Raw genomic sequence first — 141049 nt, forward strand, 5'->3', positions numbered from 1 at the left:
TGATTAATGGTTTATCTGATTTAAAATGACACTTTTGTATATCTTTTTAGTATATTCTATATTACTGGAAACCATATGTTAAGCTGTTGACTGATTATTATTAATACTATAAACTGGTAGAAGATATTAAGCCCAAAGTGTAAAGATCTGGATATTAGGGGCTGAGGAATGCGGGATTTTTTTTTTTTTGTAGATATGCTTCTACTTTCACAGGCACGAGGCTCCCCAACTATAAATCAAGTGGCACGTTAGAGACCCTGCGCCGCCCACACACTCATATCTGTACCTGCAGAGTTCAGCGACAGTAAATTGGGAGAATTGTCACAGGGCCAGTGCCACTAGTCGTAAATTGGGAGAATCGTCGTTGTATTAGGAAAACACCTGTTATCTGAAACCCCAGGAAAAGGGACCAATAATGTTGGGGTGCATGATGTGTCTGCGACCAACTGTACTGTACCAATAGCAAAAATGACACAAATAATAGGAAGAAAAAACAGTATATAAGAGACTGTCCAGAGAGAAACGGCAGTCTGCTCTTGGGAGCACGCTCACTTGTTGGATACTCTGTCCAATAAACCTTCAGACTCTGATTTCCAGTGCGTCTGTTTTGGACTTGATTTATTTGTCACTTGTTGGGACTTCTCTCCTGCTCTCCCCTGGATCTCTCTAGCCTCATATTTGACTTGTCTTCACTTCGAAACTTGGAATTATTTCACTAAACAAGGGAACTTACAAAATTCTAAACATCAAGATGATTCATGGGTTATTAAGCAACAGCAGTTCTGGGAGGCCAGGAGGAAGTGCAAGGCATCACAGTGGAGAAACACAGTCCCGTCATTCAAGAAGTGAGCCTGTGGGTCTCCATGGCTACCTGTGGATCTCCATGGCTACCTGTGGGTCTCCATGGCTACTTGTAGGTCTCCATGGCTACCTGGCTCTCCTGCAGCTTGGCCTCCAGGTCTCCCAGGTCCATGTGTCTATAGCGGAACCTTCGGGCCCGACACAGACGGATCCCATCTATGATGGAGGCGTGGTTCAGCTCGTCAGACACAACCGCATCGTCCGGGCCCAGCAGAACCTGCCGTCAGAGAGAGGAGGGTGAGACAGGACATGGTGAGACAGGCCATGGTGAGACAGGCGAGACAGTTGAAAGTGAGACTCCAGTGTTCAGTGGAGGTCCAATGTATCATTAATAAAATAAGATGTCTATGGAGCCTGTGTGTTGGGGGTGGAGCCAGGAGTGGCGAGGAGCAGTGTAGGAATCGAGGGTTGTGTCTCAGTGCTGTTCATATAAGACACGTTATAGTGCTGTACATATACACATTTTTGTTTGATTACCAAGATTTGAACACAAATGCAGTTGCAAGCTTAGCCATCACCACCTTACCTCTGTCTAATTAAAAACAGAACACAAACAAGGACGTTGATGGCTAACAAACTCAAAAGTCCCCTAACCCAGGGGGTTCCTCACCTCAAACAGGCCGGCGTTGGCGTCAAAGCAGCTGGCATACAGGATGCAGTCCTCCCTCTCGTGGAACTGGGCCAGTTTCCTCTCCAGGTCCTTATGGAGGTCCTGAGGACACACAGGGTTAACCCTAACCCCTGACCCCAGCACCTGAACACAGGGTTAACCCTAACCCCTGACCCCAGCACCTGAACACAGGGTTAACCCTAACCCCTGACCCCAGCACCTGAACACAGGGTTAACCCTAACCCCTGACCCCAGCATCTGAACACAGGGTTAACCCTGACCCCAGTACCTGAACACAGGGTTAACCCTGACCCCAGTACCTGAACACAGGGTTAATCCTGACCCCAGTACCTGAACAGACAGGGTTAATCCTAACCCCTGACCCCAGCACCTGAACACAGGGATAACCCTGACCCCAGTACCTGAACACAGGGTTAACCCTGACCCCAGTACCTAACGCCTGACCCTACCTGTGTTCCACAGATGAAGCGTACGGAGCTCAGCCCTGCCCCGTGCGTTTGCAGCGCTGTGATCCCAGCCTGCACCACCTCTGGGTGGCTGGACAGACCCAGGTAGTTATTAGCACAGAAGTTCAATATGTCTGCCAGGGGAGGGAGGGAGAGAGAGGGTGAGGAAGAGAGAGGGTGAGGAAGAGAGAGGGTGAGGAAGAGAGAGGGCGAGGAAGAGAGAGAAGGGGGAATGGGAAAGAGTTAAGAAAAAGATATACAAAGAGAGAGAGAGATAACTCTTACTGTAACTGTTAGCTGCTCCTGGCATTCTCTAATCCCTGCTCTCCTCTCTGTCCCCCCCCCACACATTCCCTGTGGTGTGGGGGGTTTGAGCTGTCAGGACCTGCTTGGTCGTCGGTCTGCCTACGCTGAACCAGGTCGTCACCCGGAATCTATAAAGCCGAACAATGGATTTTGGTGTTTCAAAACCCATTGACACTGTATGACTATGTTTAGCTTGTGTTCTGCTCCTCTCTCTTACCAACCGTCTCTGGAGGAGGGGATCCCTCTCTGAATTGCTCCTCCCAAGGTTTTTTCTCCCGGTGGGAGTTTTTCTGGGAGTTTTTCCTTGTCTTCCTTGAGGGTTTAGGTTGGTTGAGGGGCAGTTCTATGGGCACATGTGAAGCCCTCTGTGACATGCTTGCGTGTAAAAAGGGCTATACAAATAAATTTGATTTGATTTGAGAGATGCATGGGTGCTTATTTTATGATTGATATTGACTGAGTTCTCTGATGTGTTACGTTACATGTGTTGTAACGTGTTGTCCCTTCACTGTGGACTGCTTTGTCAAAATTGTTTGACCTGAACATTCATGCCAATAGGGCATAATGAATTGAACTGAAGTGAATTAAGATATACAAGAGAAAACAAGCTTTTCCAAAAGGACTTTGAACCTACAGCCTCCTGATCTGCAGTGTTACGGCTGTCTGCAGTTCCTGTGTGTCTGTTTTAGGTGCAGAACAACAGGCAAGGGAGGAGCACACCTTTTTGGGCCTCTAACCCTTTAACAGCTGGGCCTCTAACCCTTTAACAGCTGGGCCTCTAACCCTTTATCAGCTGGGCCTCTAACCCTTTATCAGCTGGGCCTCTAACCCTTTAACAGCTGGGCCTCTAACCCTTTAACAGCTGGGCCTCTAACCCTTTAACAGCTGGGCCTCTAACCCTTTAACAGCTGGGCCTCTAACCCTTTAACAGCTGGGCCTCTAACCCTTTATGAGCTGGGCCTCTCCATGAATGGTGGCTCTCTGTGTGAGCTCTGAGCAGGGAGTTGCATTGAGGGGGGGGGGTATTGTAATAGAAAATTACTATTCTTTAGGATGTCTATAATATTCTTTGGCCAGGAACAATTATTACTGAAGTTTTAACTTCTGTGAAACTAGCATAACCTTTAGGCCTAAGACAGTATTGCTTAAGTTTTAAGCTATATTTTTTATATTGAGCATCTGTATTAAGTTCTGAAACCTAAACCAGGCTGTTCAGCCTGAACACTGAACAGCCTGAACGCTGAACAGCCTGAACACTGAACAGCCTGAGCACTGAACAGCCTGAACACTGAACAGCCTGAACACTGAACAGCCTGAGCACTGAACAGCCTGAGCACTGAACAGCCTGAACACTGAACAGCCTGAGTACTGAACAGCCTGAGTACTGAACAGCCTGAGCACTGAACAGCCTGAACAGCCTGAGCACTGAACAGCCTGAACAGCCTGAACAGCCTGAGCACTGAACAGCCTGAACACTGAACAGCCTGAACAGCCTGAGCACTGAACAGCCTGAACAGCCTGAACAGCCTGAACACTGAACAGCCTGAACACTGAACAGCCTGAACAGCCTGAGCACTGAACAGCCTGAGCACTGAACAGCCTGAACAGCCTGAGCACTGAACAGCCTGAACACTGAACAGCCTGAGCACTGAACAGCCTGAGCACTGAACAGCCTGAGTACTGAACAGCCTGAGCACTGAACAGCTTGAGCACTGAACAGCCTGAACACTGAACAGCCTGAACAGCCTGAGCACTGAACAGCCTGAGTACTGAACAGCCTGAACAGCCTGAGCACTGAACAGCCTGAGCACTGAACAGCCTGAACAGCCTGAGCACTGAACAGCCTGAACAGCCTGAGCACTGAACAGCCTGAGCACTGAACAGCCTGAACACTGAAAAGCCTGAGTACTGAACAGCCTGAACAGCCTGAGCACTGAACAGCCTGAACACTGAACAGCCTGAACAGCCTGAGCACTGAACAGCCTGAACAGCCTGAGTACTGAACAGCCTGAACAGCCTGAGCACTGAACAGCCTGAGCACTGAACAGCCTGAACAGCCTGAGCACTGAACAGCCTGAACAGCCTGAGCACTGAACAGCCTGAGCACTTAACAGCCTGAGCACTGAACAGCCTGAACAGCCTGAGCACTGAACAGCCTGAGCACTGAACAGGGCACAATGAAGGAATTGATCCCAGGACCTTCTACTGTGAGGCAACAGTGCAAGGCAGTGCGTCATAGTGCCACCAAGTTGGAGGTTGAGGGACTGCAGAATATCTCCTAACATGCTGCTAATCTTGCATTTATAAACAAGACAGACAGTCTGTAAACACACGAACACACAGCTGACTAACGGACACAGGTAAACTTGACACGTCCTCGGTAGCACGCAGGACTGACCTATGGCGTTAATGTCAACACTAGCTCTCCCAATCCCAGCGTCACTTCAAAACAATTAACGAACAGAAACAAAACGGTTCAGACTCGATCAACCCTGCCAGTCACCACAGACGGATCCGTATAGTTTACAACAGCTGTTAACAAGTTAGCTTTTGTTTGCACTCGTGTGTGGGCTACAAGTTATCAAACATTCTAGGCAGACCGTAGAAGAAGAGTTTTGAGGGACAGACATTAAACTCGGAATGAAGAATTTAGGTCAGTTAGCAAATAGAGGCGAGTAGCTGGCTGATGTGCACCGGTACTCACCGCCAGAACTTCCGTCCACGCTGATATGCGATCCCTGCTTCGAGGTTATGATTCTCTCCCCTTTCCACGTTCCACCTGATCTGATCGTTTCAAGTTCGTTCTCCAGCACCGACCTGGCAGCGGCAATGGCGGCATAGCGCCGGCTCGTGGAGGACACAGTGGCTTGCACAACGCACTGGATCGGGGTGCGAAGACCGCGGACGACCCACCGTAGAGACATGGCAGAAGAACTGTCAAATTCGCTAGTACCAGACGCAGAGTTAACGCGTGGCTAAACGTAATACACGTCACGTCGAAGGATATAGGTGCGTTCGACTTCATGCAGCGCCGGCGTCGCCTGCAGCCCGGTTGACTTAAAGCAGCCAATGGCATTCTCAGCTTCAAGGCAGCCGACTGCAGCCGGCTGTCGGCGCGGCTGGTGCTGCATCAAGTCGAACGCACCTTATGTAACCCATGAGGCGTGCCGCGGAGAGCCAATCAAAAGACGGGGGTGTGGCAGCGCTCCGTGGCGTCCAATCACATCTCGAATTGTGCACTTACTTGCAGCACTCGGGTTACAAATGTACCTTCCGCTTGAAATTGTTTGGTTGCTTTCCAGTTTATTTAATTATGGCTCAGTTCCCAGACATTAATAAAGCCTAGTCCTAAACTAGAACTTTATGATTTTTCCCCCCCAATAAATCACTGTTAACATAAGGAAATTTAAATCATATGAATAATATACATTTAACTTATTACAATGTAGGCTGTGTTACAGAAGTAATTTTGGTGTCCCCCTCAGGAATTGCTCTTGAGAAGATGTCAATTGTCCCCTCCAAAATTGATAAAAGATTTTCGCCACTACTTCTCTCTCTCTAACCCTAAAGCGAAATGTATACTCCTCTGTTTTCAAGGAGACGGACACAAGGAACCATGGGCGTAGGTTTAGGGGGGGACGATAGGTACTAGTCCCCACCAATATTTTAAGATGACAAAATTGTGCTGCAATTTGGATCGATTCCGAAAAAAATATTTTGGACAATATATGTGCAAAACTCATTCGTATTATTGTTTGTCGGCCAGAAAAGTGAAAAATAAATTTCCAAGTTAACCAATGCGCCCTCTAGCCTGTGAGACAAGAGGATGTCATTTAATTGGCTGAAGTGGCAGAGTCAGAAACACTTCGTGAATCTTGACTTGCAGAGAGAGCTGTCAGTAGTCTGACACTGTAAACTACAAAATACACCAGGAAATAATAAAGCCTCATATTTCGTTTGATCTCAGCATTCATATTTTTGACCCTTTTGTGGTTTGTAGATAGGAAAATGTCACCCAAAAAGAAGAGATGTCGCCGAAAAAGAAGAGATGTATCAAAAGTTTTTTCACCACACAGAGAGTATAGGTTAGCTATCAAGAAGGTTGTTGTTAGTTAGCTAGTGGGAACACTACCCACACAGTGCAAACCTGCTAGCCTTACATCGCCACCCATTCTACAATGGATTTTTTTTGAAAGTTGTTAGTGTAGTGGAGCATGTAACTTTTGCTTGAATAAAATCTATCCCTAGCGTCTGCAATCTTTCGACCAGTGTGTTAGCAGCAGCTGGTCTTGTTGAAGCCAGAAGGATAAAGCTAATCTACCCACATAATGGGACCGTGCTAGTTTAGCCTAGTACCAGCAGGCTAGCAACTTAAAAGTGATATTAACTGGTAATAAGAAGGCCTATTTGATCCCTTGGATAGTAATATGCCTATCCCTGTAATCTCGACCAATGTCAGCAGTCAACTAAGCATGGTTAGCGCCTGTATTAAATTGATGAATTACTGTGCAGGAAAAACAGCACTCTGAAGATACAGATGTAGAGCAGGTTGGTGATGAATCAGCATCAGGGGTTCAGGTGAGAAGTTGAATTGTCCATTTTGGTAAAGATTGCATTAAATTGCAGTTTTTTAAAGGATGTTTAGATTTTATTTTTTTATTGGGGTAGGCAGTGCCTACCAAAGCTGAGACCAAACCCACGCTCTTGCAGGGAACGCCCTCTCCGATGTGGAACGCCCTCTCCGATGTGGAACGCCCTCTCCGATGTGGAACGCCCTCTCCGATGTGGAACGCCCTCTCCGATGTGGAACGCCCTCTCCGATCTGGAACGCCCTCTCCGATGTGGAACGCCATCAAGCCAGGAGGTGCAGGACGAGCTCTCCGAACCCCTCGGAGAGCTCGTCGTGCACCTCCTGATTTTCCTGATTACCATCCGCATTTTACAGATACCCCTTGGCTGTGATTGGTCCGCTAACGACATCATTTCCGAACGACATCAATTCCGGAATTTCACATCTCCGGACTTCACATTTCCTGTTTCATTCACAATATTATATTCGCCATCGTTCACTGTGTGAGGAAAAGGCGGGAGGGGGTAAATAAACAATCGACGACTTCCACACACAAAGACGTCATGGGGCAGGGTTCTCTAAGGTTCAAAAAATGTTGCTCCACCTACTGTTCTGGCGATGAATTGTTTTCAGCACCCACAGCCTTCGGAGTACTATCAATTTGAAAGAGTAAATCGAATCTGTCAGAATCCGTTTGTCTGTCTGTCTGTATCGGAGTAGTATAAATTTCTTATTTCTCTCTATACAACTCTCCAACTCTCTCTCTCCACTCTCTCTACCTCCTCTCCCTCTCTCTCTCCTCTTACCTCCTCCCCCTCTCTCTCGACTTACCTCCTCTCCCCCTCTCTCCCCCTCTCTCCACTTACCTCCTCTCCCTCTCTCTCCATACACCTCCTCTCTCCCTCTCTCTCTCCACTTACCTCCTCTCCCTCTCCATACACCTCCTCTCCCCCTCTCTCTCCATACACCTCCTCTCACCCTCTACTTTCTTTTCTTCCTCCTCCTCTCCTGTCGTTCCTCCTCTCTCCTCCCTTCCCCCCAGAAAAATCACAACAGGTTAACAGGTATGTGACATTAGCCGGTTTAATGATAGTAATTCATTAGGACACTGTGTAACATGTTAACTTCAAAACCCTTACAGACAGCATGTTCTCCTAGTTGTGTTTTGGCATTATCAACCACCACTGTGATAGTGTCACATGACAAGCATCACATGACTCATCATCCATTCCTTGACTTCACAGCATCTCAAGTGTAACAAAACCATCCACTTCCTCAAGTACTTCACAGGTTAACCCACACCATGTTAACATTTAACATATTCAGTAGTAAGGATTAAAATACATATAAATGTGCAAATATCAGCATACACACACGCACACACATACAGAAACAGTCTTTCATCAACAGAAAGCTTAGAATACAAACTGTACATGCATCTCTTCCAGCTCAGCTGAACTTTTGGTCCAACATAACTGAGCATTTCTATAAGAACAGACATAGTAACACCTCACCCACCTGAGGCAGGCAGGCATCTGTCACAACACACCTGTCATTGGCTGGCTGCGTGTGTCAATTATCCAGCCAGCCAGTCAGGTCCCTGGCCCTCCCACCAGGGAGAAACCCATTGGTCAAGAGACAGGAAGTGGTGTGGCCTATGGCTGTGATTGTTTGGTGTTAGAGGAAGTCTTCAGGGATGGGAGCCTCTCTGCAGCTTGTGCCCTCTCTGCCAGGAATCTGTCAAACTCTGAGCAGGGAAGGAGAGAGTAGGAGAGGGAAGGAGGGGGTAGGAGGGAGGGAAGGAAGGAGGGAGGAGAGGGTAGGAGAGGGAAGGAAGGAGGGTAGGAGAGGTTAGGAGAGGGAAGGAGGGGGTAGGAGGGAGGAGAGGGAAGGAGGGGGCAGGAGGGAGGGAAGGAAGGAGAGAGGAGAGGGTAGAAGAGGGAAGGAGGGGGTAGGAGGGAGGAGAGGGTAGGAGAGGGAAGGAGAGGGAAGGAGGGGGTAGGAGGGAGGGAAGGAGAGGGATAGAGGGCAACGGAGAAAGACCATGCGAGAGGGAGGTGGAGGGGAGAGAAAGGGACAGTCATAGAAGTCAAGTGAGAGAGAGATAAAGAGGGAGAGTCATGGTTTTTCTATGTGAGGCCGTCTAGGGGGAAACTCCTGAAAAACTTGCTCATACACATGCACTCCTCAGCTGCGCTACCCCATGAAACACTCATACACATGCCCTCCTCAGCTGTGCTACCCCATGAAACAATCATACACATGCACTCCTCAGCTGTGCTACCCCATGAAACACTCATACACATGCACTCCTCAGCTGCGCTACCCCATGAAACACTCATACACATGCACTCCTCAGCTGCGCTACCCCATGAAACACTCATACACATGCACTCATCACCTGTGCTACCCCATGAAACACTCATACATGGTTAAGCACTGTAGGGAGTTTTTGTCTCGTTCCAGTGATTGGCACACCTGAGTGATGGCGTCGGATATTTTTTGTCATTTAGCACACGCCAGATGCGTTATATGCGTTAGCATGTTAGCTATATTTCCACTCACATACCCCACAACTGTGCTTGCTGCCACTACTCGGTTATAGAAACTCCCTTTGCTTAACCCACTTACAACAGTTCAGGGACGAAAGTTTGATATCAACTTTGGTATGGACATCAATAGTTAATGCCAGCACGCACATTTATTTAGCATTCATTTGAGCGCAAATACAGTTTTTTGAGCTTCATGTAATATTGTTTTTGTCAAAATAAGATGATCAGTAGGCCTATTATTTAAAAACGTTCTTTAGTTTTCCCCAGTAAAAAGGGTCTAACAACGCCTCTGGCTATCTCTGACTAACGGTGGCGCCAATCAGAGCTTCAGAGCTAAAACAACAGATTAGGTGTCCCTAAAGAACACGAGTATCTAACAGTAGTTCCGCATTACATTAATTAATTTGCACGCAAGTTTTATTTACTTTTATACCGTGTATTCTCCGTGTAATTTCATGCACCGAACCGTGACGCCCGTACCGTTTGGGTTCAATACGAATACATGTACCGTTCCTCTCTGTCTCTCTGTCTCTCTGTCTCTCTGTCTCTCTGTCTCTCTGTCTCTCTGTCTCTCTGTCTCTCTGTCTCTCTGTCTCTGTCTCTCTCATGATATCAGTACAACAGTGCTAAAGAACAGCTGAGGAGTGCATGAGTATGAGCAAGTTTCACCCTAGATGGCCTCATATTTCTTTCATATACAGAACTCACCCTCGCTGGTCACTCCCTCCTCTGAAAGGTCCTCTTCCTAGAACACACACACACAACAGGAGCACCACACACACACATATTATTGGCAGTGATAGGCTCATTAAGTTTGAGTGTTTGTCTGGTGTGTGTGTGTCCGGTCTATGTGTGTGTCCAGTATATGTGTGTCTGGTGTGTGTATGTGTGCCTACCTCATCCACGTCCAGCCACTTCTCAATGTCGTCCATTACTGAAGTCTGACTGACAAGGATCTGTGGGGGGTGAAGGGAGAGAGAGAGGCGGGGAGGGATGGGGGGAGGGAGAAGGGAGGGGGGTAGAAAAAGGGGCGAAGATAGTAGGGGGAGAGAGAGAAGGGAGAGGGGGGGAGAAGGGAGAGAGAAGGGAGGGAGGGAGGGGGGGAGGGACGTGGTAATGAATTAGCAGTAGAACGTCTCTATAGATTAGTAGTTACTTAGACTCAGATTAAGACTAGTTTTAGATTGAGCAATGTCAAATCTAAACGCAGGCACCAAAACCTAGACACATTAGTGACACACACCAGACACGCACCAGACACGCACCAGACACAAACCAGACACAAACCAGACACATACATACACCAGACACAGACACACACCAGACACATACATACACCAGACACACACCAGACACACACATACACCAGACACACACCAGACACGCACCAGACACAAACCAGACACAAACCAGACACATACATACACCAGACACACGCACACACACTAGACACACACACACACACCAGACACACACCAGACACACACCAGACACACACACACACCAGACACACACCAGACACACACCAGACACACACAATCTAGACACACACACACACCAGACACACACCAGACACACACCAGACACACACACACACCAGACACACACACACACACACCAGACACACACACACACACCAGACACACACACACACCAGACACACACCAGACACACACCAGACACACACACACACCAGACACACACCAGACACACGCACACACACCAGACATACACCAGACATACACCAGACACACACCAGACACACACACCAGACACACACACACACCAGACACACACCAGACACACACCAGACACACACACACACCAGACACACACACACACCAGACACACACACACACACACACCAGACACACACACACACACACCGGACACACACCAGACACACACCAGACACACACGGCAGGGTACTGGCCTGTTCTGGTTTGCAGGTGTTGTGATCCAGATCTGCAGCTCCTGCTTTTAGCCCACTGCGATAGACGAAAACAAGGTTACCTTGAGATGGTTACTTAGAGACAGCACACAACATGCTTAGGGGGGAGACATTGACTCACTTGTGTGCGTGTGTATATGTATGTGTGTGTGTATGAGGGTGCGTGTGTATATGTATGTGTGTGTGTATGAGGGTGTGTGTGCGTGTGTATATGTATGTGTGTGTATGAGGTTGTGTGTGCGTGTGTATATGTATGTGTGTGTGTGTATGAGGGTGTGTGTGCGTGTGTATATGTATGTGTGTGTGTATGAGGGTGTGTGTGCGTGTGTGTGTGTGTATGTGTGTGTGTATGAGGGTGTGTGTGCGTGTGTATATGTATGTGTGTGTGTATGAGGGTGTGTGTGCGTGTGTATATGTATGTGTGTGTGTATGAGGGTGTGTGTGCGTGTGTGTGTGTACCTCTGAGTGGGGGAGGGGCTCCTCTTCTGTAGAAGTGAGTCATCAGCTTGTGTTGCTGTGGGGAAAACAGACTCCATGTTATCATTAACATTCTTTATCACCTAGCATCCCAAACCTACAACTGTCTGACTGTTGAGGGTGTCTGTTTGGCAGATAGACAGACACAGACAGGCAGACAGGCAGACAGGTACACAGGCAGACAGACAGGCAGACAGACAGACAGGAAGACCGGCTGGTAGACAGGCAGGCTGGTAGACAGGCAGGCTGATAGACAGGCAGGCTGGTAGACAGGCAGGCTGGTAGACAGGCAGGCTGGTAGACAGGCAGGCTGGCAGGAAGGCAGGCACGCAGGCAGAGACAGACAGACAGGCAGGCTGACAGGCAGGATGATAGACAGGCAGGCAGGCAGGCAGGCTGGTAGGCAGGAAGGCACTCACTAAGTCTTGTCATCTGACTGGATACACTGTCAACAGTGTATTGGTTAAGATGGCTGTAGGTGGGAGAAGCAGCACACTCTGATTGGTTGAAGGGCTTGACATCAGATTGGAGGTCAATGAGGTTGACGTAGGTGGGGCTCTGATAGACAGAAAGAGACTTCTTTAGGTGGGGCTCTGATAGACAGAAAGAGACTTCATATAGGTGGGGCTCTGATAGACAGAAAGAGACTTCATATAGGTGGGGCTCTGATAGACAGAAAGAGACTTCATATAGGTGGGGCTCTGATAGACAGAAAGAGACTTCTTTAGGTGGGGCTCTGATAGACAGAAAGACACTTCATGTTTGTGACACAGACTCACACTCACACACCTCTCACCTGCTGTGTTGTATTCTGACTGTATTGCTGCTCAAACCTGGTGAAATAAGAACCAGCAGGGTTAGCACTGAGTCAGGGGTGAGAGGTCATGGGTCAGGGATGAGAGGTCATGGGTGAGAAAAGTACCTGTGGTAGCGTGTGAAGGTGGTGTTGATGTCGTCATTGGCAACCAGCAGCTCCTTTATCAGATGCTCCTCGCTGAGACTGGGGACAAGTTCCACAATCCGATCCTGCACGTCCTTACACACCCCGTACAGCTGCTGTTAGAGAGATAGAGAGTCCTTACACACTCAAACAGCTGCTGTTAGAGAGAGTCCTTACACACTCATACAGCTGCTGTTAGGGAGAGAGTCCTTACACACCCCGTACAGCTGCTGTTAGAGAGAGAGTCCTTACACACTCATACAGCTGCTGTTAGAGAGAGAGTCCTTACACACTCATACAGCTGCTGTTAGAGAGAGTCCTTGCACACCCCGTACAGCTGCTGTTAGAGAGATAGAGTCCTTACACACTCATACAGCTGCTGTTAGAGAGAGAGTCCTTACACACCCCGGACAGCTGCTGTTAGAGAGAGAGTCCTTACACACTCATACAGCTGCTGTTAGAGAGTCCTTACACACCCCGTACAGCTGCTGTTAGAGAGAGAGAGTCCTTACACACCCCATACAGCTGCTGTTAGAGAGAGAGTCCTTACACACCCCGTACAGCTGCTGTTAGAGAGAGAGAGTCCATACACACTCATACAGCTGCTGTTAGAGAGAGTCCTTACACACCCTGTACAGCTGCTGTTAGAGAGAGAGAGTCCTTACACACTCATACAGCTGCTGTTAGAGAGAGAGGAGGAGGAGGAGGAAGGAGAGGGAGAGAAAGAGGAGAGGAGAGAGAGAAGGAGAGAGAGGAAGGGAGGAGGAGGGAGAAGAGAGGAGAGAGAGAGAGAGAGGAGAGAGATGAGGAGGGAGGAAGGGAGGAGAAGGAGGTAGGAGAGAGAGGAGAGAGGAGAGATAGGGAGGGAGAGAGAGAGGAGAAGAAGGAAAGGAGGAGAAGTTGGAAGAGAAGGAGGATAGAGAGGAGAGGAGGACGAGAGAAAGAGGGAGAAGAGAACAGGAGAACAGTGAGACATATGGTCCCACTCAGCACCCTCCCAGTCCCACCTGCAGAAGCTCTGAGTCCTTGTGATTGGCTGACCCCGGTTCCAGATGACTCAGTATGTCTGACATCATTGCCAGGTTGCCCCGGACAACCACCAGGTCCGCCCTCAGCTTCCTCACCTGGAGGAGGAAAAAACAGCAACATCTTGTCTGATGTAACATGCTGGGGAGAGTAGAGGGTTAGGGTGGATGAGAAGATGGAGGTTGCAGGATGGTGTGTGTGGAGGTAGGAGAAGGTGGAGGTGAGGATGGTGTGTGTGGAGGTGAGGATGGTGTGTGTGGAGGTAGGAGAAGGTGAGGATGGTGTGTGGAGGTAGGAGAAGGTGGAGGTGAGGATGGTGTGTTGAGGTAGGAGAAGGTGGAGGTGAGGATGGTGTGTTGAGGTAGGAGAAGGTGGAGGTGAGGATGGTGTGTGAGAGGTGAGGATGGTGTGTGTGGAGGTGAGGGTGGATATGTGATGAGGTTGGAGGTGAGAGTGGAGATGGAGGTGAGTGAAGGTGGAGGTGAGGTGTTTGTGGTGTGTGTGGGGTATGTGTGTGAGGTGTGTGTTTGAGGTGTATGAGGTATGTGTGAGGTACGTGTGTGTTTGTCACCTGGTAGGGGCTTAAGGAAACTGGTCCATCCGGGTTGGGCTGGTGTGCGGGGCACAGTGGGGAGGGAGGGGGAGGCTTGGGGGAGGGGGGAGCAGCAGAGGCAGATACACTCTGTAGGATGGGGGTGGTGGGGAAGGGGTGAGGATGGGGGTGGTGGGGAAGAGGTGAGGATGGGGGTGGTGGGGAAGGGGTGAGGATGGGGGTGGTGGGGAAGGGGTGAGGATGGGGGTGGTGGGGAAGGGGTGAGGATGGGGGTGGTGGGGAAGGGGTGAGGATGGGGGAGGGACAGAATGAGGGACAGGAAACATGCAGTTAGACAAGGCCACAGCTGGACTGGAAGAGTTAGTGAAGAACAGTTAAAGGAAGATTATTAAACCTGGTTGTAGGTGAGAGGATGGGGGAGAGTCCTACCCTGTCAGGGGGGAGAGTCCTACCCTGTCAGGGGGGAGAGTCCTACCCTGTCAGGTGAGAGGATGGGGGAGAGTCCTACCCTGTCAGGGGGAAGAGTCCTACCCTGTCAGGGGGGAGGATGGGGGAGAGTCCTACCCTGTCAGGGGGGAGGATGGGGGAGTCCTACCCTGTCAGGGGGGAGGATGGGGGAGAGTCCTACCCTGTCAGGGGGGAGGATGGGAGAGTCCTACCCTGTCAGGGGGGAGGATGGGGGAGTCCTACCCTGTCAGGGGGGAGGATGGGGGAGAGTCCTACCCTGTCAGGGGGGAGGATGGGAGAGTCCTACCCTGTCAGGGGGGAGGATGGGGGAGTATCCATGCAGCTCTGTCATGGGGAACTCCAGGCCCCGCCTCCTCAGGTCCTCGTAGACAGAGACCACGCCCGTCAGAGCCGGGGAGCTGCGGAACGCATCCGCCCACGCCTGGAACACAGGGTGCAGGTGTACAGGTGTGAGTGTGCAGGTGTACAGGTGTGAGTGTGCAGGTGTACAGGTGTGAGTGTGCAGGTGTGAGCGTGCAGGTGTGAGTGTGCAGGTCTGAGTGTGCAGGTCGAGTGTGCAGGTGTGAGTGTGTGTGAGTGTACCTGGATGATGCTCAGGACTCTGTCCTGCAGCACCTGGGGGGGGTTGTTCTTGGGCAGGATGCAGCGGACCAGAACCCCCTCTACAAACTCCCTGTTGGACACCAGTACATGCAGCTTGGGGCCACAGTTCTTCACACACGCCTCCAGAACCTGTCCCGGGGGGAGGGGAGAGGGAGGGGGGGAGAGGAAGGAGGGGGGAGAGGGAGGAGAGGAGGGGGGTGGGGAGGAGGGGGAGAGGGGAGGGGAGTGAGAGGAGGGGGGAGGGGAGCAAGGGAGGGGGTGGGGGGGACAGGGAGGAGTTAGGTTGGGAGTGGGAGGAGGGGGGAGGGAGGTGGGGAGTGGGAGGAGGGGAGTGGGAGGAGGGGGGAGGGAGGAGGGGAGGGGGGGAGTGGGAGGAGGGGGGAGGGAGGTTTTTTCTTTTTTGCGTGTTTAGCCATTTTACCATATTTCTTCGAATAAACGCTGCAGCGTTTATTAAATAACGTTCATTTTTGGTGCAGCGTTTATTCAAGGGCGGCGTTTAATCGAAGAAATACGGTAATTCAGACAAATAAATGAACCCCAGATTTATAGCTCATCTGCATATTCATTTATGGGAGGAGGCAAGGCGGGGTCAGTGGCTCGTTCACGTGCGGTCAATCTCACGTTGATTGTGATTTATAAAGGAAAAGTGCGCAGGACCTGGCGTACAACCAGTTTTATACATGTGAATATTTCTGTGCGTAGGTACTTTTCGTGTTTTGGCCGTACGCTATCTTCTGGTATGAAAGCTGTGCAATCCTTTGTACATGAGGCCCCAGATTACTAGTGATGACAAGAGGGAGGAGAGGAGAGAGGGAGAAGAGAGGGAGGAGAGGAGAGAGGGAGGAGAAGAGAGAAGGAGAGGAGAGGGAGGAGAGAGGGAGAAGAGGAGAGAGGGAGGAGAAGAGAGAAGGAGAGGAGAGGGAGGAGAGAGGGAGAAGAGGAGAGAGGGAGGAGAAGAGAGAAGGAGAGGAGAGGGAGGAGAGGAGAGAGGGAGAAGAGAGGGAGAAGAGGAGAGAGGGAGGAGAAGAGAGAAGGAGAGGAGAGGGAGGAGAGGAGAGAGGGAGAAGAGAGGGAGAAGAGGAGAGAGGGAGGAGAGGAGAGAGGGAGAAGAGAGGGAGGAGAGGAGAGAGGGAGAAGAGAGGGAGAAGAGGAGAGAGGGAGGAGAAGAGAGGGAGAAGAGGAGAGAGGGAGAAGAGAGGGAGAAGAGGAGAGAGGGAGGAGAAGAGAGAAGGAGAGGAGAGGGAGGAGAGGAGAGAGGGAGAAGAGAGGGAGAAGAGGAGAGAGGGAGGAGAAGAGAGAAGGAGAGGAGAGGGAGGAGAGGAGAGAGGGAGAAGAGGAGAGAGGGAGGAGAGGAGAGAGGGAGAAGAGAGGGAGGAGAGGAGAGAGGGAGAAGAGAGGGAGAAGAGGAGAGAGGGAGGAGAAGAGAGGGAGAAGAGGAGAGAGGGAGAAGAGAGGGAGAAGAGGAGAGAGGGAGGAGAAGAGAGAAGGAGAGGAGAGGGAGGAGAGGAGAGAGGGAGAAGAGAGGGAGAAGAGGAGAGAGGGAGGAGAGGAGAGAGGGAGAAGAGAGGGAGGAGAGGAGAGAGGGAGAAGAGAGGGAGAAGGAGAGGAGAGGGAGGAGAGAGGGAGAAGAGGAGAGAGGGAGGAGAAGAGAGAAGGAGAGGAGAGGGAGGAGAGAGGGAGAAGAGAGGGAGGAGAGAGGGAGGAGAAGAGAGGGAGAAGAGGAGAGAGGGAGAAGAGAGGGAGAAGAGGAGAGAGGGAGAAGAGAGGGAGAAGAGGAGAGAGGGAGGAGAAGAGAGAAGGAGAGGAGAGGGAGGAGAGAGGGAGAAAAAGAGAGGACAGAGGGAGGAGAAGAGAGAAGGAGAGGAGAGAGGGAGGAGAGAGGGAGGAAAAGAGAGGACAGTGGGAGGAGAAGAGAGAGGGAGGAAAGGAAAGGAGAGGAAGGAGAAGAGCTCACGGTCAGGGTCAGCATGACCTCTCTGAAGTTCTTGTTTCCCACAATCCTCTTCTTCAGGGCTCTGACAGCATCTTTAGGTCTGAAACAGCAACACCAGCATCACGTCACCATGGCAACAGCATCCCGTCCCCTAACCTGTCCCCTTGCTTCCTGTCCGCTAGTTTCCAGTCCCCTAGCTTCCTGTCCCCTAGTTTCCTGTCCCCCAGCTTCCTGTCCCCCAGCTTCTTGTCCCCTAGTTTCCTGTTTCCTAGCCAGATACTCACCCGTCCTCAGTTTCGTTGATGATGTCACAGATCTCCATGTTGAGGGCCCAGTCCTCTGACTGCAGGCTGGGGCAGGTTGCACGCTCTGGGAACACACACACACCCACACACACATGTACACGTTTACACACACACACACACACACACACACAGACAATGATGACTTGTAATTCTAAGTTACTAAGTAAACTAGACAATTAACATGTCTAATAGGGAGTCGGCTGAGCGGTTAGGGAATCGGGCTATTATTTAGAAGGTTGCCGGTTTGATTCCTTGCTGCGCAAAATGACGTTTTCCTTGGGCGAGGCACTACTTGCCTCGAAAGAATGTCGCTGTACTTACTGTAAGTAAATGGTAAATGGACTGCATTTATATAGCGCTTTTCTACCTTATCGGCACTCAAAAGCGCTTTACAATATTTGCCTCTCATTCACCCATTCATACTCACACTCACACATACCAACGGCAGCAAGCTGCCATGCAAGGCTTCGCTCTGCCCATCGGGAGCAACTTGAGGTTCAGAGTCTTTTTGTCTATTTGATTTTAAGTTTTAAGGTTTGCATTGGGTTTAGGTTTCCTGAACATTTTTTACGAATGTTGATTAGCCTACACTAGCTGTGTACGTTAATGTTGGAACTTCGACTCCAATAACAGACAAACTGAGACAGTCAGAAGGTTTGTACTCAGACTGTGCAGCTAATTTAATGCTCAACACTTGAACGGGGCCTTATTACTTAAAAGAGGAATTATTTAGGCTATCTCAGTTACACTATCAGGGCTTGGAAATACTGTGCCTTGCTAAAGTAGGCAAATGGCTTATAGAACATAACATTTCATAATAATTTCAGTTAATCAAACAGCTGCAAGACCCTGTGAAATGTTATAGGCTAGCTAGCTCTAGCAAAATAAGCTAGCATCGCTAACAACATTACTGATTCAACTTTGGTAGTGTAACCGAGCTCTTTGTAAGTTCGGTTTAGATCTAATTGTACATGATCCTGTGGACAAAAAGACACTGACGCTGTCTCTTTTCATAACTTGTATTTTACCACTGCTCTTCTTGACATCGCTATTCTAACAGCCCTCACTGATTTCACAAATGCGTTCAACATCAAGCCTACGGAAACTCCCGAGGGACAAAGGGTGTCCGTTGTCACATAGAAAGGTCTGCTACTGTAGGCTATCCTCAGGATTTGCAAGTTAGCTAAACTTATACTAGCCTATATCTTAAATAATTTTGTAGACATAACAATGGATTCTGCCACTAAATGAGTGACTTGGCTTTATTTTTGGACATACTATCCACAACCAGGGCTGGACTGGGACAATAAATCGGCCCTGGCATTTTTGGCCCAGGCGGTCCACAGATTTAATTTGGTCTTGTTTAGGCCAATTCCACAACTTTTCTTTGCTATTAGTTAACATAATATATATGAACGTAAATATTATACTGGAAATGTGTAATGTGGTTGGGCACCAAGTTATTTATATTTTTCAAGTCCATTTCTGCTTGATTTCTGCTACCCGTCAAGTCAAATTGCAATGTTTCTTGGGGTTTGTAAATTCACTTTGTTTTGTAAATAAACTAGTATGTACTGTGTTATTTCTAACACAGAAATGCTATTATATGTCCCTGGTGCTTGAGCTTTTTTTCCCAAAAATATTTTGTATGTTCCAGCACTTATAGACCCAGATTATACTGTATATATTAATTAAAACAGTGACCCAAGACTCTGGACTATGGACCCCCTGAAGTAGCCTTGGCCTAGCCTGGCTGCCAGCCCAACTTCTCCCCGCCCAAAAAAAATCTGGTCGGGAAGTTGGGTCTGGAGGGTCTCGTATTGGGGACCAACTACAGAAAACCAGAATCTGGGCGAACCAATGAAATTGCCAGGGTGGGCTTTATACGATGATGGACAGATGATCAACAGTAACGTAATCAACAAAGTCACGAAAGAGCGCTTGGGTTGAATTTGTTTTCAACAAACAACATAGTACGTTGCTCTGATTGGTTGTAGGTCTATCCAATTGAGCAAAGAGGAATTGTTTTAAGAGTTCGGTTGAAACACGCCCCGTAGTCACAGCCCAACGGAGAGTTTTCAGACTCATATTCTGACTAGAATTATGAGTATGACAACGTCAGGCTAGCCTTGGCCACCCCTTGGCCACCCCATGTATAAAACTCTAGTTCCGCCACTAGTGATGTGTCGTTCGTGAACGATTCGTTCATTTTGAACGAATCCTTATAAGGACTCGGGAGTAACGAGTCCTCTCAACGAGTGATTCGTTCATTTCCCGACTCGGTCTTTCTACGAGTCTTTGGATCATTTTTCACGTGACCTGCATAGGCTCTGTAGCTAGAGGAAACGAACGATTCGTTCCTTTCCCGACTCGGTCTTTCTACGAGTCTTTGGATCATTTTTCACGTGACCTGTACAGGCTGTAGCAAGAGGAAACGAACGATTTGTTCCTTTCCCGACTCGGTCTTTCTACGAGTCTTTGGATCATTTTTCACGTGACCTGCATAGGCTCTGTAGCTAGAGGAAACGAATGATTAGTTCCTTCCCCGACTCGGTCTTTCTACGAGTCTTTGGATCCTTTTTTCATGTGACCCGCATTGTATTTTTTAGTAGAGGAAACAGTTTCCTTATTCCCTTTCGCGTGGCCGCTGTTTTAGTAAGACGTGAATGAATGATATTCGCTCAAGTCATCATACTGACTGGTTTTGTTATTTTCACTTTACATTTACACTTACAGTTTAGTGCAGTGTAATTGTTTGACGTGATAATTAAATGCTAGTGTGATAATACATGACCAAATCATACAAACTCATGATACATTATTTTAATGCAGGAATTTATTTTGAAATAGTATTTGCTGGTGCACATGTCATGCACTAACCTACAGTGGACGTATAGGGGCTATACGTCCTTTGCAGTGGACGTATAGCCCCCAACCCCCCCCCCCCCCCCCACCCCCCCCCCCCCCCCCCCCCCCCCCTGAAATGAACAAATGACTCGAAAAAAGATTCGTTCATTTTACTGAACGAGATTCAAAGAACCGAATCAGTAAAAAGAACCGAACTTCCCATCACTATCCGCCACTGCTAGGAGCAATGCGAGTCACTGTTCTGCGCAAGACCGGACGAGCCGGAACTGGAAAGATGACAAGGTGGCGCGGTCCGTTTCGCGCTCTCGCTTGCATCGCTGCACAACTGAGCACTTCTCTAAGAAATGAATGAGGACACCATCTTTAAAGAGCAGACTCGCTGTGCCTACTGTATAAGTCTATGGGAGAAACAGGCCGGCTTTTCTCCCCTATAAACGTCGTCTGTGGCATAGCAACGCCACACCAATTGTCCAATCACCTTGCGGATCAGCCCGCCTACGTGTCCCCATTGTGCAGTGCAAGTGTCAATCCAGGAATAATCTGTCAATTCTAATCAACTAAAAGAGTTTTAACTTTCACATAGACGCCTGGTAACAAGAAAACTATGTTAATCTCATTCTAACCCTATTTACCTCGAACAAGCGTTTATTGTTTGTCGACAACACATTTGCTTGCAATGTAAATACAAAATTAGACAACTTCACTTGTTCCTTACAATAGTACGATGCACTTCATCGTTTCGCTAAGGCTAATCCTTCTTTCTCTACCTACCTATTCGCTGTCCCACTGCCGTAGAAAACGGATTCCCAATTAAAAAATCCATTTTCGTATTGTCCTCTGTTCCCTGGTTCCGCGTACCAGCCGTCCCACTCCGCTCCAACAAAACCGGGAGGAGCGTTTCTTAAAGCAATGAGGTAGGGGCACCAGTTGAATTAGGTGACGTAATCCATTAAAGGGCAAGGCTACTGGAGCGCGTTACTTCATCTGACCTTGTTTCAAACTGGCAAAGTAGTTTGTGATATTTTGAACATGTACCTTTAGAGTCTAAAGGTAGGCCTATATGTCGTTCAAAATGGACATGTTCTAAATAGACCAATAAGGAAAACCTATGAATCTATTGAAATTAAACCCGTCAGAGTTTAGACCAAACATAGACATATTAAGCTCTGAAAGGTCTTTTGATGATAAGTGCGTTTGGGTGTTTGCCGCTTCGGTGCGCTGTTAAATAAAGTTTAAAAAAAAGACATCAACAAACAACAACCCATTGCACCAGACGCGTTATTTCTACAGTAGCCTATTTCGGTCTGTATCGCCTAACCACATCCAGGGGCGGTTTTAGGCACGAAGTTAGAAGCGTCATTTTCGAGAGGGGCGGCTTTTTCCGCAATTTGTGTGTTTGGCGTCCTTTACTGGCCAAAACCAGTACTGGTAGGGGGCGGCACAAGATTTCTTCGTTCCGGGGGGACGAAGAAATCTCAACTACCAGACACGCTCAACTAAAAATAACACACAGTGTAACAGTAACATCTATATTACATAACATTTTTGCAACAGTATCACCAGCAGTAGCACTATACAGCACAATAACACTATATCAATAGCACCACGCAGTAAAATAGCAATTGGAGCAACATTGTAGAATAGGCTATACAATATTGTATAAATAGAGATGGGTATCGAGAACCGGTTCTGTAAGGACCCAGTTCCAAATTTCTCAAAACCCGAATATCAATAAGGTCCAAGCTTATCGATACCGCTAACAAGACTAAGTAATATAATGTAACATTGACTTATGTCTCGAGAAATAAGTAATGTTATTTAAATCAAATCACTGGTGCACAAACATACCCAACAGTGGACCAGTGAGGCTATGGAGGATCTGCGGGCGTGCTTGGACTGCACTGACTGGGATATGTTCACGACTGCTACCAATAGTCTGGATGAACTCACAGAGGCATCATACATCAGCTTCTGTGAGGAGGACTGTTGTATTCCAACACACACCAGGGTGAACTTCAACAACAACAAGCCCTGGTTAGGTTTAGGTTGGTTGAGGGGGAGTTCCTGGTTCCTGGGGCTCCTGGTTTCTAGGCCCCTGGTTTCTAGGCTCCTGGTTTCAAGGCCCCTGGTTTCTAGGCTCCTGGTTTCAAGGCCCCTGGTTTCTAGGCTCCTTGTTTTTCATGCTGACCTGCTCCAGAAAAGGACCAAATAACCATGAACACAGACACATTTCTCCACACTCCAACAGATTTTAAATAACACAACAGATACAAAACAATCACAAAAGTACCCCCCTGTCCAATTTGTACAGACACATCCCTGGGACAGCCAGACAGGATTGGACTACAGACAGTTCAGTGTTGGACTACAACTCCCAGCCTCAGATAAAGTGTTGAACTGTTGGTCATAAACAAATACAGCACTGCTCAGACAGCTGCCCGGTTCACCATCCCTGGTCCTTGCCTTCACCACACACACACGCTCACACACGCTCACACACGCTCACACATGCTCACACACGCTCACACACACGCACACACACACGCATATACACTCACACGCACACACATGGTATTTTTTCCATCCATATGGCTGAGAGGAACAGATTAAGTAGAAAGTGACTGACCCATAATAACACCTGACAACAAATGAGAACAAATGTACTCTCTGCTGGTCTCTCTGCTGGTCTCGATTTAGTCCACTGGTCACTCTGCTGGTTTCTACAGAGCCGTCCTCCTGGTCCTGTCATTGTTGCTTCTGTCGTCCTCAATGGCTTTCTCCAGCCAATCATGTTCCAGCTCCGACTCTGATTCGCTGAGCTCGCTGTCGCCGGCTGCCAGGAGGCGGGAGTAGTTGATCCTGCGCTGACTGGGGGCTTTCCAGAGAAGAGGCAGACAGACGCAGGACACCGCCAGCATCAGCCCCGCCCCCCTGAACATCCAGGCAACGCCCACCCTTTGGACGGCCACACCCCCAGCCAGACTGCCAAGCCCGGCACCCAAGTCCAGCGCCAGGACCTCGTACAGCCTCCTCACTACCCGCTCTTCCCTAGGCGATGCCACGCCACCCACCTGCACCCCCACCGTCCACCAGATGGCGCCAGAGCTGATGCAGCAGAGCGTCTGGGCAGGCAGGGCGGCCCAGGGGCTCCACAGCAGGCTGAAGCAGAGGGCCTGCAGGGCCGAGCAGCCAAGCCCCAGCCCTAGCAGCAGGCCCGGGCTGAGCCTGCGAGCCAGGCCAGGCCCCAGCAGGGGGTAGGCAGCCCTGGAGAGCAGGCCCAGGCCCAGGGCCAGGCCCATCTGCAGCTCCGAGCCTCCCTGGTCCTCTATGGCCCACAGCAGGAAGTCGTCCATGGTGGCCTGGGCTGCGCCCACCAGCAGCATAATGGCTGCCAAAAGCAGGGCATGGCTGTTGGCCCACACCATCCGCAGGGGCTTGAGGGCGGAGCATATGAAATCACACTTCCTCCTGTGGCGCTGGAGGGGCAGGAGGGCCACCAGGGGGAGGGCCAGGGCCGTCAGCACCGTGTAGGAGTAGAAATGCAACGCGCCCCTGGGGCTGTGAGGGGTCAAGGGGAGGCAACCTAGCTGACTCACCAGGAGCCCGACGCTGGTCGCCCCACACGCCCCTCCCAGCAGCCCCCACACACCACTGTCGCCGTAGCGATCGGAGGCGTCAACAGAGTCAAGGTACTCGTGCAGGCCGTCGTCCAGCATCCACTCCAGAGGGGCGGAGCATGCCTCCCACAGGGAGAGCGCCATGAGGAGCAGGAAGAACAGCTGGTGCTGCGCGTCCATTGATTTCAGGCCGCCCAGGAAGTCAAAACGAGTGCCATCTATCTCTCTCTGAGGCTGCTTCTCCCCTGGCCCCTTCAGGCCTCTCCCTGCCCTCCTGTGGGTGGGGGTAGGGTGGTGGTGGACAGGCCTTCTGGTATCTGCTGCCACACTCAGGTTGCTGCTGGACCCCTTAGACCTGAGGCTGGGAAGCTGGGGCTGGGAGGGTGGAGGCCGGGGCTGGGAGGGTGGAGGCTGGGGCTGGGAGGGTGGAGGCCGGGGCTGGGAGGGTGGAGGCTGGGGCTGGGAGGGTGGAGGATGGGGCTGGGAAAGGTGAGGCTGGGGTTGGGAGGGTGGAGGCTGGGGCTGGGAGGGTGGAGGCTGGGGCTGGGAGGGTGGAGGCTGGGGCTGGGAAAGGTGAGGCTGGGGCTGGGAGGGTGGAGGCTGGGGCTGGGAAAGGTGAGGCTGGGGCTGGGAAAGGTGAGGCTGGGGCAGAGGGACTGTAACATTCCCAATCAGAACAGATTCTGTGTGATTGAGTGTCTTTTTAAATAAAGTTGAATTTACATTCAATGGCATTTGGGAGCCAGTGGTGGGTGCCACTCCTCTCCCTGAGTCCCACAAGTCTTCTCCCGGATGCCCACTGGGGAGGATGGGGAGAGAGAAGGACAGGTTGCACTGACTGCCCAGCGTCTCTGGGACGGTGGAGGGTAGGAGGACGATGATAAGGGCAGCGCCCGCAGCTCCCAGAAGGGAACCTGCTCCCAGCAGCCTCCTGTTGCCCCAGGCCCCAGCCAGCACACAGCCCAGCGGACGCCCCATCAGGGACACCAAGTGACGCGTCGCTGCACAGATGCCCGCCATGGCGGGGGAGAGGCCGAGGTGGCGAAGGTAGAGGGTGAGGAAGGGGAGGGCACAGGCACGGGCGCAGGCGAATAGGAAGTGGAAGGTGGAGGCGAGGGTGATGGTTGCCCTCACGTTGACCTGCTGGTTTCTCCTCATGATGGCGGTGGGTCTGGGGATTGCATTACAATAGGTTTTGTTTTTCATTGCATTTGATTCATTTAGCAAACTTGATTCGAAAGTGGGATACAAATAGTACATGTACAAAGCACTGCAGAAAATCAAGGATACAAAATGCATAGCTCTAAGAGCATTTTGGTGGTCAGAGTCAAGGAACTGTCTGTATTTACCACTCATGGTGCAAAGTTACCACATCAGTAGCAGAACTGCTGGACAGCCCTCTCTAACACAGGAGAGACCAGTGCTGCTGGACAGCCCTCTCTAACACAGGAGAGACCAGTGCTGCTGGACAGCCCTCTCTAACACAGGAGAGACCAGTGCTGCTGACAGCCCTCCCTAACACAGGAGAGACCAGTACCTGTGTCCAGTGACAAACACAAGCCACAACCAAAATGTCCAAAACTTTTACAATCAAGTGTATTCAAAATATAAATATGAATGGTACGTATGTTAATATGAATGATATGTTACAAAAAATAACATTAGATAGGCAGCTGACACAAACAACCCAGTCTGACCCATTTGAACTGTTCCTTTACGCTTTACACACAAGTGCAACTTGGCACCACATGATATAGGGAACACTGCTGCACCGTATTTTGGTGACCTGACTCACACCCTAACCTGACAAACCCTAACCTGACACAAACCCTAACATTAACCTGACTCAAGGAACGGTTGGAACTGACTAAGATATGGATGGAATGATTAAGTGTGAGTGTTTCCTTGTGTGTTTGGTCTTTCTGGAACTGAGTGCTTGGAGAGTAAAACATCAAATTATTATCAGAACTACGTACCTCTGATCCTGATTATCTGATGTAGAATAGCCTACTTTCCATATGCTTTTAAGCAAAGCGCCTGCTAAATCTGGAGCGAAAATCTCATATTTACTTTGGGGGAGACAATTATATTACATTTTCTGAAGAGCAATTTTTGTATTTTCTACGGTCTACTCAGCGCTTGACATAAACACGTCGAGCCCTGGTTGTAATGTATATTGGGGTGATAAATCATATTTTGCCTAGAGTCCCCCGGAATTTCCGCCAATGTGCTAAATGAATTATATTTCAATGTTATTGGTACGTAGCCTAAAGGACACATAGGCAAAGTAGATGTGGCATGTAAACAAGGAAGTATATATTTCAGCTGAACTGGAAGACATTATTCAAAATGCTATATTTTTTTGAAACCTTGGCTGAAACGTATCTCCCTTAAGCAGGGCCGTAACTACCATTGAGGACACCGAGGTCGTGTCCTCGGTATTTTTTTTCGTATTTCTGTTTTTTTTTTTGCTTAAATCGTGGTATATAAACTCAAAATAAAGTACACGTGAAACTGACTGCAGGACGATGATCTTGGTCTCCCACAAACCGTAACGTGATTTTATACTTGAAGAGCCGAGTAGCTCAAGAGTTTGGACATATGTGCTGCGCGTCATCAACAAAACGTACTGTCGTTATGGTAATCACCAAACACAAGTCGGACGCTGATGTTTCCGCCATAGACATACCGCTACTGTTAGTGAATAGCCTATGTTAGTTACAGTCACTGGAAGAGGAGCGCAGCAAACTAAACATGTAGGTTAAGAGAAGTTTAAGTGGCAGATGACTGTGAGAAGAAAGATTCATTTTCATGTGGAAATATTGTATTGCAGCAGCGTACTACTCAGATAAGGAAACATCAAATCAAAGTTTGGTTAACTCCGTCAGTACTGTACTGTACCGGTTGTCAATCAATTTCCACCGGTTGAATCAACATTCATTTTGCGATTGATATGATATGTCATTGATGTGATTGATTGAAAATGAAATTCAGTGGCAATTGGGAAATATCAAACTGACTCGCTATCGCTCGGTCGATACGTTCCAGCCTCAGTTTGATATTTCCCGGCATGACCGAACGGTCGAGGTTAGTAAGTAGTTTATTATATGGCAATTTTAGATTCTTTTCATTTTGTAAACGAAAATAAATGGTACCTTTAGGCTAATTGTAGCTAGCTCTTAAGTCTTCTCACGGTGTGTTTCATGTGTTGCCAAGCAACTCATTACTTTTGATAGAAAGCGGACAACATGGTTCTGCTAAAATGGCTTTAATTTCATCACAAAATAACGACACAAGTGATTCAAAGAGTCTGGTCTTCATCCTCACTTTCGATGACAAAGCTTTTCAGCATCATCTGGATAGTAAAACTCAGCAGCTGACTCGTCGATATCGCTCATTTTGAAGCTGACGTCAGAGGGCAATACGGATCCGTATTGACCGGCGAGGAGGGCAACACGCTGGGGTGACTACCCGTTATCCAATCAAAACGCTCGTACCGTCGTTGCCATATAATAATAATTTAAAAAAAATTGTGGTAACTTGCCCTTACTTCATGAGTCCCATAAAGGTCCTTCAAAAAGCCTCAGAATGCCCCATGTTTACCTCAAACTTTCAAAAGCTCCACACCGCCCCATATTCAAATGTCATAATGATGATGTTTTTGCTCCTTAATACTCAATAAGAGAAAATGGCCATATTTAAATAATGTAATTTAAAAAAAATCCGGGGGAGCATGCCCCCGAACCCGCCTAGAAGTTCTGACTCATGACCTCAGTATTTTTTGGGGCCTGCGTACGGCCCTGCCCTTAAGCGTGAAAAGGCGTATGCGACAGATATAAAATAGGCTACTGAGTAAACTCGCCTGCATTAAAAACTTGCGCTGAGAACTTATCTGCTTATGGCAACTCCAGAACTCACGTTCACGCGAGGTGTAAAAACAGACGCACCTGTATCAGCGCGGCATAGAATAGCCTAATTGCTTCCTCATAAAACAAGGGAATCACTCTTTAGGCAACTTCAGGATACAAATTTATGGATTCCCTCTACTTGTCTTCCTCTTATTATACTGCTGTCATTATCGTCCGAAACCACTCCTTGGATTAGAATACGTGTAGGTGATTAAGTTCCGTGTCTGGTTCTATACCAGATCCCCCGCCCTTCGCTCCTCGGCTTAAAGTAAGGCAACGGCCCTGGTGGATATTGGTGGTATCGCATTTACGATTAGGTACCCAACTCGTCCGGTCGATTTTATTGTATTAAAGGGTTGATTGACTGGGTTTTGGGGGTATTTCACACTGTTCCTTAAGGTCTCTGAATGGTATTTAACATTGGTTGGGCTGAAAATGGCCCGGGTGCTGTTCTATGCCCCCTGACACATCCAGTGAAATGTTCCCGGGAGAAAACGCTAAGTTTTCTCTTTTTATAGTATGCTCATTAATATATAGATGAGCTGCGGACTGATTGGTGGTTTACAACAAGTGAAGCTGCGGAGCAAAGACGCAACACGGCCACAGCACTCACTGAAACAAGGAAGGTTGAGACTTAAAATAAAAACGTACAAATAAATCTATTGTGTCTACACAACACTGTTTTCAACAGATTGACTAGATATAATTTGAAATTATTACGTTATTTGTTTCCACTTCTGTTCGTTTGTTCGAAATACAAATGTAACTTCATGAGTTTCATCAGAAGAGCTGGATTTAAAGACATGTGTGCATACGCAGTAATTAGCTTCTTTCAGCTAATAATTAGCAGTGTCACTTGGCGAGGGCCCCCTTTCTCGTCAAGTGACGCAAGATCGGCGGCGTTTGAGGGGCCGCTAATCATTTAAATATATTAGTAAATCATAGTAAATGGATATTTATTAAGTTTACTTCTTGCAGTACTAACATGAATTTAAGATGCACTTGAAAGTATTCCAAACTACTTTGAGGTACTTTAGGAAGTATACTTCATGAACTGAAAGTGCACTACACAGGTTACTTTAGAGTATTCCAAGGTATACTTTGAAGTACTTTAGGAAGTATACTTCATGAACTAAAAGTGCACTACACAGGCTACTTTACAGTATTCAAAAGTAAACCTCAAAATACACTATAAGTGTACTTTAAAGTGTACTAAATGACCTAAAAAGTGGGACAATTCAGTTTACTTAGTACAAAACTACTATATAAATAAGTACACTGCTAGTAAGCTTTAAGTACCATTATAATAGTATGCTTTTTATACTTAAGTATACTTACAAATTAAACTTTTTCGTAAGGGTAGGCTAAATCATCACACATTCTACTTATGCTCTTGCGTTAGCAAGCTAAACTAGTTTACATGCCTACAGTAGGTGTTTTCGCTATCTAGCTGTTCTTGCATTCCTTGCAAATCAGCGTTAATAAAAAGCTAGAGTCTAACTAACATTGACTAGAAGGGCATGGCTGATGTTTGTCTATACCGTAGCATAGAAGATCCCTGTGCAGTTCGACCCAGGGGCGAATCTAGGTTCCCCCTTTTGGGGGGGCTAAGCCCCTAGATAAAACCTATTATTTTTCCTGTGACCCAGCAAAACCAGGGGGGTCTGGGGGCATGTTCCCCCAGAAGAAATGTTTGAAAATATCCTTTTAAATAGTGTACTCTATTGGGTTTTAAGAAGAAAAATTAAAACATTTAGATTTAAATATGAAAGAAAAAATATATATAAAAAGAAAATATATATATTCTTTTTTGTATAATTTTGTAAAATGAAACGTTAGGGGTAATGCTCCAGCCCCCCCAAAATAGGGCTAGACAAGCCCATGGTTCGACCATCGACACATTTGCGCAAACCATTTCACCAAGGACAGGTTTTTGAAAACCTGGTACAATGTAAAGTAGGATTTGCTATGAAGCTGTTGCTGAAAAGAGGTGCGTTCCGACCTTATGTTCATCACAACCGCAAGCTGTAATATGAGTTTGTCAGCAACAGTTATTAGCAATGCTATTAGCAATGTATAGCACCTGCCTTTCTCCAGTTCTTTAAAATAGATAGCCAGATGTGTGTTAGCAATAGGCTAAACTGCTATTTGTTTTCTGGCTATTTTTTGTAAACTTCCCTTTTAATGCCGACTACAGCTAGTCTAGTTAGAGTTATTTGCTAAGTAAGGTATGTTGATGTGTTTAGAAACGTATTTAGCATTCTACCTATGCTAGATACAGGAGACGTTAGCATTACTAATAGGCTAACTGTTAGGGACAAAATCATACTTACAGCTTGCGTTTGTGATGAGCATACGAGTGGATCAGCACCTCTTTTCAGCAACAGCGGCTTAGCAAATCCATCTTTAGGTTTTCATTCAAAATTGTCTTTAGTGAAATGGTTCAAGCAAATGAGTAAATGAGTGTCAAACTTCGCAGGGATCTTCTCATAGAAAAACATCAGCCATGCCCGTCGAGTGTCTGGTTTCTTGGGAATGTATTTTTTTCTATTCTCGAACCTGGCTCTACTACTAGCTTTTTGATAGAAAAATTGAGCCAATGCAAAATGGGTAAACAAGCACCCATTTATTTGCCTAAGTCAATAAAAGTTGCCTGGAACCAGGGGCGCCGTATTGGGGGGAAAGGTTGGGACAATTCCAAGGGCCCTTGACTGACAGTCAGAATTTCTTTTTCCATGGGGCCCCAAATTCCTGGCGGCGCCCCTGCCTGGAACTGTACTCGCAGGTACGAACAGGGCACGAGCACAAAAGGGAACATTAGCCAATCGCCGATTTACCTGGGCTGAATGAGCACAAGGAAAAAGGGCTTGATAATCTACAGTTGCCTGCCCTGCTGTAGCCAGTTTTACAAATGGTTGCACACATACATGACGGTTGTATATATAGTTTATTTCCGTTATTTTAAAGCAGATTTAACAATTTTGTCATGGCATGACAAACGTGATTATAGCCTATATAATTGGTGATATCGTGGCATGTTAAGGCATCATTATAGATTGTTGACATGTTCTTCTGGAGCAAACACAAAGATGAATAAATCATGTCTGATAACCACAATATTGTTATGGTTATGCAATGTTATGTCAGTTAACACCACAATGATGGCATTAACAATAACAGTGAGCTAGTAGTTGTAAAGCAACACTCATCATCATCATCATAATAGTAACATATATGTAGGCCTATTTAACTTGGCTTGCTTTGCCGGGCTAGAACAACGACGGAGCCAGATATTCAAGTTTACAGTTTCTTTAATCCGACATAAGAGCTTCATACTAAAAACACAAAGCAAAAAGAACAACGTATATGTTGTAAGTCTGAATCGTATGTGGAACGTATGTTCCATCTAGAATAGGCCTATATTTCTAAAAACCAAGTGAAAGGAATACTGTACAGTAGGCCTACTAATAGCATTGATTTTCGTAAAGTTCACATGATGTAGCTTCTTCTTGCACTCACTACACCTCTCCTGCAGGGGGCAGTGTAGGTCCTGCTCCGCTATGAGCCTCCTCTGGTAAAGAGCACCTGTTCCAGGGGCAGAGCGTGACAGCAACACTGTTACATGTTGTAGCATGTCATAACATCTTGACAACATGTAATAACAGCTTTATAACATGTATATAACACATTTGCGACACATAATAACAGCTTTATAACATGCAATGGTGTGGAAAAGGGTAGGGGTTCTCCAATAACATATAATAACAGATCAGCATGTACTAGTTTGTGATGCCGTGGTGTGGCAGGCAGGGGACGCAGCAGGGGTACTGAGCTCTGTGCGGATGCTCCTCAGGTGATGCAGAGCCACAGAGCTGCACGGCTCAGGGGAAAGAGGAGTTGGAGGGGAGGTGTAAGAGGAGGAAGATGAGAAGGAGGAGGAAGAGGAGGTACAGGATTTTGATTCAGGAGTGATCACAGACTGCTGACAGACCAGAGAATCAGCAGAGGTTAATGTAATGGAACCCAATAATGCAAGCTGCATGTCACAGCAAGCTAAACCTAACCTAACCCTATAAGGCAAGCTGCATGTCACAACTCTCTAACCTAACCCTAACCTAACCCAATAATTCAGGGGTGTTAAATTCATTTTCACCAAGGGCCACATCAGCATTATGGTTGCCCTCAAAGGGCCAGTTGTAACAATGTTTACAATGTAAAAACATTGTTTTTAGCTGTAGCTTTTGTGAACATTTTCTGCTGCGATTGCAGGCCGCCTTTTAATTCTTGGATAATCTGCTAGATATTCCAGGAGACTTTGGATGTCTGAAGATATATAAAATGATCTTATGGGCCGGATATGGCCCTTGAGTTTGACACGTATGCAATAATGCGTGTTTATAAATAAAATATTTAATAAAAATAGTTAATAAAACTTATTTTTTCAAGTTACAGTTTTTCTCAATTGCTAAAACAGATTTTTTGAATGTGCCAAACTGTAAACACACATCTTCATACTTACACTGTTATGGCCAAACCTTTAACTTTTGTCCCACAATTAAATATTGTAGTCAAAACCATAATATCAGTCGTAGAAACCAAACTTTGCATTCAAAATACACATAAAGTCCTAACATACAATGAACCTTCTGAATACCCTTCACACACTGCTGGGAGGAGTTGAAAACACGATTATAAAAATGTTTTCATGAACCCATAACTATAATATGTCCCTGAATTTTACATATGTTCCACCTCATGAGTTTGACATGATATAAATCACAAATACTGTGATTGTCCTTCTTACAGGATGTTTATTTTCTATTTGCATTATACATTTTGCATTTTGAGCTCTTCTTACTGTAGTGGTCGCAGTATAAATGGAAGTACTGTTAGTCAATGTGAAAGAAGTTTTGGGCCTATATGTACAATGAATGTGTTTCAGGAAGAAGCTTGATACAATGTATGTTAATTCAACTCCATTTGGTAGAGATGCCACCTGTAGTTTTATAAACACCTAACTAGGAGACATGAAGTCTGGGTGACCTGATAGGGTTCTTGTCACCTGGGGGGAAGAGACAGTTTGGTCTGAAGAAAATGTGGATTCAACTGTATTGTTCTAAGGATTTAACCAATGACAGAAGAGAATTGGTATAGCTTCAGGTCTGTAGGATGGACCAATGACTTTTGAGAACTGTTGTATCTATAAAATGGTCTGTTGAAGAATGTTCTGGGGGGTTCAGGGCCATCAGCTGAGTAGTGCTGGTGGGCTGGATTCTCCCGGTTCCATTCTAGAATGCTAGATGGAGCTGTATGGAATTGTCTTTGTGTTATTGTCTTATGTTTGTGTGCTGATGATGTTATGTTGGTAACGTTATTATGCTTAAACCCACGTCAAATAAACATTAACTCTATACTTCACCCAACTTCAGCTTGAACAATTGATTGTCTGCAAAAACTACCACGACATCAACCACAAAAATTCAGAAAGCAAGGAAATAAACACAGCATTTTCACCTAGGTAACAGGGCTTGAGTACGCTACAGTACTGTTCACTCTGGGTCAGCATCCTGTCTCTGACCAGGGTCAGGCCCAAGATTTACCTCAACATCACAGGCAATGTTTTCTCAAGCCAAACAGCAGGGAAAATGCCCTTGAATGCCTGAGCCATCCCTGACAAGACTCCAGAGTAATGTCCCCACAAGCTTCGTCCATGGCTTGGAGAAGGTTGTAATGTTATGTCATGTGTTTCACAGATCTCATTTGAGATTGTTGTTCTTCTTACTCTTCCTCTCCCTTGTCCACTTCCTCTCATTCTGACAATTCGGCCTCTTCCTTTTATATTTGCATCCATGATTTCAAAGTACAGATGAGCTCACCTTTTTTATCATTCCAAACCCCTTATTGCTTGTTGAGTACTTTTGCTTGCTAGTGCTTACACATGGATAATTGGGTGTTAAGGGTGTTTAAATTGTGCTGGTTTGAGTTTACTTATCAAACAGCAGTGTTTTCTAAATGACATAATGGTGACAATTGTGTCTTAAAGTGAGAGGTGTGTTTAGACTTTTGCAAAGAAGTGTGAATGAACCTGACTCGAGTAATTGTCAAAATGGGTAAATTGTTTTTAAAGACTGGGGTACATCGTCTTTCTGCTGGGAATTGGCAAAAAAAAATTGTGAGGATGGCTTACACATGCCATTTCTGTGTGTTAGCAATCGAGAAAAACTGTAATACGACTTGTCTTTATTTTTTATTTTTTTAGGCTATTAGACTTTGTTGTTTACTTGATCTTTTGTGATTGTCATAATCAATACTGTTAACCATTTTACATTACTGTAAAAACTCTTACATTACTGTAAACACTCTTATATTACATTTTTTTATTCAGAAGACACTTTCGTCCAAAGAGACAAACAAATAGCACGTGTAGAAAGTAGGCCCTACAAATCAAATCAAGGATCAGAAGTGTATAGCTCTAAAAATGTTTCTGTAGTCTTCATCCAGTCCTCAAACGTGAGACATTGTCCACATGTTTAAACACCGGGCTCTAATGTGTTGAAACACAATGCTCTGTCTCCTTCTAAATTCTGATGTGTATACGCAGCCGCAGACGAGACTCTTGACAGAAATACACTCGCCAGGCTGTAAGGGAGAGTGTCTCTGAGGACGCAACCACGCGATGGCGCTCCGGCATCATTTACGCACGATTTTCTGAAGCTAGGACTCTCTTGAGCTTTTCTCCGTGGCGGGAGCCCAGACGGTGGCGGGCGACCAGAAGTGATGTTCTGCAGTGATGGCGATGCGCAAAGTTGATTCCTGTAGTGGCGAGAACGTGCACTAAGGCGATGGCTACTGGTTCCTACGAGAACTGAAGGCCACTGATAGTCTCCTCTGTTCCGTCTGTTGGTTTGTAAACAGTCAGGTGACCTCAACAGTCAGGTGACCTGAGTAAATTGTGCTAGCAGCTTCTTGGGTCGGAACGGAATAAATGTGTATCATGAATGAGATGCCCTTTCTTGCTGTATCCCACAAACTAAGACCTTCACGGTTATCGAGCAGAACTATTCCAGAACACGGCTAAACACTAAGTCTACCAGTACACATGCAGACCCTAACCTGTTACACAGTTATTACACCTGTTTCAGCACTGTAGACATGTTGGTCAAATGCAGGCTACTACATCATCGCTAAACACCTTGTTGTGCATTGGTTGAGTTTCAGGGTTCTGGTAACCTTCTAATGAGGAAACAAAAGATGCGTAATTGTTCACGATTAGAGCTCTGGCAAAGGGTGTAGCATTTCCAGAAATTTGGACCATTACATTTGTTTTGCTTAACTACCTACTTCTAGCTAATCAAAAGAGATCCCTCACTAAGCAACTGCATCAAGACACCTGCGAACAGCTTTCTCATGCGACAATAAGAGGAATATCCCAACGCATCTAAATTAGTTTACCTCGCGAATCTAAAGAATCACTCAGGTGTGTGTCATCAAATTATTCTAACATAATAAGGGATGGCTTTCGCTCTCTCTTGCTATTGCCAAGGTAACATTTGAGCTACTTGTTACCTGGTTAAGCTGCTTGGAAGCGAACCCAAACAGGAAAACACGCTTTAGAAACACGATTTAGAAATAAAAATACATCTCCGAAATTATGTTGATTGGAAGCTTGCCGATAGAGGTCGCTCTACCTATCCACTCAAGGGTCTCAAGGCGTCTCCATAGCAGCCCGCCACCTCGAGCGCCCCCGGATAACTGGCTCGCTCTTGTCTGTCAAAGCAGAGCGCGCGGCAGACGGGGAACTGGACAGAGAGGTGTGGCGGAGAGGAAAACAGAGTGAAGGAGTTGATAGAGAGGACGATCCTCTGAGGACCTTTTCACAACCTGTTTGTATTGAACTTCAGCTCAAACATCAGAGATTAACGGAAGTGTCTCGTGCGTAAAGACAGTAGTCGACTGGGGATTCGAGTTTAGCATCCAGGACAAGTCTACAGGCTCGGCTTTTGGAGTTGTCTTTTTTCATCACATAATATAAAAACAGGTTGATCCATTATTATACACGGCTGCGCTTCTGCATGTGTTTACAGATTCTCACGTGCGTGGTTGATTAACCTAAGGCCTATGTTTTCTTTTTTTAGTTTGTTAATTTAAGGGATTATTTTTGTTCTAGCCTACTTTAGGTGTGAATTCCATGCGTAAAACTGTGTATTTCCTTCTAGTGTAGCCTATTTTATTCAGTGGAGACTATTTCAGGATTTTATATTAAAGCGTGTTGAAATTGTTCAACCTTGTTAACGTTTTCTTTCTTCTCATCTCCACAACTCAGTGCAGTGGACACCGAGAATCCCGGGTTACCATGACGCGGAACCTAGAGGTGTGGGTCACCACGGTGGCCGCGTGCCTACTAGCTGAGGGAGTGCTCGCGGGGTATGGCATGAGCATGTTCGCTGCACAATCCTCCCTTCCAGACCCCTGCTACGACGAGAATGGAAACCCCCGGAGATGCATCCCGGATTTTGTTAACTCTGCTTTCGGTAAGGACGTGCGCGTCTCCAGCACCTGTGGAACCCCTGCCACCCGGTACTGCGTCGTGAGCGAGATGGGAGAAGAGAGAACAAGGGACTGTCACACGTGCGACAGTGAGGATCCCAAAAAGACTCACCCACCGGCGTATTTAACGGATCTTAACAACCCACACAATCTGACCTGTTGGCAATCTGAGAACTATGTACAATACCCGCTGAACGTCACGCTTGCACTGTCTCTCGGGAAGAAGTTTGAGGTGACCTACGTCAGTCTGCAGTTCTGCTCCCCGCGCCCGGAGTCCATAGCCATCTTCAAATCCATGGACTACGGCAAGTCATGGGTTCCGTTCCAGTTCTACTCCACCCAGTGTAAGAAGATGTACGGCCGCCAGAACAAGGCAGCCATCACCAAGGTGAATGAGCAGGAGGCTATTTGCACAGACTCACACACGGACATGCACCCTCTCACCGGCGGCCTCATCGCGTTCAGCACCCTGGACGGAAGGCCATCCGCGCACGACTTTGATAACTCCCCGGTGCTGCAAGACTGGGTCACGGCCACCGACATCAAGGTGATGTTCAGCCGGTTGCATACTTTCGGAGACGAGAATGAGGACGACTCAGAGCTGGCGCGCGATTCCTACTTCTACGCGGTGTCTGACCTGCAGGTTGGCGGACGGTGCAAATGTAACGGGCACGCCTCGAAGTGCGTGAAAGACCGGGATGGAAACTTGGTGTGTGAGTGCAAGCACAACACCGCGGGACCGGAGTGCGACAGGTGCAAGCCGTTCCATTACGACCGGCCGTGGCAGCGCGCGACGGCCAGAGAAGCCAACGAATGTGTTGGTAAGTCAACGGTGCTGTGTTTTTTCTGATTGAAATTATCGTGTAGATATATAGATTTTTGTTGTTGTTGCGTATTACATAATAGAAAACGTATCTGTTATTATTGCAACGTATTACTTTCATTAACACTGAGCCCTTTAGGCCAAAGTTAAATCCAAATTCAATGAATGCAGTCTGCCGTTTCGCTGAAATCTCTCTCTCAATATTTCGTTTGAATTATTTATAAATAACTAAATATTAGGTATAAATTATGTTTTATGGAATTAATGTCTTAGTCTTAGCAATTACGCTACCTAAAATAAAATGTTTTAAAGTATTTTGTTAGGTAAACTTTTCCTGGGTTGTTATGTGTATATTAGGCCCATGTTGCCAAATTATATCAAATATAAAACCAAAAATGACAGAGAAAATTATATTGCGATTATAATCATCTTATTTTAACTGAGACTTCATGACAAACAGGCCGGTTGTTATAGGCCCTATGACACAGCTCCAACCCAAAACGAGACAAAGAAATGCTACAGAATCAGATGTAAAAGGTAGAATGTTCGTTCCTAAATCTTTCATGAAACAGCGAGACACAGAAAAAGAAACTAAATAGACGGAAATTGTAGTTATTATTTTTTGTTCTCTAATCGAACCCTTGTGTGAACTGTAGATACTCAGTCAGACATACTCGGTCGTCAGACTAAACAAAAACACAAAACGGTACCATATTGTTCCTTTTTAATTACCTTTACTAAAAGTTGTTTTCAATTGAACCTGTTTTCAATTTAATCTGAAGACAGGCGTGACGTGAAATCACCTGACTGGCGCCTGGCAAAGTCAATGTTGTCACAAATCTTGAGTACATTTCTCTTGACTCTACTGTATAACTGTATCTGTATGTAGCCTGTGCTATGTTCGACTGCTAAATAGTTTTGTCTGCAAGTTTTAAAACATCGTTTTTCATGTCTGGATTCATAATGAGCTCCGATGTTGACCATTCGCGATCAGAAAGTGAACCTCTGGAGGAAGGAATTGAATCTGCTTTCTCTAAACACGCACGCACATGTAGCTACTCGTATCTCGTATCTGATTGGACGGTAGATGACGGCGTTCTTATTGATTATCTTTGTCACGCAGAGAATAAGCTACTCCTCCACGCGCTGTCGGAGCGAGTTCAACTGAAACTGGAGCGAAAGGTTTCCTTTCTGTGGGGGTTAGGGTTAGGGCCTATGGTGCTGCCACTCAGCAGACGCGTGTATGTCTGTGTGTGTCAAGGTGTGTTTGATATTGTGTGTCTGTGTGTATGTGTCTGTGTGCCTGTGTGTGTCTATGTGTGAATGAGTGTCAGGGTGTGTGTATGTGCGTGTGTGTGCCTGTTTGTCTATGTGTGTGTGTGTATGTATGTGTGCTATCAACAGCAACAAACCACCCTAGAAACTGGGCTGGGTGGGGAGGGGTGGTAGGGGGGAGCAGGGTGGGAGAAGAGGCAGGGGGAGGAGGGAGAAGGAGAGGAGTGGTAGGAGAGGTGGGGTACGAGAGGAGGGAGGAGGAGAGGAGGGGTAGGAGAGGAGGGAGGAAGGGGAACGGAGGAGAAGGCAAGGCCCCTGACAGCACCATGGTATATTCAACCAAACAGAACGAGTGAACAAGCTGTTTCCTTCCTCCTCCTTCTCCTCACTCGCTCCCCCTCAGCTCACACAGAACAAAAGCTTGTCACTCGTGGCGTCCATCATGCCGTCAGTGGGGGTCGGGGGGGGGGGTCCTGGGGGGTGGAGGGGGGCTCCTGGGGGGGGGGGGCGGCACACAGAACAGAATGAGGAAAGGAGAGAAAAGAGAGAGAAAGATAGAGAGGGAAAGCAAAAGAGAGAGAGGGGAGTGAAAGACAGAGATAAAGGGAGAGACAGAGAGGGGGAAGAAAGGGGAGGGATGGAAGAAGAGAGAGAGTGGGGAAAGGGAAGAAAGAGAGGGAAGGAGAGAAGGAGGACAGGAGGCAGGGAAAGAGAGGTAGGGTAATGGACGGGAGGGGGTAGGGGAGAGGAGGGAGGGGGCTCAGTGTCGTGGCAGCAGGGCCATTGTGCCTTTGCTGCTAATGATCGTTCTGTTTGACATTCCTCACAGCCTCTCAATTCAACACTTTAGAAACAGGAGAGAGAGGAGAAGCAGAGGAGAGATGAGAGAGTGGGAGGGAGAGAGAGTGGGGGGGAGAAAGGGAGAGAGAGTGGGAGGGAGAGAGAGAGAGTGGGGGGAGAGAGAGTGGGGGGGGGAGAGAGTTGGAGGGAGAGAGAGTGGGAGGGAGAGAGTGGGGGGGAGAGAGAGTGGGAGGGAGAGAGAGAGAGAGTGGGGGGAGAGAGAATGGGATGGAGAGAGAGGGAGAGAGAGTGGGGGCGAGAGAGAGAGTGGGAGAGAGAGCGATTGGGGAGGAGAGAGTGTGGGGGAGAGAGAGGGAGAGAAAAAGAAAAATAGAGGGGGCATGGAAGAAGAAAGAGACAGAAATGGTTCAATTCATTAGGAAACTTGCCTAACTGTTTTATTTTGGCAGCAAAGTATGCAGCAAACCTGCTGTGACATTAGGACAACCAGTGTAACCAGGAATGTATTACGCATAAAGCATAACAAAAGTTTTTCTTTTGTTCACGGGATTGACCTTTAGTAGGTGTGTGCACAGGATTGCATCTGTGCATCTTTACATGCATGTGTGTGTGTCTGATCAGTCATTGGCTGGGATGTGTCCATGTGTGCATCCCTTGGTGTGAAAGTGGGCTGGGATGTGTCCATATGTGCATCCCTTGGTGTGAAAGTGGGCTGGGATGTGTCTCCATGTGTGCATCCCTTGGTGTGAAAGTGGGCTGGGATGTGTCTCTATGTGTGCATCCCTTGGTGTGAAAGTGGGCTGGGATGTGTCCATGTGTGCATCCCTTGGTGTGAAAGTGGGCTGGGATGTGTCCATATGTGCATCCCCTGGTCCATGCTGCTGGGAGGGGCCTGGTCCATGCTGCTGGGAGGGGCTTCTGAGACGCGTCCGTCTCCCAGACAATCAGGCGGTTTATGAGGCGTCATTTCCAGCAGGGCTGCTCTCTGATTGGCTGTTTTATTTATCTCAGACCGAGATCACAGGGCTTAGGGCCACGCCCACTATGACATAATCACTGCCACAGTGTGAGAGGAAGCCCACCTAGTAAATACGCATGCGCACACACACAGGTACACACACACAGGTACACACACGCATGGGCACACACACAGGTACACACACACTCACCTCGAGTAGTGTGTAATGTAAGCATTTTAGACAAAGTGAGTTTTGGTCAGTTACTCCAGGGATGTGTGTTGACATAGAGCATGATGTTAGCATGTTGGTGTACAGCATGATGTTAGCATGTTGGGGTGTTGACATAGAGCATGATGTTAGCATGTTGGTGTATAGCATGATGTTAGCATGTTAGTGTAGAGCATGATGTTAGCATGTTGGTGTAAAGCATGGGCAGACACACATTCCTATCATTCCAATGTACAAACACACGCTATGTTGGTTTTGGTTTTATGTCAGACTCACTGTAGTGTGTGTGTGTATGTTTGTGTTTCTGTTGGGTGTGTATGTATGTGTCTGAGGTGTGTGTGAGAGTGTTTATGTCGAGGGAGTGTGTGTGTCTGGGGTAGTTTGTGTGTGTCTGGGGTGTGTTTGCGTCTGCATGTGTGTGTGTGATTGTTGGTATGTGAGTGTGTGTAGTTGTCTGTTTGTGAATGTGTGTGTGTGTCTGCATGTATGTCATTGTGTGTGAGAAAGATAGTGTGGGGGTGTGCTAAACCCAGAGACAGGTGTGGGGTGGCTGGTGGTTCCAGGGCCCCCCCTAGAGAGGTGTGGGGTGGCTGGTGGTTCCAGGGCCCCCTAGACAGGTGTGGGGTGGCTGGTGGTTCCAGGGCCCCCCCTAGAGAGGTGTGGGGTGGATGGTGGTTCCAGGGCCCCCTAGACAGGTGTGGGGTGGCTGGTGGTTCCAGGGCCCCCTAGAGAGGTGTGGGGTGGCTGGTGGTTCCAGGGCCCCCTAGAGAGGTGTGGGGTGGCTGGTGGTTCCAGGGCCCCCCCTAGAGAGGTGTGGGGTGGCTGGTGGTTCCAGGGCCCCCTAGACAGGTGTGGGGTGGCTGGTGGTTCCAGGGCCCCCTAGAGAGGTGTGGGGTGGCTGGTGGTTCCAGGGCCCCCTAGAGAGGTGTGGGGTGGCTGGTGGTTCCAGGGCCCCCTAGAGAGGTGTGGGGTGGCTGGTGGTTCCGGGGCCCCCTAGAGAGGTGTGGGGTGGCTGGTGGTTCCGGGGCCCCCTAGAGAGGTGTGGGGTGGCTGGTGGCTCCGGGGCCCCCTAGAGAGGTGTGGGGTGGCTGGTGGCTCCGGGGCCCCCTAGAGAGGTGTGGGGTGGCTGGTGGTTCCAGGGCCCCCCCTAGAGAGGTGTGGGGTGGCTGGTGGTTCCAGGGCCCCCTAGACAGGTGTGGGGTGGCTGGTGGTTCCAGGGCCCCCTAGAGAGGTGTGGGGTGGCTGGTGGTTCCAGGGCCCCCTAGAGAGGTGTGGGGTGGCTGGTGGTTCCAGGGCCCCCTAGAGAGACGAGGAGATAACCAGAACCCTTCCATCTCTCAGATCTCTCTGCTCCACCGGGGGCTTGGGTTTAGAGCACATGTGTCAAACTCGCAGGAGCTTAAATGGTGTAGGCCTATCGAAATAAGTCTAAGCTGCTTTACAGCATGCATTGACCATAAACAACATCTCTCACAATGCATTTTGATTACGACAAAGTGCCGACATCCCGCCTCTAGACAGCAGTGTATATATACAGGGTTAGGGTTAGACAGCAGTGTATATATACAGGGTTAGGGTTAGACAGCAGTGTATATATACAGGGTTAGGGTTAGACAGCAGTGTATATATACAGGGTTAGGGTTAGACAGCAGTGTATATATACAGGGTTAGGGTTAGGGTTAGACAGCAGTGTATATATACAGGGTTAGGGTTAGGGTTAGACAGCAGTGTATATATACAGGGTTAGGGTTAGACAGCAGTGTATATACAGGGTTAGGGTTAGGGTTAGACAGCAGTGTATATATACAGGGTTAGGGTTAGGGTTAGACAGCAGTGTATATATACAGGGTTAGGGTTAGACAGCAGTGTATATATACAGGGTTAGGGTTAGACAGCAGTGTATATATACAGGGTTAGGGTTAGACAGCAGTGTATATACACAGGGTTAGGGTTAGGGTTAGGGTTAGACAGCAGTGTGTATACACAGGGTTAGGGTTAGACAGCAGTGTATATACACAGGGTTAGGGTTAGACAGCAGTGTATATATACAGGGTTAGGGTTAGACAGCAGTGTATATACAGGGTTAAGGTTAGGGTTAGACAGCAGTGTATATATACAGGGTTAGGGTTAGGGTTAGACAGCAGTGTATATTTACAGGGTTAGGGTTAGGGTTAGACAGCAGTGTATATACAGGGTTAGGGTTAGGGTTAGACAGCAGTGTATATATACAGGGTTAGGGTTAGGGTTAGACAGCAGTGTATATACAGGGTTAGGGTTAGGGTTAGACAGCAGTGTATATATACAGGGTTAGGGTTAGGGTTAGACAGCAGTGTATATATACAGGGTTAGGGTTAGGGTTAGACAGCAGTGTATATATACAGGGTTAGGGTTAGACAGCAGTGTATATACAGGGTTAGGGTTAGGGTTAGACAGCAGTGTATATATACAGGGTTAGGGTTAGGGTTAGACAGCAGTGTATATATACAGGGTTAGGGTTAGGGTTAGACAGCAGTGTATATATACAGGGTTAGGGTTAGGGTTAGACAGCAGTGTATATACACAGGGTTAGGGTTAGGGTTAGACAGCAGTGTATATATACAGGGTTAGGGTTAGACAGCAGTGTATATATACAGGGTTAGGGTTAGGGTTAGACAGCAGTGTATATACACAGGGTTAGGGTTAGGGTTAGACAGCAGTGTATATACACAGGGTTAGGGTTAGGGTTAGACAGCAGTGTATATATACAGGGTTAGGGTTAGACAGCAGTGTATATATACAGGGTTAGGGTTAGGGTTAGACAGCAGTGTATATATACAGGGTTAGGGTTAGGGTTAGACAGCAGTGTATATATACAGGGTTAGGGTTAGGGTTAGACAGCAGTGTATATATACAGGGTTAGGGTTAGACAGCAGTGTATATACAGGGTTAGGGTTAGACAGCAGTGTATATATACAGGGTTAGGGTTAGGGTTAGACAGCAGTGTATATATACAGGGTTAGGGTTAGGGTTAGACAGCAGTGTATATATACAGGGTTAGGGTTAGGGTTAGGGTTAGACAGCAGTGTATATACACAGGGTTAGGGTTAGACAGCAGTGTATATATACAGGGTTAGGGTTAGACAGCAGTGTATATATACAGGGTTAGGGTTAGACAGCAGTGTATATATACAGGGTTAGGGTTAGGGTTAGACAGCAGTGTATATACACAGGGTTAGGGTTAGGGTTAGACAGCAGTGTATATATACAGGGTTAGGGTTAGGGTTAGACAGCAGTGTATATATACAGGGTTAGGGTTAGGGTTAGACAGCAGTGTATATATACAGGGTTAGGGTTAGGGTTAGACAGCAGTGTATATACAGGGTATACAGGGTTAGGGTTAGGGTTAGACAGCAGTGTATATACACAGGGTTAGGGTTAGGGTTAGACAGCAGTGTATATACACAGGGTTAGGGTTAGACAGCAGTGTATATACACATCAGTGTTAGGGTTAGGGTTAGACAGCAGTGTATATACACATCAGTGTTAGGGTTAGGGTTAGACAGCAGTGTATATACACATCAGTGTTAGGGTTAGGGTTAGTAAGCAGTGTATACACATCAGTGTTTAACGCAAAGTTCCAAGTTTAACTGTGGGTGAAGGTGAGCATGGTTTGAATGACAGCACAATTTGGAGTCAGAAATGATAAAGACATCACCATCACTAGGCAAGGTTTTACCAATTGGAAAACTGCAATGTTTATTTTGCTGTGCACACTCGCATTAACTGTGGAAGTCCCGATCTAGCATCACATCAGACACAGAATACTTCCTAGGTTTGGGCAAATCCACGAATGTTTACAACTAAGGGTGCTCCGATCGATCGGTCGCCGATCATTATCGGCCGATTATCATTTTAAATACTCAGATCGGTAGTCACTTTAAAGGCCGATCAAAATGCACTTTATTGCACATGGTTCTTTATCTCCTACTTAGAGACAAAAATGTGAAACAATATTTTGACTATGGCGTTTTATGTTACAGATTTGATAGTCTAAAGATAAAATGTGCAAAGACTATGTTTATTCTGCTTTTGTAATTTATTGTTCGGCAGGAAGTCACATTTGTTTATTTATAAGTGATTATCAATAACCCAGCATAGGCTGCTATGGTTTATGGTGCGTCTCTAAAAAGCATTGGAAAAGTGGAGCATGTTAAACATGTTTCCTGCCACTAAATACACAGTTGTTGTTTATTCATAATATTTTATAATATATTATTTTTTATACTTAATATACATTGTTGTTAAGAATAGTGAAAGAGATAAAGATGCTGCTTCCAGCGATCGGTAATTGGTGTTCGGACCCAAACATCCTGATCGGAGCATCCCTATTTACAACGTCTGGCTCCGCACCTGATTAACACTCGGATCGATAAGCAGTCTCAAAAATGGTATCAATATAAAAAATTATACGATCCCTTTCCGTAATCATGATACTGTTACGGGGTGGTGGTGGTGGACCCAAGTGCACAACACAGACATGCAAAAACAGAGGGATGGTCCAGAGGGGTTTAATGTTGGGGTAAGTGCAGACAGGACTGATAGTGATGAAAAACAGACAGGACGGCAGGGTAGGCTGTACGGGGTCTGGCTGGGAGGCAAGGTTGGTGATCCTGGAGGCACAGGCAAAAAGTTAGTTCAGGAATAACACAACAAATTGTCTTAACAGGAACCGGGAGCATACTACCGAGGGTAGACAAAACTATTATCCGGCGATGAATGATGTGAAAACCAGGGTTGATAAACTGCAGGGCTGATGAGTTGATGGGAGACAGGTGTGAAGACTGAGTGGGTAATTGGGACTGGAGACCATGGCCACACCCACAACCCGCCACTAGGGGGCAGAGGGCATGACAGATACCCCCCAGAAATGTTCACTGCACCCCCAGTCAAAGCAGGCTGCATCTGGCCCTGGATGGAAGGGACTTTCAAGAAAGATGGGAAAGTAAATACATGTTTGTGCTTCAAGGAGAAAAAACGGTATGTATTTTGTGTTATGAGGCGATGTCAGTCGTTAAAGCGTACAATCTCCGTCGGCCTTTTGACACCAAACACATAGATAAATATAACAAATTTAGCCTCCAAGAAAAACAGCAGATCCAAGAGGTTTGATGTTCAGGAGAGCTGGTGTGGTGTTCAGGAGAGCTGGTGTGGTGTTCAGGACAGCTGGTGTGGTGTTCAGGACAGCTGGTGTGGTGTTCAGGACAGCTGGTGTGGTGTTCAGGAGAGCTGGTGTGGTGTTCAGGAGAGCTGGTGTGGTGTTCAGGAGAGCTGGTGTGGTGTTCAGGGCATCAGCAAGTCTAACCTGAAGTCTCCTCTGAGCTGGAGTAGGTAGATGTAGGAGACACCAAGAATTAAAAGGCGGACTGCAATTGCAGCGGAATATGTCCATAAAAGCTACAGATAAAAACATTGTAAACATTGTTACATCGTAGTTACAACTGGCCCTTTGAGAGCAACCATAATGCTGATGTGGCCCTCGGTGAAAATGAGTTTAACACCCCTGGTTTAGATATTAGACAATCTGACCTCTCCTCCTCTCTGTGTGTGTGTGTGTGTGTAAGTAAGTGTGTGTGCGTATTCTTGAGGTGCGTGGGAACGGAAGTTTCTACTGTGACATTACAAGAGGTCAAAGTTCAACTGCATCAGAAGGTGCAGGAGGGGAGGGCAGGAGAGGAGGGAGGGAAGATGGAAGTTGTGGGTGTAGCTCAGTGAGAGGGCATTGGATCACAGATCAACAGATCGCAGGTTGAAATGACCCTGGATAAAACAGTCTGCTAAATGAACACATCATTATTATATAGGAGGGAGGGAGTGGTTTGAGATGACAGACATGAACCTCACCTTCCCCCTTCGTCCTCCACCCGTCTCCCTCCCCCTTTCCCTTCCTAATCTTGTCCCCTCCTCCCCTAACCCTAACCTTAAACCTCTCGCCCCTCTCTCCCCCCAGCCTGCCACTGTAACCTCCATGCCCGCCGATGTCGGTTCAACATGGAGCTGTTTAAACTGTCCGGACGGCGCAGTGGAGGGGTGTGTCTAAACTGTCGTCACAACACGGCTGGGCGCCACTGCCACTACTGCAGGGAAGGGTTCTACAGAGACCTGACCAAGGCTATCTCCCACAGGAGGGCCTGCAAAGGTACACACACACACTGCGAGCATACGTTTGAGCACACACTCTTGGTCCTGGTCATGGTCCTCGTTATGGTGCTAGTTCTGGTTTTGACCAGATCGATTGTGACTGTTTTCCCCCAGCATGTGACTGCCACCCGGTGGGGGCTGCAGGGAAGACGTGTAACCAGACGACCGGCCAGTGTCCCTGCAAGGACGGGGTGACGGGCATCACCTGCAACCGCTGTGCTAAAGGCTACCAGCAGAGCCGCTCCCCTATCGCCCCCTGCATCAGTAGGTACCTCCCCCTCCTCCTCCTCTCCTATCGCCCCCTGCATCAGTAGGTACCTCCCCCTCCTCCCCCTCCTCTCCTATCGCCCCCTGCATCTGTAGGTACCTCCCCCTCCTCCCCTATCGCCCCCTGCATCAGTAGGTACCTCCCCCTCCTCCCCTATCGCCCCCTGCATCAGTAGGTACCTCCCCCTCCTCCCCATCCTCTCCTATCGCCCCCTGCATCTGTAGGTACCTCCCCCTCCTCCACCTCCTCCCCTATCGCCCCCTGCATCAGTAGGTACCTCCCCCTCCTCCCCTATCGCCCCCTGCATCAGTAGGTACCTCCCCCTCCTCCACCTCCTCCCCTATCGCCCCCTGCATCAGTAGGTACCTCCCCCTCCTCCCCTAACCCCCTGCATCAGTAGGTACCTCCCCCTCCTCCCCTATCGCCCCCTGCATCAGTAGGTACCTCCCCCTCCTCCCCTATCGCCCCCTGCATCAGTAGGTACCTCCCCCTCCTCCCCTATCGCCCCCTGCATCAGTAGGTACCTCCCCCTCCTCCCCTATCGCCCCCTGTATCAGTAGGTACCTCCACCTCCCCCTCCTCCCCTAACCCCCTGTATCAGTAGGTACCTCCCCCTCCTCCCCTAACCCCCTGTATCAGTAGGTACCTCCCCCTCCTCTCCTATCGCCCCCTGTATCAGTAGGTACCTCCCCCTCCTCTCCTATCGCCCCCTGTATCAGTAGGTACCTCCCCCTCCTCTCCTATCGCCCCCTGTATCAGTAGGTACCTCCCCCTCCTCTCCTATCGCCCCCTGTATCAGTAGGTACCTCCCCCTCCTCCCCTAACCCCCTGTATCAGTAGGTACCTCCCCCTCCTCCCCTAACCCCCTGTATCAGTAGGTACCTCCCCCTCCTCCCCTAACCCCCTGTATCAGTAGGTACCTCCCCCTCCTCCCCTAACCCCCTGTATCAGTAGGTACCTCCCCCTCCTCCCCTATCGCCCCCTGCATCAGTAGGTACCTCCCCCTCCTCCCCTGTATCAGTAGGTACCTCCCCCTCCTCCCCTATCGCCCCCTGTATCAGTAGGTACCTTCCCCTCCTCCACCTCCTCCCCTATCGCCCCCTGCATCAGTAGGTACCTCCCCCTCCTCCCCTAACCCCCTGCATCAGTAGGTACCTCCCCCTCCTCCCCTATCGCCCCCTGCATCAGTAGGTACCTCCCCCTCCTCCCCTATCGCCCCCTGCATCAGTAGGTACCTCCCCCTCCTCCCCTATCGCCCCCTGCATCAGTAGGTACCTCCCCCTCCTCCCCTATCGCCCCCTGCATCAGTAGGTACCTCCCCCTCCTCCCCTATCGCCCCCTGCATCAGTAGGTACCTCCCCCTCCTCCCCTATCGCCCCCTGCATCAGTAGGTACCTTCCCCTCCTCCCCTATCGCCCCCTGCATCAGTAGGTACCTCCCCCTCCTCCACCTCCTCCCCTATCACCCCCTGCATCAATAGGTACCTCCCCCTCCTCCCCTAACGCCCCCTGCATCAGTAGGTACCTCCCCCTCCTCCCCTATCGCCCCCTGCATCAGTAGGTACCTCCCCCTCCTCCCCTATCGCCCCCTGCATCAGTAGGTACCTCCCCCTCCTCCCCTATCGCCCCCTGCATCAGTAGGTACCTCCCCCTCCTCCCCTATCGCCCCCTGCATCAGTAGGTACCTCCACCTCCTCCCCTATCGCCCCCTGTATCAGTAGGTACCTCCCCCTCCTCTCCTATCGCCCCCTGTATCAGTAGGTACCTCCCCCTCCTCCCCTAACCCCCTGTATCAGTAGGTACCTCCCCCTCCTCTCCTATCGCCCCCTGTATCAGTAGGTACCTCCCCCTCCTCTCCTATCGCCCCCTGTATCAGTAGGTACCTCCCCCTCCTCTCCTATCGCCCCCTGTATCAGTAGGTACCTCCCCCTCCTCCCCTAACCCCCTGCATCAGTAGGTACCTCCCCCTCCTCCCCTATCGCCCCCTGTATCAGTAGGTACCTCCACCTCCCCCTCCTCCCCTAACCCCCTGCATCAGTAGGTACCTCCCCCTCCTCCCCTATCGCCCCCTGCATCAGTAGGTACCTCCCCCTCCTCTCCTATCGCCCCCTGCATCAGTAGGTACCTCCCCCTCCTCCCCTATCGCCCCCTGCATCAGTAGGTACCTCCCCCTCCTCCCCTATCGCCCCCTGCATCAGTAGGTACCTCCCCCTCCTCCCCTATCGCCCCCTGCATCAGTAGGTACCTCCCTAACCCCCTGCATCAGTAGGTACCTCCACCTCCTCTCCTATCGCCCCCTGCATCAGTAGGTACTTCCCCCTCCTCCCCTATCGCCCCCTGCATCAGTAGGTACCTCCCCCTCCTCCCCTATCGCCCCCTGCATCAGTAGGTACCTCCCCCTCCTCCACCTCCTCCCCTATCGCCCCCTGCATCAGTAGGTACCTCCCCCTCCTCCCCTAACCCCCTGCATCAGTAGGTACCTCCCCCTCCTCCCCTATCGCCCCCTGCATCAGTAGGTACCTCCCCCTCCTCTCCTATCGCCCCCTGTATCAGTAGGTACCTCCCCCTCCTCTCCTATCGCCCCCTGTATCAGTAGGTACCTCCCCCTCCTCCCCTAACCCCCTGCATCAGTAGGTACCTCCCCCTCCTCCCCTATCGCCCCCTGTATTCGTAGGTACCTCCACCTCCCCCTCCTCCCCTAACCCCCTGTATCAGTAGGTACCTCCCCCTCCTCCCCTAACCCCCTGTATCAGTAGGTACCTCCCCCTCCTCCCCTATCGCCCCCTGTATCAGTAGGTACCTCCCCCTCCTCTCCTATCGCTCCCTGTATCAGTAGGTACCTCCCCCTCCTCCCCTAACCCCCTGCAACAGTAGGTACCTCCCCCTCCTCCCCTATCGCCCCCTGTATCAGTAGGTACCTCCACCTCCCCCTCCTCCCCTAACCCCCTGTATCAGTAGGTACCTCCCCCTCCTCCCCTAACCCCCTGTATCAGTAGGTACCTCCCCCTCCTCTCCTATCGCCCCCTGTATCAGTAGGTACCTCCCCCTCCTCTCCTTTCGCCCCCTGTATCAGTAGGTACCTCCCCCTCCTCTCCTATCGCCCCCTGTATCAGTAGGTACCTCCCCCTCCTCCCCTAACCCCCTGTATCAGTAGGTACCTCCCCCTCCTCCCCTAACCCCCTGTATCAGTAGGTACCTCCCCCTCCTCCCCTAACCCCCTGTATCAGTAGGTACCTCCCCCTCCTCTCCTATCGCCCCCTGTATCAGTAGGTACCTCCCCCTCGCCTAACCCTAACCCTGCATCAGTAGGTACCTCCCCCTCCTCCCCTATCGCCCCCTGTATCAGTAGGTACCTCCACCTCCCCCTCCTCCCCTAACCCCCTGTACCAGTAGGTACCTCCCCCTCCTCCCCTAACCCCCTGTATCAGTAGGTACCTCCCCCTTCTCTCCTATCGCCCCCTGTATCAGTAGGTACCTCCCCCTCCTCTCCTATCGCCCCCTGTATCAGTAGGTACCTCCCCCTCCTCCCCTAACCCCCTGTATCAGTAGGTACCTCCCCCTCCTCCCCTAACCCCCTGTATAAGTAGGTACCTCCCCCTCCTCTCCTATCGCCCCCTGTATCAGTAGGTACCTCCCCCTCGCCTAACCCTAACCCTGCATCAGTAGGTACCTCCCCCTCCTCCCCTATCGCCCCCTGTATCAGTAGGTACCTCCCCCTCCTCCCCTAACCCCCTGTATCAGTAGGTACCTCCCCCTCCTCTCCTATCGCCCCCTGTATCAGTAGGTACCTCCCCCTCCTCTCCTATCGCCCCCTGTATCAGTAGGTACCTCCCCCTCCTCTCCTATCGCCCCCTGTATCAGTAGGTACCTCCCCCTCCTCCCCTAACCCCCTGCATCAGTAGGTACCTCCCCCTCCTCCCCTATCGCCCCCTGTATCAGTAGGTACCTCCACCTCCCCCTCCTCCCCTAACCCCCTGTATCAGTAGGTACCTCCCCCTCCTCCCCTAACCCCCTGTATCAGTAGGTACCTCCCCCTCCTCTCCTATCGCCCCCTGTATCAGTAGGTACCTCCCCCTCCTCTCCTATCGCCCCCTGTATCAGTAGGTACCTCCCCCTCCTCTCCTATCGCCCCCTGTATCAGTAGGTACCTCCCCCTCCTCTCCTATCGCCCCCTGTATCAGTAGGTACCTCCCCCTCCTCCCCTAACCCCCTGTATCAGTAGGTACCTCCCCCTCCTCCCCTAACCCCCTGTATCAGTAGGTACCTCCCCCTCCTCCCCTAACCCCCTGTATAAGTAGGTACCTCCCCCTCCTCTCCTATCGCCCCCTGTATCAGTAGGTACCTCCCCCTCGCCTAACCCTAACCCTGCATCAGTAGGTACCTCCCCCTCCTCCCCTATCGCCCCCTGTATCAGTAGGTACCTCCACCTCCCCCTCCTCCCCTAACCCCCTGTATCAGTAGGTACCTCCCCCTCCTCCCCTAACCCCCTGTATCAGTAGGTACCTCCCCCTCCTCTCCTATCGCCCCCTGTATCAGTAGGTACCTCCCCCTCCTCTCCTATCGCCCCCTGTATCAGTAGGTACCTCCCCCTCCTCTCCTATCGCCCCCTGTATCAGTAGGTACCTCCCCCTCCTCCCCTAACCCCCTGTATCAGTAGGTACCTCCCCCTCCTCCCCTAACCCCCTGTATCAGTAGGTACCTCCCCCTCCTCCCCTAACCCCCTGTATCAGTAGGTACCTCCCCCTCCTCCCCTAACCCCCTGTATCAGTAGGTACCTCCCCCTCCTCCCCTATCGCCCCCTGCATCAGTAGGTACCTCCCCCTCCTCCCCTAACCCCCTGTATCAGTAGGTACCTCCCCCTCCTCCCCTACCGCCCCCTGTATCAGTAGGTACCTCCCCCTCCTCCCCTAACCCCCTGTATCAGTAGGTACCTCCCCCTCCTCCCCTATCGCCCCCTGTATCAGTAGGTACCTCCCCCTCCTCTCCTATCGCCCCCTGCATCAGTAGGTACCTCCCCCTCCTCCCCTATCGCCCCCTGCATCAGTAGGTACCTCCCCCTCCTCCCCTATCGCCCCCTGTATCAGTAGGTACCTCCCCCTCCTCCCCTAACCCCCTGCATCAGTAGGTACCTCCCCCTCCTCTCCTATCGCCCCCTGCATCAGTAGGTACCTCCCCCTCCTCCCCTATCGCCCCCTGCATCAGTAGGTACCTCCACCTCCTCTCCTATCGCCCCCTGCATCAGTAGGTACCTCCCCCTCCTCCCCTATCGCCCCCTGCATCAGTAGGTACCTCCCCCTCCTCCCCTATCGCCCCCTGCATCAGTAGGTACCTCCCCCTCCTCTCCTATCGCCCCCTGCATCAGTAGGTACCTCCCCCTCCTCTCCTATCGCCCCCTGCATCAGTAGGTACCTCCCCCTCCTCCCCTATCGCCCCCTGCATCAGTAGGTACCTCCCCCTCCTCCCCTATCGCCCCCTGCATCAGTAGGTACCTCCCCCTCCTCCCCTATCGCCCCCTGCATCAGTAGGTACCTCCCCCTCCTCTCCTATCGCCCCCTGCATCAGTAGGTACCTCCCCCTCCTCCCCTATCGCCCCCTGCATCAGTAGGTACCTCCCCCTCCTCCCCTATCGCCCCCTGCATCAGTAGGTACCTCCCCCTCCTCTCCTATCGCCCCCTGCATCAGTAGGTACCTCCCCCTCCTCCCCTATCGCCCCCTGCATCAGTAGGTACCTCCCCCTCCTCCCCTAACCCCCTGCATCAGTAGGTACCTCCCCCTCCTCCCCTATCGCCCCCTGTATCAGTAGGTACCTCCCCCTCCTCTCCTATCGCCCCCTGCATCAGTAGGTACCTCCCCCTCCTCCCCTATCGCCCCCTGCATCAGTAAGTACCTCCCCCTCCTCCCCTATCGCCCCCTGCATCAGTAGGTACCTCCCCCTCCTCCCCTATCGCCCCCTGTATCAGTAGGTACCTCCCCCTCCTCCCCTATCGCCCCCTGTATCAGTAGGTACCTCCCCCTCCTCCCCTATCGCCCCCTGCATCAGTAGGTACCTCCCCCTCCTCCCCTATCGCCCCCTGCATCAGTAGGTACCTCCCCCTCCTCTCCTATCGCCCCCTGCATCAGTAGGTACCTCCCCCTCCTCCCCTATCGCCCCCTGCATCAGTAGGTACCTCCCCCTCCTCTCCTATCGCCCCCTGCATCAGTAGGTACCTCCCCCTCCTCCCCTATCGCCCCCTGTATCAGTAGGTACCTCCCCCGCCTCCCCTATCGCCCCCTGTATCAGTAGGTACCTCCCCCTCCTCCCCTATCGCCCCCTGCATCAGTAGGTACCTCCCCCTCCTCCCCTATCGCCCCCTGCATCAGTAGGTACCTCCCCCTCCTCTCCTATCGCCCCCTGCATCAGTAGGTACCTCCCCCTCCTCCCCTATCGCCCCCTGTATCAGTAGGTACCTCCCCCTCCTCCCCTATCGCCCCCTGTATCAGTAGGTACCTCCCCCTCCTCCCCTATCGCCCCCTGTATCAGTAGGTACCTCCCCCTCCTCCCCTATCGCCCCCTGTATCAGTAGGTACCTCCCCCTCCTCCCCTATCGCCCCCTGTATCAGTAGGTACCTCCCCCTCCTCCCCTTTCGCCCCCTGCATCAGTAGGTACCTCCCCCTCCTCCCCTATCGCCCCCTGCATCAGTAGGTACCTCCCCCTCCTCCTCCTCCTCTCCTATCTCACTATCTCCCCTAACCCTAACCCTAACCCTGCACATCACCCCCTGTATCAGTAGGTACCTACCCTAACCCTAACCCTGTATCAGTAGGTACCTCCCCTAACCCTAACCCTAACCCTAACCCCCTGTATCAGTAGGTACCTACCCTAACCCTAACCCCCTGTATCAGTAGGTACCTACCCTAACCCTAATCCTAACCCTAACCCCCTGTATCAGTAGGTACCTACCCTAACCCTAACCCTAACCCTCAGTAGTATAACCCTAACCCTAACCCTCAGTAGTATAACCCTAACCCTAACCCTAACCCTAACCCTGTAAATCCCCGATGTACAGCGCTGAACTACCTCAGCATGTAACATGTCTGATAAAGGCTTGTTTGAAGACTGAGGTCTGGAAACCATAGCAACAAGTCTGGCTTGCAGCTATTAAGATGAAACAGACCTGGGAACATTTACATTTGAAATGTTATCATCCATTAACACAATAGAAAAGGCAAAGGGCAAGAGAAGACCATCTCAATATCTTGATATTAAATCTGATTTAGCCCAACCCTGACATAAACACTCTTTCTCTATCTCTCTCCCTTCAAATCAAATCCAATTTAATTTGTATAGCCCTTTATACTAACAATGTCACACAGGGCTTCAACTATGCCCATAGAACTGCACCTAAACCAACCCTAACCTAACCCAAACCTAACCCAACCCTAACCCTAAACCAACCCTAAACCTAACCCTCAAGGAAGACAAGGAAGCCTCCACTTCTGCAGAGACGGTGGTGACACAGAGAGGTGCAGACCAGAGGCTGCACACAGTCATGTATCAAGAGGAGAGATCAAACTAAACATTGGCAAATAGACGAACCACAGATGTACAGTACCAGTCAAAAGTTTGGACACATTTTCCCATTCTGGTACTGTATGTCCCCCTCTCTCCTGATAGTGTGTATGTGTCTGTATCTACTGATGAAGCAGGTTGATGGGGGGGATCAGGGTGTCTTGGAGGGGCGTGTGGAGTGAGGAGGGGCATGTGGACTGTGGAGGGGTCCACACTGTGGAGGGGCGTGTGGAGTGAGGAGGGGCGTGTGGAGTGAGGAGGGGTCCACACTGTGGAGGGGCGTGTGGAGTGAGGAGGGACGTGTGGAGTGAGGAGGGGCGTGTGGACTGAGGAGGGGCGTGTGGAGTGAGGAGGGGTCCACACTGTGGAGGGGCGTGTGGAGTGAGGAGGGACGTGTGGAGTGAGGAGGGGCGTGTGGACTGAGGAGGGGCGTGTGGAGTGAGGAGGGGTCCACACTGTGGAGGGGCGTGTGGAGTTAGGAGGGACGTGTGGAGTGAGGAGGGGTCCACACTGTGGAGGGGCGTGTGGAGTGAGGAGGGACGTGTGGAGTGAGGAGGGGCGTGTGGACTGAGGAGGGGCGTGTGGAGTGAGGAGGGGTCCACACTGTGGAGGGGCGTGTGGAGTGAGGAGGGACGTGTGGAGTGAGGAGGGGCGTGTGGACTGAGGAGGGGCGTGTGGAGTGAGGAGGGGTCCACACTGTGGAGGGGCGTGTGGAGTGAGGAGGGGTCCACACTGTGGAGGGGCGTGTGGAGTGAGGAGGGACGTGTGGAGTGAGGAGGGGCGTGTGGACTGAGGAGGGGCGTGTGGAGTGAGGAGGGGTCCACACTGTGGAGGGGCGTGTGGAGTGAGGAGGGGTCCACACTGTGGAGGGGCGTGTGGAGTGAGGAGGGACGTGTGGAGTGAGGAGGGGCGTGTGGACTGAGGAGGGGCGTGTGGAGTGAGGAGGGGTCCACACTGTGGAGGGGCGTGTGGAGTGAGGAGGGACGTGTGGAGTGAGGAGGGGCGTGTGGACTGAGGAGGGGCGTGTGGAGTGAGGAGGGGTCCACACTGTGGAGGGGCGTGTGGAGTGAGGAGGGACGTGTGGAGTGAGGAGGGGCGTGTGGACTGAGGAGGGGTCCACACTGTGGAGGGGCGTGTGGAGTGAGGAGGGACGTGTGGAGTGAGGAGGGGCGTGTGGAGTGAGGAGGGGCGTGTGGACTGAGGAGGGGTCCACACTGTGGAGGGGCGTGTGGAGTGAGGAGGGGTCCACACTGTGGAGGGGCGTGTGGACTGAGGAGGGGCGTGTGGAGTGAGGGGTCCACACTGTGGAGGGGCGTGTGGAGTGAGGAGGGACGTGTGGAGTGAGGAGGGGCGTGTGGACTGAGGAGGGGCGTGTGGAGTGAGGAGGGGTCCACACTGTGGAGGGGCGTGTGGAGTGAGGAGGGACGTGTGGAGTGAGGAGGGGCGTGTGGACTGAGGAGGGGCGTGTGGAGTGAGGAGGGGTCCACACTGTGGAGGGGCGTGTGGAGTGAGGAGGGACGTGTGGAGTGAGGAGGGGCGTGTGGACTGAGGAGGGGTCCACACTGTGGAGGGGCGTGTGGAGTGAGGAGGGGCGTGTGGACTGAGGAGGGGCGTGTGGACTGAGGAGGGGCGTGTGGACTGAGGAGGGGTGTGTGGACTGAGGAGGGGCGTGTGGACTGAGGAGGGGTGTGTGGACTGAGGAGGGGCGTGTGGACTGAGGAGGGGCGTGTGGACTGAGGAGGGGTGTGTGGACTGAGGAGGGGTGTGTGGAGTGAAGTGTGGAGTTTGTGTGGGGTTGGGTCGTGTTTTTACAACACAAAAACATTTTAGAAGTGAGTGTCTCAGGAAAGACGCACTTGTTCCGGGAGTACAACGGTACTTAGGAATGGTTTGCTGAACCCAATGCTAGTTTCCTCAAGGATCACAATGACTCTTGTTTAGAGACTTGTTGCTCTTTTTTGGTTAGTGGTAACTGATTTAAACTGTTATATTCGCTGCGAAATATTCTATTTTAGTTGATCTTATTTTTATTTTTACTCTTGCTTGCTTTTTCTACAGGTACACTTGCACTTAGAGATTCATGTTGTTTAATTGTAACTTGCTTAACTACATGCTCTTTTGGTTCTTCCCCTTGGCAGTTATTTTTTGGTTGTTCACAATGTGTGCTTCTTGTTTTGGCTACCCACAAAGCTTTAGGGCTATCTTGTGGTTATTATCAGTGACCTATGCACTTTGTAAAGCTCTCTCTTGGAAGTCGCTTTGGATAAAAGCGTCTGCTAAATGAATACATGTAAAGAGTATCAAAAGTCAAAAGTCTCTCTCCCTGTCTCTCTCCCCCTCTCCCCCTGTCTTTCCCTTCCTCTCTACCTCTCTCCCTCCCCCCTCTCCCCCCCCTCCCATCTGTCTCCCCCAGAGATCCCAGTGGTGTCTCCTACATCTACCTACTCCAGCTCAGAGGAGACTTCAGGTTAGACTGATGCCCTGAACCCCACACCAGCTCTCCTGAACACCACACCAGCTCTCCTGAACACCACACCAGCTCTCCTGAACACCACACCAGCTCTCCTGAACACCACACCAGCTGTCCTGAACACCACACCAGCTCTCCTGAACACCACACCAGCTCTCCTGAACACCACACCAGCTGTCCTGAACACCACACCAGCTCTCTAGGAGCAAAGTCTTCACCTCTCCTATCTTTCTCACCTCTCTCTCTCCCTCCCTCCCTCTCTCTCTCTCTCTCTCTCTCTCTCTCTCTCCTCTCTCTCTCTCTCTCTCTCTCTCTCTCTCTCTCTCTCTCTCTCTCTCTCTCTCTCTCTCTCTCTCTCTCTCTCTCTCTCTCCAGTCCTCACCCTCATCCCTCCCACCCCAACCATCCTTTTTGGGTGGGAGTGGGGCGTTTTCTCTTACTCTGCTGTTACTAGGGCAACCTCATTCATGGGGAGCATAAAGGCAGATAAAGGGGGAAACTGCAGCGGGGTGGGGGGGGTGGAGACTGGAGGGGGGACTGTATGTGTGAGTTTTAACCTCTCCTGTTTGCCTCTCCTCCTCTCTCATTTCCTCTCATCTCTTCATATCTCCTCTCCTCCCATATCCTCCTCTTCTCCTCAGATTGTGAGTCTCATTGCAAGGCATCCAAGAGCAAACTGAAGATCAACATGAAGAAGTATTGCAAGAAAGATTATGGTGAGTAATGGTATGGTGGGGTTAGTGTGAGAGGAAAGGATAGTAGAGGGGATGAGATGAGGAGCGGAGAGAGAAGGAGAAGGGAGGAGAAAAAAGAAAGGAGGGGGAAGATAAGGAGAGGAGAAGAGGAGAGGAGGAGCGATAATGGAGTGAAGAGAAATACATTTGTTGCAACCATGGAGATGAGTGGGTTAGGGTTAAGTAACCATGGAGATGAGCGGGTTAGGGTTGAGTAACCATGGAGATGAGCGGGTTAGGGTTGAGTAACTACGGAGATGAGCGGGTTAGGGTTGAGTAACTATGGAGATGAGCGGGTTAGGGTTAGCGAGAACACCTGCATTGTTCTGCCCTTATCACCTCCCTCACCTCCCCTTCGTCCCCCTCTTCTCCCTCGTCCCAGTCCCAATCCCCTGCCCTCACCTCCCAGTCCCTCCCCCTCCTCCCAGTCCCCTCACCTCCACCACATCTCCCAGTCCCTCCCCCTCCTCCCCTCACCTTCCCCATCTCCCCCTTTCCTCACTCCTCCCATCACCTCCCTTACCTTCCCCTCCTCCCAGTCCCTCCTCCCCTCACCCCCCCCTCACCTCCCAGTCCCTCCCCGTCCTCCTCCCTTCCCCCCTAGCCTGCCCCTCCCTGCCGCCCAGGCATACGCACCAAGTTCACCCCAGGGAGCCAGCCAGTCAGCCGAGGCTTCAGAGGAGCAATGAGGCGCGCACTAATTTGATTACAGCTCGGCCTTGTTGGGGCGGAGCACAGGGCAACAGGCACATTGCCTCCCAGCAGGACACCTGGCACACACCATGATGGCACTACCCTCCCTCTCCCTCTCTCTTCCTCTTTCTTCCTCTTTCTGTCCCTCCCTCCATCCCCCTCTCGCTCCCTTCCTCCCTATTTTCTTCTTTTACATTTCTTTTCTCTGTCAATCTCTCTATTGCCCTCTCTCCTTCTCTGTCACTTCGTCTGCAACAGCAGAGTATATTGAAGGGGATTTGACCCCAGTAGTGTTAGGGAAGGATATGACCCCAAAGTGAGAAAGCGAAACAGAGAAAGAGAGAGAGAGAGAGAGAGAGAGAGAGAGGAGAGAAAGAGAGGGAGAGAGAGAGAGGAGGGAAAGAGAGGGCGAGAGACAGAAAGAGAGAGAGACAGACAGAAAGAGAGAGACAGAGAGAGACAGAATGAGAGGGAGAGAGAGAGAGGGAGGGAGCGAGAGAGGGATAGAAGAGAGAGAGAGAGAGAGAGAGAGAGAGAGAGAGAGAGAGAGAGAGAGAGAGAGAGAGAGGGAACGAGAGAGGGATAGATAGAAAGAGAGAGAGGGAGGGAGGGAGCGAGAGAGGGATAGATAGAAAGAGAGAGAGGGAGCGAGAGAGGGATAGATAGATAGAAAGAGAGAGAGGGAGAGGTGGATTCTCACGCTGCAGCTCCATTATTCTCAAACCTTCTGTGTAGCTGGGAAGACAAACAGTGGCCCCTTCTACACACAAACACACACTCACTCACATACACACACACATACACACACTCATACACACACACACACTCACACACACACACACACAATGTGTGCATATATACAGACATGCACAGGCATGCACATACAGACATGCACACACGCACACAAATACACGCATGTGCACAGATACACAATCACACTTACACACAAATCTAGACATCTAATGATGTCCTCTGGATCACCACCACTGAGATGATGATCTGATTTCAAGAAACAAACAAACCTAATCATACTAATAAAGTACTTGTTAGTGTGTGTGTGTGTATTCAGGTCATTGTCTGTGGGTGCGTGTATTACTGTGTGTGAGTCTACGTATGTGTGTGTGTGGGGGGTGCATGCACCTTGAGAGCATTTCACACCCTCCACACACTCTCTCTTCCAAATTGGGTCAATTCACACAATTGTAAGTGGGAACTATTGAGGTGGGTGCTTTCACCCCCTGGAACATTCCAGAACAAACCTCTTCACCTCAAGCACACATAAGATCTCCCAGTCAGTCTGTCTCCCTCTCCTCCCTCTCCCTCTCTCATCCTGTTCTCTTTCGCTAACCCCTCCCTCTTTCCTTTCCCGGGGGTGGTGTGTGGGTCTGTATCAGTGGAGATAAACATGTACTGATATCCCCCCAGCGGTGCAGGTGAGCGTGCTGCAAGGTGACCGGGCGGGGGAGTGGTGGAAGTTCTCTGTCAACGTGCTCTCCGTCTACAAGCACGGCGAGCAGCGTATCCGGCGCGGGGAGCAGCTGCTGTGGGTGCATGCCCGGGATGTGAGCTGCCGCTGCCCCAAGGTGAAGCCAGGCAGGAAGTACCTGATCTTGGGCTCCGACAAGGACCAGGCGCCCGGCAGGGACCAGCCCCCCAGCCACGCCGGCCTGGTGGCGGAGAAGGGAGGGGTGCTAATCCCCTGGAAGGAGCTCTGGGGACGAAGACTCAGGAAGTTCCAACAGAGGGATAAGAGGGGGAAGTGTTAGGAGGAGGGGAGGAGAAGAGGATGAGGGGGCGGGAGGAGGAGAGGGGGAGAACAGAGGTGGGGAAGGATGGGGGAGAAGGGGGTGAGGAGAAGAGGTGGAGGTAGGAAGTGAGGTAGACGATGGGAAGGAGAGAGGGAGGAAAGGGGGAGGAGGAGGGGGTGGGACAGGGTTAGGTTTAATTAGGAGAGAGTGGAAAACAGAGGAAAAAGAGTAGAGATGAAGAGAGGGAGAGAGGAGGAGGAAAGAAGAGAGAAGGACTGTATATTTCTGCTTTGGGTGAAAGCAACAGCAGAATAGTATTTTTAGGAACAGTTGTGAAGGAGCCCATTTTATAGTTATTTTCTTGTGATTTCTGTTGTTCAACTTTTTTATGGAATTGCAGTTTGCACCGAATATTTGCCAGATGGCCTCAGACAGGTCATTCACATTCTAATTTAGCTTCTTAGTAGTTAACGTCTACCAGATCAATTAAATGAGTGGTTCATTGATAGCCTGTGAGGTGGTGCTGTCTTGTTACAGTGAACTTGGTTAAAAAATATCAAGGTTGAGGCAGTGACATCATCACAACACAGAAGTTCGGATTTCATGGTATCAGGGGCACCTTGTTACCAATAGCAACAGAACTCCAAGTAAGCTTAAAGCTAATAGTAGCTAACTGTCACTCCTGAGAGCAAACAAAATATGCGAACAATCTTAAAACCAAGTGTAACGGAGTGAGAACCGTTAAACTCACTCCTCAGGTATGTAAGAGGCCACCCGCGCAAAGAAGGGCTAGCTTTTATTTGGCGTAGTTGGTAGTGGTCGTGCTTGGCAAGTCGGAGGCCGAGCGTTCGTATCCCGTGAGTGACGAACTACCTTGTCAGACGGAACGTGGCTACGGCTCTTACAGACCCGTCACACAAGTTTTCACACAATTAGTTAAAACAATGTCTTTAATCCATTGACATTCTACATAGAACAATGTTGAAGTACATCCATTTAGAGTTCAAATTTAGCTCTCCATTACCATCCACTGTAGGATACTATATCCAATCCCATTACCATACGCCGTATTAGAGGGGGTGTAGAGGGATTAGAGGGTGTATAGAGAGTAGAGAGAGTAGAGGGGGTATAGGGAGTAGAGGGGGTAAAGGGGGTATAGAGAGTAGAGGGATTAGAGGGGGTAGAGGGAGCAGAGGGGGTAGAGGGAGTAGAAGGGGTAAAAGGTCAGTGACAGATAACTGTGTTATTTAGTGTGCTGCTACACCAGGAGCAGCAAGAGCCGGCACAGTCCCCTGAAGAACCCTGGCCAGGCGCTCTGCGTCCTCTTTAACTATCACATGGCTCAAACTTCCACTGTCACATGATTCTAACTTCCACTAACTATCACAGGAATCTAAACCCCATGAATCATTCTACCACCATCACAAAGGTCTATACATCATTCTACCACCATCACAACAGTCTATACATCATTCTACCATCATCACAACAGTCTATGGCCCAATCTCGATTTTGAGGCGTGTTCTTATTCAATCTGTAAGGGTTTAGGGCTGTCCCACGGTCAACTTGTCGAGCGCACGAGGGCTCTTTCATAGACATTTTGAGCCCTTTTCGCACCCTTTCCATGAGTCTGCATTTTTGCAGACTTTAGCTAAGGGAATTGCCCACAATTCATAGCGTTGTGGTTCAGGGCTCAAGGTTTAAGGAGACATTGAGATTGGGCCTCTACAGGGACGTGCACAGGTGCGGGCTATTGTTGCCCGGGCAACAACCCGTTTGCCCTGATTGGCTGATCTGCCCCTCTGGAGAAATAGCCTTTTTTGGGGAGGCTGCATCAATACGATAAGCCCATCATTAGTCAATTTAAACAAAATAAGATTGCAATATCATCCAGTTCTGTGTTAATTTATTTTGCCACCATAACATCAGCGTTGACCCCAGTCAGATGACATTGTTTGTGTTCTCACACACTGCGAGTGAAGGAGGGAAAACTATTACATGTTCAAGTGACTTTTTGAAGTAATGGATATATTGACGTATAATCATGCTACGCTACATGAACCAAAGGGCATCATCACTGGTAGCGCTGTGTATATATGCAGTGTTATAATGTGTGATAGCAAAAGTAAGATTTGGCTGCCGTGGTTACACTCATGTTATACATGGTGGTATAACTGTACTGTGCTATATAACTGTGGTACAGTACTGCAAATAAATATAGGATAAAAAATGTTGATCGCTTTTTAGAGCTTGTATGACAAAAGAAAGTGACTCCGGCGAGGGGTGGCCCTTTTTCATGTTAGAGCAATAGCCCCTCCAAATGTCTGTGCACGTCCTTGGGCCTTCACATCATTCTACCACGATCACAGGGCTGTAGACACCAGCTCTGCAGCTCACAGGGCTGTAGACACCAGCTCTGCAGCTCTGCAGCTCACAGGGCTGTAGACACCAGCTCTGCAGCTCTGCAACTCACAGCTCTGCAGCTCACAGCTCTGCAGCTTACAGGGCTGTAGACACCAGCTCTGCAGCTCACAGCTCTGCAGCTCACAGGGCTGTAGACACCAGCTCTGCAGCTCTGCAGCTCACAGCTCTGCAGCTCACAGCTCTGCAGCTCACAGGGCTGTAGACACCAGCTCTGCAGCTCTGCAGCTCACAGGGCTGTAAACAGCAGCTCACAGCTCTGCAGCTCACAGCTCTGCAGCTCACAGGGCTGTAGACAGCAGCTCTGCAGCTCACAGCTCTGCAACTCACAGGGCTGTAGACAGCAGCTCTGCAGCTCACAGCTCTGCAACTCACAGGGCTGTAGACAGCAGCTCTGCAGCTCCGTGAAGGACTCAGCTCAGACACGACTGGCGAGGTGGGGGTTCCTAGACTGTGTCCTGCCCACTTGTGGATCTACCCCCATAACTGCCAACTGTGGTTCAAAACCAATTCACCCAAGTTGCTTTTCCATTCTTTCATGACTATGATAATATATTAGTATTGTCTGGGCAGTCTGGTGATTTACAGCAATGTATGGATTGTCAACAACCTATGTAGGAACATTCTGATGTTTATCAGTCCTTGCTGGACTGGACAGACTTCCCCCATCCACAGGAGGGCTGTTTGAGTGGTATAAATATATACATATATGATATATGCATATAGTTGTATAGTATTATCGTTTTGTGTTAAACATGACCTACAACTACTTGTGTATTAACTACTTGAGTTTGAAATAGGCTTCTGAATGGACTGGCAGATGAATGGAAAATAGTCATCCTTGTTTACTTGAGTTATGCACATACACATGCTCTCACACAGACACAACACAGACAATTCCCATAATAAATGATCCTGTGTTAGGTTTTCTTGCCTCCCAGAGAATGTTTCTCGAGACCTTGGTTCTCTTCAGCTCGGTTCTAGACCTCTGTTCTGGACCTCTGTTCTAGACCTCTGTTCTGGACCTCTGTTCTGGACCTGTGTTCTAGACCTCTGTTCTGGACCTCTGTTCTGGACCTCTGTTCTGGACCCGTACCTGCTGCATAACTGTTCCACTCATATATGATGTGTGTTCTTGCTGTACAATGTTGTTGGGCTGTGAGTCCACTGTGGGATGTCTTGTCAAGCATACTAATATATTACGTTCATCACAAATAAATATATTTAATGTCCCATGACACCATGTGGCTATTGTTGTTGATGTCTGTTTTTATTGAGCTTTTGGTTTCCTGTGTGTGTTGGATGTTGGCTGGGATGCAGATCTTGTTGAGTGTGTAACTCTGGAGCAGCCTGGTAGACATGAACACACATCTTCTTTTGAATAAAACTGGAACATGATGCTGATTATCAACTCCTATCCACGAAAAAAAATGTTCTCAATCTTTTTCAAATCTTTACTCATATAATACCATAGAATGATTCCTACCTCAACTCCTTACCCCCCTCCCCCACTTCCCATCTCCTTCCCTCCGTCCCCTCCTCAACTCCTCCCCTCCATCATCTCCTCCCCTCCTCACTTCCTCAACTCCTCCCCTCCTCCATCCATCATCTCGTCATCTCCTCCATCCCTCATCTCCTCCCATCCTCCATCCCTCACCTCCTCCCCTCCTCCATCCTTCACCTCCTCCCCTCCTCCATCCTTCATCTCCTCCATCCCTCATCTCCTCCTCCATCCATCATCTCCTCCCCTCCTCCATCCCTCACCTCCTCATCTCCTCCCCATCTCCATCCATCATCTCCTCCCCTCCTCCATCCCTCACCTCCTCCCCTCCTCCCCTCCTCCATCCCTCATCTCCTCCCCTCCTCCATCCCTCATCTCCTCCCCTCTTCCATCCCTCACCTCCTCATCTTCTCCCCTCCTCCGTCCCTCATCTCCTCCATCCCTCACCTCCTCATCTTCTCCCCTCCTCCATCCCTCATCTCCTCCATCCCTCACCTCCTCATCTCCTCCCCTCTTCCATCCCTCACCTCCTCATCTTCTCCCCTCCTCCGTCCCTCATCTCCTCCATCCCTCACCTCCTCATCTTCTCCCCTCCTCCATCCCTCATCTCCTCATCTACGCCATCCCTCACCTCCTCATCTCCTCCCCTCCTCCATCCTTCATCTTCTCCCATCCTCCATCCCTCCATCTTTTTACCTTCATACCCTCATCTCTCTGTCCTTCTGTCTCTCCTTGCCGTCCTTCCCCTTCAACGATCCTCACCTCCTTCTTCCTGCATCTCTCCTCTATCATCCTCCGGGTACTCCGGTTTCCCCCTGCATCATAAAGACATGCATCGTATGACTGTGATTGAATGTTGGTAACGAATGTTGGTGGTGGTCGGAGGGGCCGTAGGCTGATTGGCATCCACGCTTTCGTACCACCACCGGTTTGACTGTGTCTGAATGAATGCTGGACTCTGAAAAGCGACTTTGAGTACCTTGAAAAGCGCTATATAAATAAAGTGTATTATTATTATCATCCATCCTTTCCTCCACCCTCCTCTTATCCTCCTTTCTCCATCTCCCCCCCCCCACCTCTGATGTGTCCCACAGTGAGCAGCTAGGCTTGTGGGAGAGAGAGGGGTAAGACAAAGAGTTCCTTAATGGAGTTTAAATCCAGGGGAGGCCCCAGAGAAGTACTTGATGTCCCACTCAATCCAATTGTGTTAAACCCTCAGCATTAGACACTAACACCCTCAAACACCTCCCACCCTAACCCCTTCACCCTCTCATTCACTCTCTCATTCACCCTCTCATTCACTCACCCCTTCACTCTTTCATTCACCCTCTCATTCACTCTCTCATTCCTCCTCTTATTCACTCTCTCATTCACTCACCCCTTCACTCTCATTCACTCACCCCTCCACTCTCATTCACTCTCTCCTTCACTCTCTCATTCCCTCTCTTCTCCTCTCTTTCAACGCGCTCCCTTCTCAAGCTGTGGTTCTGGCTTACCAGACGTAGCACAAAGGCCCTTCTGATGCTTGCAGGAGAGGCCTGGATTCCTGCACACACACACGCACGCACACACTCATGCTCAGACACACACTCACGCACACACACACACACATACTCACACACACACTCACGCAAACACACACATGCACATACTCACATACACTCACTCACACAATCACACAGAACTTTCTAATTTCCATCTCCAAACAGAATTAAGCCACTTGGCTTCTGGATGGGAGTTTGTGTGTGTGCATGTGTATGTGTGTGTGTGTGCATGTGTATGTGTGTGTGTGTGTGTGATATATCCCCCCCGGTTGTGTTAAAGTGGCTGAGACAGCTCATGAAGCGGCTCTATTTGACGTGGACTCAGACTGGCCGGAGGGCAGAGCGTGGCCGAGGGGAGGGATATGGGAGGAGAGGGGGGAGGGTCCTTCAGCCCGTCATAGAGCACAACTGTTCCCACCTTTTACCATGGAACAGACCGAGGAGTGGAGAGGAGGAGGAGGATGGGAGGAGAGGAGGAGGAGGGAGGAGAAAGGAGGGGGAAGGATGGAAGGAGGAGAGGAGATCCCTCTATGCCTCTTCCTTATCACTCCTCTCTTCTCACATCCATCGATCCCTCCTCCCCCTTTCTCATCCCTCCTCCTCCCTCCTTCCCCCTCCTCCCTCCTCCTCCCCCCTTCTCCTCCCTCCTCTTCCCCCCATCTCCTCCCTCCTCTGTTAGTTCAGTGGGTCTGGAATCTCTGGGATCTTCAAACAAACCCTGCCTGGCTGCCATGGCGACAGGGAGGGGGAATTAACGTATATAGTGTCTGACCTTCCTCTCCTTCATCGCCCAGAGAGGAGGAGGAGCGATGAGGCCCCTCAGAAACTCAGAACTGAGGAGGCCAGGTCTGTAACCACGACGGCCAGCTCGTAACCAAGGCCTCCAGGTTCAACAATGCGAGCATTTCCCCTCGGAGGTTTACTGAGCAAACAACGTTCATGCTGCCATGCTGCCAAGCTGCCTCACACACACACACTCTCACACACAATCACCGCTTCTTTCTCTCTCTCTCCCTCTCTCTCTCTCTCTCTCTCTCTCTCTCTCTCTCTCTCTCTCTCTCTCTCTCTCTCTCGCTATCTCTCCCTCTTTCCCTCTCTCCCTCTCTCCTCTCTCTCTCTCTGTCTCTCTCTCTTGGGGTAGAGGTCAGAAAGAGACCAAAAGAAAGGTCAGAGACCAGAGAGACCAGAAAGCAAAGAGACCAGAGTGTGTGTGTGGGGGGGGGGGGTCTGTTTTTTTCTTTTTTTGGAAAAATCGTGAATCAATTTTTTATCGAATTGTGTCCCCAACAATCAAATTGTGAGGTACCAAAAGATTCCCACCTCCATCAGGTACCCAACAACCCACACACCCATGCACCCAACCAACCGCACACACACCCATGCACCCAACCAACCGCACACACACCCATGCACCCAACCAACCGCACACACACAGAAGCAAACAACCCACACACACACCACACATACACACACGCACCACAACACACACACACTCTTAAAACAATAAGTTTCCTGAACGTTTATTACGTATGAACACAAGCGCATCATGACGGGGTTGGAAGCCATCAGGACAGTTAATCACAGCTCAGCCTGCAAGCCGGTGTCTCCTCTACTGGGGTGCGTCTGTGCATCTAAGCTCCCACCTACCTGTTAATCACACACACAAATATACTCACATAGAGGGAAGAGAAGGGAAGAGAAGAGGAGAGAAGAGGCGAGAAGAGGAGAGGGAAGCTAAGGAGGAGAGGATGAGAGGAAAGGGAAGGAGAAAAGGAGGAGAGCCAAAGCAGTGCTGCTCCTCTCCTCCCTTCTCTTCCTGCTCTTCTCCTCTGTCTTTCTCTCCTCTCTGATATCTCTCTCCTCTCTGATATCTCTCTCCTCTCTGATATCTCTCCTCTCTGATATCTCTCTCCTCTCTGTCTCTCTCTCCGATATCTCTCTCCTCTCCGATATCTCTCTCCTCTCTGATATCTCTCTCCTCTCTGATATATCTCTCCTCTCTGTCTCTCTCTCCTCTCTGCTATCTCTCTCCTCTCTGATATCTCTCTCCTCTCTGATATATCTCTCCTCTCTGTCTCTCTCTCCTCTCTGATATCTCTCTCCTTTCTGTCTCTCTCTCCTCTCCGATATCTCTCCTCTCTGATATCTTTCCTCTCTGATATCTGTACTCTCTGATATCTGTACTCTCTGATATCTCTCTCCTCTGTCTCTCTCTCCTCTCTGATATCTCTCCTCTCTGATATCTCTCCTCTCTGATATCTCTCTCCTCTCTGATATCTCTCTCCTCTCTGTCTCTCTCTCCGATATCTCTCTCCTCTCTGATATCTCTCTCCTCTCTGTCTCTCTCTCCGATATCTCTCTCCTCTCCGATATCTCTCTCCTCTCTGATATCTCTCTCCTCTCTGATATATCTCTCCTCTCTGTCTCTCTCTCCTCTCTGCTATCTCTCTCCTCTCTGATATCTCTCTCCTCTCTGATATATCTCTCCTCTCTGTCTCTCTCTCCTCTCTGATATCTCTCTCCTTTCTGTCTCTCTCTCCTCTCCGATATCTCTCCTCTCTGATATCTCTCCTCTCTGATATCTGTACTCTCTGATATCTGTACTCTCTGATATCTCTCTCCTCTGTCTCTCTCTCCTCTCTGATATCTCTCCTCTCTGATATCTCTCCTCTCTGATATCTCTCTCCTCTCTGATATCTCTCTCCTCTCTGTCTCTCTCTCCGATATCTCTCTCCTCTCTGTCCCTCCTCTCTGATATCTCTCTCCTCTCTGTCTCTCTCTCTTCTCTGATATCTCTCTCCTCTCCGATATCTCTCTCCTCTCTGATATATCTCTCCTCTCTGTCACTCTCTCCTTTCTGTCTCTCTCTCCTCTCCGATATCTCTCCTCTCTGATATCTCTCCTCTCCGATATCTCTCTCCTCTCTGATATCTCTCTCCTCTCTGATAACTCTCTCCTCTCTGTCTCTCTTCTGATATCTCTCTCATCTCTGATATCTCTCCTCTCTGATATCTCTCCTCTCTGATATCTCTCTCCTCTCTGTCTCTCTCTCCTCTCCGATATCTCTCTTTTCTCCGATATCTCTCTCCTCTCTGATATCTGTACTCTCTGATGTCTCTCCTCTCTGATATCTCTACTCTGATATCTCTTTCCTCTCTGATATCTCTTTCCTCTCTGATATCTCTCTCCTCTCTGTCTCTCTCTCCTCTCTGATATCTCTCTCCTCTCTGTTTCTCTCTCCTCTCCGATATCTCTCTCCTCTCCGATATCTCTCTCCTCTCTGATATCTCTCCTCTCTGATATCTCTCCTCTCTGATATCTCTCTCCTCTCTGATATCTCTCTCCTCTCTGTCTCTCTCTCCTCTCTGATATCTTTCCCCTCTCTGATATCTCTCCTCTCTGTCTCTCTGTCCTCTCTGATATCTCTACTTTATGATATCTCTCTCCTCTCTGTCTCTCTCTCCTCTCTGATATCTCTCTCCTCTCTGTCTCTCTCTCCTCTCCGATATCTCTCTCCTCTCTGATATCTCTCTCCTCTCTGTCTCTCTCTCTTCTCTGATATCTCTCTCCTCTCCGATATCTCTCTCCTCTCTGATATATCTCTCCTCTCTGTCTCTCTCTCCTCTGATATCTCTCTCCTTTCTGTCTCTCTCTTCTCTCCGATATCTCTCCTCTCTGATATCTCTCTTCTCCGATATCTCTCTTCTCTCTGATATCTCTCTCCTCTCTGATAACTCTCTCCTCTCTGTCTCTCCTCTGATATCTCTCTCATCTCTGATATCTCTCCTCTCTGATATATCTCCTCTCTGATATCTCTCTCCTCTCTGTCTCTCTCTCCTCTCCGATATCTCTCTTTTCTCCGATATCTCTCTCCTCTCTGATATCTGTACTCTCTGATGTCTCTCTCTCCTCTCTGATATCTCTACTCTCTGATATCTCTCTCCTCTCTGTCTCTCTCTCCTCTCCGATATCTCTCTCCTCTCTGATATCTCTCTCCTCTCTGTCTCTCTCTCTTCTCTGATATCTCTCTCCTCTCCGATATCTCTCTCCTCTCTGATATATCTCTCCTCTCTGTCTCTCTCTCCTCTCTGCTATCTCTCTCCTCTCTGATATCTCTCTCCTCTCTGATATATCTCTCCTCTCTGTCTCTCTCTCCTCTCTGATATCTCTCTCCTTTCTGTCTCTCTCTCCTCTCCGATATCTCTCCTCTCTGATATCTTTCCTCTCTGATATCTGTAGTCTCTGATATCTGTACTCTCTGATATCTCTCTCCTCTGTCTCTCTCTCCTCTCTGATATCTCTCCTCTCTGATATCTCTCCTCTCTGATATCTCTCTCCTCTCTGATATCTCTCTCCTCTCTGTCTCTCTCTCCGATATCTCTCTCCTCTCTGATATCTCTCTCCTCTTTGTCTCTCTCTCCGATATCTCTCTCCTCTCCGATATCTCTCTCCTCTCTGATATCTCTCTCCTCTCTGATATATCTCTCCTCTCTGTCTCTCTCTCCTCTCTGCTATCTCTCTCCTCTCTGATATCTCTCTCCTCTCTGATATATCTCTCCTCTCTGTCTCTCTCTCCTCTCTGATATCTCTCTCCTTTCTGTCTCTCTCTCCTCTCCGATATCTCTCCTCTCCGATATCTCTCCTCTCTGATATCTGTACTCTCTGATATCTGTACTCTCTGATATCTCTCTCCTCTGTCTCTCTCTCCTCTCTGATATCTCTCCTCTCTGATATCTCTCCTCTCTGATATCTCTCTCCTCTCTGATATCTCTCTCCTCTCTGTCTCTCTCTCCGATATCTCTCTCCTCTCTGTCCCTCCTCTCTGATATCTCTCTCCTCTCTGTCTCTCTCTCTTCTCTGATATCTCTCTCCTCTCCGATATCTCTCTCCTCTCTGATATATCTCTCCTCTCTGTCCCTCTCTCCTTTCTGTCTCTCTCTCCTCTCCGATATCTCTCCTCTCTGATATCTCTCCTCTCCGATATCTCTCTCCTCTCTGATATCTCTCTCCTCTCTGATAACTCTCTCCTCTCTGTCTCTCTTCTGATATCTCTCTCATCTCTGATATCTCTCCTCTGATATCTCTCCTCTCTGATATCTCTCTCCTCTCTGTCTCTCTCTCCTCTCCGATATCTCTCTTTTCTCCGATATCTCTCTCCTCTCTGATATCTGTACTCTCTGATGTCTCTCTCTCCTCTCTGATATCTCTACTCTGATATCTCTTTCCTCTCTGATATCTCTCTCCTCTCTGTCTCTCTCTCCTCTCTGATATCTCTCTCCTCTCTGTTTCTCTCTCCTCTCCGATATCTCTCTCCTCTCCGATATCTCTCTCCTCTCTGATATCTCTCCTCTCTGATGTCTCTCCTCTCTGATATCTCTCTCCTCTCTGATATCTCTCTCCTCTCTGTCTCTCTCTCCTCTCTGATATCTTTCCCCTCTCTGATATCTCTCCTCTCTGTCTCTCTGTCCTCTCTGATATCTCTACTTTATGATATCTCTCTCCTCTCTGTCTCTCTCTCCTCTCTGATATCTCTCTCCTCTCTGTCTCTCTCTCCTCTCCGATATCTCTCTCCTCTCTGATATCTCTCTCCTCTCTGTCTCTCTCTCTTCTCTGATATCTCTCTCCTCTCCGATATCTCTCTCCTCTCTGATATATCTCTCCTCTCTGTCTCTCTCTCCTCTGATATCTCTCTCCTTTCTGTCTCTCTCTTCTCTCCGATATCTCTCCTCTCTGATATCTCTCTTCTCCGATATCTCTCTTCTCTCTGATATCTCTCTCCTCTCTGATAACTCTCTCCTCTCTGTCTCTCCTCTGATATCTCTCTCATCTCTGATATCTCTCCTCTCTGATATATCTCCTCTCTGATATCTCTCTCCTCTCTGTCTCTCTCTCCTCTCCGATATCTCTCTTTTCTCCGATATCTCTCTCCTCTCTGATATCTGTACTCTCTGATGTCTCTCTCTCCTCTCTGATATCTCTACTCTCTGATATCTCTCTCCTCTCTGTCTCTCTCTCCTCTCCGATATCTCTCTCCTCTCTGATATCTCTCTCCTCTCTGTCTCTCTCTCTTCTCTGATATCTCTCTCCTCTCCGATATCTCTCTCCTCTCTGATATATCTCTCCTCTCTGTCTCTCTCTCCTCTGATATCTTGCCTCGGGGGGAATGTCCCTGTACTTACTGTAAGTCGCTCTGGATAAGAGCGTCTGCTAAATGACTAAATGTAAATATGATACCAGTATCCTACAGTGCTACATACTACAGGTACACACACATACTGTATACCCCCCACCCTCTCTCTATGGTCACTTTAAGGTCACACTAAGATAACAGAACACACAGGTAACCTACATTATATTTATCTAATTTAGCAGACACTCACATACATCCACAAAAAACATGAGATGAGAAACTGCAGAAGCAGATCACTGCTTCTCTGCTTCTTTCCCTTCACACTGCTGCTCCCTGCTGGACACACAGGACAGGGGCATGTGCTGCTCCCTGCTGGACACACAGGACAGGGGCATGTGCTGCTCCCTGCTGGACACCGGTGTTCGGGTAACGGGTTACAAAGTAACGTTACTGTAATCAGATTACATTAGTCTGTAACGCAGTAATGTAACGCATTGCTGTTGATAACTTCAGTCATCGCATTACAGTTACTAATACAAAAATGTCTTGCGTTACTTGCATTACTGCGATCTGCATATCGGGAGGAGAAAAAAACAACAAATCAAACCTCCCTCAGTACGTGTGTTTGCGTAACACTCGGCCCTTGACTTATAGCCCCAGAGTTCAAGAGGCGAAACAACAATGGCAGAGCCGCTTAGGACGTCTTTTGAGCCTAACCCTGCCTAACTCTGCCTAACCCTGTCTAACCCTGCCTAACCCTGCCTAACCCTGCCTAACCCTGTCTTTTGACCCTAACCCTGTACACCAACAGCTGCACCTCCAGTCATCCGTCTGTCAAACTCCTGAAGTTTGCGGACGACACCACCCTCATTGGGCTCATCTCTGGTGGAGACGAGTCTGATTATAGGTGGGAAGTGGACAACCTGGTGACCTGGTGCAGCCAGAACAACCTAGAGCTCAATGCTCTTAAGACAGTGGAGATGGTTGTGGACTTCAGGAAGAGCACAGCCCCACTCAGCCCCATCACCCTGTGTGACTCCCCAGTCAGCACTGTGGAGTCCTTCCGCTTCCTGGGCACTATCCTCTCCCAGGACCTCAAGTGGGAACTGAACATCGGCTCCCTCATCAAGAAAGCACAGAAGAGGATGTACTTCCTTCGGCAGCTGAAGAAAATTCAACCTGCCAAAGACAATGATGGTGCACTTCTACTCAGCCATCATTGAGTCATCCTCACCTGCTCCATCACCGTCTGGTACGCTGCTGCCACTGCCAAGGACAAGAGCAGGCTGCAGCGTATCATCCGCACTGCTGAGAAGGTGATTGGCTGCAATCTGCCTTCCCTCGAGGACCTGCACACCTCAAGGACCCTGAGTCGAGCGAGGGAGATTGTGGCCGACTCCTTCCACCCTGGACACTCCCTGTTTCAGTCACTCCCCTCCGGCAGAAGGCTGCGGTCCATAAGGACCAATACTTCACGCCACAAAAGCAGTTTTTTCCCTTCCGCTGTTGGCCTCTTCAACAAGGCCAAGGGTCCACACTGACTCTAATAACTTCCTCCTTAAAACACATTGCATTTACACAATTGTATCTTGTACATTTGTATTTTTTGTAATATTTGTATTTTTTTTTTTTATATATTGTAATTGGCAACTTTTATTTTATTTTATAGCAACTTATATTTTATTTTCTTGTACATTTTATTTAAATATAATTCCACTTAGTACTGCTAGTTTATGTACCCTTAGTATAGGCAATACCATACTTTATTCACCCATTATAAGTGGAACCAGTGGCGGCTAGTAAAAATTATTCTAGGTGGGGCTGTGAAATATTCAGTCAATTCGGTAACCATCCTAATACAATTGAACACAAACTGCATGATACGAGTTCTCTGTGAAATAGTAATTATGTAATTAATGCACACAGCTATGGGCAAATGTCCACATTTGTGGACTATAAATATCATTACACTCAGTTCAGAAATATTTAAAACCACGGACATCTGGGCACTTGAGCCACTCTCCCTGGTATTATTAGGAAACACAACTATTACTGTAAAACTAAATATTAAGGATTTATAAAGGAATTTAACACAATCAATTATCTTTGATAGAACGTGCCTGTTCTTATCCACTTCTTCGTTGTTTCTCCTCACCTCAATCTGGGGACCTTCGTCCAGTTGCATAGCGATTGTCTCTGCCTAGCATGGCTAGCTTGATTGTATTCTCCATCTGTGCCTTTGTGCACTTTTTTTGTTTTCTCAGATAAATGTTTAATGTCCTTAACTCCTGTAACAGTCCATGATGTATCTGTTCCAAATGTTATAAAAAGCAAGCACGGGAAGCAAAATAAGGCATTGACATGACTGCATCCAGCTAGCCAGGCCTTTCTGTTGTAGCTTTCCAATCGTGGGAGAAACATCTGTGTATGATTTACCTCTACCCTTTTCGCTCGCCTGTTGTTATGTAATTTTGATGTCAGGTTGGGCCAATATCTTTTATTCTTATTTTCTCCACTAAAGTTCTCTTCTCAAAAGGATTTTGGAGAGGATATCTGACGGAATTTGAGAAATGATAACGTCTGAAGTCTGGTCCGGAGTCATTCATTTTCAATAACGTTAAGTAAGCCTATATGATTAACTTAACAGTCGTAAAATCACTTCTGCTTGGGGCGCTAATTCCAGCGCCCTTTAGGCATCATTTTTGAGGACGCTGATTGGCTAAATATGTGTTTCTTGTTAGCAACGGTCAGCAATTCACCTATCGCCATGCAGGTTGGTAGTCGTTTCGATCATAGATATATATAGCTGTTATATATCTATGGTTTCGATGGGCGCTTTTTCTAGCGCCCCAGATGTCGTGCATTAAGTAAATTTATCCCAAAACAGATTTTTTTATATAGCAGGAAACTGTCATGGTTGCCATACTGGTTACTAGGTAGGAAGTTTTGTATTTAGGCTTATTTAAACCAGTTTATTCTACGCTAGTACTATTTAAAGTTTTCACTCGTTTGATAGCTGGTGCTAGCTGGCTAATTGTTTTCGTCAAAAGAATTCACTTATTTAGCATCAATTTTTAACAGACCGGGAAGGCAACACGGATAGTATTCTACCTGCGCGCGTTGCTGTCTCAGGAATGTCGAACGAGTGAAAACTTTAAATAGTAGCCTAGAATAAACTGGTTTAAATAAGCCTAAATACAAAACTTCCTACCTAGTAACCAGTATAGCAACCATGACAGTTTCCTGCTAGCACTCGTAGATATTTCAGGAATTTAAGGTCGGCATAGAGACGGACGCGTCCTTGCTTCAGAACGGCATTGTGACGTCAGGTAGGACACTATTTGGCCCTAGGACACTATTTGGCCTGACAGCGCCCTAGCGCCCTCTATTGACCAGCCGACACTGACTTGAACAGCATTTGATGAATTCTTAATCTGGGTCTGAAATATGTTGTGCTTTTGGCCGTGTTCAGATTTAGGCGTCTGTTTCAGGCAGAAAGAGATGACAAGGATGTTTTTTCCAAGTAGCTACAAAATAAATTGCTGGTGTATTTTTTTTATTGCCACAACAACCGTGAGCTAATCTGGAGTTAGCCTTAGCTAACATGCTAGTTTTTCTAACGACTGAAAAAAAGAAGAAAAAACCCCTTATTTCAGAATTGTCTTCCTAATTAAACAAGGTTGCTCAACTTGTAATTGTGGCAATTCGCAGAATTTTATTGCTACATGTTAGTCTGTAACATGAAGGCAAAACTGATTCAACCATTAAAACCATATATCCTCTGAAAGCTTATACCCTCAGGATGTTATCTAATGAGACAAGAGACACGTCCATCTCTCCAGATTAGTATGCTGCCCATGCCCCCCCAAAAAAGACTAAATGTAAACATGCATAATAAATTCGGTATTGGTAAATGGAGTATATGGCTGATACTTTTTTGGGCTGTGCCATTTAGGGAAACTGATTCAACCACCTAAACCATGTATTTTTTTATTTGTTTTATTATTGCAACTTTCATTTTGCAAGAGGATTCAGAGGTTTTGTAAATAGTGCTTGAAGATGAGGTTTTGTGTTTACAGTTTTGAGAAAGTAGATGACTGTTTCAAGAAATGTGTTTTAGCAATTGTGAAAAACTGTAATAGCATGCATTTACGTAATACCAATACATGTGTATGTATAGGTTTGACAGGTCTGAAAACATAATAGTCCATGGCAGGTGGGTGTTTATTTCATGGACTTAAACAGTAAGAGGAATATTTCCTATATATTAAAAATGTATTTGACGATGAGAACGTTTCTTCTGATGTTTATACATAGAGGTTTTAGTACTTGTCTTTTGTAGGCTATAGGCATGTGAATCATTGATCTGTTTTCAGGACAGCTGATATTCTGGATCAGAAGGCTGTTGTTTTCGAACTGTCGGAATAGCCTACCCTAGGTGCAGGCTTACTGCGTTCAAATTGTATACCTTTGAACATATAAATTGTTAAGAAGAGCCATGTGAAATCCTTTGAACCTGCTAAACAAAATACATTTCCTTTGGTAATCAAAGCTGGGGTAAATTTCCTCAGAATGCGATGTGGAGTAAGAAAGGTATTGATTCACGTTCTTTACAGTACGTTCTGAATGACGAGTTTTAAGGATTTTCTGTTGAGAAGAACATCAGTTGAATAACCAACGTTATTTTCTTCTATTCTCTGACGTAACAAAACATTACCAATCAGATGATGGCCAATCAGATTCCAGGGGTGGCACGTGCCATGTAATGTAAAATGTTTCATTAGTACAATAGTACAACAAACCATGATAGAACATACAACTCTGACATCACTTTAAAATTTTCAAACAAATATGTAATCGTTTTTTTACATTCATTTAAAAATGTAAATGTTTTCATCCCAACAGTAAGGGGTGCAAATGCATCCCCTGCACCCGCCACACCGAACAAGCAGGATGTGCTGATGTTTAACAATCCACGATCTCAATTGACTCTACAAAAATGTAATGCCAAATGTCCTGCAGTTAATTACCTACTTTACAGTTCCAACAAAACGTACACACAAACAAATTCGCGCTCACACAAACTGGCTCTTGCACATTTGAGCAACAGTTCTAAAGGTTTTCAGTGGATGTCGCACTTTTCAACATTTTACCGTAACGCTGGTTCCACAGAAATGTGAATATTTGTCTTTACCGGGTTCAAGTTTATTTCCAAGTTTAAATTCTAATACACACAATCTTTTTTATGCAAAATCATACCCGGTACCATGAGTATAAGTGATATCATATTCCATGTCGTATACCGTAATTACACAACCATGTAAAAGTGATAGCTGTTTCAGAATATACCGCTTCTGTCTCCCTAAGAAAATTCAGACGTGTATTAGACATTCTCTGGTTCAACCATTGAAGAGGGGTGAAGATATCGCGATATGTTACCCAGACACCCCGCACAGCGAGGGAGAGGCTGAAGCGGTAACAGCAGCAGTCCCGTCTGCATCTGGAAGGAAGCGGAAATACACGCACGATAGCTCGGGCAACAAAAAAAAACAGACGTATTTTTATTTCACATCTAAAAAAGGAAATAAAACAGAGGGATACAAATACGGAGGACATTTTATTGAACAAGACATTGGACTAAAACCTATTGCCTAGAAGGGTGAGTTTTTTCGTTTATCGTTATCCAACAAAAGTTATCTAGACACCATTAACGTGAGCTAACGGTCACTAGCTTGCTGGTAAGGTACGGGTCTCTTCGTTTAGGTAATTAGTCCGCCCCACGCTGCACCCGTCATTTTCCAATACCGTTAGTGGCCCATTATTGTTGACAGTCATGGATATCACGTGCGTGAATGTATGTCATTCACTATCTATATACTCCTGTATATTGGTATAAAAACTAAATATGTACGTTTGTCTGTAGACGTACTTGTATGTCGACACCACAGGGTTGATTGTCATTCGCCAGTTACATGAAACAACCAGAAATATGATCGTTTCTACACTGCATTTGTAAAGAGTAAAACATTCAGTTGAAGCACGTTTCGATAAGGTGAGAGTTATTCTTTATACTTATTACAGTTATTCGTTCTTATACTTTCCAAAGTGAAAGTTAAAACCTAAAGCTAGTGTTGGCTAGTCTTTCCCTTGGTTAAGTAATCTACATGATGGCTCGCTAGCCGATCCGTATGACAGAGACACATGTTTTTTTCCACCTGCACCTGAAAGTAGAGAGACGTTTGTGCTAGATTGGTTTAAGGAGCAGTTTCTTGACAGCATAACACGGGACAGGCGGGTCTCTGTGACCCTTCCCAGTTGACAGGGCATCACCCTTTGTGACTCAAAACGAAGAAACCCAATGAAAATTTTGTTTTCTTCTTTTTACTTGTTGGCTAGCTAGCAACGCTAGTAGGCCTGCCTATATAGTTATCATGGACACGAAACATTTCCAAAGCATGTTGATGTGTTTTAACTCTCTGTTAACGACCAGTCTGACTGCATGTTTGGTTTATTACCTACGTTAGCTAACTCTGCGTGAAACTGTAACTTTATTACGGATGATAGCTGTTAGCAACGTAAATATTAGCTACCTATCTAGGACTGCCTCCTAGTACCTTACTGCTTTGGACGGGTGGGTTCATTCACTCCTTCGTGGCGTCTGCACTTGCTAGCTGTGTCTACTGTTAAGTATTAAAACACCTTTCGTTCAGAAAAGTTCAGAATATGATTGACATATTTGTTCTTTGTCACGGCTGATGGGGAAGTCGTGGATAAGTTGTCTGTGCACTCTCTGGACAATGCCGTTAGCCAGCTAGCTAGCCAGTCTACCAGTCTGTGCCTGCTGTCAAATCCGGTCTACCATTATTGGAGTGCACTGAGAACAACATCCATCTGCCTACATATGATGTAATCACGTATTTTACTAAAATGTTGGTACAGAAACGCTAAATACGTTCAATCGTTTAAAACGCTGTTTGTCTGTCACCGTGTCATGGTTTTAGGTGCATAACAGTAACGTTATTCAATCAGCACACTCGGACGTTTGCTGCTTGACCAGCTGGTCAGCTAGCTAGCTTCGCTCTAGTCTAGAACTACTGAACACGGACCACTGATGTTGTTTTTATTTGCAGGTACCTCCGAGTGCCCTGAATGTGAGGATCCTACCGGCCAGGGACGGGTCCTAGACGGGAGGAGAGACTCGGGAGAACCGCGGCTGTGTTTCACTGTGAGTGCCTGGGCACGCACGGCTATAGGCACACAACTATCCCAACCACCGAAGCTATGGAGGCCATCGCAAAATATGACTTTAAAGCCACTGCTGATGACGAATTAAGTTTTAAACGTGGGGAAATATTAAAGGTAAATACCAGTTAAATCATCTCTCTCTAAATGTATCATGTCATTCCGTTTTAATTTAAGGTTGGTGAATGTTTTTGTGTCCTTCGTGTATCCCTTAAGTTGGACAGTTGACATACCACATCACTGTCATCCTACACTTCACCTACAGGGGTTTAGTTGACGATGTGTTGCTTCATCATGTTGTTAAATATTGACAAATTAATAGCCAGGTCTAGTGAGATATGTTAGTGTAATAAATGTATGTCTGCCAAAGGTTGCTAGACTACTTAATGTTCTCTGTACTGCAGTAATCTTCAGTGCCCAGAGGCTATTTTTGGTGCTCAATCATTGCCTGGAATAGTGATTTGAATTATACAAACTAGATTCCAGGAAATATTTGTCTTATGAAAGTGAAATAGTTTTCAAGGAAATTAATATCTACGTTCCTTTTCTGCATAGAGCCCTCATGTTGTCCTCTAGAGCTCTGAGGGGGTCAGGGGTCAGTGAGGGAGTCTGCTGGAGAATATGAGGTGGTTCTGTTGTAGGTAAATTCTTGTTCTAGAAACATTCTTGTTCTGGGTTTTCTGGGTGATGCTGGAGCAATGAAGGTGGAACCAGGTGTGCAGTGTGCAACACTCACAGGGGGACAGCATGAAGGTGTAACCAGGTGTGCAGTGTGAACCAGGTGTGCAGTGTGAACCAGGTGTGCAGTGTGAACCAGGTGTGCAGTGTGAACCAGGTGTGCAGTGTGCAACACTCACAGGGGGACAGCAGACCCGTTTATGGAAAGCCCCAGTATTTCTTTATCTTTCTCTCTATTCCTCTCTTTCTCTCCTCTCTTTCTCTCTATCCCTTTCTTTCTCTCTCTCCCCCTCTATTTCTCTTTCCCCCTCTTTCTCTGCATCCTTGTCTATCGGTCTCTCCCTCTCTCCCTCTATCCTCCCTCCCTCTCTGTCTCTCTGCAGAGTTCAAGCCATTCTCTGTGTGATAGGATATCAGGGATATTAAGGAAGGACACAGAGCCATTGTGGTCGTAGAAGGGCTGGGATTTAAATGCAATCATCATAATCCTGAACGTCACTGGGTGGGGTGGAGGGAGAGGGCATGTTGGCGTTGTGCATAAGCTCTAGAGCTGGTATTTGTTTGATCTTCTGTGTGTCTTTTTAATGATGGAGGGAGAGAGGGGGAGATAGGAGAGAAGAGGGGGACAGAGACAGATTGGGGGGTGGAGAGACAGATATACAGTACCAGTCAAAAGTTTGGACACATATTCCCAGATGGAGAAAGGGTTTGTGTGTTTGTATGACAGGAGTAATAAAGAGAGAGATAGCTAGACTGGGGAAGTGGATCACATGCTAGCAGGCTTCTGCTCCATGAAGGCTGAATCCTGTAAATCCAGCCTGCATGGCCTGCCCGCTCCAGCTGCCCCAGCCATCCACATCACACTTAGCATTTTATTATTCATTTTGCTGATGCGTTTATCCAGGGTGACATAGAATCAAGGATCAGAAGTGCATCGTTCAGTATATAGTTGGTCAGAAGTTAAGGATCATGCACATGGCAAATCAACCACATCTCAGCTACCAGGGAGGCACTGTACTCGGTTGCTGTCAACACAAATTTGTGTTGACTAGCAACAGTCTTCCATATGTGAGAACATGCAGGTAGTGAGAACTGGTATGCTAGATGTGTGTGTGTTGCAGGGGCCGCTTTCTGAATGTGATCTGACTGTCCCATCAGTGATGGTTAAGACTGAAGCACTGCAGGATTAGAGGGAGGAGAAGGGTTAGGGAGGGATGGAGGAGAGAAGAGTTGCAGATGAGAGAGGGAGGAGCAGTAGGAGGAAACAAAGCAGGGAGGAGAGTGGAGAAGAGTTGCAGATGAGGGAGGGAGGCAGGAGAAGAGGGAGGAAAGAGAGGAGGGATGGAGGTGAAGAGGTGTGGGTTCAACCCTCACCCTAACCCAGGCCTTACAGCCCTAACCCTCACCCTAACCCAGGCCTCACAGCCCTAACCCTCACCCTAACCCAGGCCTCACAGCCCTTTCAAGAGGGGCAGGGGGGGAGGAGGAGAAGTTGGAGGGGGAAGTGATCAAGTCAGCACAGAGAGAAGGGAGCTAAATATAAGTCTACTTATAAAATTTGCATATCAGAGAAAGAAAAAACGGATTTCTGTAATTTTCACAGCCGGCAGTCTGGCAGAGAAGCAGCTCTGTAACTGGTGGAGAAGGAGGGGCTGGGGAGGGGGGGGGGGCTGGGGGGGAGAGAGAAGGTGTTGGAAGAGAAGTTGGGTTAAGAAAGGAGTGATGTAGAGATGATATGGATGGGAGAATAGAGGGAGAGAAGGTATTCGTGAAGTTAGGGGGAGGGAAGGGAATGGGTCTGCAACAGACGTTTTAATTTAGATAGATCCATTTTTAAGAAGCTGATGATCTCATGACTTCCTCTGCGAATGGGGAAGTTGCTTCTACAGGAAATGTTGGATTATACAGAAGGGGGTTAGTTAGGGAGTTACAGTTGGGTTAGTAATTATTGAGGGTTAGTAATTTAGGGTTAATTGGTTAGTTGGTTAGTTAGTTAAGCAGATAGGGTTAGTTAGTTAGTTAATAAATTAGAGTATGTGACATGGTAAGGTGGCCCCATCCTCTACTGTTGATGACATTGAGTCTGTCTCTGAACCACAACGTTCTGATCAGCTCCTCTTCTTCCTCTGAGGCAGCTGTCGGAAACTCCACTCAGTCTTTATCTTCTGTTGGCTTAAAATGGAAATGTGGAGGCTTAACTAATACCATGGAGCGTGTTGTGTGATTGTGTGTCATCTGGGCTAAAAAAAAGGAAGCTACGCTCTCTTCAAACTGTTGTCTCTGAGTGACTGGGTCAGAGAACCAGCCAGTCACCCAGATAATCAGCCAGTCACCCAGAGAACCAGCCAGTCACCCAGAGAACCCGCCAGTCACCCAGAGAACCCGCCAGTCACCCAGAGAACCCGCCAGTCACCCAGAGAACCCGCCAGTCACCCAGAGAACCCGCCAGTCACCCAGAGAATCAGCCAGTCACCCAGAGAATCAGCCAGTCACCCAGAGAACCCGCCAGTCACCCAGAGAACCCGCCAGTCACCCAGAGAACCAGCCAGTCACCCAGAGAACCAGCCAGTCACCCAGAGAGACATGATGTTAGGACTTCTTAACTCTTCCAGCAAGGGATTTGCTGACAGAACTAAGCCTTCTACTGCAAAACAACAGACTCTACACCCAGTCTCTCTCTAAATCTCTTTGGGGAGATTTTTTTTAATGGCGTGTTGTTTGTAGCAATAAGCCGACTAGCAACCTATTGTAAATTTACTATAAATAGGGTAACGTAATGCATTTGAAGTTTATCCTCATCTTCCATAGCTTTTAGAAGCAAATATAATATCATACTGTATAAACCACGTGTCAAAGTCAAGGCCCCCGGGCCAAATATGGCGGGAGCTTAAATGGTGTATTGAAATAAGTCTACGCTGCTTTACAGCGTGCATTGACCATAAACGACATCTCTCACAATGCATTTCAATTATGTTACGGCAAAGTGACGACGTCCTGCCTCTTGAAAGCAGTGTATACACATCAGTGTTTAACGCAAAGACAACAAAAAAATTGCCCTGGTATTTTTGCTCAGACCGGCCCACCACAATCGGTCGGACGGAGGGGTGGAGCCTGTTAAGAGATATGATTGGGCCAGCCCAGTGTCATTATGGAAAATAAACCAATGGGCCACTGTCCCTGCTTTGCGGGCTGGTTGTTGGCCAATTTTAAGTTTATAAAAAATACAAATAAAAAAGATTTATATATATTAAATACCATATCATGTCGCCCCCAAGTGCGTTGGCCCACCCGCATTTGCCCGGTATGCCAGATTACCAGTCCAGGCCTGAATGCAGCCAGTTCTGCAAACGTACCCCATGTGCATTTTCAGACAAGGTCCCCGGGCATTCAATCCAAGTTTGTATTGCTCTCGAAATTGGTTAAGAGTACTCAGCCAAGCTAGATGCATGTTTCTGCTTCCCCTGTCGACAATTTAGAGCCAGAAATGATAGACATCACATTCACGAGACAAGGGTTTACCAATTGGAAAACGGCGATGGTTTTTGCGTGTGTTGGGAACGTTGCCGAAAATTAGTTACAGTTACTAGTTACTTATTGTGGTGTGCCTGCCTCGGCAAGCACAAACCATTGTTATCTCACATATATATTTATTATTATTGTTTATTTTCGCGCCCCTAAGGCTCAGTCAATATTTGGACTACATAGACAACGTCGATGTCAAAAGGTTCATCTTGGTCGCGATTGCGTTGGTTCTATTTGGATTTGTGTTCCGTTGCACGGTTTAGGTTTTAATTAAGTTTTTGTGGCAAAAGTTAAGCTAACGGTGGCTAACTTGCTAGCCACAGTCACTGACGTGACTGACGTCACTAACGTCACGAAATATCGCGTGACTACCTCTAGCAGAACATTAGTTTAGCAGCTCGTTAACTTCTGGGAGATAGCTAGGCTAACTGCTTTACTGCAAGGGAGGAGCAGAAACGTCACAAGCAAATAGGCCAGGGTGATAACTATTTACTCATTTTACTTTGAGATACTTTTACTTTGTGATATGAAACACAATTGTGAAGTGTAATGTACAATATAAGCTGATATAAGGAAGTAGTTACGTCTACTTTCGGAAACAGTAGTCTACTATTTCACTGAAGCATTAGCATCATGACATTAGCCTCTGTTGCCCGGGCAACACATACTACAGCGGTCTATGATGCATCTGTTTTCAATCGTTAAAATAAACATTCTTCTCCAATACATTTTCGTTATAGGATTTATTATGACATTATATAACAAGTAAACGATTTTAGGGTGAAATTATCATTACCCGTGGTTTCAAACTAGTGTAGCTCACTGCAACACTGTACTGTACAGTAGCCTAGTAGGCTACTTACAAAACAGCGTTAGCGGCTAGATAAAGACTACTAACAGAACAGCGCTAGCGGCTAGGTAAAGACTACTAACAGAACAGTGCTAGCGGCTAGGTAGCCTAGTAGGCTACTGTAGCTAACAAAAACATCTCCACAGCTGTTTACAGTACTGTAGGAAGTCAAACGGCGGCACATGTTTTTGGTGAAACTATCTGACTATAGTGACTCATAGTGACTACTAACCTGAACTCCATTGCCACAGCCTAAACTTTGTCAATCTGTTCATGAAAATAATTCATTTCAGCCTAGGCCGTACAATGGAAGTAACGTTAAATCGAATTCAACCAACGCAATCGCTACAAAGACAGTCTAGTAGTAGTTGTAGCCTACAATCTACCGGGGCAGCTTCCCCACACAGCAGGGCTATATCGCATTTTGCCTTGTTACTGGCAATGATCGCTACCACTGACATTCTTATGAATGAGTGGTAGTGAAGCAGTTTGCATCTGCTTCAGTTAGCAGATGATACTATTTGAATCGCGATTCCATCTGAGATAGCTAGCTACTGCTGGTAACGTTGTTGTTAAAATACATTTCAAAGGGGGTTCTTTATTAATGAATTAATGCAATATGAGTAGGCTAAATGCCTGAAAATATCACGAGAATGGAAAAACTTACAATGACGTTCAAGTCATAGAGATTAGGTCAATTTTTACACCGGTCTGCCAAATGTATTCGTTTTGATTCAACTATGAGGTTGCTGATCACCATTCCCTCTTGCAGGGGAAATGAGAAGACAACTATTTCATTCTACTCTTCACTCTTAGTATTTTGAGTTGTAAATGAACAGAAAAAAATATGCTTTTAAATCTATGTAATCTTTATAAATAATAAGTAGGCTATGCATTTTAATATAAAATATACAGAAATGTAATTTAAATACGGACCCCTGCAACCAACACAAGTAAGCAAGCACACCCTACAATTTCCCCAGAAATTGTACCATCTCTAGTTTCATAAGTAACTGCATTACTTTACTAGTTACTGCTTAGAAAAGTAATTAGTTTAAGGGAAAGTAACTTTTGTGTTGGGAGTCAGGTGGCTAAACGGTGAGGGAGTCGGGCTAGTAATCAGAAGGTCGCCAGTTCGATTCCCGGCTGTGCCACATGACGTTGTGTCCTTGGGCAAGGCACTTCACCCTACTTGCCTCGGGGGAATGTCCCTGTACTTACTGTAAGTCGCTCTGGATAAGAGCGTCTGCTAAAATGACTAAATGTAAATGTTAATGTGTTACTTTAAATTCCCTGCTTCTATTATCAAATTAACGAACACAGATAGTTATACTATTTTAGTGTTGCAGTGGCACAGTGCAGGACACAACAACTGTCAAATGTTATATCATTGTATGTTGCCCATTAGTTGCCTGAAGGCAAAGGACTAAACTGTTGACATAGGTCGCATGTCTGGACAACATACCTGGTAATCAGTCTGTTTAGTTCTGCCTGGCTTAGAGACTGGAAATACTTCTGTTTAAAATCAAGCCCGGGCTGTTTTGATGAAGTGGCTCCGACTGCTTGATCAGCGGAGCTAGCACTGGATTCTTTCACGATTAGCTTTGTAGAAGCGTGTTGTTTTACTAGGTGCTTGTGAAGATTATAATTACTATTCTTCACAGTGGATAAAGTTCTCGCACCTGCGCACAAACTACAACTAACCAGTATATTTTTATCCTTGATCTGGACAAGGGAAAAATAATGTCGATATTTCCATGACACAAAGCTTGCACGGTCCGAACTGTTGGCCATTGTGCGGGCTGGTCTAAAATGCGGAGTGATTCATTCATACACTGCGTCACCGTAAACTTGTTTAAGTTAGATTAAAAACAGGAAATTGGGGAATTCATGCAAGAAAAAAGTCACGAGTAACGAGCCCATTTAAATTTCAGTAATGTAACTGCGTTATTTAATTGAAAAAAGTAATGAGTTACATTACTAGTTACCGCTAAAAGTAGTGGATTTACAGTAACGCGTTACTTTGTAATGCGTTATTCCCAACACTGTTTATTTTACATAAAGCTCAAAAACTATTTTGCGCTCAAATGAAGACCAAAAATGTTTGCATGCGCGCTGTGCACGGTCGCATTAACTGTGGAAGTCCCTATCTAGCGTCACATCAGACACTAAGGGTGCTCCGATAGATCGGATCGGTCGCCGATCATTATCGTCCGATTATCATTTTAAATACTCAGATCGGTAGTCACTTTAAAGGCCAATCAGAAGAGCAGATTTTTTTTTTGCTATGCACTTTATTGCCCATGGTTCTTTATCTCCTACCTAGAGAAAAAAATTTGAAACAATATTTTGACTATGGCCTTTTATGTTACAGATTTTATAGTCTAAAGATAAAATGTGCAAAGACTATGTTTATTCTGCTTTTGTAATTTATTATTTGGCAGCAAGTTACATTTGTTTATTTATAAGTGATTATCAATAACCCAGCATAGGCTGCTATGGTTTATGTTGCGTCTCTATTATTTTTTATACTTCATATACATTGTTGTTAAGAATAGTTATAGATACATGGTTAGGGTTAGGGCTACATGATAAATGGAAGGCTTCAAACAGACCCCTTAATCAGTTTGCACAGACAAGGAATTTACTTTGGCAGGAAGGTGCATACATTCAACATATAGGGATCATAAATCTTGAATAGTGGTGTACAAGTCTAACTATACAAACTACTAATGGTACAAGGTCTAACTAATACTAAGGGGCTGTTAGAATTTTGGAGAAAAAAAAGATTGGTAATTGGTGATTGGACCCAAAAATCCTGATCGGAGCACCCCTATTTACAACGTCTGGCTCCGCACCTGATTAACACTCGGATCGATAAGCAGTCTCAAAAAGGCTATCAATATAAATAATAATACGATCCCTTTCCGTAATCATGATACCCCCCAGAAATGTTCACTGCACCCCCAGTCAAAGCAGGCTGCATCCGGCCCTGGATGGAAGGCACTTTCAAGAAAGATGGGAAAGCGAATACATGTTTGTGCTTTAAGGAGAAAAACAGGTATGTATTTTGTGTTATGAGGTGATGTCGGTCGTTAAAGAGTACAATCTCCGTCGGCCTTTTAAAAGGCGGACTGCAATCACGGCAGAATATGTCCATAAAAGCTACAGCTAAAAATAATGTTTTTACATTCTAAACATCGTTACAACGTAGTTACAACTGGCCCTTTGAGGGCAACCATAATGCTGATGTGGCCCTCGGTGAAAATGAGTTTCACACCTGTTATAGACTCGATCCTATTACAAAGCAAAGGATGAAAAAAAGGGTCCAGGTGGGTAGGTGGCCAAGAGGGAAAGACGTATCTAATCACTGCGGGCATGGGAACGTTTTACACAACAAAACCTCTGTTTATAAAAAGGAAAAACAAGATAATAACTCTTAATTAATCACCAGGTCGGCAAATTTGGTTGATGCGGTTTCCCCCCCAGAAGCTTGAATCTTATGTTGGCATTTATATACTCCCTGCTTTTGTGTTGCCAATGTTCCTAAGGTTGCAGTAGAGTAGGAAGTTATTTAGGAGGTTATTTAACATGAATATGAGTCCCCCTAGACTGCCTTTGGTCCCCCAGTGGCTAAACATTTAGTATGACATTTAAGAATAAACAAAACCCTGGGTATTCTTCTCCGCCTTTGAGTAACCCTTGTATATATGTTATACTGAACCCTGCCTCAAGCCTGGATGCAGGCAGTAGACCTACCTACCATGACTGGAGTGGGTAGGACTACCTACCATGACTGGAGTGGAGAAGACTAGCTAGCATGACTGGAGTGGAGAAGACTAGCTAGCATGACTGGAGTGGAGAAGACTAGCTAGCATGACTGGAGTGAAGAGGACTAGCTAGCATGACTGTGGTGGGTAGACCTAGCTAGCATGACTGGAGTGGGTAGACCTAGTAGCTAGCATGACTGGAGTGGAGAGGACTAGCTAGCATGACTGGAGTGGGTAGACCTAGCTACCATGACTGGACTAGCTAGCATGACTGGAGTGGGTAGACCTAGTAGCTAGCATGACTGGAGTGGGTAGACCTAGCTAGACCTTGCTAGCAGGACTAGAGTGGGTAGGCCTAGCCAGCATGAGTGGGTAGGGTTAGAGCAGACTGCTGTAGGAATGTTGCAGGGTGCAACAACCCAGTTCTCATATCCTGTTTCGGGTGATTTCCACAGAAATAACTTCTCGTCTTTGGCTTTCGTTCCACCGTCTACACACACACATACACACACTCTGCACCCCCCCCTCACACACACACACCCCTGTCTGCACAGACTCATAGATACACGTACATACACACCAACACAGTCTTATGGAAATGTTTACACCAGCCTACATCAGTGTGTAGCTTGCATCATCTTTTGTGTTAATTTGAGTTTACGTGTGCATGTGCTTCGAGAGAAAACTACAGTTCCACAGAAGCCCTACTCACATCCCATCGCCACGGTTACAGCAGTGTCCTGACCGTGGTAGGGCAGTGTGACTGGTCCCATCATCCTCACACTAGGCCTCACTCTCTCACCTGCTCATCCTCACTCTCTCACCTGCTTAGCCTCACTCTCTCACCTGGGAGGCCTCACTCTCTCACCTGGGAGGCCTCACTCTCTCACCTGGGAGGCCTCACTCTCTCACCTGGGAGGCCTCAGCCTCACTCTCTCACTTGGGAGGCCTCACTCTCTCACCTGGGAGGCCTCAGCGTCACTCTCTCACCTGGGAGGCCTCAGCCTCACTCTCTCACCTGGGAGGCCTCAGCCTCACTCTCTCACCTGGGAGGCCTCACTCTCACTCTCTCACCTGGGAGGCCTCAGCCTCACTCTCTCACCTGGGAGGCCTCAGCCTCACTCTCTCACCTGGGAGGCCTCACTCTCACTCTCTCACCTGGGAGGCCTCAGCCTCACTCTCTCACCTGGGAGGCCTCACTCTCTCACCTGGGAGGCCTCAGCCTCACTCTCTCACCTGGGAGGCCTCAGCCTCACTCTCTCACCTCTCTCTTTTTTGCGATGTTAAACAGTAAAAAGACATTACAAATAAATAAACGCCGCCACAAATAAATCATTGTGTGTGTGTGAGAGAGATGTGAGAGTGTGGAGTGTGTGTGTGTGTGTATAGCTCTATGGGACCAGAGGACAGCTGGGAGAGCAGTGTTTGGCTGGAGCTCAGTCCTAATTCCTCCTCTAACACTAACAGCTGTCCTTCCATACACCCCTCCCCCCTCTCTCTCTCTCTCTCACCATCTTTCTCCGTCTTGCTATCTCCCTCTCTCTGTCTCCCTCCCTCTCTCTGTCTCCCTCCCAGCTCTCTCTGTCTCCCTCCCTCTCTCTGTCTCCCTCCCAGCTCTCTCTGTCTCCCTCCCAGCTCTCTGTCTCCCTCCCAGCTCTCTCTGTCTCCCTCCCAGCTCTCTCTGTCTCCCTCCCAGCTCTCTCTGTCTCCCTCCCTCTCTCTGTCTCCCTCCCAGCTCTCTCTGTCTCCCTCCCAGCTCTCTCTGTCTCCCTCCCAGCTCTCTCTGTCTCCCTCCCAGCTCTCTCTGTCTTCCTCCCAGCTCTCTCTGTCTCCCTCCCAGCTCTCTCTGTCTCCCTCCCAGCTCTCTCTGTCTCCCTCCCAGCTCTCTCTGTCTCCCTCCCTCTCTCTGTCTCCCTCCCAGCTGTCTCTGTCTCCCTCCCAGCTCTCTCTGTCTCCCTCCCAGCTCTCTCTGTCTCCCTCCCAGCTCTCTCTGTCTCCCTCCCAGCTCTCTCTGTCTCCCTCCCAGCTCTCTCGGTCTCCCTCCCAGCTCTCTCTGTCTTCCTCCCAGCTCTCTCTGTCTCCCTCCCTCTCTCTGTCTCCCTCCCAGCTCTCTCTGTCTCCCTCCCAGCTCTCTCTGTCTCCCTCCCTCTCTCTGTCTCCCTCCCAGCTCTCTCTGTCTCCCTCCCAGCTCTCTCTGTCTCCCTCCCTCTCTCTGTCTCCCTCCCTCTCTCTGTCTCCCTCCCAGCTCTCTCTGTCTCCCTCCCAGCTCTCTCTGTCTCCCTCCCAGCTCTCTCTGTCTCCCTCCCAGCTCTCTCTGTCTCCCTCCCAGCTCTCTCTGTCTCCCTCTCTTTGTCTCCCTCCCAGCTCTCTCTGTCTCTCTCCCAGCTCTCTCTGTCTCCCTCCCAGCTCTCTCTGTCTCCCTCCCTCTCTCTGTCTCCCTCCCAGCTCTCTCTGTCTCCCTCCCAGCTCTCTCTGTCTCCCTCCCTCTCTCTGTCTCCCTCCCAGCTCTCTCTGTCTCTCTCTGTCTCCCTCCCAGCTGTCTCTGTCTACCTCCCATCTCTCTCGATAGAAGGGCTTGTGAGGTCCTCAGTTTTGGTCAAGAGACAGAAGCATGGCAGAGAGTGATGACTGGAGGGATGTAGGGCTGTTTAGAGAGTGATAGATGGATGTAGGGCTGGAGGGATGCAGGGCTGGTTAGAGAGTGATAGATGGATGTAGGGCTGTTTAGAGAGTGATAGATGGATGGAGGGCTGGTTAGAGAGAGGGATGGATGGAGGGCTGGTTAGAGAGAGGGATGGATGGAGGGCTGGAGGGATGCAGGGCTGGCTAGAGAGAGGGGTGCAAGGCTGGTTACAGAGAGTGATCCAGGGCTGGCTAGAGAGAGGGATGGATGGAGGGCTGGAGGGGTGCAGGGCTGGTTAGAGAGAGGGATGGATGGAGGGCTGGAGGGATGCAGGGCTGGTTAGAGAGAGTGATTCAGGGCTGGTTAGAGAGAGTAATGGATGGAGGGCTGGTTAGTGTCAGAAATATTAATCTAATCAAGGATTGCACAGTCGGTGAAGAAGTTAAGAAAGCTTTATTGCTTGTGGCTGGCCCACAAGGAGACAAAAACATCACACGCCATGATGATACAAAGTTTGTCCTCTAGCATGTTGTGCTAGCTACCTTTTTAAACAGTACCGCTCTTGACAGTCATTGGTTAAAACAAAGGCATGCAAATGTCCCATGGCTCTTCTTCATTGGCTCCCTTGCATAGACCTGGCACGCGTGTGCGTGTTTGCGTGTGTGCGTCCCTTGCAATGGACATTTACAACATCAACCCTACCCCCACTAGTTGACTAACTAATGGTCCCCAGACCTCAGTCTTCCTTCTAGCTCTGTCAAACAGTATCTCCTTAAACAAACAAACCCCCCTCCTCTTAGTCCTCAGCCCTCTAACCCTAACCCTAACCCTAGATCAGGGTCTTGTATGTTTACCCAGAGTTCAGGTTTGGGGTAGGCCTCTCCTTGCACACGAGGAATACTGAACACAGTATCATTCTTATACAGGATAAAGTTACATCTTTAACTTTTCTGACAGTTAGAATGATGGATGGAGGGATGCAGGGCTGGTTAGAGAGAGGGATGGATGGATGGCTGGTTAAAGAGAGGGATGGATGCAGGGCTGGTTATAGAGAGGGATGGATGGATGGCTGCTTAAAGAGAGGGATGGATGCAGGGCTGGTTAGAGAGGGATGGATGCAGGGCTGGTTAAAGAGAGGGATGGATGGATGGCTGGTTAAAGAGAGGGATGGATGCAGGGCTGGTTAAAGAGAGGGATGGATGCAGGGCTGGTTAAAGAGAGGGATGGATGCAGGGCTGGTTAAAGAGAGGGATGGATGGATGGCTGGTTAAAGAGAGGGATGGTTGCAGGGCTGGTTAAAGAGAGGGATGGATGCAGGGCTGGTTAGAGAGAGGGATGGATGGATGGCTGGTTAAAGAGAGGGATGGATGCAGGGCTGGTTAAAGAGAGGGATGGATGGATGGCTGGTTAAAGAGAGGGATGGATGCAGGGCTGGTTAAAGAGAGAGATGGATGCAGGGCTGGTTAGAGAGAGGGATGGATGGATGGCTGGTTAAAGAGAGGGATGGATGCAGGGCTGGTTAAAGAGAGGGGTGGATGCAAGGCTGGTTAAAGAGAGGGATGGATGCAGGGCTAGTTCGAGAGAGGGATGGATGGTGTTAGGGTTAGAGATGCTCTGTAGTATAAAGCAGCTTTATCTGTCCTCAGATTAATGTCCTCTTTCTAGTCTAATCCTCGTCTGCTCCGGTCTTCAATCATGGCACTGCCCCCTGACCTACCTCTCTCCTCCATTCTGCCCCCTGACCTACCTCTCTCCTCCATTCTGCCCCCTGACCTACCTCTCTCTTCCATTCTGCCCCCTGACCTACCTCTCTCCTCCACTCTGCCCCCTGACCTACCTCTCTACTCCATTCTGCCCCCCATCTCTCCCTTCTTCAGTTCCATTCAGAGATGGGTGGAGCTCAGTGGTATACCATTTCACTGCGGGTTCAAATCCTGCCCTGGATGGTTTGAGATAAATGCTTCAGCAAATTAACAGTTTATGACATCTCTTGTCCCCCTCCTTTTATCATTGTTGGTCTCCACTACTTACACTATACTGGTGGAAACCTGTGGGTGTGTGTGTGTGTGGGGGGGGGGGGAGATAGTAATTTTCTTCAGTCTCTATTGTGCTCAGATTACAAGTGGAAGTGATGGTGTGTGTGTGTGTGTGTGTGGAAGTGATGGTGTGTGTGAAGATGATAGTGTGTGTGTGTGTGTATGAAGGTGATGGTGTGTGTGTGTGTGTGTGTGTGATGGTGTGTGTGTGTGGAAATGATTGTGTGTGTGTGTGTGGTGGTGTGTGTGTGGAAGTGATGGTGTGTGTGTGTGTGGTGGTGTGTGTGTGGAAGTGATGGTGTGTGTGGAAGTGATGGTGTGTGTGGAAGTGATGGTGTGTGTGGAAGTGATGGTGTGTGTGTGTGGTGCATTTAGTCTAATGTTAGGGTATGGTTAACTTCTTTCTTCTCTCTCCCCCTCTCTCACTGTGTCTGTCCAGGTATTAAATGAAGAGTGTGATCAGAACTGGTACAAAGCTGAGCTGAATGGCAAAGACGGCTTCATCCCCAAAAACTACATAGAGATGAAGGCCCATCCGTACGTACCTGCCTCCCCTGTCTCTCCTACCTGTCTCTCGTCCTACCTGTCTTCCCTCCAAACTCAAAAACGACATAGAGATGAAGGCCCATCCGTACGTACCTGCCTCACCTCCCTCAATTGTGTGTGTGTGTGTGTGTAGGTGGTTCTTTGGGAAGATCCCCCGGGCCAAGGCAGAGGAGATGCTGAATAAGCAGCGCCACGATGGAGCCTTCCTCATCAGAGAGAGTGAGAGCGCTCCAGGAGACTTCTCTCTCTCAGTCAAGTACGAGCACACTCACATCACCATTACACACATACACTTGTGTTTCCTGTCAGTCATCAACTCTCTCACTTCCTCAGTCTGTTCTGCGGAGTGCTGCCCCCTGCGGGGGGGCAGTCACTCACTTGACTGTCTGTCTGACCTGTTTGTGTGATTATGTGTCTGTCTCCCTCACCTGTCTGTCTGTCTCCCTGCCTGTCTCTGGTCTAGGTTTGGTAATGACGTGCAGCACTTCAAGGTTCTGCGTGATGGGGCAGGGAAGTACTTCCTCTGGGTGGTGAAGTTCAACTCCTTGAACGAGCTAGTGGACTACCACCGCTCCACCTCCGTGTCTCGCAACCAGCAGATCTTCCTCCGGGACATAGAGCAGGTCACCCAGGTACGAGGGGGCGGCAGGAGGAGAAGTTATCTTTAGGATGAAACATGTTGTTGACCTGTACGTATAACTAACCCTAACCCTGTATGTTGTGGAAGTTTGGAATGAATTCTGAAACTCCAGCACTCACTTGCTAACCCTAAGTGTGTGTGTGTGTTTGTGTATATGTGTGTCTCCCTGCAGCACCCCACCTATGTGCAGGCGTTGTTTGACTTCGACCCCCAGGAGGACGGGGAGCTTGGCTTCAGGCGTGGAGACTACATCCAGGTCCTGGACAACTCCGACCCCAACTGGTGGAAGGGAGGCTGTCACGGTCTCACTGGCATGTTCCCCCGCAACTACGTCACTCCTGTTAACCGGAACATGTAAACACACACACACCAGGATAACAAGGACCACCATCTCCACCCCCTCCCAGACGTCAGGAGAACGGAGGAAGAGAGGAGGAGGAAGGTGTGTCTCATAGCAGGGGGGGGCAGGTGAAGGCGGTGCTCAGCTGAACCACCTAGAACTTTCTCTGACAGTCAGGATTGAACTGTGTCCCTGGGAGGAGAAAAGTCTCCATCCTTTCCTCCACCTCTTCCAACTCCTCCCCCCTCCCCTCCATCCCCTCCTTACCTCCATCCTTTCCTCCACCTCTTCCAACTCCTCCCCCCTCCCCTCCATCCCCTCCTTACCTCCATCCTTTCCTCCACCTCTTCCAACTCCTCCCCCCTCCCCTCCATCCCCTCCTTACCTCCATCCTTTCCTCGACCTCTTCCAACTCCTCCCCCCTCCCCTCCATCCCCTCCTCCCTCCATCATCTCCTTACCTCCATCCTTTCCTCCACCTCCTCCCACCTCCGTCCCCTCCTCCCTCCATCATCTCCTTACCTCCATCCTTTCCTCCACCTCCTCCTCCCTCCGTCCCCTCCTCCCACCTCCGTCCCCTCCTCCCTTCATACTCTCCTCTCTTCACCTCCATCCTTTTGTCCACCTCCTCCCTCTTTCCATCCCCTCCTCCTCAACTTCTAAACATTCTGCCTTTCTTTTGTCTGGTTTATCTTTTGTTGATGCATGTTTTAATCACTTAAATGAAATACCCATTAATCCCCCTAACTCTGTTTTAAAGAAAAGAAAATACTTGTGAAAAAAAATCTAAGTATTAAAAAAAGAAATGTACAAAAACAAAAACAGTTCAAAGTATAAAATAACAAAAATACGAATGTTTATGCAGTTGGCATCAGTCCCAAGCTCCATACATCACCTTGAAACAGAATCCAGTTTTTAAGAATATATATTATATATATATATATATGTGTTTGTCCTGTTTTCCCTCTTCACATTTTTTTTTCCGGTCCGTTTGTTGTACATGATGTTTGCTGGGTATGTGTAAGAGGGCAGGAGGGGGGTGTGTGCACACGAACAGATGCAGCTCTGAGAAACAGTTTTAGAATGAAGCGTGTTCTAGAACTGAAGACTGAAGTGTGTTCTTGGTTCTAGTACTTTGAGGGTGGGTTTTTTGTTTGTCTTATTTTAAAGATTGAACCAACTTCAGTCGTCTAATGTTCATAAAGCTTGTAAGATCAGGATCTGCTGGAGGTTTGGGTCCTGGGAGGATCTCTGATCATAAAGCTTGTAAGATCAGGATCTGCTGGAGGTTTGGGTCCTGGGAGGATCTCTGATCATAAAGCTTGTAAGATCAGGATCTGCTGGAGGTTTGGGTCCTGGGAGGATCTCTGATCATAAAGCTTGTAAGATCAGGATCTGCTGGAGGTTTGGGTCCTGGGAGGATCTCTGATCAGAATATCTGAATGGAGCACAGCCTGTAGTGGGGGAGGGGTTAGGTAGTGTCAGGGTTGGGGAGGTAGGCTTTGTAGTGTTAGGGTTAAGGTTTAGGATTAGAGGTGGGGTCTGCAGGGTTAAGTAGTGTTGGGGTGGGGTCTGCAGGGTAAGGATGCCCAACACATGCTGAATGTGAGACAAGGTGTCCATATTCCTTCTGGAGAGTTGTGAAGACATGCATTCATTCTGTTCACACGCATACACAGTAACACACCTTCACACACACACAAACACACAAAAACTCTCACACACAGCCATCCTGCAGGTGAGAAGGATGATCACATGATGTAATCCTGGCCAAGGTGGGGCCAGACCAACCCTGTTGCCAGGGTAACAACCTGTGCCCCCCAGCTGTGTTGGGGTGTATTTGTTTCGTCACTCTGCTCTCTCTGGTTAGTGCCTTCCTCTCTGGTGTCCCCTGCCTGCTGTCTGGGTGGAGCTAGTCGGTCCTGTAGTGGGATTCGTGTGTACATGACCCACCCTCTGCTGCCCTCCTCCCCTGCCCCTCACCCCTCATCCTCCCCTGGTTCCCCCCTCCATCTCTCCCCCCATCATGGACCTCCTTACTGAAGTGTCTCCTCCTCTTATCGTGAATCCTGCTCCGTTTTTGTTTTTTGTTCTTTTTTTATTTGCATTGTTTTTTTTCTTGTTTTTGTTTCAATTAATAAAATGCAATTATTAAAAAATGACCAAACCATGTGGTGTGGTTTTATTGATTGTGGTCAACTGAATGATTCCTGTGAGGGGAGCGTCTCCTCGTGTATTATAGCCTGACTGTCCTTTTACCAATAAAACACTGTGATGCTCTCCACGCCTCCTGTTTTAACAGCTCCAACGTGACCACAACACGGCCACTACAGTCTAGAGCAGTCCAGGGCATTTTCAGGTCTGTCCCAGTCAGGGGGTCCCGCGTGAGGTAAAATAAAAAATACATGTGCACGTTGAGCGGTAGGAAATCTGTAGTCCTGAAAGATGACATTGATCAGGCGATTTACCTATGTGCGCTTACGCAGCCTCGCCGACAGGAGACACTGAGTAACGCTGGGGACACACTACAGGATAATTGGGCTGATTTCTCCCCTTCCGACAATCGTAGGTAACGTCCCGATAATCTTGATGGTTCTACAGATTATTTTATCAGATGTTCCCTTGGTGTGAGGTGTGTCAAGAGTGACCGAATCTGCTCGGAAGGACGTCGGAGGCGCCCCGATTGCAAATCCTAAATATACAACATGTTGAATATTTGCGATCAGAAATCCTGATGTGTGGGGGGAACCCTGAGGACAAACCCTGGGGCGGTTCTACACGGGGGCCTACAGGGGCCAGGGCCCCTGTAAAATTGTCCCTGGCCCCCCCTGAGCTGACTGTAAAAAAAAAAAAAGTTAAGTTCTTCTAGTAGTCATCATGAATGAGGAAGGGACATTGCAGCCTTTTTTGCCCCAGTAAATACAAAAGTTAGAGAAGCATATCAAGGTATTGAGAGAGCTGAAGAGCTGGAAGAGGGAGAGCCAAGCCGTTTGTATGATTTTAATGTAAAAAAAAATTGTAAGTATTTTAAATTTTAAATTTAAAAAAATTTAAGTATTTAATGTTTAAATATCATTTGTTTGTTTTTAATGTGCCCCACTGATTAAACACTGCCCCCCCCCTTGGCCCCAGTAAAATTTGTCTAGAACCGCCACTGGACAAACCCCGAGTTTATCACGTGAAACGAAACAATATCCAATCAGAAAGCAAGCTGAGAGAATACAGAAGCATAACAAACGGAGTCACGGCGCAACACAAAATTTTATGGAATTGATTTGTGGCAACAGAAAACCCTTTTCTTTTTTCCGTGAATTTTCTGTGAAATTAATTCATCGCATTTTCTTCCTGCATATAGTCCCTCATGCTTATTCTTTAGTCTCGACAGATTTTGCAAGATTTCTTGTGTTAACAGTCGGGACACAAGTTGAAAATCTGTTTGTGTGTGGTGTGCTGTCTTTGTCAAATCATGGCACACCACACACTGTAGGAGCAAAACGGCTAAATCTAGGATTTTTTGTCCTCATGTTTGTGGTTTCTGACAGTTTGAAAATCTTATAAGGTTAACAAATTCGGTTAGTGTGTCACACAAAAATATTTTTTTAATCTTACAAGATTTTCAAACTGTCCCGACTGTGAACACAGGTTATCTGCAAAATCTCTCGAGACTTCAGAATAAGCATGGCGGACGATATGTAGGAAGAAATTGCGATGATAGTGTTTGGAATGATTTTCACAGAAAATACATAGAAAAAAATTAAAGGGTTTGTTGTTGCTTCAAATCGACAAGCTGATCCTCCATCTCTGGTGTCCAAATCCATTTAACTCTGTGCTGTGCTATGACTGCATTTGTGATGCTTCCGTTTTCGCTCAGCTTGCTTTCTGATTGGAAACTGTTTCGTTTCACGTGATAATGTCCAGAGCGTGCACGGTTTTGTCCTCGGGGTTCCCCCCACATCAGGATTTCTGAATATTTACGATTTGCTATCGGGGCAGCCCCGACGTTCTTCCGAGCAGGTTCGGTCACTCTTCACACACCTCACAACAAGGCAACATCTGATAAATAATGTGTGGAACAGTCAAGATAATCGGGACATTACATAGGATTGTCGGAAGGGGGGAAATGGGCCCGATTATCTTGTGGTGTGTAGCCAGCATAAGAACTGATGATGAACTGGAAAACATCAAAAACACTTTGCTTTTGTATAAAGTTCATCAATGGCTGGTCTTTAACGTACATCTTAGGTATTTTTGTGAAGGTTTAAAGCTATGTACTTACACCACTCGCAGATGCAGACGTAGATATGTCACAAAATACATACGTTCCACTTCTAATCTTAGCTAACTATCCAGATCTTCTCCACCTGCCCTCTCTCTTTCTATTGGGCTCTGGAACTGCCAGTCTGCTGTGAACAAGGCAGACTTCATCCCAGCGTTTGCAACCCAGGCTTCTCTGCACGCCCTTGCGCTGACAGAGACATGGATCTGCCCAGAGAACACTGCAACTCCAGCTGCTCTCTCCGTCAATCACTCGTTCTCTCAGTCACCTCGCTCAACCGGGCAAGGTGGTGGGACAGGTTTGCTTCTTTCCCCCAAATATTAAATATCCACACCACTCTCTGTCACTGCCAAATCATTTGAACACCATTATGTGATGTTAACTGATCCTATCAAAGCATTTTTAGTTGTCCTCTATCGCCGCTAGTCGACTTTGTGGAGGAGCTGGACATGCTCCTTAGTGTCCTCCCGGATGATGGAACACCGCTGATACTCCTTGGGGACTTCAACATCCACTTCGATGGAACGCAGGCCGTTGACTTCAAGTCTCTTCTGACTTCAAGTCTCTTCTGACTTCCTTTGACCTATAGCTGCTGAACACTGGCGACACACAACGCAGGAAAGCAGCTCGATCTCATCCTGACACATAACTGTATCACTGACTTAACCTCTGTAACCCCACTACACATTTCTGATCACTCCTTCATCCAATTCTCTGACTCTCTCCCTCCAACCCCTACTACCTCCCCTCCCCTCGTAACTTTCCGCCACAACCTCCGCTCCTTATCTCCCTCCCATTCCTCCTCCATTGTAACATCCTCCCTCCCTCCCATTGACAAGTTTGTGTCCCACCCCACTGACACTGCCACCAACACCCTGTTATCCCCTGTCAACCAGGCCTGCGCGTCCTCCCCCCTGCTGCCCGTGGCTCATGGATGTTAACGGTCCATCCTTCGGGCAGCAGAGGTCTGGACCTTGATAAGTATCACTCCCTCCTCAAATCCTTCTCTGCCCGCATAACTGATGCTGAAACCCACTACTTTCCTAACAAAATTAACTCTGCCTCAAACCCTCACAAACTTTTCACCACCTTCACCCTTCTTAACCCCCCCCCCCTCCACCCTGACAGCAGACAACTTCTCATTCTCTCTCATCGCCCCACCTCCTGTCCCCTTGATCCAGTCCCCTCCCCTCTCTTTAAAACCATCTCTCCCTCCATCATAACTTTTCTTTTTCATGTCCTTAACACTTCTCTTACTTCCAGCACTTTCCGCTCTTAGAGTTAGTCCTCTATTCGAAAAACCTCCCTTAACCCAGCCATCCTCCAGAACTACAGACCGGTATCACTGCTACCCTTCTTTTCTAAAACAATTGAATGCGCTGTATGTAACCAACTGTCAAACTTTCTCTCAACCTGCTTGACCACCACCAATCGTGTTTCAAGACTGGCCACTCCACAGAAACCGCCCTCCTGTCAGTCACCACCAGGGGCGGACTGGCCATCGGGGATACCGGGAGAATCCCCGATGGGCAGACGGGGTTGGGATGGTCCAAAACACCGGCCCACTTCCATTACCAACCGGCCTCGACATCGCCAGCATCTCATATTATTTCACATGTCACAGCTTGAAAACGTAAAAATAGCTCTAAGACCTTTTCTAGTCTAGATTCACAGACTGAGATTTATACCGCTCCTCGCGATCTGTATTCACACTCATGGTGCCGATTTTTCGAGAATTTTCTGACGTGTCTTCGGAAATGTGTTCTTACGGACTTCGGAAGTTTAACGTAAGAAATTAAACATATATGATGTTATTTCTTTGTAATCATCCAAAATAATGTTAAGTGTATATGGGTATTTTTCCAAGTAGGCCAATGACTGGTCGATACATGCGATGCATTGAGTGGACAACGTGCCATGTTCTGAGTGGGCCGGTCTGACAGTAAAACTCCTGGGCCACTTTTCCCCCCCAGTCCGTCCCTGGTCACCACTGCCCTCCAGTCTGCCAGAGCGGCTTTGAGGTCATCCGTCATCATTCTGCTGGACCTTTCTGCAGCATTTGACACGGTTAACCATCAAATCCTCTTCACCAGACTCTCTGAGATGGGCATCACAGGCACTGCACTTCAGTGGATCTCATCATACCTGTCAGGAAGATCCTACCAAGTTTCCTGGGGAGGCAAAGTGTCAGGCCCCCGCCAGCTCCCCACTGGTGTCCCACAGGGCTCCGTCGTTGGACCCCTCCAATTCTCCCTGTACACCACCTCGCTTGGACCAATTATCACCTCCCATGGCTTCTCCTACCACTGCTATGCTGACGACACACAGCTTTACCTGTCGTTCCCCCCGACTGATCCGGGGATCTCAGCTAGGATTGAGGCCTGCCTCACAGACATCTCCGCCTGGATGACCAAGCACCACCTCCAGCTGAACCTAGCCAAAACAGAACTCCTCATCTTCCCGGCCAAACCCTCCATCTCCCACAATCTCTCCATCACCCTGGGATCTGCGACGGTGACCCCCTCATCCTCTGCCAGGAACCTCGGGGTGACCATGGATGACGAGCTCTCCCTCATAGCCCACATTGCTGCGGTTTCCCAGTTGTGTAGATTCACCCTCTACAACAGGGGTGTCCAATCCTGGTCCTCGAGGGCCACTGTCCTGCATGTTTTAGATGTTTCCTGCTCCAGCACACCTGATTCAAATGAATGGTCATTACCCGGCTTCCACAGAGCTTGATAACGACCCATTCATTTGAAACGGGTGTGCTGGAGCAGGGAAACATCTAAAACATGCAGGACAGTGGCCCTCGAGGACCAGGATTGGACACCCCTGCTCTACAACATCCGGAAGATCAGGAGATACCTGTCTGAGCATTCCACCCAGTTGCTAGTCCAAGCACTTGTCTTCTTCAAGTTGGACTACTGCAACTCACTGCTTGCCGGTCTCCCTGCATACGCAACCCGCCCTCTCCAGCGGATTCAGAATGCGGCAGCCCGTCTGGTCTTCAATCTACCCAGACGCTCCCATGTTACCCCGCTCGTCATGTCCCTCCACTGGCTTTCCATGACTCTTATTGAGAGACTTGTTGCTCTTGTTGGTTCGTTGTAAATTATTGTACTCGCTGTGAAATATATTATTATTGCTTGCTTTTTCCACAGGTACACTCTTGCACTTTTGAGGTTCTTGCTGTTTAATTGTAACTTGTTTAACTACATGCTCTTATTGTTACTGCTCTTATTATACAAAATTTTTCCGTTGTCGGCAGGATTCGAACCTGCGCGGGGAGACCCCAATGGATTTCTAGTCCATCGCCTTAACCACTCGGCCACGACAACATAAAACTATTGTGGAAAATGTGACCTCTTTCACTTGAAACTACTTTTAATGAGGTTAAGTTGGGTCTGGTTCGCAAATTAGCGCGTGCAATTATATTGAACGTTTGATATTAAACCCGCGCGGCAACCAAGGGTTCCTTAGCCAAAAATCCCTAAAACGTTTCCCATTCATTCTCAATGGTAGTGCTAAACCACTACGGATGTAATATTCTGACGGCCTCTGGTAGGTTTTTTGGCGCTGTTCAGATTTGACCATAGACTCCCATATAATATAAAGAGATAGGAAACTGTTACTCACTTCATCGAACGAAGAGAAGAAAAAACAAGTAGCTACATCGTTTTGTTTTACATCCAGCTACTTTGCAAATATTGTTTGGAGATGTCACAAAGTGTATGTTGTAGGATTTAGTTGTGGGAAACTATCGTAAATATATTTTTAGTAAACACTTTCTGAAGTTTGCTACTGTAGCTCACTTAGTCTTAACTGTACAGTAGTCGGCTAATATTTAATTTTGTACTTCACACATTTGTTGAAGCCTATACTATTTTAACACACGGACTGTAGGTTAGACCTATTTAGATCGCTTGCACGTTACTAGTCTGCTAAAATGGACGGTACAGTAGCTTGCTTGATCATGTCATGTTACAGTAGCCAGCAAATCAAGGTCTGACTGTATCAGTTGAATTTGCAAGCTCACCTTAGACTATTTAGCTCATGGTCTGTATTTATCAATACATGAAGATGTGTTTGGAGAGGGGGTGAGTCTAGGAATCAAGTAGAGTAGCCTACTGAAGTACAGTAGTTCATGTACATCAGCTGTTATCTTCTGATATTGCTCAATTGACATGGCTACATCATGAAGTGTTTTATGAGTAGGCTACTTTAGGAACTCTTGCAGAATTCTGAACTACATTAAATGTGTACCATGTGTATCAGGTTTTGCAGTATATTGTTAAATTAAAAATATGAAGATGAAAGCATTTGTATCACTCTATGCCCATTGTCTTTAGTACAGACCAATATGAAGAAGTAAAATGTTGTCCCAGGAAGGATGCAAGTGTCCTTCAGAAAAGGAAGGCAGCAGATGTGCAACCACAGGGGCTGCTGTGCAGGTGCTGCCACCTTGTGGCAGGGAAGTATGTATACCGCCTTGCTCAAGTGTTCTCTCCATATCAGGCCCAAGGCATGGAGAAGGGGGCTGAGCTGGAGGGGAGCTATGGAGAAGGGGGCTGACCAGGGGGGGAGCTATGGAGAAGGGTCTGACCTGGAGGGGAGCTATGGAGAAGGGGGCTGACCAGGGGGGGAGCTATGGAGAAGGGTCTGACCAGGGGGGGAGCTATGGAGAAGGGTCTGACCAGGGGGGGAGCTATGGAGAAGGGGGCTGACCAGGGGGGGAGCTATGGAGAAGGGTCTGACCAGGGGGGGAGCTATGGAGAAGGGTCTGACCTGGAGGGGAGCTATGGAGAAGGGTCTGACCTGGAGGGGAGCTATGGAGAAGGGTCTGACCAGGGGGGGAGCTATGGAGAAGGGTCTGACCTGGGGGGAGCTATGGAGAAGGGTCTGACCAGGGGGGAGCTATGGAGAAGGGTCTGACCTGGGGGGGAGCTCAGCCTTTTATGAGACAGAGACATTTAGATTACTGTAAATAGTGGAGTGTACGTAAAGGTGTGTAATCAGTAATATGCTCATAATCTTGTGTTAATGATAGTGTATGAATAATGTGGTGTAAATAGTGATGTAACAGAATGGTGTGTAATAATAGTTTTTCCTTTGATCTTAAGACTTATTTAATAGACAATAATACTGTGTTAATAGTGATATTAACTACTTACTAACCGAGAGTGAGGTCATGCCGGGAAATATCAAACTAAAGCTTGAACGTATCGATACGGCAAAGCAAAAATAAATAAATGGTAGGCTAATTGTAGCTAGCTCTCAAGTCTTCTCACGCTGACTCTGACGTCATCTGCGGTCTGATACGGATTCTAGACTAGATTAGTACGGTCATATTTACTATCCAGTCAATTCGTAGACATCAACAGCAAAGAAGAAATTGTTAACTTTCTAAAAGAGTCGTTATTTGATGATGATGATGATTTACTTTATTGATCCCCAATGGGGAAACTGGTTTGCCACCATAGTCTGTACAACATACAAAACAGGAATACAGTAACAACATAAAACAAGCATAGTCACTTGTTAGTCAGGGGAGTGTGGTCCACTACCACAGTAAAAATAGAAGGTTAAAACAGGGAATACATAACAATATAACAATACTATGATGTGCAAATGAGCAATGTGCAGTAATACAATCAAATCAAATCAAATCAGCAGTCATGATTAAAAAGCCTAGCTGCTGCAGGAACAAAAGACCTCCTGAATCTCTCTGTAGAGCACTTTGGTAACAGAAGACGTTTGCTCCTTCCACTTCTAACAAAAGTGCAGTGCAGGGGGTGGTCGTCATGTGACAGGACAGTCCTAAGCTTCCTCCTGGTTCTCTGCTCCGTGATGACCTCCAGAGAATCAGGGCTCATACCAATAATGGATCCTGCCTTTTTTATCAGTTTGTTGACCCTGTTCCTGTCCTCTACTGTCAAGCTGCCACCCCAACAAACAACAGCATAAAAAAGGACACTTGCAACAATACCGTGATAAAAAACATTAAGAAGTGATCTGCTGATTTCAAATGACCTGAGTTTCCTTAAAAAAAACAATCTGGACTGGGCCTTTTTAAAAATGACACTGGTGTTCAATTTCCAGTGTCATTTTTAAAAAGGCCCAGTCCAGATTGTTTTTTTTAAGGAAACTTTTGCGTTGGAATTAAAGCCATATTAGCAGAACCGTGTTGTCCGCTTTCTATCAAAAGTAATTGGTTGCTAGGCAACACCTGAAACACACCGTGAGAAGACTTGAGAGCGGGCTACAATTAGTTAGCCTGGCTGCCAGCCCAACTTATCCCCGCCCACAAAAAAATTTGGTCGGGAAGTTGGGTCTGGAGGGACTTGATTGCGGAAAAACTATATCCGAACAGGAGCTGTTCGGACCAATTAAATTGTCAGGGCGGGCTTTATACGATGATGGACAGATGATCAACAGTAACGTAATCAACAACGTCACCAAAGAGCGCTTGGGTTGAATTTGTTTTCAACAATTGGTTGTAGGTCTATCCAATTGAGCGAAGAGGCATTTGTTTTACGAGCTCGGTTGACACACGCCCCATAGTCACAGCCCAACGGAGAGTTTTCAGACTCATATTCTGACTAGAATTATGAGTATGACAACGTCAAGCTAACAATTAGTAGCCTACAATTTATTTTCTTTACAAAATGAAAAGAGCTAAAAATGCCATATAATAAACAACTTATAACCTCGACGGTTCGGTCATGCCGGGAAATATCAAACCTCGGCTTTGCCGTATTGACCGAGCGATAGCGAGTAAGTAGTTAAGTAGTAAGTAGCCTACCAGTAGTTAATGATGTGTAAAGTGTTTCGCTTTTGTGTAAATAGTGTTTTGCCTTTGATTTTGAGACTTGTTTAATAAACTATAAAACAAAGTTCAGATGTAAGTATGAGTCTTGGATTTATTGGTATGATCTATACAGAACACAGAAACCCATTGTGGATGACTAAAGTTTCTTATTTTGACTGACTTGATTACTTGACCAACCTCAATAAAGAGCATGAAAAGTTATGTCGGATTGGAATTACCTATGTGCTCAAGAAGTCTCTTATTTACCCTGCTGCTTTGAAAGTACCAAGTCAATGAAGACAGTTGCCAAGTACAAGTTCAAGACAAGATCTAAGTATTTATTACAGATCTGTAAGGTGCAGGTGTCTGATACGCTCAAGCTGAGCATCTCAGAAAACTGGACAAAGAATACAGGAATGAAGGGCTGTTAAATAGTATCACAAATTGGGAGGTTTTACTTTCACTAGAAACGTCAGGGGGTGATAATCAACATAGCCTTTGCAAGCACAGGGAGATGACGCTGCATTCATGGTGCTTGAAAGCTCATGTGTTTATAGGGCCCAGCACTGGGGCCTGGGACTGGGGCCTGGGGCTGGGGCTGGGGCCTGGGGCTGGGGCCTGGGGCTGGGGCCTGGGGCTGGGGCTGGGGCCTGGGGCTGGGGCCTGGGGCTGGGGCCCAGCACTGGGGCTGGGGCCTGGGGCTGGGGCCTGGGGCCCAGCACTGGGGCTGGGGCCTGGGGCTGGGGCCTGGGGCTGGGGCCTGGGCCTGGGCCTGGGGCTGGGGCCTGGGGCTGGGGCTGGGGCCTGGGGCTGGGGCCTGGGGCTGGGGCCTGGGGCTGGGGCCCAGCACTGGGGCTGGGGCCTGGGGCTGGGGCCTGGGGCTGGGGCCCAGCACTGGGGCTGGGGCCTGGGGCTGGGGCCTGGGGCCCAGCACTGGGGCTGGGGCCTGGGGCTGGGGCCTGGGGCCTGGGGCTGGGGCTGGGGCCTGGGGCTGGGGCCTGGGGCTGGGGCCTGGGGCTGGGGCTGGGGCCTGGGGCTGGGGCCTGGGGCTGGGGCCTGGGGCTGGGGCTGGGGCCTGGGGCTGGGGCCTGGGGCTGGGGCTGGGGCTGGGGCCTGGGGCTGGGGCTGACATTTCTATTCCTCATTCCAAGTTGCCTGGCGCTAACCCTAACCCTTGGCCTCATTAACCCTGGGCCTGGCGCTATACACTTTGGTAACATTGTGACCTCTGACCTACAAATCTAGTGTCACAGACAATGATACAAGCAACATAGGGTTAGGGTTTGCAACATCATTCATAGATACGCATATTTCTCTCCTGGACATGACCACATTTCATGTTCTCATGAGCCAATATAGCAGGGTATAGATCAAACATTGTTTATTATATTCAGAACATTCAAAACAGTATAAAAGTAATATATTAATCATTATTTGTAATCTTTATTGTTGTTAATTGATTCAGTGTATAAGGACAGACATTTTAAATACATAACAATAACTACATAGTAAAATTGTAATGAAGTGTATTTCAAACTTCAATATTTGAAGTGGCAGTCCATTTTGATTATAAACCAGATCAGCACTTAAAAAGGTATCCCCCTTCAGGGTATTGAACCCTGATCTCCGGCATGACACAGACCAGTCACTTGAGATCTCGGTTTTTTTTTTTTACACCTATTCGGGAATGGCCACCCTTCGGCGAGAGTGGTAAATGCAACTATACAGCCAGGAGCACAATATTATGCGTGTGGCATTAAAGCATACACACTTTACCCAGTGCCTGCTGTACAGTGGACAGTTAACATTTATTTGGTTTGAAGACTTGCATGACGTGTTTGAAAACTAACTTGCTTCCTGCTTCACTTCGCTGAACTTGCTAGAAGAACGGGTACCACGTGACGCCTAGGGCCTCCGGTCTGTTTTCCTCTAGAGTCGGAGAGAAGAAAGATGGCGACTGCATGCAATCGTAAACGGAACGCTAGTCATTTGTTTTGAGCGTTACCACTCAAACCAAAACCGGGGATTGACGGGACTACAGCTTCGATACCCTCACAAGACAAGCTTTCCTACGGTGCCCGTTTCCTGGGCTCTGTTTAAACTGAATAAAGCTACAATTGATACTAACAGTCCCAGGTTTATCCAGCATGAGGGGGAGGAGAGGCAGGCCGCCCAAAACCCCGCCGGCCGAGGAGGCTTGCACCGGGCCGGTAAGAGGTCTAAGACCTCGCCGAGCAGTGCGGGAGAAGCCGAGCAGCAGTCCCGAATCCGAACTTGAGAGCCCCAAGAGAGGCCGTGTCAGCACGCGGGGCAAAAGGAAGGCACGGGCATCATCGGCGGGCAGGGGCAAAGGGAGAGGCCGGGTTAAAGGTGGCAGAGGCAGGAGCAGGAGGACTGTGGCAGGATCGGTGGTCTATGATGACCACGAGAGCGAAGAGGAAGACGATGCCGTGAGTTTGAGATCTGAAGAGGAAGAGATTGTTGAAGAGGACCCGGTAACAGACGTGGAAGAAGAGACGGTTAACGAGGAGTCTGACTGCCTTGAAGACGTTCTCGAGGAGGATGGTGATGATGCTAGCTTCTGCACCGACAGCAGCTTTCGTAGCCAAAGCACTCCCGGTAAGCAAGTACTCCCGGTAAGCACACAGTAACGCTTTAAGCGCTAAAGGTTAAAATCACAATGCGATGACATTTTTAATCAGCGTCTTACCTTGTAGTTACTTGACAGTTCCTTTTCGAGGAGAGCAGGAAGCTGTATATTTATTGTTCAAAATGGAGTATGTCGTGTGTGTGCAAGACTACTACGGGGGCCTTGCTAGAACCCGAGTTGCTGCAGAGATGCGCGGCCGTAGCTTTAGGGCGCGAGAGCTCCTGTTATCCACGTAACCTTCCAGTTAAGACCCATTTCCAGATGTAAGCTACACCACGTGTAGTGATGGACAATTCTTTGTAAAACATATTGCAATTGCAGAAGCGTCATTGACGCTAACTGGTCAAAGTAGCTAGTTAGCCAATGCTACAAATGTTCTATACACCAATTTTGATCACGAGATCATCTATGTTAGTAAGACGCTACGATATCATCATTAGACAAGTAACAATTCCAAACGGAGCGTGTCAAATCATGACACCGTTTCCTAGCAGGGACGTTCCAGTGTGCTTTAAGAGCTACAATGCTACAGTAGTTACCTGGAACTTCTTGTGATAAAATAGAAAAAAAAATCTACACCGTTCATACCTATTTGTGGCTTTATCACGTTCTGTGGTGAATGCATGTAGGGTTGTCCAAGCAGACAGTGTATTTGCGGAGCATTTGACGGGCTAGTTTGAAGTCCCCATCTCATCAGCATAATCTAGACGTGGAGACTAGCCGCTGAGCTAGCGGCTAATGACAGAACCACATGGTCTGTGTTTTGAAAACAAGTGCCCTGCCATTCACCTGGGGCCTCGTGCCACGTCCCAACAACTTCCATCCTTCAAGCGGTATTAACCACAATACAGGACGTGTTTGTCCAAATATTAAGATTTTATCACGTACTTGTTTAAAATATCCTTTGGCATTACAATTTGATTTTGTTCGTACATTTGCATTTAGTCATTGACTAAATGTTTAGTAATGACTAAATGTAAATGACTAAATGTTTGTAACAATATATTTTCCGAAGACAAAATTGATAGGACGCTAATACATTCCATGAGCATGGCAGCACAGCATTTTTATCCCATAATCATCATGGTGCCTCTAACAACGATCTTGTTGTTAATATGACCCACGTGACTAAGTCTGTATCTGACTGCTCTGTGTGTGTGTATATATTGTGTGTGTGTGTGTGTGGTCAGGCCGTAAGAAGAGGGTGTCCAGAGCAATGTGTCCCGTGTTGGAGGAGAAGAACGTCCCCCCCCTGGTTCTACCTCCCAGCTCAGAGGACCTGCTGCTTCCACCCCCCCTGCTGCTCCCTGTGGCCTCTGTCTACGAGGCCCTGCGCACTTTCTCCTCCGCTCTGCGCCTCTCCCCCTTTCTGTTTGAGGACTTTTGCGCGGCGCTGGTGGGGCTGGAGCAGGGCCCCCTGCTGGCTGAGACGCACACTGCGCTGCTCAGAGGCATACTGCGGGAGGAGGAGTCCAGCAACACCTGGTTCGGCCCGGCTGACCTGAGGGACAGCACCAACTCCACCCTGTTCTTCCTGGATGGGATGACGTGGCCCGAGGTGGTGCGGACCTACTGCGAGAGCGACCGTGAGTTCCACCATGTCCTTCCCCACCAGGAGGGGGAGGGCTATCCCTGTGGACCTCCGGCCAGCAAGGTGAAGGTGCTGCAGTTCCTGGTGGACCAGTTCCTCACCACCAGCCTGGCACGAGACCAGCTGATGTCCTCAGAGGGAGTGGTTGCCTATGACGACCACTGCCGCGCGTGCCATCGCCTCGGCGACCTGCTGTGCTGCGAGGCGTGCTCGGCCGTGTATCACCTGGAGTGTGTGGTGCCTCCGCTGGCTGCTGTGCCGGAGGACGACTGGCAGTGTGAGGTGTGTGTGGCCCACCAGGTGCCGGGCGTGTGTGTGTCTGACACCCAGCGGTCCAGACCTTACCTCCGCCACGAGCCCCTGGGATATGACCGACACCACAGGAAGTACTGGTTCCTCAACCGCAGGATTATAGTGTGAGTAGGTCAGGGGTGAGGATGGGTTGGGTATCGTTTCAATTTTATCGATTCCAATCCCGATTCAGTTTTTTCGAATCCAGTTCTTATCGAATCTTGGTTCAGATTCCCAAAATAGAATGATATAAGAATATAATGTTCTTTTAGCCAGCTCTGATGTACAAATAGACACAGGAGAATATCCATTGATATATAACCTCTTGCAAATTAGGTGGAAAAATACCACCAACGTATCTTAATACCCTTCGTAATAAAGTTAGGGACCAAAGTGAGGAATCGAAATGTGCGTGTCTTATCGAATCCACGGTTTTTGTGTGTGCAGGGAGGAGGAAGAGGTGTGTGTGGTACTGTACATGTGAAATTGTGTGTGTGCAGGGTGGAGGAGGTGTGTGTGGGACTGTACATGTGAAACTGTGTGTGTGCAGGGAGGAGGAGGTGTGTGTGGTACTGTACATGTGAAACTGTGTGTGTGCAGGGAGGAGGAGGAGGTGTGTGTGGTACTGTACATGTGAAACTGTGTGTGTGCAGGGAGGAGGAGGTGTGTGTGGGACTGTACATGTGAAACTGTGTGTGTGCAGGGAGGAGGAGGAGGTGTGTGTGGTACTGTACATGTGAAACTGTGTGTGTGCAGGGAGGAGGAGGTGTGTGTGGGACTGTACATGTGAAACTGTGTGTGTGCAGGGAGGAGGAGGTGTGTGTGGGACTGTACATGTGAAACTGTGTGTGTGCAGGGAGGAGGAGGTGTGTGTGGGACTGTACATGTGAAACTGTGTGTGTGCAGGGAGGAGGAGGAGGTGTGTGTGGTACTGTACATGTGAAACTGTGTGTGTGCAGGGTGGAGGAGGTGTGTGTGGGACTGTACATGTGAAACTGTGTGTGTGCAGGGTGGAGGAGGTGTGTGTGGGACTGTACATGTGAAACTGTGTGTGTGCAGGGTGGAGGAGGTGTGTGTGGGACTGTACATGTGAAACTGTGTGTGTGCAGGGTGGAGGAGGTGTGTGTGGGACTGTACATGTGAAACTGTGTGTGTGCAGGGTGGAGGAGGTGTGTGTGGGACTGTACATGTGAAACTGTGTGTGTGCAGGGTGGAGGAGGTGTGTGTGGGACTGTACATGTGAAACTGTGTGTGTGCAGGGTGGAGGAGGTGTGTGTGGGACTGTACATGTGAAACTGTGTGTGTGCAGGGTGGAGGAGGTGTGTGTGGGACTGTACATGTGAAACTGTGTGTGTGCAGGGAGGAGGAGGCGTGTGATCCGGAAGCCTGTGGGGGCGTGTGGTACTACAGCACCAGACTGCAGCTGCAGGAGCTGTTGTCCCAGCTGGACCCTGCGTACTGGGAGGCTGATCTGGTCTGCAGCCTGGAGGAGCAGATGCAGGAGATCCACCACCACATGGATGTGACCATGGAGCTCACCTGCAATGCCCGCAAACACAACCCTGACTTCCTCTCTGCTGCCAATGGTAATCAGGCCTGTCCCACACACACCTGGGGTCACAAGCAGGAACACACACACATGTAGGGACACACACAGGGACACGTGCACACACACAGGGACACGTGCACACGCACAGGGACACATGCACACGCACAGGGACACGTGCACACACACAGGGGCACACGTGGATGATGGCAGCAGGTGACCTGGTTTGTCTGTCTGCAGAGGAGGTACAGAAGCGACTGAGGGCCAGAGAGGAGGAGAGGAGACGTGAGGAGGAGAGAGAGAAACTGTCTGGAGAGCAAGACAACACACACGGTAAGACTATCTATCCTCTTTCTCCCCCCCTCTCTGTTTCTCTCCATCTCTCCCCCATCACCCCTCTCTCTCTGTTTCTTTCTCTCTACTTGTCTCCTCGCTCGCTCTCTCTCTCTCTCTCTCTCTCTCTCTCTTTCCCCCCTCCCTCCCTGAAGATGATGACACATGTGCTTCTTTCTCATCCTCTGACTCATGTTTTCTCCTCCACAGAGAAGCAGCTGGAATCAGAGTCCCGTGATGAGAACGACCCTGTTCAGCCCCAGTCTGACTCTGCAGGCCCCAGGAGGCCAGAAGGACCAGCCTCGTGTGACGGCCTCTCCCAGTCCTCCTTCACCAACCAGGACGTGCCAGGTATCGCTGCAAGTCACTCACAGGATTCAATGATCTATAATGGCTATTGAAAACAGGAACACACTAATGGTGTGTGCTTGGCGTGCGTGTGTGCATCAGCTGAAGGTCGGGAGCAGGTAAATGGACAGGTGAGCCAGCAGAGGAGTCTGCAGAGCAGCAGAGCAGGAAGCCCCACTCCCCGGGACAGTAAGGAGGTGAGGACACACCTGACCCACCTGATCACCTGACACACCTGATCACCTGACCCACCTGGGACTGGTCACATGTATACCTGGCTAGAGGTCAGATGTATACCGGGTCTGAGGTCAGCTTCACTCTAGCCTGTCTAACCAGTTCTAAAGTCAGGAACTTCTGTCTCTCTTTACATTTACATTTAGTCATTTAGCAGACGCTCTTATCCAGAGCGACTTACAGTAAGTACAGGGACATTCCCCCCAAGGCAAGTAGGGTGAAGTGCCTTGGGTTACACACGGGCAACGTCATTTTGCACAGCCGGGAATCGAACTGGCAACCTTTTGATTACTAGCCCGATTCCCTAACTGCTCAGCCACCTGACTTCCTCTCTTTAAAACCCCCCTTTCTCGACAGGCCTCCACTACCCCGGCTGGGGGCTCGGCCCGGGGGCAGCGGTTGGCGCAGGATGGCCTGTTCAGGCTGGGCCAGGAGGGGCAGCACCGGCAGTACCAGAACCAGTACAACACCAACACACTGGCCCTCAACAAGCACCAGCACCGTGAGGAGCAGGACAAGCGACGCCATCTCTCCCACAAGTTTAGCCTGACGCCGGCGGCTGAGTTCCAGTGGAGCGGCTCGGTCCACGGGAGCCAGCCCCAGACCGTGTCCACTCTCAGGCTCACCATCGTGCAGCTGGAGAGCAGCCTGCCAGCCGTGTTCATGCACCCCAACTGGGCCTCGCACAGGTAGGCCTCTAGCACCTGTTCTAGGTAGGCCTATAGCACCTGTCCTAGGTAGACCTCTAGCACCTGTCCTAGGTAGGGATCTAGCACCTGTCCTAGGTAAACCTCTAGCACCTTTCTAGACATGTTGACTTGTCAGTAGCCAGTGGGATGTTCTGTGTTCCAGGAACAACTGGACCAGAGCGGTGCACATGTGCAGCAAGGCCCGGGAGTTCTCCCTGGCCTTGGCCATCCTGGAGTGTGCCATCAAACCCGTCGTCATGCTGCCGGTCTGGAGGGACTCGCTAGGGCACACCAGGTAACCATACACCTGGTAACACACCTGGAATTACATCAGACAACACACCTCCTCACCTGGTAACTGTCCCCCAGACTGCGTCGTATGACGGCGGTGGAGCGTGAGGAGAAGGAAAAGCAGAAGAAGAGGGAGAAGAAGCTGGAAGATGAGGAGACCATGCAGCAGGCCACCTGGGTCAAATACTCTTTCCCTGTCAAACACCAGGTACCACACACACACACACACACCAGGTACCACACACACACACCAGGTACCACACACACACTCAGACACCTGTCCTCTGACCCTAACCCTGCGCTGTGTGTCCCAGGTGTGGAAGCAGAAGGGTGAAGAGTACAGGGTGACGGGCTACGGAGGGTGGTGCTGGGTCAGCAGAACCCATGTGCCTCGCTTCCTGCCCCGGTTACCCGGCAACACCAACGTCCACTACCGATCTGCCTTGCAGGGTAACTATGCACTAAATAATACAGATTATATTTGTGTAGAGGATACTTTGAGGCTACAGGGGCGTTAGAGGCTACAGCGGCGTTAGAGGCTACAGCGGGATTAGAGGCGAAGCCCACCCATGGCTAATGCCTCCAAGTGTTGAAGTGCAGATTTTTTTGAACAATTGAGTTTTTTTGTTCCAGCCTCAACCCCGGCTACAGCCTCTTCCTGCCCTTCAGAGAAGGATGAACAGAGCAAGACGGAGGAGAAGGATGAACAGAGCAAGACGGAGGAGAAGGATGGACAGAGCAAGACGGAGGAGAAGGATGAACAGAGCAGGACGGAGGAGAAGGATGAACAGAGCAAGACGGAGGAGAAGGATGGACAGAGCAGGACAGAGGAGAAGGATGGACAGATCAGGACGGAGGAGAAGGTGGAGGATGACCCAGTAGACACCTGTCCCGATGAGCCGAAAGGTGACTGTACTACGGCTAATACAGTTACTGATGTTTGATACTGACTTTGATTACTGTATTAGGTAATCACTTTGATATTACTGTCATTATGATCTAATATCCTCAGTATTACTGTGATATTATGATGTAATAACCTTAGTATTACTGTCTTATTACAGGTGAACCACATGGCACAGGACCCACCCACCAGGCTGTGAAGGAGGAGCCTAGAGATGATCAGGTGACCAACATGGAGGTGGAGTCTGGGGCCCAGAGAGACTCCAGATCAGGGGGGTCTAGACCAGGGGAGTGTAGACCAGGCTGCCCGTCAGGCTCGCGTCCCGGGTGCTACGACTTGGTGAACGTGAGCGAGGGCCTGCAGCTGAGGACGGCCTACAGGAAGAAGGTGAAGTCCTCCCGCCTGGACGGCCTTCTGGAGCGCAGGGTCAAGCAGTTCACCCTGGAGGAGAGACAGAGACTGGAGAGGCTGAAGATGTCCTACACCCAGACCAGGACCTCAGCCCTCTCCCTGGACACCCAGACCAGGACCTCAGCCCTCTCCCTGGACAGCCAGACCAGGACCTCAGCCTCTTCCCAGGCTATGGGGTCACTCCAAGCAGCACCGATGGCACGAGACGAGGTGGTCAAATGGCTGAAGTTTGACCAGGAGAAGATGGCCGATGAACAGAATATTTCAGGAGAGACAGACACCCTGAATGTGGGGTTAGGCTCCGCCCAGCCCAATGCTAAAGGACCAATGGGGGAGCTGAGAGGAGGAGCCACTGGGACAGCCAATCTTGTCCATGGGAATGGAGAGTCCCAGAGACGCTTGGCAGCTGAGCGGACGACGTCTGGAGCAGAGAGGACCGCTCTGCCCTGCCAGACAGGAGACAGCGGACTGAGAAACAGCCAGGTGAATGGGGGGGGTGGGACCAGCAGCCTAGAGGCAGGTGACGGAGCCCAGCCTTGCCCGGGGGCGGGGCCAGGAGAGGGGGCGGGGCCTGTCCCATCCCTGATGAATGGCGGCCCACAGGCCAGCCTTAAGCTCAGCAATCCTGCACTTCCCAGCAGCCCTGTGGTGGCCGGGGCTGGAGACCAGAGAAGCCCTGCGGGTGACCCGCCCCCGGCTAAGGTCCCAAGACTGGACCCCTACACAGAAGCCGTGATGAACCACACAGATGGTGCCGTGCTTCCCCGAGAGACGGGAGGGACCTCGTCCAGCAAGGCCCCTCCCAGCGAGGACTCGGCAGAGAGCAGGCGGCTACTCACCTCCAGCTCCTCAACTGTGTCCACACAGGCCAGGCCTCTGCAGCCAGCCCCGCCCTCCCTCACCTTCTCCCCCCAGAACATGGTCCCTCACCTCCACTCCCCTGCCCTGGGGGTTGTCTCCCAGGAGACCAGAGCCGTCGCCACGGCTAGCGTCTCACGGGGTGGAGCGGGGAGCTCCATGTCGGTGTCCAGGGAGTACTCCACCAGGGGACGGGTGCGTCTGCTCCGCCCTGCCCGCGGACGCAGGGCCCGCTCGGGCATCGCCTTGCCCTCCTACCGCAAGTTTGTGACCAAGAGCAGTAAGAAGAGCATCTTCGTCCTGCCGAGCGACGAGCTGCGGCGTCTGGCTCGCAAGGCGGGCGTCAGAGAGGTGCCCGTCTTCAACTACAGCGCCAAGCCAGCGCTGGACGTCTGGCCCTACCCCTCCCCCAGACCCACTTTTAGCATCACCTGGAGGTGAGGGTTCTGCTTCAGAAGGATACCCGTGTGTTACGCACCTGTGTTACGCACCTGTGTTACGCACCTGTGTTACGCACCTGTGTTACGCACCTGTGTTACGCACCTGTGTTACGCACCTGTGTTACGCACCTGTGTTACGCACCTGTGTTACGCACCTGTGTTACGCACCTTTGTTAAACTTGGACAACGTGGTTAGATAAGTTAGTAAAACCATGGGTAGGTAGACTAGTTGAGATAGATGGGTAATAGACTATCCCCATTAGGGTTGTCACGGTACCAACATTTCAGTAGTGGTGCCAAAACCATTTTCAATACCAAAGCAAAAAACAGGTTACTGAACAAAACTCATTTGTTGACAATCCAGTGTTTCCCACACATAGACTAATGTGTGGCGGTGCGCCACAGAATCAACACCGGCCGCCACATATTGCGTTTCGTAAAAATTTATCGCTATTTAGGTTAAAACACGCAGCGTATTCGTTCAGCTGCATTTCCTTTCCCCTGCTTTCCCTCCGTCTCTCTGTCACTCATGCGTCTTTCTCACATATGCACACAGTCACAACGTCAACACACGTTAGCAACAATGCATACATATGCCGTTCTAGTAAGACCGACAGCTATATCAGCTAGCCTTCAGCATTAGTGCCGTAGCTATAAGTTGAGGCTACTTTTCGCTAGGTACCTTACTCACATTTACATTTAGTCATTTAGCAGACGCTCTTATCCAGAGCGACTTGCAGTACTCGAAGTTTCCCCTTTGGTCGTTTTGGTGAGAAGTCTCAAGAGCTAGCTACTTACCCGGCGTCATGGAGCCGACCAGTTAAATAGTTGTTTAGCACTAGCGTTGCTACATGCATAATGCAGAAATGATATGTTAGTTGTTGTAAATTTTGTGAAGGTGTGACCCCCCCCCCCCCCCCCCGGTCTGACAACCCACACCCCTCCCCGCCACAATTAGATTTCTAATCTGTGGGAAACACTGCAATCACTTCAGTCAACAGTCACCTACAATATTTAAGCCTGTACTTATGACAACAACAGAACATTACTGTGTGCACCTGCCCACCATAGTAAATTCCTTGTTTGTGAACACTTAGTTGGCGATTAAACTTTATGCTGATTCTGATGAATACAATCACAATGCATGTAGGCCTAAAGGCAAATGTGTGTGGACATTAAGTGAACTCAGCAGATGACTTAAAGATCATTTATACAGCTCAAAAATATCTAATTGACTTGAACATAATTTATAAGAAGTAGAAAGAGTTGATTCAACACGCTTCATGGGGCTCTTTACATTTTGGTAAGGCTACAAGAACAAAATATAAATGTACATGCCAAACTCCAGAACACAGAGCCCCAGTTTTTGTTCATTCATCAGGTAGTTGGATGTTAGTTAAATATAACCTACTCTGGTACTCTTGCAGGTACCTACAGTTTAACCTCCTGTGCTGCCTTTTAGGTACCGTCTCCAGACTGTACGTTCCCTAGCAGGGGTCAGCCTGCTACTGCGGCTGCTGTGGGCATGTCTCCGCTGGGACGATATGGCCGTCAAGCCCTCCTCCAATGCAGGCACCTCCAGGAAAGGTGAGGAGCGTAATGGCTACCTCTGTTATCACCGCTGCTTCCCTCTTCTCCTCCTTCACTCTCCTTTCCTCTCCCCTCATCCCCTCCTCCACCCCTCCCCTCATCCCCTCCTCCACCTCTCCCCTCCTCCACCCCTCCCCTCATCCCCTCCTCCACCTCTCCCATCCTCCACCTCTCCCCTCATCACTTCCCCTCCCTCTCTCTGGCTCAGAGACCACGGACACTGAGAGCACCACGACAGAGATCATTAAGCGCCGGGACGTGGGCCCCTACGGTATTCGCTCTGAGTTCTGCATCCGGAAGATCGTCTGCCCTCTGGGTGTCCCCGACGCTCCTAAAGGTATCTGTTAGTCTTAGGTCCCAGCCCTAACCCCATCACCCAGTGCTAGGTCCTAGCCGTAGCCCTAACCCCATCACCCAGTGCTAGGTCCTAGCCGTAGCCCTAACCCCATCACCCAGTGCTAGGTCCTAGCCGTAACCCTAATCCCATCACCCAGTGTTAGGTCCTAGCCGTAGCCCTAACCCCATCACCCAGTGCTAGGTCCAAGCCGTAGCTCTAACCCCAGCACCCAGTGCTAGGTCCTAGCCCTAACCCGAGTGCTAGGTCCAAGCCGTAGCTCTAACCCCAGCACCCAGTGCTAGGTCCTAGCCCTAACCCGAGTGCTAGGTCCTAGCCCTAACCCCAGCACCCAGTGCTAGGTCCTAGCCCTAACCCCGGCACCCAGTGCTAGGTCCTAGCCCTAAACCCAGTGCTACGTTTTAGCCTCAACCCCAGCACCCAGTGCTAGGTTGTAACCCTAGATCATAACCCAAACCCCAGAACAGGGGGAACAAGGCCAAGTCCTAGACCCAACCCTTTGGTCTTAGCCCTAGGTGTTAATTTTGCCTTCACCTGCCCCCCCCAGACACCCCGACCCCCCAGCGCAAGGGGCTCCGCTCCAGCGCCCTGCGCCCCAGAAAGGCCACCCCCACCAAGCAGACGGGCCCTGTCGTCATGGAGACCTGGGTGGCGGAGGAGGAGTTGGAGCTGTGGGAGATCAGGGCCTTCTCAGAAAGGTGAGTACTTCCTGTTCTGAGCCTGGGGAGGTGACACACTTCCTGTTCTGAGCTCGGGGAGGTGACAAATTTCCTGTTTGAACCACTTGCGGTGCTGCTTCTCAGGGTGGAGAAGGACCGTCCGCACACGTCAGAGGAGGTGAAGGCTGAACTGGAGATGCAGCTTAAACAGCAGAGGCTGGCGGCTCAACAGGTATAACTCTCTCCCTAACCCTAACCATGTAGACTCTTTACACGTAGACTCTCTCCCTAACCATGTAGAGTCTTTACACGTAGACTCTTTATAGGTAGATTGTGTACAGGTAGACTACATGTAGGTAGGACTGTAACTCCCCAAATGCCCCTGAGGTGGCAAGGTTCTTTTCTGCTCTTACTCATAGTAAGTAAGACTTTATTTACATAGCACATTTCATACAGGAATTGCAGCTCAAGGTGCTTTACATAAAATCAACAAAAACAATAATACAAGTGATAAAAGTAATAGATCTCAAACATATAACAAACCAGACTAGCCGCACTCTATCTGCGGTCTCTCGAATCAATCTTGGATCCGAGCTGCCTCGTGCAGTTTCCACACATATAACAACCCAGACAACCGCACTCTATCTACCATAGTGACTTATTTGTATATGTACATTCTGCATTCACTCTCCTCATTCACTAGGACCCTAAAGGTTCTCTCCCCCCACACCCTCCCCTCACACAAGCGGCTGGTTCCCACTGTGCTGGAGAACTGAAACAGCTCTGACCCCTAACCTGTGACCCTCTGTGTTGCAGAAGCGTTTAGAGCAGCAGAGGTATGGCTCTTCTGTCTCCTCCTCCACCCCTGGGGGTCAGAGAGTCATGGGGGGGTCACCAGCACCCCCCAGCTTCAGGCTGGCCACGCCCCCCTCCCCCCAGCCCTCCAGGAACTTCCAGCAGAGTTTTGCTTCCTGGGTGTCAGAGGGGCACAGCAGCACTCCAGGTGAGGATGGGCGGGGTGGGTACAGCTCTGTGTGTGTGTGTGTCTGCACACGCAGTGTGCGAGACATGTGGTTAGCATGGGTATAGCTGGTGGTTAGCATGGGTATAGCTGGTGGTTAGCATGGGTATAGCTGGTGGTTAGCATGGGTATAGCTGGTGGTTAGCATGGGTATAGCTGGTGGTTAGCATGGGTATAGCTGGTGGTTAGCATGGGTATAGCTGGTGGTTAGCATGGGTATAGCTGGTGGTTAGCATGGGTATAGCATTTGACTTTATGTCTAGAGGTCCCAGATTCCCCCCTCTGTATGTTGCTTTTGATAAAAACATGCACAGCAGCTCTATAAAGTAGGGGTGGGAATCTTTTGGTACCTCACGATTCAATTTAAATCTATTCTTGGGGTCACGATTCGATTACAAATCTATTCAAATTTTTTCCAAGATAATTTTTTATATATATATGTCTCCACACTTTTGACTGGTACTTTATATATATTACTGGTGGGCCGTTATCAGCGTTAACGTGCTGCATTAACGTGAGACTCTTATCGGGCGATAAAAAAATATATTGCCGTTAATCTATTCTCAAAGTTGGGTTGGGAGCTGGGTCTGTACTACGCAAGCTATGATGACTTTCACCTTGATATTTTAGCGCGGATGTATACTTAGCTGAATTGCACTGTAGGGGGCGAGAACGAGTCTTCGAACCTGTGTGTATGCCTTTTGTATGAAATTATCACATCAAACGTGACGTGCTAACATGGATGCAGCTATGAAGCCGCCGGGTTTGCTTCAGGGAACATTTATTTTTAAGAAGCTTCCCAATGGAAACCTCGACAAGACTAAGGTTGTTTGCACCTGCGATACGGAATTAGTTTACTGTACGAGTTCTTCCAGTCTCAAATACCACCTAAACGCAAAGCATGCGGAAGATACCGGGCCAAGCACTGATTAGCGCAGGGGAAGAGTCGTCGTCAAACTACTATGTTTGAGTGCAAGCAAGGCAAGCCCGTCAGCACAGCTCTATCAGCCAAGATAACTAATCTGCTCGCTCACCTGGCTTGAGAAACCTGTTCTCAAAGACTTACTTTTAGTCATTATTTGGGTAGTACACATTCTGAATGCCTTCGCCGGAATACAAATGAGCCATTTTAATCTAGATTAATTCCAAAATTACAGTGAGATTAATTTAGATTAAAAAATAATAATCTATGCCCACCTCTAATATATATATATATATATATATATATACAAATTTGTGAATCGCTGGAAGACTGAATCGCAAATTCTCGAATGTGAATCGATTCCCCCCACCCCTACTATAAATACAGGCAATTTATAATGTATAATTTTACATTAATCAGCACATGCATGGCTGCATGGAAACAGGAATATTAGTGGAATTTTCACTTCATTAGCCATGTAAACGGCTAAGTCGGAATATTGTCCTTTTTTGGAACTTGAATATTTAGTGTGTGTTCTCAGATGGGGCCCAGCAGAAGACTCCCTCCACTCTGCGCACCTACAGCACCCGCCACCCCACCACCACCTTCTCACCCCGGCCCTCCGCCCTGGACAACACAGGTAACCTGTCTGTCTGGATACCTGTCTGTCTACACGTCCGTCGGTCTACCTGCTTGTCTGTCCACCTAATTGTCTACCTTGCTTGTCTGTCTGTCTGTACCTGTCTGTTAGTCTGTCTGTCTGCCTGTCTACCTGTCTGTCTGTACCTAACTACCTGTCTGCCTGTACCTGTCTGTCTGTACCTGTCTGCCAGTCTGTATACTTGTCTGTCACCTAGGGGTGGACGGTATGAACTGTATAGAAAAATACCGGTATGAATTTGGCCTATGATATGGTTTTTGACTATACCGTGCTAACCATGGTAGAGCATTCCAGATATAAGATTTGTTACAGCCACATTCACACCAGGCTTTAATACAAATATCGCAATCAAGCCATGCAAACATTGCAAGCAGTCGTCTGCATCCTCATAACCAGTATTGCAGTAGAGCATAGTTTTTGGGCTTTGTCGCTCAGTTTTATATGACACAACTTCCAACATATACAGTAGGGATGTGCAATATCCATCACTGAGGACGATGCGATACACATCTCGATCCACTGCAAACAATCCGAAACATTAAAGATACATAAAAGCAACTACTAATGCGATACATAGCATTACTTCACATATTAACCAAAGTCTCTGACAAAAGATAAAATAAAATCAGGCCTGAATGTAAAAAAGGTCAACTATTCGTGTTAGGGGTACCAGTGGAGCTAGAGTGGCTAGCCTTAGCTACATCTCCACACAAATACCATGTAGCCTCTTCAGGTATGTAGGCTACCTAAATTAGCCGTGCTGCCTGTGTACTTTATAGCAGCACGACATATCTTGCCAATTGACCGTTCGCCAGGCCACGCCCCCTTAGTTACTGTTGCTACGTCCGACACAATTCCCAGAACTGTCAACCCAAAAGCCATGGCGAGTACGCGGATAGCGCTAGCTGTCAGTGTGAGTGAGGATTTTTGGAGTAATACCTCCGCGATATCTTCCAGATCCAGGCAAAAGGGACTGCAATATGCAGTGGAAGGATATATTCAAAATATTAAAATTAGCAACGAAGGGGAAACAACAAAAATCGAAGCCAAAGCAAAGCATACAGGTCTCAAGTAGCCTTGTCTGGCCAGGCACTTGAACTATTAGACATTAACATTAATATTTAGATTTCAACATGACACATTTCTTGGAGTGACTATGCGCTAGTAGTGGTAACTAATGATAGTAGTTGACATGAACCATAACTGTTTGGGGATGTTCTCTCAATATCGTTCGCTATAGTAGCAGCTTAATTTAAGCTAGCTAGCTCTACCTTGGAGCAGACATAGGCTGTGTTCGAAATCTTAGATAGCTGTCTTAATCCTTGATCTCTTACTAGACAGGTGTCTAACTAGACAGGTCCTTTCGAGGGAAAGTATCTCCAAAACCGTTGATTTCGAACAGTCCATTAAGACAGGATGTACGTCATCGCGCTGCGTGTACTTATGTGCTCGCACTAGCGCGCTTTGTCAGACGGCAGTCAATTGCATTGAGTTTATTGTCACACTAAGTCAAGTTAAGCTGTATTTAAACTTGTAGGCTCAATAGCTCACAACATTTGTGGTTGTATTTCACTCATTTGATAGGATTATGATAAAACGCAGCAACTAGCTAGTGTCTGCACTGCACTGCGATGCTAGCTACGTAATCGAAAAGTCGGAGCAAATTTACAAATTAGGAGTGTCCTCAATAAAATAAGTACATTTTCAGCAACTACACTGCCCACTTCTCGATACATTTTTATTCAGATGCTGATTTACAAGTACCGTTTAGCTGAAATATGAATTGTAAAAACTTAGCGCAATGGCGGTCAAAGGATTCTGTTTAACTTGTTGCTCACGGTAACCCCGCGCACAGAGTTATGGGTAATACCTGCCGCCATTAAGACAGCAAGGCAGCTCATATGCTCTCTTAAAAAATGACCGTTATGTGACGTATTTCAAGGTATCTTATTAGAGCGGAAGAGAAGGTTTAAGACATTTCGAACAGTCCTTGCTCTCTTAATAGGAAGGAAGTAAGTAGGCATTTTAAGACATTTCGAACAGAGCCATACTGTATTTGTGTTTGTTGATATTCGCTAAATTAAGTTGGGAGTGGGGTCTCCCACACTGTTTAATCCACCGCCGGCACCTTTCCTCTTGTATCTTGGGCTTTGGAAATGGAAAGAAAACCAAGCCTCCCTCTAATCTGTCAGGATACCTTGTGTCAGATCGTCACGTCCCGTAGGCACACAGTGCTTCAGATGTCAGAGCTTGACGGACCTTCTTCTCTTTAGTAGCGGTTGCTAAGGTACGATTGGACGAGGGCCGTTGTAAGGAGGAGTTTCGGGAACGGATTGGGTCTTGTCGAATTGCCAATTTTTCTTGGAAAAATGTTGTTTGTTGCCAAACCTTGGATTTATTGCAGTTCGTAAGAACGTGTAACTATTCCTTCGCCATGATAACACTCGCCCGAACACGCCTCCAGCACGTGTGAAACTTGGCCGAGAGACTTTACGAAAATCTGCCACTGGCAGCAGTAGAGATGAGAGCGCGCTGAAGAAACAGTTAGAGAGGGGGAATCTATCTAAATATAAAATTATTGGTCACAAATCATTGTCACATTTCTAGATACTAAAGGTGTTCAAATACACATATTTCTATCTAAATACATTGGATTATACCAATCCAAAGATATTAGAAACGATGCATCCTGATTTCATCCAACATATCTGGTACACACTGTTTTACCATCCCTAGTACACAGAGACTTAGGTCCCATGACATGCTATTTTTGGATGCTTTTATATAGGCCTTAGTGGTCCCCTAATACTGTATCTGAAGTCTCTTTCCTGAAATTCAGCCTTGGTGCAGAATTACAGCCACTACGAGCAGTCCCAGAATTGGCTTTCCTTAGGATGTGCCATTTCTGTGTCTGTAGCTTTAAATGCTATGAGGAGGAGAGAGGCGGGCCAACTGCCATGCTTCGATCGTTTGCAAGCCACGATGTCTCTCGAGGAAAAAACAATGTTGTGCTAGCACGGTCGTAGCTAATTTTGTCATTGTTGGGCCAAATTCTCTGGGCGGGCAAAGCAGAGAAAGGGGAGGTAACGTTTCCTCTTATGACAACATAAGAGAAACATTTTCCAATCGGAGCGTTTGAGCTTTCATTTTCTCAAAGGCGGAGAAGAATACCCAGGGCTTGGTTTACACCTATCAAAATGTCTAGCCACTGGGGGACCAAAGGCACGCTAGGGATTACTCATATTAATGTTAAATAACCTCAATGTGAAGTGTTCATGTCATGGGACCTTTAAAGAAAATGCAGCATGGAATAGTGTAGCAATGCAAGCAAAGATGCCAGGTTTGTAAGAATTGTGAAATCTTTAAGATAACTAAGTTATCTTGTGATCCCATAAACGTACTGTTGAAAGCTACATATTAGGTCTTCCGTGGCAAAGCCCTGCAAAAGTTGAGTCCCGTAGATGCGGGATTGCATTCTATTGAAACGAATGGACTAGAAATTTTAAGACAAACAAATATATTGTGATATCAGGGTTCCCAAGGGGTCTTAACCTTTCGATGCGTGAGTTCTAAATATTTAGCTTCGACCAGTCAGTTATTTTTCCAAAATGGAAGCTAGCTAGCTTTAGTTAGCTTCCGTTACCTAGCAACCTAGCATAATACTCGTAGCAATGCTACTACCTACTAGTGTTACTTGTTAGACTCTTGATTGTAAATTTTGAAGCCATACCACCTTATTCTCAGGGGGTCTACTGTAGAAATGATTATGGTGAAACTTCCGGTGAGTAGCGGAAGTTGCTGTTTGCAATACGTTATTCCGTTAGTCCCAGCCAGCCGTCAACAGTGATTCTTTCTAAAGTAATTTAAACTGTAATATAACTGAAACTGGTTTGTTTTTAAACATATGTTGACATTTATATTGTTATTGTTATAAAAATGTCATTGCGTAGCTCTGGTAGGCTACCTGTTGCGCTGTTCACGGCTTTACTACAGTAACAACCAGATTTAGCTAGATCTGTGGCTTCAATGACAGTGTGTTGAACACACCCACAACAAAAAGGGATTGTTCTTATGACAAACGGTACAGTTTCCATCGCCTGCCAACAGATGAGGACTACAAAACAATGTAGCTGAAAAACCTAGCCTTGAAGAGACCACCCAAAACACTGTCGTATGTGTACTAATTTCATTTTGTGGACAAAAAGCCGACGGAGGTAATCCGTATCCTACTTTGTGTTTGGGATACGAAAGACCTCCACAGATTCAGTTGCAGTACTGCCAGTAAAGGTGGGATGCAAGGGTTAATATAGGAATTGTTGTTGGATAGTAGTGCCCTGGTCCAGCAACACATGAGCACCCATGGGGTGCTGCAGCCGTTTGTATTTCACCTGACGATAAAACTAAAACCCAGGACCTATGATGTGGGACTTTGAGGCTCTGACTAGGCTCTGACTAGGCTCTGCCTGCACAACAAGGTTGTGTCCCAACTCCTTCATTAAAACGCGACCAACTTTATTAAAACGCGGACAACTTTATTGCTGTGGAGGTAGCTACAGTACTGATAAGACTCAGAGCTTTTCAGGTTATTCATCGATTCACCGTCCGTAGCAACAGAGTTAATAAAGTAGCTAAATATGCTAGTGTACGTTATTTGAGGCCACCTTTTCAGGTCGTCCTCCCATCCCTCGATAGTAGAAGGCAGAGGTATGATCAAATTGTCCCGTTTCAGGTGTAACAGGCTGTGTTCCCACATGTTTTATTTCGCATCAGAATTAGCTTTTCGCAATGGCTGTTTATGAGCGTTCCCATGACAATCGCCGGCTCTGGAAGTCGCGCCCATAATCCAGGAAATGGATCATGGGAGCTAGGAATAAGGTGGATAGCGTTTGTCATATAGGTTTTGTCTATCGGAAAATAGTCGGTTGGAATGTTCAGAATCACACATGTGCGACGTTACTCTGTGGTGCCCGCTTTCGAACTATCGCACGTGTGATACTACTCCTTAACATGTTAAAAAGTCTTAAGTCAAAAATTCTGAACTTTAAGTAATTTTTTTTAATTTAAGGCCTTAAAACGTCTTAAACGGCCAAATTGTATCCAAGGTCTTAAATTTAATTTAGTCAGGTCTAAAAAAGGTTTTACCCTCGGTCATTTCCAGAAACGCTGGCCGCAGAAAGTTATTACAAAGTAGTATTAAAGTATTGCGTCGTAGCCTACAAAGTTGAGCTCTGGAATCTTTGCTACAAACAAAACCAGCAGAACGCTGCCCTCCAAACTTTGGATCGGTGTGTTGTAGTTCTATCTGGGGGATATTGGTGTTGGTCCGTACGCGGTGATAAAACGACAAATCCCTTGATAAATGCAATACCTACCTGCAAAATACGTCTGCGTGTCCTCAGAGTTTGTTAAAGTTCAGCTATGTGTGGACAATGTGGAAAGTGTACTTTCAACAAGATATGGCTAGATAGATCACAGAGATTTCCACTGTTGGTTACAAGCGGTACCCAGCTCCAGGTACGAGGCTCGCTGCAAACTTTGCCCAAAACTTTGGTTACTAATGTGAATTCATTGAAATAAAATGATATATTTTCGAAATGTCTTTGATTTGAATATGTTTCGGGTAATGTGTCGTGTAGGTCTTAAATTTCAATCTTTATGGTCTTAAAATGTCTTAAAAAGTTCTTACATTTGACTTACTGAAACCTGCAAGAACCCTGTGATATATACTGTTGCCGACTTACTGTCACCCTGCTTATCTGTGTCTTTGTCCACCTGTCAGTCTACCTGAATTATTTGTCCTCTGGCCCCTCCTCCAGACCAGGGTCATGTGACCCAGCGAGGCCAGTCTGCCTCCAGCCCCGCCTCGGCACCCACAGTGGAGGTCCCTGCGCCCCCTGCACCGGTCCCGGCCCCCCACGCCCCCACTTCAGTGGCCCCAGACACCCAGACCCCCCGCCCCCAGCAGGGCCAGGTCAAGCTCACCTTGGCTCAGCTAACACAGCTTACACAGGGTGCTCAGGTGAGTGGGTCCTGACCTCAGCACTCTAACTGTCCAATCCCCCAGGCAATTGGTCAACCGGTCAAAACAGTTTCTTCAGATAATGTGTTAATGGTTAGCATTGTGTCCTGCTGTGTGAGGCAGTACTGTTAGCATTGAGTCCTGCTGTGTGAGGCAGTACTGTTAGCATTGAGTCCTGCTGTGTGAGGCAGTACTGTTAGCATTGAGTCCTGCTGTGTGAGGCAGTACTGTTAGCATTGAGTCCTGCTGTGTGAGGCAGTACTGTTAGCACTGTGTCCTGCTGTGTGAGGCAGTACTGTTAGCATTGAGTCCTGCTGTGTGAGGCAGTACTGTTAGCATTGTGTCCTGCTGTGTGAGGCAGTACTGTTAGCATTGAGTCTTGCTGTGTGAGGCAGTACTGTTAGCATTGTGTCCTGCTGTGTGAGGCAGTACTGTTAGCATTGTGCCCTGCTGTGTGAGGCAGTATTGTTAGCATTGTGTCCTGCTGTGTGAGGCAGTACTGTTAGCATTGTGTCCTGCTGTGTGAGGCAGTACTGTTAGCATTGAGTCCTGCTGTGTGAGGCAGTACTGTTAGCATTGTGTCCTGCTGTGTGAGGCAGTACTGTTAGCACTGCATTGGTATGAGCAGCATGGCATGCTCATATAAAGGCGTATGTAATTCCTCACTGCTAATATCTCTATATGCTTTTAAAGTGTTTAAAAAAACAAAACAAAAAGTAAATATTTAATTTTTGTTGTCTGTTGTGTGTGCGCTTGTTGTGCAGGGCTCCAGCCAGGGGCTGACGGTGGTGATCCAGGGCCAGGGCCAGACCAGGGGCCAGCTACAGATCCTCCCCCCAGGGGTGGCTGTCCTTCCTGGGCTGGGACAGCAGCTCATGCAGGCTGCCATGCCCAATGGCCAGGTGCAGCGCTTCCTCTTCACCCCTCTACCCCCTGCCTCTACACCAGCCTCTACACCTGCCTCTAAAACCACCTCCACTCCTCCCTCTACCCTCACCCCTGCATCCAACCCAGCCCCTGCCTCTACTCCCACCTCTACACCCACCTCTATCCCAGCCTCTGCCTCTAAAACCACCTCCAATCCTGCCTCTACCCTCGCCCCTGCCTCTTGTACCACCTCTACCTCTAGCACCGCATGTGCATCCACAACCATCTCCTCCCCTGCCTCTACAACCACCCCTGCCTTTACAACCACCCCCGCCTCTACCCCCTTACCTATCTCTACCCCCACCCCTGCCATTAAAATCACCCCCACCTCTAGCTCCGCCCATGCATCCACAACCATCTCTGCCCCTGCCTCAACTTCCGCCCCTGCCTCTAAAACCACCCCTGTCTCTGCAATCACCCCCATCTCTAAAACCACCTCCACTCCAGCCTCTACAACTCATCCTTCATCTGCCTCTGCAGTCACCTCCACCCCCTCTCCTATAACCACTTCAGCCTCTACGACCATCTCAGCCTCCACTCCCACCACCTCCTCTGCTTCATCCTTGTCTGCCTCCGCCCTGGCCTCCACCCTGGTCCCGGCCTCCCCCGTGGCTACAGCCTCCACCCTAGCCCCAGCCTCCACTCTGAACCCAGCTCCAGCCTCCACCATGGCCCCAACCTCCACCCTGGTCCCAGCCTCTACACTGGCCTCAGCTCCAGCCTCCACCATGACCCCAACCCCGGCCTCCACCATGGCCCCAACCTCCACCCAGGCTCCGGCCTCAGCTTCAGCCTCCACTATGGTCCCAACCTCCACCCTGGTCGCAACCTCCACCCTGGTCCCAGCCTCTACACTGGCCTCAGCTCCAGCCTCCACCATGGCCCCAACCCCGGCTTCCACCATGGCCCCAGGCTCCACCCAGACTCAAGCCTCTACACTAGCCTCAGCTTCAGCCTCCACTATGGCCCCAACCTCCACCCTGGTCCCAGCCTCTACACTGGCCTCAGCTCCAGCCTCCACCATGGCCTCAACCTCCACCCTGGTCCCAGACTCCACCGTGTCTCCAGCCTTTACTTTGGCCCCATCCTCCACACTGGCTCCAACCTCCGTGGTGGGATCTGCAGTGTCCTCAAGCTTAAGATGGGCTGTGAGGCCCTCTCTGCAGCCCAGGTGGAGGGCAGCATTCCAGACCCCAGCTTCCTCCCAGCCTCCACCCAGCCTCCTCCCCCCAGCCTCCTCTCAGACACCGGCTCAGCCAGCAGGGGCTCCTGTTCCTGCCCCTGTCTCCATACCTGCCCCTGAAGCTGCCCCTGTCTCTGTTCCTGCCCCTGTCTCTAAACCTTCCCCTGTCTCTGTACCTGCCCCTGTCTCCTTACCTGCCCCTGTCTCCTTACCTGCCCCTGTCTCTGTTCCTGCCCCTGTCTCCTTACCTACCCCTGTCTCCTTACCTGCCCCTGTCTCTGTACCTGCCCCTGTCTCCATACCTGCCCCTGTCTCCTTACCTGCCCCTGTCTCTGTTCCTGCCCCTGTCTCCTTACCTACCCCTGTCTCCTTACCTGCCCCTGTCTCTGTTCCTGCCCCTGTCTCCTTACCTGCCCCTGTCTCCTTACCTGCCCCTGTCTCCATACCTGCGCCTGAACCTGCCCCTGTCTCTGTTCCTGCCCCTGTCTCCTTACCTGCCCCTGTCTCTGTTCCTGCCCCTGTCTCCTTACCTGCCCCTGTCTCCTTACCTGCCCCTGTCTCCTTACCTGCCCCTGTCTCCATACCTGCGCCTGAAGCTGCCCCTGTCTCTGTTCCTGCCCCTGTCTCCTTACCTGCCCCTGTCTCCTTACCTGCCCCTGTCTCTAAACCTGCCCCTGTCTCTGTACCTGCCCCTGTCTCTGTACCTGCCCCTGTCTCTAAACCTGCCCCTGTCTCCTTACCTGCCCCTGTCTCCTTACCTGCCCCTGTCTCCTTACCTGCCCCTGTCTCCATACCTGCGCCTGAAGCTGCCCCTGTCTCTGTTCCTGCCCCTGTCTCCTTACCTGCCCCTGTCTCCTTACCTGCCCCTGTCTCTGTACCTGCCCCTGTCTCTGTACCTGCCCCTGTCTCTGTACCTGCCCCTGTCTCTAAACCTGCCCCTGTCTCCTTACCTGCCCCTGTCTCCTTACCTGCCCCTGTCTCTGCACCTGCACTTGTCTCTAAACCTGCCCTTGTCTCTGTACCTGACCCTTTCTCCTTACTGGCCCCTGTCTCCTTACCTGCCCCTGTCTCTAAACCTGCCCCTGTCTCCTTACTTGTCTCCTTACCTGCTCCATTCTCCTTACCTGCCCCTGTCTCTAAATCTACCCCTGTCTCTGTACCTGACCCTGTCTCCTTACCTACCCCTGTCTCTAAATCTACCCCTGTCTCTGTACCTGACCCTGTCTCCTTACCTACCCCTGTCTCTAAATCTACCCCTGTCTCTATACCTGCCCTTGTCTCCTTACCTGCCCCTGTCTCTAAACCTGTCTCTGTTCCTGCTTCTGTCTCTAAACCTATCCCTTTTACTTCCTCTATCTCCACACCTGTGCATGTCCCTGTCTCCTTACCTGCCCCTGTCTCGATACCTGCCCCTGTACCTCCCCCTGTCTACATACCTGCCCCTGTACCTCCTCCTGTCTCCTTACCTGCCCCTGTACCTGCCCCTGAATCTACCCCTGTCTCTGTAACTGCCCCTGTAAATGCCCCAATTTCATTACCTGCCCCTGTACATGCCCCTGTAGAGGCCTCAATCTCCTTACCTGCCCCTGTACATGCCCCTGTCACCCCCCAAGTGTCCCCACATCGTGCCCTTGTTACTCAACTCTCCCTCCCCAGCCTGTCCCCTGCCATGGCCCCGAAGTTCCAGACCCCAGCCTCTCCTCACCTGGTCTCCCCCACCATCACCCAGACCACAGTGAATTATGCCCAGGCCCAGGCTCAGAACCAGGCCCAGCACCAGGCCAAGGTCCAGACCCAGCTGATCATGGTGCAGACAGGGCTGCACCAGCAGGTCCAGGTGCTGTCTGCCCTGCCTCCTCAGCCTCATCCACAGTTCCAGCCTCATCCCCAGCCATCGCCCCAGCCTCACCCCCTGCCCGGAGGAGCCCAGCCGCTCAGGCTGCAGCTGCCCATCCAGATCCGTCCGGCACCAGCAGTTCAGGTAGAGCACCTCCAGCTTGGTAGAGCACCTCCAGCCTGGTAGAGCACCTCCAGCATGGTAGAGCACCTCCAGCTTGGTAGAGCACCTCCAGCCTGGTAGAGCACCTCCAGCTTGGTAGAGCACCTCCAGCTTGGTAGAGCACCTCCAGCCTGGTAGAGCACCTCCAGCTTGGTAGAGCACCTCCAGCCTGGTAGAGTACTTCCAGCTTGGTAGAGCACCTCCAGCTTGGTAGAGCACCTCCAGCTTGGTAGAGCACCTCCAGCCTGGTAGAGCACCTCCAGCTTGGTAGAGCACCTCCAGCCTGGTAGAGTACTTCCAGCTTGGTAGAGCACCTCCAGCTTGGTAGAGCACCTCCAGCCTGGTAGAGCACCTCCAGCTTGGTAGAGCACCTCCAGCTTGGTAGAGCACCTCCAGCTTGGTAGAGTACTTCCAGCCTGGTAGAGCACCTCCAGCCTGGTAGAGCACCTCCAGCCTGGTAGAGTACTTCCAGCCTGGAGTGGGTTACACCAACTAGTCTTTGCTAAGACTGTCATAAGTCCTAAGTCAGTCTTAGTTAAGAACGGTCTTAGGCCCATATCTGACGCCTGTTGCACCAACTGAATTTACGATCAGTCTTAACTAAGACTGGTGGTAACATGCGCGTTCATGAAAGTGCCCGTGGAATTCTAGAATGGAACGTGCGTTGCCATGATACCCATACATTTTTACCATGATGATACCAGGGATGCCAGACGCCTGGCGGAAACGCTGCTTGACAGCGATTGCCTCGGCCTCGTTAGGCAAGTTGACATAATGCGGTAGGCGGCGACTCAGTGCCAGCGAGACCCTACGAATAACTCTACGAGCTGTAGATTTATGCACGCCGATCATGTCCCCCACGGTGTTTTTAATTGCACCGTTTGCATAAAACCTCAGTGCAATTAAAAACTGTAACGTTGGCGTCAGGGCAGCATTTCGGTCTGCCTGAAAGCACAAATCGTCGGACAGTTCGTCCACTAGAGAAAAAATCTCAACCCTACTGAAAAGAAACCTCTGAAATAACTCCTCATCATTGTACATATCCAGCGGGTTAGTTCTGTCTCGCACTACTCTCTCACGTCTTAAAGCGCGTTCATTATACAATCTATAAATTAGACGCGCCATTGTTATAGGCTACTTGTTGTTTTAGCTGCACTCAACGGTTTTGTGAAAATTAGCCTACTATAGAAACCAACACAGAAAACGTTCTGTTTTAACATAAGACTCCTCTCCACAGGGCGTAACATTTAGGACTAGACTTAGGGAAAAAGCACCTTAAGTCTGCGTGGTGCAACAGGCGCAACATCATTTTAGACATAGAACGTTGAGTTACGCCAGTCTTAGTTTAAGACTGGTCTTAAATCCTGTTGGTGCAACCCGCTCCTGGTCTAGATGGGTGTTGGGGATGGTAAACTGTCACTGTTCGAATGCACGTTCATATTCATTGAAAATATAACATTTCCTTTTGGAATGCAGGATAGTCCAGAGATTGCAGGTGTTAGGGTTAGGCTAACCCTAACCAGAGATTGCAGGTGTTAGGCTAACCCTAACCCTAACCAGAGATTGCAGGTGTTAGGCTAACCCTAACCAGAGATTGCAGGTGTTAGGCTAACCCTAACCAGAGATTGCAGGTGTAGCATATCCCTCCCGACAGATGGTCTGACACTTAACTGATGATTGTACATTTTATTTTAAATCCCACAAACAGCGTAAGAGCTGTGTATAAAGCACAAACACAAAAATCACGTGTTAGCATTTCCTTGCCATTAGCACCACTGTAGTATCTTATACAGATAGCTAGCCAACTACACAGTTATTACAGTTGTTAATAATTATATCTAGCAAAACATTAACAAACCTTTTGCCTCTTCGGGGGGGCACTAATACCGTAACTATTTAGGGTTAAGCAGTACTGTTAGGGTTATTTACTCTCTGAACTGTCGTATTCTCCGTTCTTTTCTCTCACGTCTTCGCACACACAGGGTTAGCACACCCTAACACAGAGGTTCCCAAACTTTTTAGGCCACGCCCCCCCTTCGACATCCTGACCGGGTTCACGCACACCCACACCTTAAAAAAATCAAATAAAAAGCAACGCAGCCTATGTATAGCCGCGTTAAAATCAGTCCAATTAGAGAACAGTTTGCTAGCGCGTGGAGTTTGTTTACAAGATTGAGTCCACTGTTGCAGTGTAAACACAAACCGAACAAATTCATGTTTTTGTTGCCATGGTCATTTTTTATAGAAAACATGTCGTTTTGTTCAGTCTTCTCACGACAGTCAATTACTTGTTAACTAAGTTACAATGATCAATAGGAAACGGACAACGCAGCTCAGCTAAAATGGCTTTAATTTACAGTAAAGTAACACAAGTAATCCTCATAGCTGTGTATGTCCATCAATATCGCTCATTTGGAAGATGACGTCAGAGGGCAATACGGATCCGTATCAGACCGGCGAGGAGGGCAATACGCGGCTGGCATGACCACCCATTAGCCAATTAGAACGCTGTACTGTCGTTGCCATATAATAATTGGGTGTACTCACGCCTTTGGCGAGCGAGCCATTGTTCTCTCTCATATATATTATTATTGTTTATTTTCGCCAGGACCCGTCCAAGCCTTTATGGGGCCTTAAACAGAATTGATTTGGGGGCCCCTCGGCGTTGCCAATTATTTATTTATTTTTCGTAATTACCGTATTTATTAGATTAAACTTCGATTTATTACACATTGTTCATTTTTGGTGCGCCGTTTATTCGAGGGCGGCGTTTATTTGAGGGCGAAGTTTAATCTAAGAAATATGGTATTCTAGGCTGTCTGCGCTAGCATGCTAACGTGTTAGTTTGCTATATTTAATGTTCGTAAAGATAGTTTAAACAGTACGGTCTTCTAAATCACCGATTAAGCAACAATCAAATGTCAATGTTAGTTAGCTCTATCTCATCTGCTTTTTGTTAACGCTGATTTGCAATGAATGCAAGAACAACTAGATAGCAAAAACACCTACACTACCTACTGTAGCCATGTAAACTAGTTTAGCTTGCTAACGCAAGAGCACCTGCCTCTCTCCAGTTCTTTCAATAGATAATCTAGATGGCGTTAGCAATAGGCTAGACTGCTATTCGTTTTCAGTTTTTTTTTTCTTAAGCTTCCCTTATAATGTCTATTCCCTTCTAGCTAGAGTAATTTGCTAAGTAAGGTAGCTAGCTGTGTTTAGATATTTGAAACACATACCTACCAGTGGACCCTGAGTGCAACACAACAGAATGTTTATTAAAATAACATGCTGCTACTAGGTATTTCAGGACATGCTGCTCCTACCGTATTTCTGTGGCGGCGTTTATCACACAATGTTGGTGCGGCGTTAAATCGAAGGAACACGGTACATTAAACTGTAATTGAATGTGCTTTGGGGGGCCCTCTAGTGGTCATGGGGGCCCTAAGCAGCAGCTTAGTTCGCTTATGCCTTGGGCCGGCCCTGATTTTCGCTCCCCTAAGGATCAGTCAATATTTTGACTACATAGACAACGTCGCTGTCAAAATGTTTGTCTTGGTCACGATTGCATTGCTTCTATTGGGATTGACGTTCCGTTGCACGGTTTAGGAGGTTACAAAGTTTTTGTGCCAAAAAGTGCCTTTAGTCGACGAAGGGTACTCATTGCTAGCTACGTTCCCACGTCAACACACCTTAGCAACGACGCATGGATACAACGTGCACAGATGTGCTGTTGCACAGCCAGTATCGTGCCGTGGAGTACTAGCAGCACATGTACATTTAAGCAAATCAAGACTTGCATGTACAGTAAGTAATGTCACATTAAATAATGTATTTAAAATCAAGCTTGTGTGGTTTGTCGCTGTCTTCAATGCCACAGCCTAAACTTTATGTCCAAAGAAACAGTCTAATTTCTGGTGCTTTCAAACAATCCCATAGTCATATATGGGTTATAGACAGACATATATAGGTTATGTGTCTATGAACATCCCCTCAGTGACATTTGGCTAGCAACAGCAGCTTGCTCGTAGCAAACTAATTTTGAATTAGCCATTTCCCCCTAAATTAATGTCAAACTTATTTAAGTTTTTGGGGCATATTTTCAGTTAGCAGACGGTACTGTTTGAATCGCGATTCCATCCTGAAATACTGACAACGTTGTTACAGTAGCTTGTTTCAAAGGGGGTTCGCTTGTTTCTTAATGAGTTCTTAATGAATTATGAGTAGCGTAAATGCTTGAAAATATCATTAGAAGGGAAAAACTCAAGGGGAAGGACCCACCTGCAAGCGAACACACCCTACAATTTCCCCAGAAATTGTACCCTCTCTAGTTAATATTAATTATTACACCATTAGACCAACATTACATTTTTCCTCCCGCAACCCCTAGAGGCAGCTCGTGCGCACCACACACATCTCTATTTCCCCACACATATTTTTCAGTTTTTAACCCCGAGCCTCACCTAAATAAATCATGTTACAGGTTATCACATCAAATCTCACAATAAGTTTAATCGCCAAGTAGTTTCCACAACAAGAAATTGACTTTGGTGGGCAGGTGCATACAGTAAACATATAAGAATCTTTAAAAGGGTTCTGTCCTTGCATATAAAAAGTAAGAAATATAAATCATTTACAACAAAATACGAACAACACTGTACAATATAAAATAAAATATTTATACAAAGTAAAAGAGTGCAGTGAGGCTCTGTGCCAGAGGAGCGTTAATGTAGGTGCAAAAGAGCATGTGCACAAACTGAAAATGGCACTCTCACAGGCACTCTCTTCTGCTCTCTTATTGTCCTGTCATATAAGGACCTCTGCATGAATTGTTCCATGTGAGGTCCATTTTGTCATGTTATGGCAACTGCTTAAATTTGCACTACACATTTTGTACTTGTAACAATAGCTGTTCTATCTAAATAGTTTTTGTTGTTTTCTAATTGGGGCAAAAAAAATGCAAATGAAAACATATCGAGATATATAGAATATCGCAAAAATGTTGACAATATCGAGATATCAATTTTTTTGTATATATCGCCCAGCCCGTGTCTAGGGTGGGAGGAAGCGGCCACAACTTTCCTTGCTTGCCTCAAGGTCCTAGAGGGATAGGAGATTGCAGCCGATCACCTTCTTAACAGGAATCTGAAGACATTTTGTAAACTGAGCCCTTTTTACAGAAGGCCTGTAAAAACAGGATCCGTTGTTTACATATCCTGTAATAAGTTGTCTACGAACCCTAAATACTGTTATAACTTGGTGTCTACGAAGCCTAAAAACTGTTATAATGGTTTTGTCCTTTTTCTTCTCAGCTGCAGGCCCAACAGGCGCCAAACTTTGTGACCATTCAGTCATCTGCTGTCGCAAAACAGATCCAACCTCAACACCTCCGGATCCAGTCAGCGCCACAGGCTCAACACCTCCATCCCCAGCTCCAACACCTCCAGATCCTCCAGCCCCAACACCTCCAGCTCCAGCCCCAACACCTCCAGCTGAAGACCCAACACCTCCAGCTCCAGACCCAACTCCAGACAGGAACCCAACACCTCCAGCTCCAGACACAAGCCCAGACAGGAACACAACACCTCCAGCTCCAGACACAAGCCCAGACAGGAACCCAACACCTCCAGCTCCAGACACAAGCCCAGACAGGAACCCAACACCTCCAGACCCAACCCCAAACAGGAACCCAACACCTCCAGCTCCAGACACAAGCCCAGACAGGAACCCAACACCTCCAGCTCCAGACACAAGCCCAGACAGGAACCCAACACCTCCAGCTCCAGACACAAGCCCAGACAGGAACCCAACACCTCCAGACCCAACCCCAAACAGGAACCCAACACCTCCAGCTCCAGACACAAGCCCAGACAGGAACCCAACACCTCCAGCTCCAGACCCAACCCCAGACAGGAACCCAACACCTCCAGCTCCAGACCCAACCCCAGACAGGAACCCAACACCTCCAGACCCACTGTTTCCAGTCCCAGCAACACCAGGATGCTAAGGAGGCCAGTCGGCCTAGCTCCAGCATGCACACACGGGTATCTACCACCCAGGTATCTCCCACCCAGGTATCTCCAACGGGCTTAGCATGGGCTCATTTACACCAACAACACAAACAGTCACACCTGTATCTGTACTTATCTCAGTATAAAATGTAATTATAATGCTCTGTGAGTTGAGAGAGATGGGCAGGTTTGAGGGAAGTGGGGGAGCAGGTTTGAGGGAAGGGGGGAGCAGGTTTAATCAAGCTTTTAGAGCAGTGGTCATTGACTAGTTCTTGTTGCAGGTGTTGGAGCAGCAGCAACAGAGGAAGATGATGTCACCTGCTGAGATAAAGGACAATCAAAGGTATGTACCAGATAGTCAGTATATCTATCTGTATCAGCCGACTATAACATCTGACTGCACCAGCCGACCACAGCATTTGACTTACACTATACCAGCCGACCACAGCATCTGACTTACACTATACCAGCCGACCATAACATCTGACTAACACTATACCATCCGACCATAACATCTGACTGCACCAGCCAACCATAACATCTGACTAACACTATACCAGCCGACCATAACATCTGACTAACACTATACCATCCGACCATAACATCTGGCTAACACTACACTATGCTATGTATGCTGGTAGCTAATGAAGTTCCTCCTGAACAGGATGGAGCAGGAGGAGTGCATGGAGGAGGAGAAGAGGAGGATTAAGGAAGAAGACATGGGGGATGAGGAGAATTGGAGCAGAAGGAAGGAGCAGGAGGAGGAGGAGTTGGAGAGGAGGAAGAGGAAGGAACAGGAGGAGGAGAGGAGGAGGAAGAAGGAGCGCATGGAGGAGAAAGAGGAGAGGAGGAGGAGGAAGGAGCGCATGGAGGAGGAGGAGGAGAGGAGGAAGAGAAAGGAGGAGCGGACAGAGGAAGAGAAGAGAAGGAGGAGGAAGGAGGAGCACATGGAGGAGGAAAAGAGGAGGAGGAGGAGGAGGGAGGAGCGCATGGAGGAGGAGGAGAGGAGGAGGAGGAAGGAGGAGGCTGAGGAGAAGAGACGCTCCAAGCAGAGTGTCTGCAGAGTGTCGGCAGGGCTCTATAGACACAAGGAGCACCTAAAGCAGGAGATCCTGAACAAGAGGGCTTTGCTGGACAAGGAACTGAAGCTGGAGGTTCAGGTGAGGACCACACACACCCGTTACTCCCACACACACACCTGTTACTCCCACACACACACCTGTTACTCCCACACACCTGTTATTCCCACACACACACCTGTTACTCCCACACACACACCTGTTACTCCCACACACACACCTGTTACTCCCACACACACCTGATACTCCCACACACCCACCTGTTAATCCCACACGCACCTGTTACTCCCACACACACCTGATACTCCCACACACCCACCTGTTAATCCCACACGCACCTGTTACTCCCACACACACCTGATACTCCCACACACACACCTGTTACTCCCACACACACCTGATACTCCCACACACACCTGATACTCCCACACACACACTCGTTACTCCCACACACACACCTGTTACTCCCACACACACCCGTTACTCCCACACACACACCTGATACTCCCACACACACCTGATAATCCCACACACACACCTGGGAAACCTGACACACACACCCCTGATACACATGTACTTCTGAACATACCTGACACACACTAATCTGGACTTTGTTGGCGGTGTCCTTCTCTCTCTCTCCCTCCCCCTACCTACCCCCTCCCCCATCAGGAGGAGTTGAGGAGGGACATCAGCCGACTGAGGAGGGAGAAGGAAAGAGCACAGGCAGCAATCAACCAGGCTGCTTCCTCCTCCTCATCTCAGTCCTCTTCTCACTCCTCCTCTCAGTCCTCCTTTCAGTCCTCCTCTCACTCTGCACATAAACGCAAGGGGGAGGAAGAGAAAGATGGAAGCCGGCAAAGAGATGGAGAAAGGGACCATAAAAGACAGAGAGATTCCTATATTGATGGAGACAGAAACAGATATGTAGACAGGGACAGAGGTAAACCTAGAGATGGAGAGAGAGTCAAATACAAAGACAAAGGGAGAGATCGGGCCATGGACTCCTCCTGTTCTTCCAAGCCCAAAAAGACGGTGGTTTCTACCTCAGGAGATCCTAGGAGAGACCCCAACCTGTACTGCGTCTGCAGAACACCATATGATGAGTCTAGGTGAGACATGTTTACCAGTCTTGAGCAACTACAAAGTTCCACCCCTTCATAAAGTGAAAAATTGTGGGTGGGAGATTTTTCATAAATATTAATCTAGGTTCTTTCCCATTCTCCATGTGATGCATGAACACGGGCAGTTATCACGCACAACCCTTCCCTGTGATCCGTCAGAGGACAGAGTAGTGTTCTAAGTTCTTGCGGTGTTCCTGTTCTAGGTTCTACATTGGCTGTGACCTGTGTTCTAACTGGTTCCACGGTGCATGTGTGGGGATCACCGAGCAGCAGGCCCGTCTCCTGGACGACTACGTCTGTGCCGACTGCTCGCGTGCGCAGGAGGGCGGTGTGGGAAAAGAGGGCAGGGCAGGGAAGGAGGGCGGAGACAGCACGGAGGAACTCTACTGTATTTGCAGGACACCTTATGATGAAGCACAGTAAGACCTCACCCTGAACACCCTGACCCCCAACAACCTGAACACTCTGACCCCACACTGCATCACCCTGACCAACACCCTGAACACTCTGACCCCACACTGCATCATACTGACCCCACACTGCATCACCCTGACCAACACCCTGAACACTCTGACCCCACACTGCATCATACTGACCCCTCACTGCATCACCCTGAACACTTTACCCCACACTGCATCACCCTGACCAACACCCTGAACACTCTGACCCCACACTGCATCATACTGACCCCTCACTGCATCACCCTGAACACTTTACCCCACACTGCATCTCCCTGACCCTAACACTCTGACCCCACACTGCATCACCCTGACCCCAACACCCTGAACACTCTGACCCCACACTGCATCATCCCAACCCTTCTGACTCTCCCCCTGGCAGGTTTTATATTGGCTGTGACCGCTGCCAGAGCTGGTACCATGGGCGCTGTGTGGGCATTGTGCCAAGCGAGGCAACGCACATTGACACGTACGTGTGCCCACCGTGCCAGGCCACGCAGGACACCACCGTGCTCACGCCGCTCACCGCGAAGGACTACGAGGGCTTGAAAAGGATACTGCGGGCCTTACAGGTAGGGGAGCGTGGTGTAGCCTATCAAGCTTCACAGGTAGGGGAGTGTGGTGTAGCGTAGCAGGCCTCACAGGTAGGAGAGCGTGGTGTAGCGTAGCAGGCCTTACAGGTAGGAGAGCGTGGTGTAGCGTAGCAGGCCTTACAGGTAGGAGAGCGTGGTGTAGCGTAGCATAGAATACAATAGCAAAATAGAATTTGATAGGATAGTGCAGTTCAGTATAGAATATGATAGCATAGGGTAGCAGGATTTAGCCCAGTATAGCAGAGGATAGAATACTTTGGCAAAGCGCATAGAATAGCACTGTATAGAGTAGTATAGCACAGCATAAAACTACTTTAGATTAGAACATATCATAGCATGATGAGCTTTATCCGCCTCTCTGCTTTATCAGGCTCATAAGATGGCCTGGCCCTTCCTGGAGCCTGTGGACCCTGGAGATGCCCCTGACTACTATGGAGTCATCAAGGAACCAATGGGTGAGCCTTAAATCTATTACCTCTCTTTCCTCGGAACCAGAAGGCAGCTTCCTATCTCTGACCTATAGCACATGGGAGCTACCTAGTCAGTGGTAGTAGATGGTGACTGTGCTCATCGTCGTGGTAATTTAAGTAGTTATTGGTGATAGTTAACGGATGGTAGCGGCAGTTTATGAATGATAGTGGATGGTAGTTGT

The 141049-nt window shown here is 48.7% G+C and overlaps 6 protein-coding genes and 1 non-coding gene across 12 annotated transcripts in view; 3 read left to right on the plus strand and 4 right to left on the minus strand.

Annotated features, from left to right (window-relative positions):
* Positions 1–6: 6 nt before the first annotated feature.
* On the minus strand, positions 7–5271 carry gcat (glycine C-acetyltransferase). The gene is made up of 4 exons (XM_047013892.1): positions 4949–5271; positions 1942–2072; positions 1472–1573; positions 7–1078 (listed from the first exon to the last, which is right to left on the minus strand). The coding sequence occupies exons 1-4, from the start codon at positions 5166–5168 to the stop codon at positions 908–910; spliced, it is 624 nt and encodes a 207-aa protein (XP_046869848.1). The 5' UTR covers positions 5169–5271; the 3' UTR covers positions 7–907.
* Positions 5272–7881: 2610 nt separating this feature from the next.
* On the minus strand, positions 7882–22346 carry tom1 (target of myb1 membrane trafficking protein). 5 transcript variants are annotated; one of them, XM_047013908.1, is made up of 15 exons: positions 21265–22346; positions 17605–17689; positions 17342–17420; positions 15364–15513; positions 15068–15202; positions 14332–14442; positions 13742–13858; positions 12717–12847; positions 12591–12627; positions 12214–12352; positions 11777–11831; positions 11300–11354; positions 10263–10322; positions 10075–10111; positions 7882–8561 (listed from the first exon to the last, which is right to left on the minus strand). In XM_047013908.1, exons 1-15 carry the CDS (start codon positions 21314–21316, stop codon positions 8470–8472), a joined length of 1335 nt encoding a protein of 444 aa, XP_046869864.1. In that variant the 5' UTR covers positions 21317–22346; the 3' UTR covers positions 7882–8469. The 5 variants fall into 5 exon arrangements, with proteins under 5 accessions (XP_046869864.1, XP_046869863.1, XP_046869865.1 ...); XM_047013907.1 differs by having other exon boundaries at positions 12717–12850; positions 21265–22345; XM_047013909.1 differs by lacking the exon at positions 21265–22346 and adding an exon at positions 18065–18346 and having other exon boundaries at positions 12717–12850.
* Positions 22347–22476: 130 nt separating this feature from the next.
* Positions 22477–28275, minus strand: mfsd6l (major facilitator superfamily domain containing 6-like). The gene is made up of 3 exons (XM_047013889.1): positions 28058–28275; positions 24696–25281; positions 22477–24539 (listed from the first exon to the last, which is right to left on the minus strand). The coding sequence occupies exons 2-3, from the start codon at positions 25266–25268 to the stop codon at positions 23214–23216; spliced, it is 1899 nt and encodes a 632-aa protein (XP_046869845.1). The 5' UTR covers positions 25269–25281; positions 28058–28275; the 3' UTR covers positions 22477–23213.
* An 8096-nt stretch (positions 28276–36371) lies between these two features.
* Positions 36372–60308, plus strand: ntn1b (netrin 1b). The gene is made up of 6 exons (XM_047013906.1): positions 36372–37386; positions 46638–46826; positions 46943–47092; positions 57059–57112; positions 57757–57831; positions 59968–60308. Exons 1-6 carry the CDS (start codon positions 36372–36374, stop codon positions 60306–60308), a joined length of 1824 nt encoding a protein of 607 aa, XP_046869862.1.
* Positions 60309–77358: 17050 nt separating this feature from the next.
* grb2b (growth factor receptor-bound protein 2b) lies at positions 77359–94419 on the plus strand. Of its 2 annotated transcripts, none has more exons than XM_047013915.1 (6): positions 77359–77545; positions 79017–79245; positions 93047–93144; positions 93287–93409; positions 93617–93785; positions 93966–94419. In XM_047013915.1, exons 2-6 carry the CDS (start codon positions 79168–79170, stop codon positions 94149–94151), a joined length of 654 nt encoding a protein of 217 aa, XP_046869871.1. In that variant the 5' UTR covers positions 77359–77545; positions 79017–79167; the 3' UTR covers positions 94152–94419. The 2 variants fall into 2 exon arrangements, with proteins under 2 accessions (XP_046869871.1, XP_046869872.1); XM_047013916.1 differs by lacking the exon at positions 77359–77545 and adding an exon at positions 78484–78568.
* Positions 94420–101664: 7245 nt separating this feature from the next.
* On the minus strand, positions 101665–101746 carry trnas-aga. Its single transcript has one exon. It is a non-coding gene; the product is annotated as a tRNA-Ser (tRNA).
* A 4846-nt stretch (positions 101747–106592) lies between these two features.
* The window catches only part of bptf (bromodomain PHD finger transcription factor), a 35892-nt gene continuing 1435 nt past the window's right edge, over positions 106593–141049 (plus strand). The window contains exons 1-28 of the mRNA XM_047013893.1: positions 106593–107835; positions 109057–109873; positions 111108–111334; positions 111535–111627; positions 111838–111978; positions 112078–112172; positions 112567–112898; positions 113062–113193; positions 113268–113397; positions 113504–113639; positions 113823–114095; positions 114254–115799; positions 117265–117389; positions 117601–117729; positions 118295–118445; positions 118551–118638; positions 119223–119409; positions 120891–120989; positions 126827–127029; positions 127794–129338; positions 130821–131120; positions 136448–136533; positions 136655–137150; positions 138109–138306; positions 138895–139334; positions 139550–139765; positions 140187–140376; positions 140768–140852. Of these exons, the coding sequence (XP_046869849.1) occupies positions 107364–107835; positions 109057–109873; positions 111108–111334; positions 111535–111627; positions 111838–111978; positions 112078–112172; positions 112567–112898; positions 113062–113193; positions 113268–113397; positions 113504–113639; positions 113823–114095; positions 114254–115799; positions 117265–117389; positions 117601–117729; positions 118295–118445; positions 118551–118638; positions 119223–119409; positions 120891–120989; positions 126827–127029; positions 127794–129338; positions 130821–131120; positions 136448–136533; positions 136655–137150; positions 138109–138306; positions 138895–139334; positions 139550–139765; positions 140187–140376; positions 140768–140852 (8932 nt within the window). The 5' untranslated portion in view covers positions 106593–107363. The remainder of the gene's footprint in view (positions 107836–109056; positions 109874–111107; positions 111335–111534; positions 111628–111837; positions 111979–112077; positions 112173–112566; positions 112899–113061; positions 113194–113267; positions 113398–113503; positions 113640–113822; positions 114096–114253; positions 115800–117264; positions 117390–117600; positions 117730–118294; positions 118446–118550; positions 118639–119222; positions 119410–120890; positions 120990–126826; positions 127030–127793; positions 129339–130820; positions 131121–136447; positions 136534–136654; positions 137151–138108; positions 138307–138894; positions 139335–139549; positions 139766–140186; positions 140377–140767; positions 140853–141049) is intronic.

Source organism: Hypomesus transpacificus, unplaced genomic scaffold (assembly GCF_021917145.1).
Source record: "Hypomesus transpacificus isolate Combined female unplaced genomic scaffold, fHypTra1 scaffold_206, whole genome shotgun sequence".
In the NCBI taxonomy this organism is placed as follows: Eukaryota; Metazoa; Chordata; class Actinopteri; order Osmeriformes; family Osmeridae; genus Hypomesus; species Hypomesus transpacificus.

Coding starts and splice junctions, on each gene's coding strand:
- gcat (XM_047013892.1), bottom strand. CDS start 5,168: ATGTCTCTACGGTGGGTCGTCCGCGGTCTTCGCACCCCGATCCAGTGC. Junction 2,073..4,948: donor CGTGGACGGAAGTTCTGGCG/GTGAGTACCGGT, acceptor CTCCCCTGGCAG/ACATATTGAACTTCTGTGCT. Junction 1,079..1,471: donor CCAACGCCGGCCTGTTTGAG/GTGAGGAACCCC, acceptor CTCTGACGGCAG/GTTCTGCTGGGCCCGGACGA.
- tom1 (XM_047013907.1), bottom strand. CDS start 21,316: ATGGATTTTTTAATTGGGAATCCGTTTTCTACGGCAGTGGGACAGCGA. Junction 15,514..17,341: donor AGGTCATGCTGACCCTGACC/GTGAGCTCTTCT, acceptor CCCCCGGGACAG/GTTCTGGAGGCGTGTGTGAA. Junction 10,323..11,299: donor ACACCTGCAAACCAGAACAG/GCCAGTACCCTG, acceptor CACCCCCCACAG/ATCCTTGTCAGTCAGACTTC.
- mfsd6l (XM_047013889.1), bottom strand. CDS start 25,268: ATGAGGAGAAACCAGCAGGTCAACGTGAGGGCAACCATCACCCTCGCC. Junction 24,540..24,695: donor CCCAGCCTCCACCCTCCCAG/CCCCAGCCTCAC, acceptor CAGCCCCGGCCT/CCACCCTCCCAGCCCCAGCC.
- ntn1b (XM_047013906.1), top strand. CDS start 36,372: ATGACGCGGAACCTAGAGGTGTGGGTCACCACGGTGGCCGCGTGCCTA. Junction 57,113..57,756: donor CAGCTCAGAGGAGACTTCAG/GTTAGACTGATG, acceptor TCTTCTCCTCAG/ATTGTGAGTCTCATTGCAAG. Junction 57,832..59,967: donor GTATTGCAAGAAAGATTATG/GTGAGTAATGGT, acceptor ATATCCCCCCAG/CGGTGCAGGTGAGCGTGCTG.
- grb2b (XM_047013915.1), top strand. CDS start 79,168: ATGGAGGCCATCGCAAAATATGACTTTAAAGCCACTGCTGATGACGAA. Junction 93,145..93,286: donor ATAGAGATGAAGGCCCATCC/GTACGTACCTGC, acceptor GTGTGTGTGTAG/GTGGTTCTTTGGGAAGATCC. Junction 93,410..93,616: donor GACTTCTCTCTCTCAGTCAA/GTACGAGCACAC, acceptor TCTCTGGTCTAG/GTTTGGTAATGACGTGCAGC.